We start from the raw sequence: 144179 nt of genomic DNA, 5'->3' as shown, positions 1-144179 counted from the left end.
CGCGAATAAGTGCTAAATTTTTGCTTGGAATTACAGAGACATGTTTTTAGTAGTTCAAAGAACAAAAGAATAATGTTCATTTTACTCAAGCATATGCCTATAAAAAGTAAAATCAGAGAAACTGATCATTTTAAGTCTCTTATCATTTTCCAGAGCTGTATATGACATATTAAAGCTACATAAGGCAATCAGCAAAAGGATTTCTATAACAAACAAAACATAAAATACTAATACTTTAGTGCCTTAGAGACATTGCTAAATATTGTTTTATCAAGTTCAGTTTCCTGCAATGCTGTAGCTATAAACTAGCAGTGATACACTACATCTTCTGAATGTTTATACTATTGAAAAAATAACTTAAAGGCTGGCAGATATAACGTCTTTGAATCATTTATCCTCACAGCTTTGCTCTAGAGGACAATTTGAGTTGACGGAGTAAACAGGTGTCCTGGGCTTATGGGGTAATTTAGCTAGTCCCCTCTTAATGCATGGAAGGATAAAGTTGCACAAATAAGGAGATGTGAGCATATTTGCAGGTCTTTCACAAACCCTGAAGGAAAGGCGCCTCGTACTGTAAAACTCAGAGGATTGTAATGTATTATATGAGAAATGTCTGGGGTCATTTATTATTTATATTACTGTATATTGTTTCCCATAACCTGTTCCTGGAGGAATGAATTGTGAGTATCAACAACCTTACACTTCAAAAGCAGATAAATTCTCAACTTAATTTTGTTATCCCAAATAAAACATCAATTTCACAGAGTGAACAGGTGTTTATGTTTATCAAGGTAGTACTGTGAATGTACATGTTTCTCTGCAGATATTACACAAAGTGTAATTGTCCATAAAGTGTGCATACCAGAACAGTGAGTCCTTAATTTGAGTTTTACTGATTTACATTTCTACTTACTTCAAGTCATCTGAGACCTGCTCAGGTAAATTCTTTTGTGAATTGCAACCTAATTTAGAGAATTAGTATCAGAGAACTTTCTTCCCAAAATGCATTTATGATGAACATAAGCATGTAAACATCTTACTCAAAGCATTAATTTGCCTTTACTTTTGCAACTATTGACAGACTCACTGCATTAAAAATGCAAATGCTGGATGAAAGTTTAATCAGCCATGAGCTGTTGCACACTCCAAAAGACCAATCCACCACCAACCAGGGGTTGTGCATTATTTGGAGCTAATCGGTGGAGTCATGTCAGAGGCTCCAGCAGCATTTATCCGACCCATTATTCGTTAAACCTTCTTGTAATGATGCATAGAAATCTTTGCACGACATGGAAGCTGTCCAGACAGCTTCTGAATGACCTGACAAAGTGAAGCAAAAACTTTTAAAGTGCACATCTGCCTAATAACATTGTTCATTGGAGGAACAACACTGTCATGTTCTTTGACTCTTACCACAGACTTAATTAACAAGAGAAGGAAGCCACCTTTTTCCTAATGTCAGCCTAAAAACCTCTCCCCAGAAACCAATTACCAGCGAGTGAGTTTGCTAATTCGCTCTGACATGTCTGCCTGCTCTAAAACACAAGATGGCCGAGACAGAGTTGTGATGAGGGATCGAGGTTCAGGCGGTGGAGAAATGAATCGTCCTCCTGTTTCCATTTCTGTCACTGTGTGTTGACCTTAAGCTCTAATGTGGCTGCCTTTAGTATTCTGTGTCCAATCTGCTCATCCATCACATTTTTAAGGTCAGTTTCTATTTTCAATCACTCCATCAAAAAATAGCCCGGCCCTATTTATAACACACCACAGGTATGAGGGTTGAATGATAAGCACTCTCAATAAAGAACAGTATTGACGCAGATTGTAATTAACATGATATTCCAATAATTATTTTCTTCATCACTGAAGGGATCTGCATTGATAAGAAATTCTCCATTTAGGCTGATTCATCTTAAACCTTTTACTGTTATTTATTTCACAGTTACCAAAGTTGCTTGTATTAAATTGAGAACTGATCTGAAACAATTGTGACTTTATGTAAACGTAACTGATCAGATTCTAATAAATTAATTGTTTTTGGATTAAGAGATATGATTTATAATATTAATGACATGGCTGATGACTCAGGGTTGCCTTGTTGCATGCATAAAATCCTGGCCATACACAGCTGACAGCAACTGACACTAGATTCTAATTAGAATAATATTCTGCTTAAATTAAATGGTTATTTCAATTATTTTTAGGGGATCTTTAATCTTTGAACTCTCCTGCACAAAATCTAAAATATTTAGACTGCAGACATTTGAACTGTATCATTATTCACTGACAATAAATTATTCATAAATCTTTTGTTCTCCTTTAGGAAAAATGAAAGAGCATTTTTTTTTGTCCATTTTAAGGCTTCAGAAAACCTTGGAATAAGACATGCATGACAATAGCAAAATACAACATATTGCCAAAAGTTGTGGGCAACCTGGCTTTACACACACACACACACACACCACATCTAATTCTTAATACACAAACTACTTCTTCTTGTCTTTAATTTGTTTTAAACGCATCATGTGATTACTTTGCAATTATATTAACCATTTTGTTAAGTATTTTAGTTTCTTTTGGTTTTATATGTTTATTTTGTATGATTTTAATGTATAATTTAATGATGTTGGAATTTGAAACATCTGCACCTTGTTTTCTACAATAGTGCACGGTCATGCCCCCAAAGATAGTCCAAAAATGTCTTTAAATAGACTCCTCAAAATAATAAAACAACAAAACACATAATTCTAAATATAATAATGTCAGCCTGTCCCAGCACCAAAGTTGTATCTGCAGTTTATTATTTCTCAATGTATGAAGAAGTGGTCTGAATATGCAGATACAAGAGCTTATAAAAGTGACTGAAAAAGTTGAATACAATGATATGAAAACCGAGCAAGTACTACATTGGGAATGTAGTTTAAACTACATTAAGAATGTAGTTTAAATGGATTCTCATAACATAAATAATATGGTGTCATACTAGTTTTAATTGACATTAACTACCATGACTTTTAGGTTCTTCTTGCATACCTTCTTCAATTTTATTACAGACTAGTCGACTATATATAGATATCGTAAGTCTCTACTTTTACTTTTCCAGAATCTTGTCTTGCAATATTTTTGTGATAACGTGAAACCAGCACATCTTTGATATAAAACACAGCATTGCTAGCTGCAAAAGCTTAACTCAGTCTGTCTCTGAGCTCTTCTTTTATCTGTCTTTCATGTTTCTTTTCTCTTATATAAGGCCAAGTCAAGCGGATAATGATCTCCTGCAATACCTACAATCTGGAGATATAACAATTGTTCTTTCAAGACAGACTAACAATAATTTTGTCCGACTGCAAAAAACTATGAAAATATCTTGTGGAACCTAATGACTTGAACAATGTACAAACAATGTCACTGTTCCCGTAGGGTCTCCTGCATTTACAACCAGCTGCTGAGAAAAATGTGCAAGTTAATTTAAAATCTCGATAAGTTGAAATAAAAAAAAACATTGAGTGAGTTTCAAAAGTCATTGTAATGAAGGACAATGCAGATGACTGTATTTCATTAAATGCAATAATTAGAAAATGATTCTACACCTCCATACTATATATGTGTGTAATTTTTATGGTGCCAAAGTTTTAGTTTTATGTGTCAGTTTATTTAAAGTGCAAACATAAAATCTTACATATTTGCTGTCAAGATGACACCCAGTAAAAAAAAAAAAAAAACAAATATTCTATGAATCAGCCCTTCTTTTTGCCTCTTCCTCATCTTTAGGGATAAAAGGTTCCCTACTGAGATTATCATCACCATCAGCTGTTTCTCTGGTTTTGCAGAACACCTGATGTTTCCATAACAGCACAAAGAACATAATTTCAGCCATTAACAAAGGAACAAAGGGAGACAGCAACAGATGATGTGTTTATGTTTGATACAAACTGTTCAGGTGGCTCCACAGTGGCCAAGTGTGACATAGCGTTACTGCCTTAGAAAGCATTGTCATCTTGGTCATGTTAATGGAATAAAACCAGCTTCTGAGGCTGCAGGCCCAATAACTGTGAGAATGTGTGTCTGGGTGACATAAGAGGCGTACTGCCATCCATCACCCACACACTGTCAGCAGGGGAGCTAAAGAATACACACAGTTGAAGACAAAACACACAGCCATAATGTGGGCTCCAGGCTTGAGGAAGAGTCAAACACAAACAATTATAAAAAGTTCTCATCTTTTTTCAACAAATGTTCCTCCTCCCAGTCTCAGACCTAAAGGTTTTGAACCATAACTGTGATCCATGCAGGAGCGCCATCTTATTTTACTGTAACGACAAATTAGTAAGATGAAACATTTCTCCTGTAGGTTGGTTTTTAGAAATACCAAAAGGAAAACAATAATGAGGGTAATTGTTTTGACTTTTTCAATGAAACAAGGAATCTACAGGACTGTTTTTATCATTTTGTTCAATTTTATTGTAAAATATTTAACTAACGTTTTATGACAAATTAAAGTACACGACATTGAAGTGGGACGAAAAGGACAATGTTCCCCAATCCAAATACTTATCCCTGAATACATGAACATTATTCATATTTAATAGATTAAAAATTATTTTAAAAATTCATTCAATTTAGTAACTAAATTATATATTCATTACATAGGTTATTTAGATACAGACTCATTTTTGTTTCAGATTTTTTTTTTTTTAACATTCAAAAAATGGCCTTACTCCTGGAATATGCTTTTTTTCTGCCCCATTGGAGTGATTATTCTACTTTATTGAATTTCAATGTAAATCCCACCATGTGAAATATTTAGGTATGTGATAAATCACTTAATACCATGAATTATTTTTTGTGTATCACAATTTGTGATACTTTGTGTTGGCATGCAAGATAAAATCAAAATTAAATCCAGAATAGTTTATTTAAAAAAAAAAAAGTCAAATAAAATTCTAGTTACTTTAATTTCTAATTAACTGTGCTGGATGATTTTCAAACCTTTAATTGGATGCACCTTGTCACTATTTGGCCTTACTCATCGGTAGTTAAAAAAAATTATGTATTTTTCTTTTGGCTTGTTCCAAACCACATCTAAACTTTGTGTCACATGCCCTTAGAGACGACTGATAAATAACAGATCCAAATAAACAAAGTAGTAAATTACCTGGCTGGCTGCCAAGACATCTCTTAGTATCTCATAGCTCCATGGTTGGCACTTTGTGGCTCTAATTAGATTCATATGTTGATTATTTGCTGTTTTTGTTTTTAAGGAAGCAGACAGGCATGACAATGTCTGGTAGTTTTCCTGCAGCACAACATTTTGATGTTTGGACCTGTCGAAAGATTTGTCACTAGAATCACATAAACATTTCGAGGGATTTTATGATTAAGGCAATCAGTATCAGTCCTTAATTGCAGTTTAACTCCAGATAACTATTTTTGTTGAACTGCAAACTGTCTTTTTATTTAAAAAAATTTAAAAAAAGAAGAAGCTTTTTTTCAGTTGCATAATTTGCCACAGTGAATTACAGGAGTGGTGTGCACTTAATTTTGTTCATCTAAAACATTTCCCCAAATAATCCAAGTGTTTCTTCACACTTATAATTGTTATTACACTGAAGAGGGGATATGGGCTCCTGTGACTCCTCATCAGTTTATGTAGCATAACCTGTACTTTACATTGTGCTCACACAACTGTTGATGTTAAAAAAAGACTGATTTTGACTCATATCCACAGACTGGGACTGGGCTGCCATGAGCTGTCATCAAGGAGGCACTGTAGATCATTTGGGTAAACAAGCTAATTGCTAAAAGCCCATTTTGACACCTGACTGGCAGGGTGTAAGCTTCCACGACATAAGATTACATACAAGTGTTGATAAGGTAAGAAATTACCTTGTTGACTGACCAGGCGTTACTCCCATTTCACCTCAACAAGTGCAAAAGGAGCATATCAGGATTAAATCAACTTTTTGAGGTTTATATCATGATAATATTATTCCCTCATCAAAACATATGTGACATGTTGCTTTGATTCTCTCATGCATGTTTTTGAAAAATTCTTGAAGTTATCTAGGCAACAATTTGGGATGTCTAGTTCTCACATAGCGTCTGCAAATTTTCTAAACAGTGTTTTGAGAAGAAAATACATTATATAAACCTGCAACGAGAAATCCAAGCCTCCGGAATCTTTGTATTCACATCAACAATTCAATCAATATTTTATCTAAAAGTATAACATTTGACAATGTGAGAATCAACAATTTAAGGTGTAATGCCTAAACCACATGAGGCTTCCTACCACCTAGTTGGTTTTGTGCTTTTTCCCATAACGGATACTCTTCAGCAGCTCAATGATTGTGTCAGATATATGACATTTCTAGTGACAACTACAGTGTCAGGAAGTAAAACAGCATTTTTGTGTATAACTCTAACTGTAATAAATACTTTTTTGATATGTGTTCTTGCTCAAAGCAAAACAGGGCAGCCTTGTCTCATTAGTGTCTACGCCCACTGGCTGGCAACACCACATCCTTGTAAAAACCCATGAAATAATAATGAAGAGACAGCCATCTGTTTCCTTCTTTCTTTTTTTACTTTTGGACTTAATATAGATCTTAAATCCTCCATTTCCTGTGCTGAAAACATAGCTTGCGGTGTAGCAGGGGAGAAGTGAAGGTTTGAAATGAGCGCAGTCCAGGGGATGCTCTTGGGCACCTTGACACCTGCCAGAGCTGGCTGTCTGACTCTTAGCCTCGTCCCGGCAACAGTCTTGTTTTAAATTAGCTCATTTGTGGCTACCTGTGTTCATGGGGGTGGACTGTCAAGAGGCCATGGCAGGTCATCAGGATACAGTGGGTTGTCTTTGCCAGCTTTAGCCTTATCTACAGTCGTGGCCCTGTTTGTCTTAAGGTTTACAGTTTAGTGTTGTGCTTGTTTTTATTTTCAAATAGTTTTTCAGAAATTTCCAGGACAGTTGTTTGTAGAAAAATTGCTGGAATCTCATTGGAAAGATTACCTGTGGTTATGAGGTCTAGAGGTACCTATATATGATTGATACTGTCCTCTTAAGCTTCTCTCTATGTGATGGTGTGTGATGTGGCAACTATGCCCAAGGCTTTTCCTCAAGCCCTAGCCTCAAGCAGCTCATCTCATCGCCTGAGGTGCCAACACTAAAGTCAAGGGGAGCTGAAAATAGGAACTACCGGATGCAATCCAAGCCAATAGTCTCTTGTATTTGGCTGCTGCTTTAAATAAGCCTTAAACTTGCAGAAAGAGAAAGTAAGTAACAGATCAGTGCATTGGATTGGTCCTTGGAAAAGTATTCATGTGCTTTGAAATGTTTCAAAAATAAAATAGTACGGTTACAACTACAAACTTCTGTTATTTATTATTGGGAATGTGTGTAATGGATCGACACAACATACTGCCCCTTTTTAATACAAAAGAAACCTGAAATGTATATAAAAAAATTGTAAAGCTTGGATTTGAATTTAAATTCAGCCAATGGCCAAGTCACAATATCAAACCAAATCCAGTTAATAACATGTGGCTCAACTTAAAAGTTGAAAATAAATCTGTATGCAGTCTGACTGTATTGTGAAGAAGAAGATCTTCAACTCCAGGCCTCGACGGTGACTGTCCTGTAACTTTTAGATGTGTCCCTGCTTAAACATGCCTGAATAAAATGACTGAATTACCTACTCAGTATGCAGTCAAGTTTTGCTAATGACCTCATTATTTGACTCAGATGTGTTGAAGCAGACACACGTCTAAAAGTGAAACTGAAACCGGCCTTTGAGGACTGGATTTGAAGACACCTGCTCTAGATCTTTTAAAGTAGTTAGAGACATACTCTTAATAGTGAATGTGGACATATACAATACAAACGCAGATATTTTGCTCTGTTTTTTTTATGATTTTATTTTTTTCTAAATTATGAATCATATTCCTTCTACCTTACTTTAAAGAATTTGACTAATGTTCCAAAATATGGAAGAGTTGAAGAGTTAAATATTTCTGCAGGGTACTCTATGATGATGCAGTTTTTAAATCACATTGTGCCAACTGTTTTAGAAAATACTGGATTAACAAAACATATGTGTAGGCCATCAAACTAAAAGCTAAATCCCTGCTTACACATAATATGCAGGGAAATAGCATATTTCCCTGCTATTTCACAGATGCCAAAAAAGACCAAAGTGAGAGCAAAAAGCTGTTAATGGTATTACAAAAAAAAAATCTGGCTTGTTGAAGGTCAGGCTTTCTTTCCTCGCAGGAGAGTCTTTGTCTATTATTTCAATAGCAAAGTATTGACTTGACAACATGTGGTCGTCTACTCAGATGGAACCATGGATCATTTCTTTCCCAGGAGCTCTTAGTGGCCCTGGCCAAATGACAAGCAACAGCTTGGCTTATAAATAAACCCCGGTATGGTGCATGTGGAAAACTTCGATCGCTTCATTTGTGACTCACAACAAACACCTTCACTTGGTTTCTTCTATATCTAACATTTTTCCAATTTTTTAAATATATTTCTTTCTTTTTTCAAAAATGAACACTTGAGCCCCTTATCCACATTTACAATCACAACACAATGAAACGCTTGACATGCAAAATATCAGACTGCCACTGTTCACTTACTTTAGGTGGATGCTCTGGAGAACTGTAATGGCCAAACACTTCTAAATATCACAAAAGTCATCCTGTCATTGCTGGAGGTAATGCCTTTTGTAGGGTAGCTGATCTAATTACTATGATTTGTCATAATGCCACAACTGACATTTCATCATCCTTTAGGGACCATAAAATGGTTGGAAAGCAGCCTCCTAAAATTTAATTAAAAGAAAACAACAACAATCCAATATTTAATAGACGCTTTCAATATTTGCACTACACACTGAATCAACTTACACAAAACTGTTCTTCTGCACAGTTGGAACCAAATTTTTCCATTGACTAATTAAAAGGACACATACATTATTTTTCTCACTCTTAAATCAAATCAAACTTTTTTTTGTTTTTGCTTAGATAGAATTTAACAAAACTGTTTATAATTGCTAAATGCCAGAATTCAATTATAAATACTTTAATACTTTATTAATTCGAAAGGGAAATGAAATGTTGTTGTAACTCATTAATTAAGATTCTTGAAGAAGGTGACGGCTATTGGCAGGGAAGATTTTCTGTAGCCATTTGTACTGCACTGAATCTGAAGATGCCACTGACTGAAGATGCTCTGCCTTCCCTAGACAAGAAAAGTAGAGAGTACTTTTTTTAGAGATAATTTTGTAACTTTCCTCAAATTCAAATGGTTACATATATTTGGTCAGTAGCACAGTTATTTGATTCATAAACTATATGACGGGTTAAACCTTGTGGACGTGACCCAATCTTGAACCTAGAGGAGAGTTCCATCCTTATCTGCTACATTTCTGAAGCTGCCCTCAGGTCCAGCAGGGTGAAAATACAACGACCTTCATGGAAATCTAATCACAGCTGCCAAAAGGTCCAAAGGTGAAGTGAATACTCATTTTTCAGTTTAATAGAAACAACTAAAGAGAAGCTACTTTCTAAAATTCCACAAGTCACAAGAGCAGAACATCTGCATATCATGTTGTAGAATCTGTTATTTCACAATATTGAGGAATATTGGCTAAATTGTGTAAATCTGGGATTCAAGTAACAATAATGGGCATAAAATGTAAAGCCATATTCACTGATTTGTTGTGAACACTAATATATCAAGGTGACATTAGCAGGCCTTATGTCTATATACTCTTTTTGAATTTACAAATTAGTTGATGAATGTTGGCTAAAATGAAAGTAAAACATGTTCTGTCCCTTCCTTGAGTTTTGAGTCATGTTTTTTGAAATATGAAGGTGAAGTCACTTTGTTCGTGAGCAGAACAGCATGTCTGCTGTTGGATCATAGATTCTTTGCTTTTGTCCTTGTTGCTGTTTGGTCTATCAGTATGCAGCGTCAAACTCTGCAAATTGTCAATATGTCTGCATTCCAATGTCACCAAGGCAAACCATTTTTTTCCCTCTTTCTCTCTCCTGGTGATTAATGCACATCAACATTTAAAGAAATAACACTGTGTGCACTCCAATGCGTGCGTGTGTGTGATCGACACCTCCACAGCAGATGTCTCCTTTTGTATAAGCACCCACACCTCTTTGTGTTTTGTCACTTTGTGTTTGTAGTGGGTTCTTTGTCACACTGACAATGTAGACAAAGTCAGTGCACAGTTTGCTAAAGAGGCAAATTTGACACTTATGACACATTTGGAAACAAAGAACAATTGAGGATTATTGTCCTGATATGAGACATCGCACATGCTCTTCAGCTAAGCCTTCTGTTTCCAGATTATGTCTCAGCACTACAGATATGAGTGTTGACCTTTGGCTCTCAACCCCATCACAGCAAGCACTCAGACGGTGAAAAAAAGTTTCATGGGAAGATCAAATGAAATCTTTTATTTTTTTTGTTCAGGTCCAACTAGGAGAGTTGACTCACCTCGGTGTGAGCTCGCTATTAAACGAGCAGATATTTCGGTGTTTTGAACCTGGACGTTCGATGAGTCTCAGCCTCAGACAGTGAGTATAATAAGAAAAAACACCACCATGCTGCAGCCTCCGTGCCTTGTGCTCCCCTTTGGATCATGCTGACCTCCACTCACACCTAAGCGCTCAAAGGTAGCCTCACTAATCTTGCTAACCATAATTCTTTCTACCAACCTGTCTCACTGTGGTTTGCTGCTGATCAGCCCCCCCGCTACCACTGCCACTTTTCTGTGATCCCCTCCCCTCGCTGTCTCTGTCTGTTCCTTTACTCTCTCCTGCCATCACTCCCACTTAAACCCAGTACGCAGGGGGCCTGACCGAGAGCATTGATTTCCAGTAAGGTGGTGTCTGGACGTATTCTGGTGTTTTCCGGACACGTTCATCCTCCTTTATTGCACTCTAATCCCACGGGTTGACCGTGTCTGCTCCTTTGGCTTTGCTATAGATGGGCACACACCAACACATACACAAAATCCATAAAACCTTGCAAACAGACAAAATTATATACAGACTCAGGCATGTGATAATCACAGGACAGTAATTTTAGAATTTCTTTCTACCCTCCAGAGATCCCTTCTTAATAGCTAAGCATTGTTATTGCCTTCTTTGTCTTAATAAATTTTATTGGTCTTTCAGAGGGAGGATAGACTTACTGAACAATAGAAAGCCATTTAATTTATGGCAATATACCTGTGCTGGAGCTCCACCAGGAGGCTTTAGTTTGCAGCAGAAGAGTGGAAGATATTTCAGCCTCCAGTGACCAGCGTGTGGCAACCACAAATTTTGACCTCTCAGCCTCTTGGTACCCCATCTCTTCTGTCCACCAGCTGCTGAGGGGATGACAATTCCTCACAGCGAAAATCCCAAATCAGCTTCAGAGGCAGGCACCCAAGAGGTTGTGCCCAATTAATGCAGGGGTCAGTGTTTTAACAGAGACGCTGGCCATAGTTGCTATTCAGCTTGCTATTCTGAGATCAGGACCTGGGATAATGAGATTTTTTCGCACCTGGTGCTTACAACGACCAGCCAGCCAGAAACAAAAACAGATCAGGAATGGGAGGATGAGCCCACTGATTGGGGTGACTGCTCAGATCGAACCTCAAAGCCTCTGTCTTTTCTTGGTTTGGATCCTGCCTCAGATTTAAGAAGCATCACGTAAGTCCAAATGGGTTTATTTCAATGACACAACATTATTTGCTCATTACGAAGAAAGCATACAAAGAACTTCACATATCACATGAGGTACATACATTTTGAATTATAATTTTAACCCAATTTGGCAGGTCATTCTAAGAGATTAAATTAAAGCAAATCCTTTGTTCAAGCTCAAAACATGACAAGTTAACAAGGGTTTCCAGGTGTTATTTTTCTTGATTAAGTTTATTTGAATAAGTTCTGTGTTCCGAATTTAAAACATTTTGACATTGTGAACTCCTCTTTCGTAGAAAGGAGAAACACAGCTTGACTGAGTGGTCACTCACTTGGAGTGACCACTGAGTTTGCTGAACAGCTGTTGTGGAGAGACGCCGCCTTCATCAAGTGTCAACTAACCTCACTGTGTTCCTCCTGTACTGCAGGTAACTTGAGATTAAATTTCCCCTCCTCTTTTCTTTCTTGGAACAACTTTTAGGATTTGAATTCAGAGCTAGACAATAGAATTGTTATTCCCTTTAGCCTATGCAAAATATATTTGCTCATGACAGTGAATACATTTTTTAAGCCATTCTAAATGTGTCATTACTTTGTCTTTATTCATTCTTATTTCGTAAGTTGTTTATAATTTAAATTTAAATGTTTTTGCATTATTTTAGTCTTTCTATGATTGCTTAATTTGTTGTCTTAAGTGTTCTTTGCTAACACAAAGCTGGCAAATGTGCAACCAAATGTCTTAAGATCTCAATTATTTCCACATTAGTTACATACTAAGGACACACATTGACAAATCATTTTGGTTCTTTTGCTTTAATGATAGTTGTTTTGAATGTCTTTATCTTCTTAAATCTTTTGGTTTTGTGATTATTACTGGACTCATTTTTCATTAATGCTTTAATGTTCTTTTTATCCATCATGATATATTATTCCAATGGTTGAGGAGCAGCAAATGTATTTAGTTTAACAGAGAATAAATTTGTGATTCCAAATGTATCAAATAAATCTAGTTGTTCAGCAGTTAGTTTTTATTCTGCATTTAACCAGCAATTAAACAATTATATCCAGCTCTGTGTCTTCGCACAGCAGAAAATTAATGTCAAATGTTTTTTTCATTAAGGAAATCCAAGAGAATGATTTGATTTGAGTCAAACATTTCATTAAGCTTTTTAAAAGTTTACAGTTAAATTTGTCACTTTGCCAAACTTATCTTAACCCATAAAAAAGAAACCAAGTGTGTGAGGCAAATTTTTAGCTTTCTTGTTAGGATTCTTCACACATAGAGGGGAGCCTCTCTCTAATGCCGCTGCGTCTGATCCTGCGCACATTGGCTGAGTGAAAATGCTGATAGCGTGACACGGGTTGATGGGGTGCTGGTCTCCAGCAGCTCAATAATGATGAGACAGATATATGACAGCCAGTCACAGGAGAGTGTCAGCCTATTTGTCTTTCTGTCTACACAGAAAGATGGATGACCCTTCAACCCCACATCGGTGGAAATATTCACAGTGCTGGTATGCCATGAGAAGCTCATCATAATCCCTCATATCAGTGCCCATCACCTATCAACGCTGCATGGCATGTTTGGACTGAGTTAGTGAGCGGTCTCTGACATCTGGTGAAGATTTCACAAACCGCTTCGTGAGCCACTGGCCTTTATGATTCATTCATTTAAAATGAGTAATGCTTAGTATGAAATGAATAATTACTGTAACTCATGACAATGTTTTTAAAGGAGGATTTTTCTTCAGTCAATACGCAGCATCACCACTTTCAAACATCGTCACTAAGTTGATAAATAAGTCCCTGTCGACTTTTCCCAAGCAAAGAAATCATACAAAGAACTGTTGGGGGTCAGGCACTCAAAACCACAAATCTACTTTCATATAAGGACAATCATATCACATTATGTAGTCATATCATTTCCAACTCTATCACTTTCTGCCACTGTAAACAGACACTGAAAATACATTTTTAATGGGTCTGTGTTGAATCATTAATTGATTAATTAGACACCAAATATGGATTTAGTGCTACAAAGATCATCTATGTAGGAAATGCTGATGAGCATTGTGGAAGTTAACAAGTTAAAGAGACCAGATTTCTCCTCACCCAACATTAAGCAGTTTCTCTGTTGGAAACACTTTTTGTTCCAGAACCTGTTAAAATCATAAGGAACCAGTTAAAGCCGGGGGAAAGGCAGAAAATACAGTTAACATGTGCAGACACCTTGGTGGTCTTGCTGTTAGTACTGCAAACAGGATATTAGATCAGACCACCAAGGCGACTGTAAATGTTACCATAAAAAGTTCTCACAGTTATCATTGTGTTTTTTGTTCTTTGCTTTGACCCTTCTTTCAGTACAAATCATATCTTGATGTCCATAGGTCATTTAAAGGGGTTGTATCATGCAAAAGGAACTTTTTTGAGCTTTATATCATGTTTTAACATTATTCTCTCATCAAAAGCATGCCTGAAGTATTGCTTTGATGCATGTTTGAGAAATCCTTGAATTGCAGTGATTCAGTGATACTTTTCCTACATTTTAGTTTCTAATTTTTCTTTAAAACTGCATCGTTAAAGTTCAGCAGTTAAATTTTCTGACAGACCTGGATTTTTTTTCAAAAATCACATCACTTTTTCTAAAGCTCTCCTCTAAAATCTTTCAAAAGGCCCAAATTTCAGAGTCGGCCAAGTGCCCGACTTCAAGGACAGAGTTTGGTTTAGTCAAAAGCTGTGCAACACTGAAGTCTGCCCTGGCTGCCACAGTAACAGCATGTTGCGTGTTCTGGAGTTCAAAAAAAGTGCAAATTGAGTCGAGTAGCGATGTCATGCCAGATCTGTTAATTAAGAATAAATATAGTCGGATTCTGTAACATCTCTGGAGTCTTGACATGTTCACAGCATCAGGAACATGCACTACTTTATCAATGCAGTATTATTTATTTATTTATTTTACAATCAGTTCATTTACACTTTATTAATTTATTAAAATAAATCAAATGTCAATGAATCTTGAATCTGTCTGGTCTCTGTAAACGCAGTTTTTAAGTTAGAGGACTGAAGATAATAGAAAGTTTGGCAATATTAGTGTGGGCTCCATACCAAAGATAATTGTTACTTCAATACTATCTCATCACAGTATTCATACAACACCAAGAAGATAATTCAGATTTTCAAATCAGATTTGTTGAGGCAGAAATTATGATGACAAAATGGGAATTAAACAACCAGACTTGAGTGAGCAAACTTGTTATGACATCTTTATTCACCTGTAAACGGTGAACTAGTACCTGCTAAGCACATCTCAACGTAGCTGTACTCTACTCTGTACAGTTCAGGTCGTTTTCAGAGTATCACTGAGTATCAGATGTGGGTGGGGTGGTTCCTACAGGGCGACCCCAAAGTCTGGAAAGTAAGGTGATGTAATCAACACCACAAACACAACACAACAACAAGCCATGTAAAGTTCCACATTCCACTGTGTCAGTGCTGTGAGCTTTTGCAAATGGTGGATCCGATTACTGTCAGGGAGTTGCCCTTTTGATGCAAACAGAAATTTTATCATTTCAAAAATACTGCAAAAGAAGCAACTTTGGAAGGGAGAAGATAAGACAGATTGTGTTATTATTATGAGATGGCTAAGTCATAATTATTTCTCTGAGCTTGTCTCTCATAGACACATTCACAGTGTCATAAAACAGCAGGGGTTTGGTTTTTGATTCTTTGCTTCTGTATTACATCTGAAACTCATCAGGATCAAGCTTTCCTCCTCGCCTAAATCACAATCTCCCTCAGAGCCAAAAGGTCAGACTCCATAGCAAGCCATAAAACAAAACAGCAACACATACAGGTAAATCAACCACTTCAATCCTACAGGGAAACACTCTGAAATAACTGCTGTTTTCTACGTTTTCTCATTATATAGTCCATCTAAAATATGCAGGACACATTTCTTTGGAGCCAGAAATTTGCATCTCTGTTTTTAGACATACCCCTCCCCCCTTTTCCTCCTGTTCCCCCATTTTTTTATTTTCCATGAGGTGTGTTGAAATCTAATTTTATCCTCTTTTATGATTTTCTGCCAAAGAGACAACAGACCTGGGAGGAAAATTCAGACTCTTCAACATATTCAGCTCCTCCTAAGCAATTATATGTCATTTTATAATGGCGACATCTGTAAAATAGGTTGAAATGTATGATACTAATGGGTCAACATGTGTAAAGGTCCAACAGGAATAAATACTTTTGCAAGACATTTAATTCTTTAAGGGATTTCTAGATTCGCCCTTTCGGTTTCCTCCCACTCAGACAAAAAACTTGAAAAGGAAAAGCAGTTTCCAAATCAGGAGTCACAATGCGCTCAGCGGTCTCTTTCTGTGTCACAGGAAAAATAGCTACAGTCTCTGCTCATGTAATTTTTATGAGCAACATAAAAAGATATGTTGTTTAACACTAAACATCCAGTCACTTAAAGGTGCATAGACAGTTAAGTTTATTAACCGTCATTATGATGAATAAATAAAAACTTTAGAGATAAAAATTTATAAGCTGGAGAATAAAATTTCTCCTAAATGCCACTCGAGAAGCAACAATGAGGTGATAAAACTAATAAGTCCCAGTGATCAGATTCAGTTTCCAGAGAAGGTGGAGGCAGAATTTAACATTTCTAAATGACAATGCCACCAATGGAATGCTGGGAGTGATAGTTTGAAGTTTACCCTGCTGAAATCAATGATTATCTCCAAATGATATCGAATGTCATGTTATGAAGCCAAGTTGTGAGCTGTTCACTTACTAGTGATGAGAACATAAACTAAAGCATCACGATCAAATTTTATGAAATAAAAGTTATGTGATCATTGTCTCAATGAAAATCATTTTTGCCAACCTTGTGATTTTTTTTTGATTTTTTTATCTCTGTAGAAATATCCAGGTTGCAAGTTTAATAATGTGAGAAAGAAAACTCTTTTCCATATGAGTCAACTTCAAAGCAGATAAACAATCTTTAGACTCAGTTTACAGAACATGCACATCCTGTAACTGAAGATGACACAGATCTCCGTTTTTGAATGTTGTTTTAGTGGGAGATCACAGGAGAACTCAACAGTCTTACTGTGACAGATTGATGGATTTTCTTCTGCAGCTGAGAGGTCTCTTTTCCACAGCTGACATGCAGTGTTGAATTGCATGAAATGAGAGATGATGCTGGAACAAACTCAAAAGACAAAACAAAGTGGGCTTCAGATTTCCAAACACACACACAAAAAACATTCAAGTACTATTTTAAATCTTATTATCTACACAAAAGTGCAGTACTCACACCCATTTAACTTTTTCACATTCCCTCACATTATTACCATAAACCTTATTTTATTGGAATTTAAATTTGTAATAAAAAAAAATACCCAGAATAAAGTAGCACATGGTTGTGAAGCAAAGGGAAAATTCTATATTATTTTGGAGATGTAGATATGTTGCTGATGGATGGACGGACAGACGGATGGATGGATGGAGAACCAGTTATGAATCTTCCTTATTGAAATTCAAAAGAATGCTTGATTTGGTCAAAAACCTAGATTTTTTCACAAGGAAAAATAATCTGGAACACATTAAAACTTAGATCTCGACTTTACTCTTATCCAATTTTCACAGTTACCACAAAGTCTTTTGTTTAGGTTATTCAGCAAACCAGAAGATTGGTAGTAAACTGAGATCAGCGGCTGTCTCATCACAACATATTAACTCTTAACGGCAGTAATAAATGTGAGTTCAGCCTTTATCTTTGCTTTGGTCTGAAAGGACCACTGCTGATTTCAATCCGCATGAACTTTGTTTAGTTTTTTTTCAGATGCTTTTCTTTGCTCTCTGTTATGGTTTATTAATCACAGGGAAGCAAAACCCATTTAATTTAAAAGCACACTTTTTCAAAAAGTGAAGCAAGTTTCTTTTATCACACTGATATTGCAACATAGGAGCTATCTCCATTACTATTTTGTGCTCATTGCAGAAGCATAAATCAGGTCTCCTGGGGGGGAAAAAAAACACAAAACTCTTTTCCAATGGCTTAGACTTTGTGTTGTCTGGCTGATTTAAATTGGCTCTGGGCCATAGTGTTGCTTTAACTTTGGAGACATTAAACTCCCATATAGGTTGTTCAGAGTAACACAGAAGGAAGAAGGGACTCATTCAAACTGATATATTGTGTAATTTGCTCACACCTGACAATACAATGTCCTGTAATTCCCCATATTAACAAGAAAGAGATTAAATGGTTTAATAGCTGTGACAATTAATCTGAGAAACAAAAGTCACATTAAGATTGTTTGAGTGCCATGAAAGGCCTGAATGTAATAAAGTGTGATCAAGAGTTTTCCCGGCATATAAATCTGCAGCAGCTTGTAATTTTGTGAGTGTGATCTTCCTGTCAGCTGCTTTTCCACTTCTTTATCTTGCTAGAGAACTTGGAGCGTCTCTCAAGGCCGACTGCTGCAGTTCCTAGTAACAACATGTGACAAGTCATCTATCAGTTTCCCGCCATCCCTGTCTCATTTTTTAAAGCCTCTCTGACTGTTTTACTTCTCTTTTCTCCTTTCCTTTTTTTTGTTGCTGTGACAATAAATAGATAAATGTCAGCTGAGGAATGCAATCACCATCCCACATGTTTGATCACAGGCTAACTGGGCAATTCAATAAAGGACTCTGCCCCAGCTGGAGTTTTGTCAGGCTTTTGTATGAAAACACAATCCCTCTTAGTTAGAGGTATTGATGTGTTGCTCCAATGCTTGACTTGTTGCTCAAATCCCCTCTTCCTATGCCGCTGAAACAAGCCAGCTCTGAAGACGTAAAAACATTGTCAGCGGCAACGTAGAAAGACTTCACTGATCTCTAATAGAACTCAACAGAAAATTTGTTTTATATTAACATTTACAGGTCTTATTGAATGAGTCGTCACTCATCAGAAGGTAGGCAAACACCAAAAATAATTGGTTAGGTTGGCTTAATAAAGTTTCTAAAAGTACTGCTTGGATGTGCTTTCTCACTCCGGGGAAATATTCTCTCATTACGCAGTGTGTGGGGGAGGAAGAAGGCAGCAATAAGTTAGATTTCATCCGAGGCTCAGGAGAAAATGAAACCTTCCAATGACAGTAGAGCATGTTATGTTTTCATCTGCTTCCACCCGTGGAGGAAAATTAAATGAAAATTACCGCAGGATGCTTTCGCTCCTTTTCTTTCATTGGCTCTGCGACAAATTGTTTCCTATACAAAATTTAATAAGAATGGCATTCTTAACTGAGCTAATTTTTTTTATAGTTACATGTTGAGCTAAGATAAATGAAAGCACTTTTTGGTTCAGGCCATGAGAATATTGTGTTAGCTTCAATCACCACTCCCTACAAACCCAATATAATCACTTAATAAAGATGTTTATTTCTCTGAAATATTTTCAAATTCAAGAAACATTATGTGTAAATGGTAAAGAGAAACTGCTCAAATACGTTTTATTATTTTATGTAAATTACCATAATATAGCATTTTTGTGACATTTATAATGCAGATTCAAAATTAACTAAATTATATATACAAGACACAATGTGTATGAGCATTTTTAAGTTATGCAACAGGGCAGTTATCCAACCACAATAGTACAAAGTTAAGTTTTTGGAGTGGTCTAGTCAAAGCCAGGATTGAAATTTAACTGAGATTCCAAAAAAAAAACAACAAAAAGAGACAGACTCTCAAATGTGTTTTAAAACTATCGAAGAAGATTGCTGCAAAATTCTTCCACAGCATGTAAAATACTTAAGTGCTTAATAGCAGTTAATACCAAATATTGAGTTTTACTTTACTTTCAGATTGGGGGATGTTGACTTTGATGCCATTTTGATCATTTTGATCTGCTGTCTGCACCCAGTTGTCCTTGCAGAGCCACAGCTGGTCAATTGGACAGAGGTGCAGGTCACCAGTCACCAGTCCATCATAATGCAGCACAGAGACACACAGCACAAACACGCACACACACACACACACAGACACACACAAACCTTAGTGCAATTTAAGAGCAACCGACCACACCATCGTGTTTCTGTTTGTTTTTTTTGTCAAACTGTTGGAGGATCTGAAACATGCTGGTTTGACAAAAATTATATGTTTATGCTCAAACAATCCGCATTACAAGTTTAAACTCTAAACAATATATAATTTTTAATCTCACTGTGTGATTTGTCACATCAGTCTTTCCATACATGTGGGACAATGAATGCCTGCTATGTCTACAGGCACTGCTTTTATCAATATGAGTGGGTGATAAGCACTTGTACATAATTTGGTACAATTATATTAGATACATACTATATTAGGTTTTGAAGTACCCAAGAGAAGAACTCTATTTCAATTGTCTTCAAAAATACAGAATATAAGATTAATTTTATTCTTTTTTTTTTTTTTTTTTTTTTTTTTGTATTTCCTTTTTCAGTCTATAAACACTGGCATAAATCTGCTGTGGGATATATTTAACAAACCATTCCCATGCATCATCACAGAACTTCTACTGAATTTCCGTGAATGGAAATCATCCAACTGGAAGACCTTTTTTGACACATTTTGCATATCAATATAGGCATCCAAGAATCAAAATCCTCTTTTTTAAAGAGATTGCATTTTGATGGATTCTCATTACAGGCCTGTTGGCGATGGGTCAAATGGAAATGTCATCACAGGCTGAGCAGAGGCTCTGCAGCAGGGGCGCTCTCCAACAGGCAAACAGTCTTTTTACAGTTTGAACACCTTCTCCTGGGAGATGAATCATGGAGTTCGACAAAGAGGGCAGATGGTGAGGAGAGGGTGAATGAGCAATTGACGAGGTGCCAGTCAACCTTTTTGTTATAACCTAATATAGCTGCTATTTTAGCTGCTATATTATTATAATATATGCTGTATTAGCAGCTATATTAGGTGCTAATCGTCTGACTAAAACCCATGTCAAAATCGGTTTTAGTCAGAGCCTCTTGAGGGTAAGTGTTTTGTCTAAATGCATGTTGTTTCTAACTTCTATGTATCACCACTTTGAGCTGCCCTGGGATGAAAGGTGCTATGTAACGATTCTGTTTTGAAGCACCCAAGAGAAGAAATCCATTTCAATTGATTAATGGTAAGGCAAATTTCTGCATTTGCCTTATCAAATGCAGAAATTATATTTCAGCTTTCTCACTTTCAAGTAAAAGGCTGCTGTAATTTACTTAAAAGTATGGCGTCCTTGCATACCATCAGATTGCAAAGCAGATATATAAATGTCAACGGTAATGTCAGAGTCAACTTTACAACAAACGCACAGCACCAAAGAGCTGCTGAGCAAGAACACGATAGTAATTCAAGGTCCATTAGTGTGACAAAGATAATTGTTTCCTTTCAGTTGCAGGTTAAATATGTTTGATTAGTCAAGTAATTGAGAATAAAAAGCTATTTCACTCTTAATCTCTTAACATCTTCAAAGCAAGAGGCTTTTTGTGTAATGTGCTTCACATTTTATAACGTTGTCTGAATTGACTTTTTCTGATGAACTCTCTCCGTTCTCAGAGGCATTGAGTTTTGGATGGAATGAATTCACTGAAGGACGCCAACATGGTGAGCTTGACTCAGGCTTCCTCAATAGCCCCTTCAGCGCAAATATCAAGTTTGTGTCTGTTCAGCTCCACTTTAGTGGAGTCTCAGTCGAGGTCGGGAGCCAAAACAGTTCAGAAACTTTACCTTTGTTGCTGTGGTAACGCTTCTGCCATTACTTCAACTTCGAGGGGCACGCCGGGTCCCATCCCACTGAGCGCCATCTCTGTGTGCTCAGCTTATACAGCCAAAATATTTCACAGACGAATGAGGTTTCATTCAGACAGGGGCAGCCCCTACATCAGCCCCATGTGTATGGAGAAATATCTGTGTTTCACCACAAAAACATTGTGCATTTGCCTATGCAGTCTAATGATTAGCAATCCTGAAAATGAGACAAGGAGATGGGAGCGTGATGAAAAGTGGAGGGATGTGGACATGCACTCATACTAATATCTGATTAATTACATCTTCATTCTCTGATGGCTCTTTTGTTTGTGTGCAGGAGGGAGCCGAGGTCCACCGGCTGATTTGGGGATGGTGTGCTAATGCTGGGGAGACATTAACCCCTGATCCCTTTTGATGCGAGATCACTTGTCTCGCTTTAATCCCTAGAGCACTGTGGCATGTCTCCATCTGCCTGCCAATCTTATTTCCTGGATGGCTTGAACGCTTAGTTCATTTTAGCCTGTTTCACAGCCTCGTATCGATTTTAAAACATCAGGTCAGACGTACATTGAGGGTCCTTCTCTGAACACTGGTGCACATAATGGGCTTGATGTGTTTTGCTCCTTGTTGAGTTTTCTTCTCCTTTAAAATATAATTCCTGGATAACATATCCCACTATGATTGGATTTTTCATGTTCAGCCTTTGCCATTCAGTTAATTTTTTTCCATCCCTTCAGCGCGGTACTTGTGCTGTATGATCTTTTCCTCGAGTTTCACGCTCTTTTATCTCTGTTTGACTAACCTTTCTCTTTCCTGTCGTTTATTTCCCCTGTTGCGTTTTATGCCTCGCGTGCTTGTTCTTTCTGTGGCAAAAACCAGCAGATATGAGACAGCAGCAGGGTATCTGTGGCGGCATCGTCTGTCTCTCAGTCCCTTCGGTACATTAGCAGTCCCTCACCATGTATTATTGATTCCCTCCCTCTAATCACTGTCTCCAGTCTTGCGGATGAAGCTTTACTACGAGCAGCACCTGCACTCTGAGGAGTTTATAGTGACCAAAGGCGTAACTCTGAAAGACAAAGAAGCACTAAAAACAACAGGTAAGCTTGTAATAAAGCTCTATTTCAGAGGAGTTTAATTTGACTATCTTTATGGTGTGTTCATCACACACTTTAACAAAAAAAAACACGATGAACTGGGGCAGATATAGCGATACGCCTTCAGATTTAACCATGGGATTGTTTTGTAAGGAAACAACTGAAGAGTGCGCACTATCATAGGCAAATCCTTTCATGCGTCTTTGATTTTCTCAGTTCTAAGAGTCCGAACGGTGCTTCTCTCAGAATACAGAGATACTATTCTCACTCAGATCTTTGAAACGCACAATTCAACAGAAAAAAAAAAACATTTTACAACTGATGCTATTTAGAATTTTAAAACAGCTCTACATTTCTGCTAACAGATCAGTAAACTTATCAGAGAGTTTCTCTCTGGCTGTCTGAGTTTGAGCACAGCTCTATTTTCTGCTTGTTGCTTTTTCCTGATGCAGCAAAATGAAACCTTTTTATGAAAACCATACTTCATTCTTATGAAGATTGCCTAAGTCTGCCTGTAATAATGGTGCCTTAAACAACTTTTTTTTTTCATTTCTCCTGAAACTGACTGACTAGCAAATCCACACACAGGTACAAATGTGTATTGCTGAGCTTTTTAATATTTTATATTGATTTCCATTCATTATAGCAACTCCATTTGTGCCTAAACCTAATACTAACCCTAAACATACAAATGGAGATCTAATACATTTAAAGCTGGCTTTGGGCCCCATAACACTAATCAAAAATGGTAACTGATTACGCCAGAAATGCCCTAAAAGGTAAAACAAAGAAATAGAAATGCATGCATAAACACACACAATACAAAAGCTGCGGTTTTTCCTTTGAGAAGATAAGACCTAAGTATAAGTGATCAAATTTAAAACCTGTGAAATCTTCTGAATTACTTGATCACTTTTAACCAATAGTTAGTTAGAATGACGGCTCTTATACAGATTTGTTATTTTCAAATGTAATCAAAACATCAGGAGTTGCATCTGCTCTCCAAATTAAACTAAATGTGGTTTTTAATCAAATACATTTATTTGATCGGGTCGCGGGGGTAGCACCTTCTTAAGCTGCTACCCCTGCGACCCGACCCTGGATAAGCGGCAGATGATGGATGGATGGATGGATGGACATTTATCTAAAGACTTTCACTAAACCAGATTTTTGCACTTTTATTTGAGGAACTAAAGCACAAGATGACTAGTTTATTACACGTTCTACATGAATTCAAGTCCTAACTGTTCTCCACTGCTGCAGCCTTTGTCAGTGGCCTTTTTTGCCCATATTAAATTTCTGTCCACTTGCACAGAAGTTGTGAGAACTACCTAACCCAAAGTTTGAAAATACAATATATTTAAAATATATAACTTTATTTCTTGCAGCCCTGGCAGATGGAATAAATGTATCCTGTTGTTGGAGCACAACCTCAGGTGCCAGTGAAAAGTGTAGTTAAGCAGTTTGCGTTGATTACTAAACATATGTCGCAAACTATTTTGTAGCTTTAGCAACTTTGAAAAATATACAGTTAGTTTTAATTGAATATTCAGGGGATTCTAAGATGTTCTGAGCAAAGAAGGCACATAGAGCCATTCCAGCAGGTTTGGGATCAGTCCCAGTGTCTCTTCCCAAATGGATGTAAAATCAAACTAATTCAACAAACTCCTTTTGGTGCAAAATAGAAGCAGCCCTGCTTTTATCTAGTATGTCATTCTTTTTGGTCACTGTTCAGCTCTACACTCAGAAAGCTCTACACTCAGAAACCGATATTCCTCTGTGTCCTCGCTTTCTATTTCCTGTTTCCGTTCATATTTCTCACCACATTCCCAACCTGCAACTGAAAAATTGATACTTAAAAAAGTCAAACTCAAAGTTAATTGAGTCCCAAGAAACTAAAAGCCACATTACTATCATGTAAGACATATTTTACCTTTCATGATAGTGCAAGAACATCCCACTGACTGTACTCCTCTTGAGGATGATACCAGAAACCAAATCCAGTCATGTGTGATGCTGAGGCAAAACCATGGCTCCAACTTTTTTTTTTGCAGTAGATAAGATTATGTTCCTGCCACTGCGTATATCCTGATACACATCAGTGCTTTCTAGATTGTTCATAGCTCTGCGGCGTGTTACAACAGAGCTGAAATTGTAGTTAAATTTGCAACTATAATTAACTGCAGGACATTTATTCAGACCAATCCTCCTAATCTTTGAAAGATGGAGGTATAATTATGTCATAAATAATTTAATGTTGGTGTTACCACTGAATTTAGATTTGCTTGCAAGGTAGCTTTTGTTTGCATATAAGAATTCGGGGCTGGTTATTGCTCCCATGATCTGCACAACCCATGATAGTCTGTAGAAATGAGGTATATAAGATATGTCATTCAAATAAGAGACGTGCCACCTCCAAAGAGAAGTAACATAGGTTAAAGCTCAATTTAAGCCACAAATAAGAGAATATAAATATTTATAAATACAACTGTCAAAAATCCTGTGAATTAAGGTGGACAAATAGAAATTCTCCTTTAAGATTCACTCTCTTATTCAGTTGCTCAAATGCTTCTCTGAGACTGTCTGATTTTTGCTCTAAACATATTTTACTCTTGGCTAAGAAAAGAAACGTCTGACACATCCTTTGTTTCAATTTAGATTTTAGACAGTAGCAGCTGTGAAGTGCACACTGTGTGGCACTTCATATGTTTGTGTGAGAGAGAGGAGTCTAAAAGGTGAAAGGTTCGGATTGTTGCAGTGGATTAAAATATTATATATAATCAAACAGTCTTCTGTGCTATGAACTGAGATAATATCGTGTTTATGATAATATTTGGTGAAGTAATTTTTTGTAGTAAGTTGGAGCCCATGAGGTTAATTGCTAATACCAAGATTTCCTCTCTGATTTCTTTCTGTACTGAAGGAATGCCTTTTGCAGCAATTCCGTTTTTAGGTTTGTCTCTTTATTGGAAGGAACAATTATTTATTTACTTTTTGTTTTCTTACCCACAGAAAGTACTGCTGGCTTAGTAATTCTTTGTTTTTGTCTGTAGTCTCTTTAATGCTTAACCCCCAAGTGTTTGCAGAATTTGGTCTGTCATACCAATCCTGGTTCTGAGGAACGTTTCTTCGTGTTTAAAGAGAGTGATTTCTTCCCAGTTTTGCCATATGCTTGCTCAGGATGAGGGATTGCTGCTCAGTTAGTGATTTAATACAATCACCTGGCTTCTTTACAAAAGTGAGAGTTTACTAATTTTGCTTTACAATTTGGTTTGTATTTTATATATAATATAAATATCCATATCATTAAATCTGAATCCCATTCTATGATTGGATTTTAATTGAATAAGTTACAGTTTCAAACAAATTTGAATACAATTTGGACAAAACTTTGTTTAATTCAATTGAAAATTTAAAACAGCATTACAAATTTCAAGAAAAAACTCAAATTATGTAGAAGGTCAATACATAAAATCTAGATGTTTCTATTTATGTATTTAGGGATAGGTCCTCCTCTTAATATTTATGCATTTTCCATGTTTTTGTCTATGATGACACAGCTATCCTTACCCAAAAATAATTTGCACATAGTCATCTGATAGGTATCAATCTGTAATGAAGCAAAGGCCTGACTCTCTCCGTGCATTTGACAGAGATTAGCTGACAGAGCTTAGAGCAAGAGCTCAGCTTTTCACTGCCCTTTAACTGTTCTGTTAGTGTTTGTTCAACGTCTGAGAGACAGATTTCTCACAGCAGGGAATCAATTACCTCCAAACCAATATGGATCAGAGACCGTTGGTGATCTGCACTTTCTCTTTTTCGCTGTGTGTCTTACTGAAGAACAAAACATCAAAAGTTTTTTTTGTCTCTAAGGGCTGAGTACATTTGTATGAGTCTCCGGCGGGTGCACTGGCTTGTTGCGTGACACATCTCCAATAGGGGGTGGGCTTCTTATGGGAGAAAGAGGAATGGCCCTGAGGGAATGTGCAAGAAAATGTTCTGACTTATACAAACAGATTTGTATAAGTCAGAACAAGTGTCTGATGTCAGGCTGGCATCACAAACACTCTCACTGGCCACACACTCGGCACAAACATTAACATAATTCTTAGTCATGCTGCAGCTTGATAAAGTGGATCAATATAAGGATCTTTTCTTATGAACTGAAATGACAGGCACCTCAATCTTATTAACATGTTTATCACCTTGAAACTAGAATTCCTCTGCAAACTTTGTGTTGCCCTAAGAAGATTGTCACTCTAAAGTTTGACTTTAAACCAAACTTTCACATGTTGAAAAGATTGCACCTCTTTTTCAAGAAGTGCAGCATTCAAGCCAGACCTCAGGGTTACTTCTTTTTTTCACACTTTTACACAAAGCGCAGATGGAGAAGTGTTTACTGCTTCTCAACAACAAAAGGCACAAAATCTAAAAGAGGCTTACGCAACCCATGTCTGATTCAAAAGGGTCCTTGACTAAATTACGCATGGTTGGAAAGAATGTCACTGCCTTAGTAAAAGGTGATGTTACAGAAATTAAAAGAGTTTGAAATAAAGGAGAAAATCAAAGAGTGTGAACAAGGAAAACTACTTTAAAAATTGAAGGCTGACTGCAGACTTTATGTGAGAAATTGCAGGAGAAGTCAATCCCCTATTAAAGCCAGACATTTCTTTACTGCTATAACTCCTTGTCAAAATGGGACAATATTTTCTAAGTCTTAAACTTGTCATAAAACTTGCAGTTTTTGGTATTTTCTACATATTTTGGTTTTGAAGTAATGGTATGGTACGAATACACTCTTGTAGGCAGGCGAACAGTTGATGGTGACTCTTAAATATTCATGCAAACAAGACAAGATGTTGAAGATGTCAGAAGAAAAGGAAATAATCATCACAGAACACAGAAAGAAAATAATCAAACTATAGCAGATACGATGGACTCAAGAGAAGCTATTTTACTCATTTGGATTTGCATATTTGTTAATTGAACAACCATGACATGTAGATCCAATTCCACCATTTCCCAGAGGTGCTCTATTGGACTACAGTGGCCACTCGGGTACAGTAAACACATATTTATGTTGAAGAAATCAAGAATAATTCTGACATAATCAACTGGAACTAAAAACCAACCTGTCTCCTTTATCCCAGTAGTTAGCATAAACTCCAGCCTGTAAGTTAGCTTCTCAATATCTGGATGCCTTGATATATTGAGTTGGTGCCATGTGATTGGCTATTTGGCTTGACAAGCAATTGAACGAAATTACCTGATAAACGGGAAATACAGGTGTACAAAAACTGGAAAACAGAGACAAGTCTGCAGAAAAAGTGAAAGAAGATTTAAACAACCAGCTGCATTAACTGGACAGTTTAGCAGGAAAAAAAAACACAAGAAGAACAATGATCTTTTAAGAAGTTGAAAAACTAGTCAAGACAAACAGGACATGAAACACTAAGAAAGGGATCTCGAGAATACCAAGCAAAACATGACCTTAATACTTAAAAAAATAAAAAATAAACATTAAATATCTGGAAAAATCCTTTTTCATTGCCAAATATAGTCTTCCAGTGACTGTCAGTTCTTTGTGCAGAAGAAAATCAGAACTAAGTAAGTGAATACATGCTTTCCAAATTCACCCAAAATTAGTACTTTGAAACTCTTGATTAGTTCATTTACACCGACAAGATTTCAGTCACATTTCCATGGAGATTTTTTTTCAAAATTTTCCACCATATTGAAACTTTCTCTCAAGCCAATAAAAGCAGCATCATATTTTCTTTGCTGTTCCAATAAAATGTGATTCTCTTTTGTTTTTTAGCTTATTGTAAATAAATGGTATGGGATGAAAATAAAAAGTGCGTCACTGCGTGTTTTCAGGAATAATAGCAAACAATATGGCTTAATGTTGTAATACTGAGCAAGCTAAGGTTAAATCATTGAGGTATACTGTTGACATCCACAGTAAAAATATATTCAAAAAGCTTTAACCCTACACCAGATGCAGTAAAGATGGCAATAACAATTACAGTACTGGCAGTTGGTTGGTTGTAATCTATTATTATTCATGCAGCAACGCTTTCAAAATAATAACAGAACATTTTTCTGTTTTGTTTTTCAGGCTAAGTCCCATGTTGACGTCAGTAGTTTCTTGCCAGAACCCTCATGAAGCACACAGCTTTTCAAATTTGGTCAAAAATGTATTCAGCAGCACACAACATCAACTCTCGTTGCTCTGCAAAAATCATGAAGAACCACATTAGGAGTCAAGAAGAAAAGCAAGTGGTGAGATTGATTGCAGAGTCCCCTCAGAGCTCTACTCACAATACCTTTCAGTCGGTCAATGATTTTAAGTGAGAGCGAGCAACAAAGGGAAAGAATATACAGAGGAACCTTCCATGGTGAGCCTGCACGTCTTCTAGCTGAGCAAGTATATCAAGAGAAGATGTAAAACCTAAACTGTCACATTCGATCACTCTGCCTGAAAGTCAAAATATTGAAAGCATAAACAGGTTTTGTCTTGGACACAGCACTTCCAGTGGGTTGAAAAAGAGAATTTCAAAATCCAATGCTGTCAGCAAAACAAGAAAGTGACTTAACTGAACTCAATGCAGAAAGTCAATATCCTTGGTGTTTTCCAGGTCGAGTCTGACTTATGCCTCCCACACCAGCTTACTCCACCACTATCACAATGGCTTCAGCAGGGAGGAGGGGTGCAAAACCAACTGTTGTAATTCAAAGCTGACCAGCTACTTTCTTGTCAGACAAACAAACTTACAAGACAATGCCATGAAACATTATATAAGTCCCAGAAAAGCATCTGGTAAATTCCTTGAAAGTTTCAAAGAATTACATGACATTTCCAAGCAGTGTTCCAGGAAACTCCCAAAAGAGTCGATACCCAGTAGGTTAAATAAAATTTTCATCAATATATAATGTAAATTCCAGAAATGCTTTGAGTATGAACATGATAAATTCCACAAAAGTTTAATAAAAAAAACTTGATACATTAAATAAATAAAAAAATGATTCAGTCAGAAATAACAGTTACTGTAACATTTTCATTAGAAAAAAAATAAAATTTTGAGAAAATGTTCCTGATAAGTATATGGTTCAGTTCAGTGAGATATATGGTAGAACTGGTAAGTTCTGGGAATGTTCCATGCTCTAAGTTGGACAAAGCTACTCGTTAGTTTGTTTTTTTTTTTCTAAGTAACCTTTGAGCGAGTTCAGGCCGTATTACAAAGTGATATTAAATACTTGGTGTCATGAGCTATTTTACTCACTCCTTGAAGTCATTGAAGATGCATGTGCTTTCTTATGTATTCTGCATTTCCTGTTTTCTTGAGACCATTTTGCTATAAAACGAAAGTGTCCAATTAGAAATGCTTTTATTTTTCAGCCTACATTTTCATTTACTGGTGCCATTCAGGAATTACCTCAGTCCCATCCTCAAACAAAACAAAGTGATTACCTGAGTCAAAAAAAATTTAACCCCGACTGCAACAAATATTATGTACCTATCACACACCTGCATGCACACAGTCCCTTGCTGATAAGCAGATGATTGAGAATGAAGCTCAGTAAAAAAAAAAGAGCTCAAGAGCTAAGATATACTGTGACACCAAGCAGCAAATACCCATATAATCCTATTTCTTTTAGAGGAGATAATCCTCTGTTAGCTGGGTAAGTGTCAAGGGAGTATGGATGAAAAGAAATGTTTTCAACTTATCTTGATTGTAATGAGGGTAGTCATATTTTAGAGAAAATACAATCATACATTTTTATTAAAAGCAAACAAAACACAGGTATTTATCTTTTTGGATTTTGATTTTTAATACAAGATGAACAGCAGCTAGTACTAAAAAAAAATCAACCTATGATTTGGGGTAGAATAATCCACTCCAGATACGTGTAAATGTAAGAGAAGTACAGTTGAACAAAGTTTGTTCAGATGCATATAGATCAGGGAGTATAGATCTTTGCATTACTAGTAGATTCAAGATCGACTTAGGTATTAACGTTTCATGATTCAGGGAACTACCTGACTTTAACTTGTCAGGCTAATGATAAATGCAACATAATGACTCCTAAACTCCAAACATCACATTTTTGGGTTTATAAGGTACAAAAATGTGAAAATGTACCTTGAGAGTAAAAAGCAAGGCAGTATTTCAACATCATTTGAAGATGTATAAGTTTAAAGAGGATTTTGGTCCATCTTGACTCTTGATCTCTTTTTAATAATTTTTAAATTTTTAAAGTATCTTACATCTTTTCACTTTAGCTGTTAAGTTTGTAATGGCAAATCTATTGTTTCTAGCATTTTCTGTACTGCTACTGATTCATGCATACAAAAGTAAGTATGAATCAACATGTCTTTTATGTTAATGTTTGAAAGCAAGTGTGTTGTAACTTCAAATGTGTGCATGTTTTATTGTTTAGTTTTATATGACCTTCATTTTGCAGCACCATAAGTATCGTGGACATAATTGTAAGTTAATAATGAAGCTATTGAATAGGAAACAAGACTATTTTTACATTGTATGTAGAAAAACAATGTGCTGTTGTGGGAGAAAAAAACTCTAGTTGAAAGTAAAGCTTAAAAATTTGCAGGACAGTAATATCCATGAATCGGACAAAGGGCAACTAAAAATCTACAACTTGATGCTTTTGCTTCAGTGCAGGGAGCTGAAATTTAACAAGATGCAAATGAAAACCAGCTATGAATTCAGGATTTTTCGCTATTTCTTACATACACTATAATGTTTCGTCCCACATTTGTACTCATGAAAATACTTAAGAATTAAGAAATACATCAGAGAGGAAAAGAAAAACATGACAATGTACTAGGAACCTAACAGTGGATCCTGAAAGAAGAACACCTTTTAATTTAGGAAATTAAACGCTTCTGATATTTCATTCATTAATTCATGTTAAAATAACATGTTTCTTTGTCATAGTCGCCCTAAGCTTGATAAAGATTTGCTTTGATGGTTTCCATAGAGTTTTCTACAATTGGTCTGAGTACAATTTTTGGAGAACAGAATTTAAACTTGAACAGTTGACTTTCTGAAAGATTTTATGAGAATTGAACTCATGACCTTGATGTTATTAGCACAACCTTCTAACCAGATGAGCTGACCAGCCATGCATGAAGGTTAGTTTTCATCGACTTAAGAAAAACTTACATAATTTTACCACAATGAAGATTTGATAAAAGTGTTCATGTTCTACTGTTTTTCAAACTCAACATGCATAAAGGTATATTTTCCAGCCTTTTGTTTATTTTGAAGTGTTGATTTTATTTTCCAGCATTTTTTTATTTCTTACCACCTGAGCCAACCTATCTTACATAATGATGCGTGTTTTTCAAAAGCAACATGTCTAATGGTTTCAATTAAAGCCTTCCTGTATTTTGAATATTTGATTTTCTGAAAGGTTTAATTTTTCAATTGGCAAGTATGGGGATTGAACCCTTGACCTTGGGGTTATTAATGCCACGCTCTAACTAGATGAACTAACCTGATGAACTAACATTTCAGGTGATGAGGATGTCAAGGCCATTATATATATATATATATATATATATATATATATATATATATATATATATATATATATATATATATATATATATATATATATATATATATATATATATATATATATATATAGCTGACTAGATAGCTCAATACATAAGGCATCGGTATATCACCCGAGAGGGCAGGGTTCGAATCCAGTCTGGGTCCTTAGGCAAGACCCTTCAAGCTACTGCCTACCTCATACCATGAGAGATACTAAGTTGGCTTAGTATCTCATGCCGGCTCAGACGTCGCCCGGCCAAACAAGGTCTGCGTCAGGTGTTGGGGAACCAGAGCACCTTGATGACAAATGAGCTACTGGAACAAGACGGAAATGGGCGAGAGATGAAAATGTGGATCTGTTGGAATGCTACTACTCAAGTAACCCTAGTGAGAGAGGTTACATGCAAAGACTGGGGAAGGAATGGTTACTTTCGACATCCCCAGTCAACACTAAGCGCTAAACAACTAGTAGCTCAGTGTTCCAACATCCGCAAACGGCAACTGCTATCACAACTTGAGATTGACGAGATACAACACAAATGCTACGGCAAAAGGGAGGAACCCGGATGTCAGGACTGTGGGGGACTTAACTACAAGTCCCCACCCAGTGAGGGGATACACGGCCCCAATGAGCGAAACAGAGCTGAACGAGACAGCTGCTGACCTGAGAGAGAGAATCATGACCCGAATGACAACCAGGCCTCCCCGGCGCCAATTACAACGACTGAGTGAAGTACCATCTGAAAGTCTCATTGAGAATGTGAATGCAGCATTGAGAACGATCCCTACCAACACCATAACAGAAACCAATGAGCTGATCTACAACTCAGCATCAGTGATCCTTGAGATACTTGGCTATAAGAGCAACCATGAGACCCAATACCCACCATGGAAAAGACGGTTAGAGGCTAAAATCAAGGTAACAAGGAGGGAAGTGAGCCAACTGTCAGAGCTCCACAAGGGTGCAATGAAAAGACCAGTACCCAGAAAGTACAGGCAGATGCCCATACCTGAAGCACTCGAGACTGCCAAACAGAGGCTCCAAGCCTTGTCCAGCCGCCTAAAGAGATGCACAAGGGAGAATGAATCCAGAAGGATTAACCGGCTCTTCTCCACTCAAGCAGCTAAGATGTACTCTCAATGGCAGGGTAACAACAACAGAGCAGACCCACCAAGGCTGGAGACGGAACAATACTGGAAAGGCATATAGGAAAGGAGGCGTCCCACAACAGCAATGCACAGTGGCTGATCTCTCTACGAGAGGACCACAGCAACCTCGCTGAGCAAGCCCCGGTAACCATCACTGTGACAGATGTCCAAGAAAGAGTCTCAGGTATGAAAAACTGGACAGCACCAGGGCCTGACATGATCCATGCCTACTGGCTAAAGAAACTCACTGCTCTCCATGAGCGAATGGCAGCCCAAATGAACCAGCTGCTACAAAGTGGGACTCACCCTGAATGGTTAACTGAAGGGCGGACAATCCTAATCCAGAAGGATCCATCAAAGGGTCCAGTCCCACCCAACTACCGACCAATAACCTGCCTCTCCACAACCTGGAAGCTCATGTCAGGCATCATAGCGGCCAAGATAAGCAAACACATGGATAAACACATGAGCACGGCACAGGGGTATCGGTGTAAATAGCAGAGGAGCCAAACACCAACTCCTCGTAGACCGCACAGTTGCCCGAGACTGCAAAACCCGACACACCAACCTGTGCATGGCTTGGATTGATTACAAGAAAGCCTATGACTCAATGCCGCATACTTGGATCATTGAATGCTTAGAGATGTATAACATCAACAGGACTCTGAGAGCCTTCATTGCAAACTCGATGAGGCTGTGGAAAACCACCCTTGAAGCCAACTGCAAACTTGCACAAGTGTCCATCAAATGTGGCATATACCAAGGAGATGCTCTGTCCCCGCTACTGTTCTGCATAGGCCTGAACCCCCTCAGCCAAGTTATCAACAAGACTGGCTACGGATACAGACTCAAAAATGGGGCCAATATCAGTCACCTACTCTACATGGATGACATCAAGCTGTACGCCAAGTGTGAGCGAGACATCGACTCACTGATCCACACCACCAGGATCTACAGCACTGACATTGGGATGTCATTCGGACTAGAGAAATGTGGTCGGCTGGTCACAAAGAGGGGGAAGGTCATCCACACAGAAGGGGTCTCACTCCCAGAAGGAACAATAGCAGACATAGAGGACAGTTACAAGTACCTAGGTATACCACAAGCAAATGGCAACCTCGATGAGGTCACAAGGAAAGGAGCCACAGCTAAATACCTCCAACGAATAAGGCAAGTCCTGAGAAGCCAGCTCAATGGCAAGAACAAAATCTGTGCGATAAACAGCTATGCCTTGCCAGTAATCAGATACCCTGCTGGAATAATTAGCTGGCCAAAGGAGGAGATAAAAGCCACAGATATTAAGACCAGAAAGCTACTAACAATGCATGGAGGGTTCCATCCCAAATCCAGCACCCTGAGACTGTACACGAGCCGCAAGGAAGGAGGCAGAGGACTAGTGAGTGTGAGAACCACTGTCCAGGACGAAACAACTAAGATCCATAAATACATCAGGGACAAAGCCTCAACAGACAATGTGCTCAGTGAATGTCTCAGACAACAGGGAACGGAGGTTGAGGTGCCAGAGATACCATCATGGGAGGACAAACCCCTACATGGGATGTACCACCAGCAAATAACCCAAGTGGCTGATATCAGTAAATCCTACCAATGGCTGGAAAGCTGGACTCAAGGACAGCACAGAGGCCCTCATCCTGGCAGCCCAGGAACAGGCCCTAAACACCAGAGCAATAGAGGCCCAGATCTACCACACCAGACAAGACCCAAGGTGTAGGTTGTGCAAGGAGGCCCCTGAGACAGTCCAGCACATCACAGCAGGGTGCAAGATACTGGCAGGGAAAGCGTACATGGAGCGACATAACCAAGTGGCAGGCATAGTGTACAGAAACATCTGTGCAGAATATGGACTGGAAACCCCAAGATCAAAGTGGGAAACACCCCCAAAGGTGGTGGAGAACGCCAGAGCTAAGATCCTGTGGGACTTCCAGATCCAGACAGACAAAATGGTAATGGCGAACCAACCAGACATTGTCGTAGTGGATAAACATCAGAGGAAAGCCGTTGTGGTAGATGTAGCAATACCAAGTGATTGCAACATCAGGAAAAAGGAGCACGAGAAACTAGAGAAATACCAGGGCCTCAGGGAGGAACTGGAGAGGGCCTGGAAGGTGAAGACCACAGTGGTGCCTGTGGTCATCGGGGCCCTCGGGGCAGTAACCCCCAAACTGGAGCAGTGGCTACAACAGATCCCAGGAACAACATCAGACATCTCAGTCCAGAAATGTGCAGTCCTTGGCACAGCCAAGATACTGCAGGACCCTCAAGCTTCCAGGCCTCTGGTAGAGGACCCGAGCTCAGAGGATAAACCACCCGCGGTGGGTGAGAAGGGAATTTTTATTTTTTATATATATATATATATATATATATATATATATATATATATATATATATATATATATATATATAAAATTATTATACTTCAGTCACTGCTAAAATGGATAATTAAGACACTTAATTATGTTTGGGTGAAAAGTACCACTCAGCCTCTTTGAGAACAATGATGCAACATTAAACATAAACCACTTAACACCACAGGAGATCCCTGATGTTAGACATCACCAAACTGGATTCTCTTTAGACATGTCTGTATCAATACACTCTGTGAAATAGAATAAAAATGAACAATATTTAGAATTTTCCCTCACCAGGGCAGTGCTTAATTCAAGGATCACCATTCATTAATTTAATTACTCACCGGCCGAATGGGCCGACCCATCTGAGGTGCCCTCAGCGTTTCCTAATTTATTGTGTGGAGGGTCTTGTGGATTCAGATCATCTGTTGTATTTTCTCAGTGGCTCCCAGAGACTTCTCTGCCCCTGATGCAATCTCACCTCATTAACATTTTAGGTGACGAGGATGTCAAGGCCATAATTATCAATTCATGAGGCCGGCTTATAGCTATATTAACATTTTACAGCCAATAAATCACCTCCTCTAATCTGCTGTGTGTATCTCTGTGCTCAGACTTGTATCTGCATGGATGTAGGAGGCTTTGTGTGTGAGTGTGAGTTTGCGTGGGTGGGTGTGCATTATTTGTGTACATCCACAACAGCCAACAATATCTCGCCCTTTGTCTCCAAGCTCGTCTCCGTGTCTGCATCTGACCATGACATTTGTTTGAACTTTCCCTTAATCTTGTCTTCTGATCTAATCAACATGGAGGAAGCCATGTTGATTATTTTTCTTCATCAGATAAACTTGAAAAACCAAACCTTTAAAACAGATCTGGTAAAGCTATTCACCATTCTCTCAATAAATAAGGTAAAGGGACTAATCATGGTAAATGTGAAATATAGGAAAATACAATACTGTTTCATATCCACTCATCACCTGGGTTCAATAAGAAGCAATTAACACTACAAGGTTTTGCAAATGGGCAAATGGCCAACATTTGGGACAAAGGAGGAAGAAGATAAAAAGTGTTTCTAAATTCTTTTTTTGGTAAGCTAAAAAGCAGATAATATGAGTGGTACAACAAGACATGGGGGATAAATCTGCAATATCACTAGAAGGCAGTGTGGTAGAAAAGATTTCTTTAGGTGAAACAAATTCAGACTCCCTTGCTCTAAACACATCTTAAGAAATCTTCTAAGAGTGAGTGAATCAGCCAGCAGTGGCAGATGACTTCTCAGCTACTTCACTGCCCTATATAATGCTTTTATTTGTCTGTAGGAAGTATGGTATAATTTCAAGCATCTGATCCTATGAGGTTTTATAACAAACAATTAAAATTCTAGTCAGACCCAAAGAGCTTTACAGTGAGCATTAAAAGTAGAATGTGTGACCAAAACGTCTCAGTCACAGTGCTCAGAGTTAAAGGAGAGAAAACTGAGAATATGACTTCAGTATCCTTAGGCGGCCCCTTGACCCCAGGTTGAAAAGTCTCCATGTGAGCTGCGTGCACAGGCCCATGCCCTCCCACTGAGTCACCCGGTGAAAGTGAAGTACAAACAGGGCACGATGCACAAGATAACATGTGGTGACTGCCTGCCAAATCGAAGAGATCCCTTCAACAGTGTTCACTCTCACCATAGGTGTCAAGGTAAGCATAGAGAAATAAATGGATATTTAGTGTTGAGAAGCCTCAGTTCCCACAAAGTCCACAGGGTACCTGTATGTTCCAGTTACATCTGCTTGAAATTTAGCATGGATGGAAGGAACGTTTACCTGTACAAGTTTGGTGTCAAGGATCTGAGACAGAGCACAAATGTGGTCCTCTGGAAAGGAAAGTCTGGTTTGTGTTGTCTCAACATCCGCAACCCCCCATATCCTCCAGGCAAGCCAGCCCATTAAGGGTAAAAGATCAAGGTCACAGCTATGATGAATTTAAAGGAATCACAATGAGATGGGGCATGTGTAAAATGCATGTCTCAGTGACTAATGCCTTAGATGCTGCAAGGGATTCTCCACAGCTTCAATTCAGACCTCTCCAGTTCCAATCAGTCCTCCTGACTTCTGCAAAGTCGAAAAATAAGACATCGATCCAAGAGAGGCGGAAGGTAGAAATATCCCTAGGATTTATGGGTGAAACCATGCTGAGATCTTTTTTTCCTCTTAATGAAAGACATAACTTGGTATTTTCCTTCAGTTGTGACTCATCTGGCTTCATGCTCCCCATGAATGTCAGGGCAAACGTGAAGTTAATGACTATTTTTAACTTGGAGACAGGTGTTATACAGCCTGATAATGTCAAGATAGGGGATTTGGTAAATCTACCAACAATTTAGTCAGTGAAAACAAAGTTATATCTTGTTACAACAGGTTATGAATGCTAATGCATAAAAACAGAAAAATCAGAACACCGCTCTGTCTTTTTTACTGTGATCCCAATGTGATCTTCATGTGGATGCATAGATATGAATTCAGAGCTCATACTGGAGATAACTGGCATTAGCATAATAAGGTATTGAAACTAGAAATATAGCCAACATAGTGCCTCAGTAATGAAATGTTCTGTTCTCAGCAAAGCACTTTTGGTAAGAAAAAGCTTAGAGGAAAAGTGACTTCTTTATTGCTGTTATGCTGCCCTCTTCTGGTGACTAAATTCACCAATTGACTCATAAAATAAGCATGAATATGCTTTTACAAATGAAATAAGCATTTGAGTAGCCTTAATAAAATTCAGCGTGTGATTAAATTGGAAATATTAAAGATTAATTCCTCTGTAACTCATTCTGTTAACACACCAAAGCTGAACTCTAAGCAAACACTGTTCATCTTCATGGTGTATTCCTGGTGCTGGTTGTTTGATGAAACAGTGCAGTGTTATTCTGGGAATAGCTGTCTCTGCTCTGACAACAGTTCAGTCAAAAAAACATGTTCGGTGGTAAAAGGTTGTCTGGGGTGGGAATGAGCTGCATCTATTTCTTTCTGCTGCCCAGCATCCTTTCTGAATCTCAGCAAATCCTCTGACTTTATTTACAGTCCTTATCAATGCTTCCTGGTTGCAGCTGCACCTCACATCCCCTAAATACTATTAGTCATTCTCTTTTATTCCCACCTGTCTGTACAGTGCTTGCCAAAGTATTCATACCCTTTGAAAATGTTGTCACATTTTTTCATGTTTATTCAAATGTCCTTGTATTTTATTCGGATTTTATGTGATAGGATGGCACAAAGTAACCTTTACCTGTGAAAGGAAGGAAAATGATAACTGCAGTGCACATTTGTATTCAGATCATTGAGTCTGTACTTTGTAAAACTGTTGTTGGCTATAATTACATTTGCAAGTCATTTGGGAGTGTGTCTCTACCAGCTTTGCACATCTGAGCAATCCTGTTTTTATCCATAAATTTACGTTTTCTAAGCTGAATTTAAAGCTTCATTTTGGCTACGCAACTCTAACAGGCTTTGATCAAAGTCAGGGGTGCCCATGTCCACTTATTGGGACCAACGTTGCTTCAACTTTTGGATGCATCCCATCTCTAAAACACCCGAATCAACAAAATAGGGATTCATCTAAAAGTTGCAGCTCTGGAGACCTAATGTTGAGCACCTTAGAACTGTTTGCTCTGGTGGTAACTAACTGGATGTGTTCATAAGAATTGTTACAAAATATTGCATTGTATTTCCTGCCCCTACTAAAGTAAATCATACACACAGCATGATGCTGCCAGCACCATGGAAAATGATGTGCTTGGGGTAATGTGCAAGTCAGCCACAAAAAACACCACAGCACATTTTGCAACATATTTGCCTTCATGGCTTCCAGCAAGACTTCTTTGGGTTATCTTTTAGCATTAGCGTTCTTCTTACTACTTATCTAGATTACTCAACTAATAGTTGTCCTTTTGATTGATTGCCTTCGGCTGAGCAGTGAAACACTAGAGCCATTCCAGAATTGCAATGGGTGACTTGGCTGCTTCTCTCACTGAACTTCTCAGCCATTTTAGGTGAACTTCTTGGTAGGTTTGCACTCCTGTCTCGTCAAAGCTCAGGGTCTTTCATTCTAATATAGCAAAACAACTTTATCTTAGGGCTGTCTGGAGTTTTCTCTAACAAATTCTGAATTATTTACACAACAGCTGGTTGATTATATTTACAAGTTATGTGAACTTGTAAATATAATCGGATGAATCAAAGACGGATAAATACAATTTCATTCATAATTATGCATTACCCTGTAGGCCCTTTGTGTAAAATGGCAATGAAATATATTTTAAATTCATTTTAAGCACTGTACCCTTTTCATGAACACAGTTTCACAGCATCACAGTGTCTGTGGAAGCTCACACTTTGGAGCAGTGATAAAACACTGACAGTGTATCGGTGCCCTGAGTGCTGTGAGCTGCAGCCCTTGTGTATCCACTTTCCCACTCAGTGCACGTTAGGAAATCTGCAAATTGCCTAAAATGTGTTTTTAAGTTTTAATTGGCACCAATGAGCTGCAACACACATATTACAAAACATACTAGGAAGGGGGCAAACAGAATGTAAATTACTAATGTTATCCCTGGCTATGAATATCATTAGCACCAGCAGAGCACGCACCTCTTTCAACTCCTGGGCGCATTACCATGTTATTCATCAGTGAGGTGTGAGTTATTGGCTGATAACTGTCTCCGAGGTGGCAGCGAATGGTGTCCCCTAAAATAATCAGCCCACGCTTTCAAAACACTTAAAAGAATAACGCAATTAAAGCCAAGCCATTTGAAAGTGCCAGAGAAATCTGGGTGCGTTTCTTTGGAGGAGGGTGTAGTCCCTGAACGTCACTCCCACGGAGTTGCAGTGACTGCGGACTTTCCCCAAAGTTCACTTTTTTGGAGTTCAGCTGCGATGCAACTTTAGGTTTTGGCCGCGGAGCGCACAATGATGACAGGGTATCGCCTGGTTTATTTTTGAGCAAAAATGCATGTGTTAGCACGTTTGTTAAATAAGAAAAATAGGCACCGAGAAATGGACTGGCGGTGGACTGTTTTTACCCTGATCCTAAACTTTCACTTCACCTATGGGTCCCCGTCTCATTATGACTTATTCGACGGGTCTGCACACACTGGAGCGGTCCACAGACACAGAAATAGGTGAGTGGCGTGTTTTTCTACGCTTTTAAGATGAACGTGTCAAGCTGCCTAGTCTATTTGAGACATATCACATGAAGGAGGTTTAAAGGGAAAATGGTGTTATTTTTCTGCGTAGCTCCAAGCCAATAAAAATGCGATAAGTTTCACATTTGTGAGTGACACCAGGTCTGTGAAGATTTCCTGCCTTTTACGGTCAAACTGTTGTCTTTCACTGCAGTTTTATCAGGCTGCTCCTAAATGTGGCTCCACAGTTTCAAAATAGGCGATAAGAGCGAGATAAACGCCGGAATGCCGCAGATTACTCCCGTATCTCATCAACAAGAGCGTAAACGTTTAGTGATATAAACAATACATTCATGATAAATAGCTTAAGGGGAGGGACCTTTCAGTAGAAATACCTTACACATGTTGGACTAATTATGTTGCTTTCTTTAAGCAGTATCTCTAACTTCTGTATACCTCCATCCACAGGAACTGGTGCGCCTATGTGGTGCAGAGGAACGTGAGTTGCGTGGTGCAGGGGAATGGGGAAAGCTTCCAGGAGCCTGTGGTGGCCCCCTGCCCGGCCTACCAGCCCGATTGCCAGCAACAAGTGACGTGAGCGTCCAGGGAGAAGAGACATGGGGGTTGAGAATGAATGTTGTTTATTTCAGATATATATATATATATATATATATATATATATATATATATAATATATATATATAATATATATATATATAATATATATATATATATATATATATATACGGAACATTGGAAGCAAAATGCTTCGTTGAAAATCAGCTAGAGGTAGAAATATTGACATTTGCTAACTAAAAACCAAACAAAAAACAACAAAGAAAGTTGATAAACCCAAGCATGCATGACATCCCCCTCCCCAAAAAGCCCAACTAAGAATGCAAGAAGGCATGTGGGGGATGTAGCTAGCTTTTGTAGATACAGATAAGTGACGAAATCACAAGTTGAGGTTTCTAAGTGGAAGATTTAAACTAAACTATGTCATTTACTTGTTGACAGGTGGAACTGCACATCTGTTGAGCTTATCAAACAAACTAATGTTCAGTCCAGAAACATTCCATAAGATGGTTAAAAATGGCATTAATTAAAAGCATTGTTATGAAGACTTACTGGTGAGGGAATGTATGAAAGAGTAGGGGGTTCTTAAAGAGGCAGAGTCCTAATTTCAAGGTGTAATATTACAAAGTCGAATTTCTTTTAAGTCTAATTTGATGTGTACAGCATTTTTCTAACAAATAAAGGTAAAATAGTTGCGTATTTGTGCTATGAAATGGCACCATGTTCCTGGAAAGCTAAATAATTCCACCCTTTTAAAGGCTAGAGTAAAACGTTTAAGCTATCCTCGATTATGGGTGCCTGTTTACGCTGGAGAATAAAGGATGGTGGAGCAAAAGCCCCATGAGCCAGACACTGAGAAACCCTGAAAAATAAAGGGAAAAGGCAATAAGAAATGTGTTCTTCAATGTGGACTGCAGCCATTACAACTTAGTTTTACCAATAACACACAACTTAACTTTACCTTGTTACCATATCCTATTTCATCCTGTGGATGAAGTACAGTTATGTCTGACCTGATGATTACCACAGTGACATTGCAAAGTTCAAATTGGCAAGTTTTCTCTTTCCCAATCAAATCAACTGGGTCACACATATTGACCCAGTATTTAGTTAAAACTGCCCAGCTACTATCCCATCATTTGAAGTAATGTTTAAAGCATTGTCTAGTATCTTGTTATATTCCTTGGATTTATATATTGTGAAATTCAGTGGGTTTAAATTTTTGCACGTTTTTTAAGTCTAATATTTGTCAGTGTCTTTTTCACAATGGCTGATTATCAATTAAGGATTTTCCATGACAATATAAATCAATATCTCATTGTGGCTGTTGTGAGAAAAAGAGGATTAGTCTGCTATATTCAGTTAGACTCAATATATTTAATAATCTTTTTTGTGTACTATAAAGGGACCACTTTCATTTTCATTTACAAGGCACCCAGTTTATTCTAGTGGTTTGAAATGCAAATCTTAATTCCCAATAAATACCTCATAATTTCAGAACAATAATTAAGTTAAATCAACAATAGACTTTAATGTGCAAATCAATAAATACCACTATTCATGGTTTTGGAGATAAAGCAATCTCTACCAGTAAACACAAGCAATAATTGGGATGATTTTCTGGAAGCTATTGTGTCACAACTTAATGATATTATGTTTTGTGAATCATTTTCAGTTCAAAGCACATCCAGTCTGTGGTGTAGGTTTGTGGTCCACTTACACAAAGAGATGCAGGGAGGCCCTGTGATGTGGAAATGTTTCCTGGAAGCTGATGCTTCACTGGGCCGGAAGTGTCTGCGCAAAGCAGCAAGAAAGTTATGATTTATCTTCAGCTAAAAAGAGATTTGACTTCACAATGACAATCAGGGACTAACTATGAATTGATGTTGCTGTGCAGGTTTTCATTTTTTTCTGCTACCTAGAAAATTCTTTATAAGTAAGTGTTGGGAGGAGATGAAGAATTTTTTTCAAACATAATTTTTCCAGATGTTCTTTCGTGACATGACCCCAGCCTGCAGAGAAGTGATATCATCCCATATTTTACTTGGGAACATTTATTTGGCCTGGAAAAGGTAGTTTTTCAACAAATGCAAAATGGAGGGGGCACATAGGGGATAAATGTTTCCAGGAAAATTAATAACAGTAACAGTTTTTATTATTTGAATTGCAAAATATCCTTAACATGGGAAGGAGTTCTATTTGTACTCATAAGTCTAAGTTTCCATTTGGAAATATGTCAAGGATTGCCCCTGAATTCAAGATTCTGAATGGAGAAGTTGGACGTCGAGGGCTCAGTTGCGTATAGCCACACATGTAAAATGGAGTGAAGGTTATAGGTATAATCTGTTTATTTGCCTCTTTGATAAAGTTCACCTGTTTCACCAGATTCTATAAAAAACTTCCATAAACTAGAATGTTTATTTCTAACATAAAATGAGACAAGCAGGGTTAAAAAGACAACAGAATTATGTAAATAAATATTAATTTTGAGCTTTGGCTATTTGCATGTCTCCACTTGTATTTTGATTATTTATCTTTTGTGCTAAGTTTGAACTCTTAAAGGTTTGAATCCTTCTTTGCCATTTTCTTTATCTTTAGCTCTATCAACTGATTCACAGTTAAATTCAAATTCAGATTGTGACTGTACTGCTTCATACAACTGATATTACTTTCAGTCAAAAGAAACATGTTTGTGAAATGTTTCTAATGAAAGAAATACATTACTAGCTTGCATTATCAGTGGTAGTTGGCACCAAAACAGTTAGTAAAACCCACTGGTTTTTCTGGTTTGCACTTAGAATTTGGGTCTGGTTTCAATCCCAGTTTCAAGCTCCAACTAACCAAATCCACCCAACAATTTTTTTCTAAAGAAAATGGAGATTGTCTCATTTTGATGTTGACATCTCAAAATGCTAACCATGTTTATGATTTTTCTTTGCATTACAGATACCAAACTCGGTTTAGACCCATGTACAAGATTGCCTTCAAAACAGTTACTCAGTTAGAGTGGAAATGCTGTCCTGAGTACAGAGGTCCCAACTGTAAGGATTTAAAGCCACCCAGAGATCGGCCAACAGTGCAGGGAGCATCTTACCTCCAACCAAATCCTGGATACTCACCCAGACACACACAGAGTAAGAAATTCATTTTCTGTTCCACCTTGAAAAAGAAAACTCAAGAAATATGTTTATTTGTTGATATTTTTATAGAGAACATAGGCAAATAAGCACTTTTTGATTGATATTTTTATTACATGTTGGATGATTATAGGGACTGAGAGGAGGGAGACTCCACATTATGAGACTCAACATGGCGTCACCGATAAGGTGCGTTTTCTCGAACGTGAAGTTCAGCGTCTGTCCCAGACGGTCTTGGATCTTCAATCCACTCTAACAGGATTAGCCACCAACCTCCGCACAGACCTTCAGGACGACACAAAAAAGATGCTGGAGACACTCCTGAGCAACATGCGTCCTCCAGAAACTAGCAACAATGCAGATGAAACTCCAGTGGTGATAGACGGGCATCAGGCAACTAGGGGAGGGATCGGTGGAGAGAAAACCCTTGAGAAAATTGAAGCTCGCTTGGATGATATTGACAATGCTCTGCGAAACAAGGAGGAAGCTTTGGAAGATCTAAGGGGAATCACATTAAGTCATGAGGGGCAGATACGTGTCTTAATGGATGCCTCTCAGTCTCAGACTCCAGCCATTGCTGATTTTGAAGGCATACAAACCTATGTTGATGGAAAAATTGAAAATCTGAAGAAGGAGCTGGACGAGAATGTGGAGGAACAAATGGTCAAGTCACAGAACCTTTGTGATGACAAGATCTCGGCGGTGCAAAAGACTTGTGAAGATGGCCACGACCAAGTTGGTGTGAAGTTGAGCAAGCTTCTGGAGAGCAAAGAGGCCGACCTGAGAAAAGAGATCCGAACAATACGTTTGAACATGGCTGCCTCAGATGGACCTGTGCAGACTTCAAGACAGACAGAACCATCTGAACAGAAGGACTACAGCGACCATAAAGACATTTGGCGCGAAATTGATCGCATAGCAGAGGCTCATCGAATCCTTAACGTCCGTTTTGACAACGAACTAGGTCACTTATCTTCCCTTCAGGAAATTGGTGATTTAGGTGTACTAATTCAAGAACTGGAAGCACGTGTGAATATTACTGAACAAAATGCAGAAACTCATTGTTTCTACATTGAAGATAAGCTAACACGGATAATTGCAGATGAAGTGGAAGCACTCCGGCAATTGTTGGATCGGCGCCTGATCACAGCTGAGGACCAGTTCACAAACATCCTGGTGGAAATTAGCAACAACTCCTTCCCAAGAGTGTCTGGCGACTCGACTAGTGCCCTCGAGACAGAGGTCAACAATAACAAACTCCTTCTGAAGGGGTTGAATCAGAAAGTAAAGGCTGTTGAAGACTTGTGCTCTGCTGGATGTTCAGGCTCTAAAGTTACAACTGATCAAGGTAGAATTGCATCCATGCCCGGTCGTGTAGAAAACATTGTGACGGACCTGAATCGTTACAGAAATGACTTGGATGTTCTTCACACAGATGTAAATTCTAACACAGAGAAGCTGAAACAACTGGAGAATCTTTTTAAAAGTCAGCCAGTTGGAAATGACAGACAAGTAAAGACCATAGATGATTTCCAAAAGGGACTGATAAATCTCCAGGATAATGTTCTTGCTTTGGCTGGGGCAGTTACTGGGTTAACTGACTCCATGAGTAAATCCAAGCAGGATATCCAACATATAAGCTCAACGTGCTGCAATGCAGAAGTAACAGGCCGTGGAATGCCATTACAGCCCAACATAGCTTCTGTTGATGGCACCAGCCGCCAGATACAAGAGCTGAAGAACAGACTTGATACTCTTAACACACAGGTATCTTCTGAACTGAACAACTGTAAGCAAAATACTGATGGGATCTCAGCCATAGGTGGACGTGTGAGCCGGCTCGAAAACATTTGTGGAAGGTTGGATGGAGTTTCTGTTAACATCAGAGAATTGAAAAATGGACTGGAGCAACATGTTGGAGGCCTGCAGAATTGTGTCCAAAGGATGAACGTAACTTGTGGAAATCACGGAGCAGAAATCACCTCGCTGTCGAATTCCTTGCGGAAACTCCAGGCACAGATGTCCATGATAACTAAGCATGTTTTGAAGGATGTTGCTGCTAAAGAGCCAGGTAAGAAGTCTTTTTGATAGCATCACTGGTACTATTTAGGAATTCAGACAAAAAAGTTCAATATATAAATTTTAGTGCCAATCAAAACTTTGTGAAAGTTTAGTAAGGTGGTATGATTTATTGATACTATGTCAATTATGTATAGTTGGTTGATTGATTGGTATATATTTTGAAACACTGTTAAATGTAAATGTAGTGGCTCTGACCTTAACCTTGTTGGACGTTTATGAGCAATGCTTTAAAGCAATGTTTTTTAATCTTGGTTCCCAAGGCACACTGCCATGCATGTTTTGGGCACTTCCCTGCTTCAACACACGTGGTTTCAATTGATGGCTGATTAACAGGCTTTCGCTGAGTTGCAGTCATCTGAATGGGGTGTGTGGAAGCAGCGAAACATCTAAAACACACAGATCAGTGTGCCTTGAGGACCATGGTTGAAAAACTCTGCTTTAAAGGTTTGTCCCTGCAAAACATACCAACTACTTTAAATAAGCTCTGCCAGTTCTGATAAGAACAGTGGACAAATATGTAGTCAAAACCAGGCCGGGTGGTTTCTCTGTAACTTCCCAAGCAACATTTATCCAAGTATTAGTGGAGATATGTGTAAATATTTGACTCTATATAATTTGGACTCTTTGTAGTTTTGAGAAATTCCACAATGAATTCAAACTTTGAACTCTTAAATAAACAAAAGTTGTTGTTTTTTTCAGATAAGTTTTTTTGAAAAGCACATTGTTAATTCGGGAGACAGATTTTCATTATTGTTATTGTACTCACAGCAAGAAAGAAGATTTAACTTGTTGTCACAATAGAGCTATGCAAGCTATGAATAGACAACAAGATGCCTCCTGGATATAAAGAGGGACATTTTATGCAAAATGCATACCACAGCTTTAACAATATAATAATTTAGGAACTAAATGACAGTTATATTTGTGTGAAATGGCCTTACTAAAATAGTTAAAATGATGAAAACCTATGTATTTATCTACTTTTGGCAGAAAGAAATATTATGTTGTGCCTCATTAGCCAGTTGATATGATATGATATGATGACAGTAATTGGCTTGAGATTATGGCCCATTTTTGTCTCTAGAAGAAACATTAACAGTCAAGTGCACAGTAAACAACCCCATTAGTGCAGTCAAGCCAGAAATGAATCGAATAAAATTAACAGTTTTATCTAGAATAGCAGCCTTTTTCAGCTTCCTCTTTTACTCCCAGCATTTAGATTTATTAAGTGTGATTAACATCTGTGTAAGCACAAATCTTTCCTCAAGATAATCCTCCATGTAATGCATTCTGCTTTGCTTGGTTTAAATGCAGCACTGGAGAAGGAAATGATCAGATCTCGTGAATGGCTGCAGGGTATTTCCCATAGTGGGAGGGCGTGAGTTCATTGGGCCTCCTGTGTTCGCCTTGACTGTGTCATTCAATATGTCCTGAAAGCATAAAGGAGAGGCCAGACTTCCTGCGACTTATGTTGGGTTGAATTCATTTGTTTTATTATAGGAAAAGAGGTAGATGAATAGTAGAATGTAGTTTTCACTACTATTGATTTTTCCCCTCCTGCTACAGTTTAAGTGCACAAACAGACTGCTCTATCCTCTCTATCTTTTCACTGGCAGGGTTTCTTTTTTTTCACCATGATGAAGCTTTTTTTTTTCTACTCATACCACAGTACTTTGGACCTTAACCTCAGTTCCGATTCTTCCACTATATACAAACACACATTAAACCTCCCTTCCTGCTCTTTTTCTCCTAACACATTCCCACATACCAACCTCCAGAGATTCTCGTAGGGTGATCTCAGTCTGATGCGTGGAATCTGGTCCTCATTAAGAGCCCTGACTCACTCAATGCTGAAGTCAGTCTTAAGAGAATGAGGAGAAGCAGGGCTCCACGCCCAGGACCAGATGCTTGAACTACCCTGAGATGTGATGTCACAACTGGGGCCCCTATCATCGGTGCCTCCCTTTATTACACCGTCGGTTGAAACAATAACTTGATGGTGAGCAGAGGAAAAGAAGTGTGGCAGATGGATGAGTGTTTGCAGTGTAAAGGTTTATATGAGGTTTGTATTCCTTTCTAGTTTTTTTGCCAGCTACAGATGGCTTTTAAAACTGATTTGATTTCATAACCTCTGCAGCTTTCTGAGATATTTGATCCAAACTCCACACTTCATCTGATTAGCTGTGAGAGGTCAAATAAGATCAGCTACTTCTAGGTCATATTCTTAAGTAACATTGGCAAACACATTCACACAGCTAGAACCTTTTTCTCAGTTTCTCTTTAATGAATAACCCCCCAAAAATATTTTAGTAGTTCATAGTATTAAGATGAAAGTAAAATGGTACATCTTTTTTTTCTAAAATGGAAAAAGTAAAAGTCTAATAAGTGTGGTGGGCATTTGTATTCAGATTCCTTTCCTATGATATTCTCAAATAAATCCAATTGCCTTATTAGTGAAGGGCTTTTATAGGTTTCTTAGAGAACATCATTGAACAGACTGCCTTAGAGACTAAGGATCACATCACACATTAAAATAATTTGGAGATTTTTTCCCTTCTTGTGCTCAGTGTGACTGGCTAAAATTATGCGTATAGTTGAATGTTTGCATTTGACACAACATAAGCTCTTACACCGCAGTAGTAGACCATCTTAAATTAGCCAAATGATTGGCAAACAGAGGCTCTGCTCTGTCTAAATGTAGCAAACCTCTGACCTCTGGAGCTCTAAGATAAATTAACAGCAACTTTCTGTCAACTTGTTGCCTGGTAACTGGTTATGGCCAAGAAACATTTCAGCACACAACTGTGTGTAATATGCTGAAATGACACAGATAAGATATTTTTACCCAATCTTAAACCCTTTCACTATTTTTGAATTATTTCAGTGTAAAGAAGCTGACCACAAATTTCTTTTTCTATTTATGACATAAAAGCCAAACTGTAGAAGCATTTATTTTGTATTATATATGCAGCATGACTGGTTACATGTCAAAGCACTGCCATTAAAATAAAAAGTAAACGAGTCAGCTCACCATATAAAATATATATTTTAACAAACATAGTAACAGGTGACTATATCCAAAAAAGGAACAGTAGGTGTCAGATGATACCTACATTTTCAAAGCTTCTTAAAAATGATATAAACTGTGTCCTGCATCTCAAACAGACATCAAAAAGCAACTGATTTTATGTTGATGTCAGAACTTTGTCACAAATTATGTTCTCATTGATAGTGACAAAATGATGACACTTTCTACTTTGGCAGGTCTGTTTTCTGTTACTTCAGCTGGTGTTATTTATATATTCCCAATTTGAATGTGGTGAGTTATCCTTGTCCCAATACCAGTAAATCCTCATTGTGTTACTTCCATCTGTAGCAGATATTTTCCAACCTTTTGGGTTTCATCCTTTCAAGTTTATGGTGATTTCTTGGCTCCCACGAAGTGACACAACAAAAATATAGTGGAAAGTTTATGCCAGGAAGAGGGTGTGTTTTGTTTTTTTGGTCTCTTATTCACACTCTGATTTTTGTAAAGGAGAGAACCAGTCACAGTTACAAAAATGTAAAAAAAAAAAAAAAAAAAGCCTCTATTATTTATTAGCAAACAACCCACTCTGCCTGCATCTGGACTGCAGGAGACCCGCCCTGGTGTTACACCCAGCGATCCTTTCCATAGCATCAACAGTGCTGTTTTAACAACCCATAAATGGAGTCTTGTAATATCTCTGATTGTGGCATAGTCCAGTATAAAGATTTTTACCCTTTAATCCTCATGACATGAATTCACTTAATACCACAAAACAAACTAAGTGACTTATCTCTACCACTAACACCTGCATGTGCATATTCAACACACACCAAAGTCATTTGGAAACACAGCTTTCAAGATGTAAAGCATATAACTCTAAGCTTTCTACCAGCGCACATAGTCAACTAATTTGCCAACTAATATTGACTTAATTTATTTCCAGTCTCATTTTTTAAAAAGTAGAACAACATATATTATATAATGCACAATAAATAAACTTTAACAGGTGATCAATCTATATTTCTTCTTTAGTTAGTAAGACAGTGCTGTTCAAAACATCTAAAATCAGCATCTTACATTTGGTCAACAGTTGCAATAACTGGCTGCATTTATACTGGTATTGTTCTTTGGGCAGCATCCTGAACTTTGAAAAAGTGAAAAATATTTTCACCTCCTGAACTTGTTTACCATGCCTTGGGCAATTCTGGAGTATCAGGCCATAACATATTAGCTATTGATACCAAATTTCTGGCACTATTTCTTAACATACCTTCTTTTCCTAACAAGAAAATAAAACCTACACAAGTCTTTTGAGTATAATTATCTGTTTCTTGTTCGAAAAACAGTGCAATGCAATGTGTGGTTCAAACCTTAGTGGTTTCCTCAAGCTTGGAAAGGACAAAGTTTGAACAGAGATAAAATATCCGCAAAATCTCCCAGCTCTCAGGGTGTGGTGTTGGTTTCCTCTCAGTACTTGAGCTCATATTCTCCACGCGGTCATATGAAGACCTCGCGGAGGCTAGAACAGTTGTAGCGTTGTAATGCATAACTAAAAGATTAACGAGAATAGCCTTGTTCCGTCACAGTGTGACTGCTGGATGGAATTCTGTGACTTAGGTTGCAAAATGTTGGCACTGCTGCAGCTGCAGCTGTTTAATTCTGCCCTGACAACTTTAGTCTTTTAGTGTTTTCCTCTTCCTTGAGGTTTACCAAAAGGGGCTCTTTCTGTATTTACAGTGCTTTGCAAAAGTGTCCATATCCTTTAAATGATAACAGCATATTGTTACTTTAGAACCACTAAAATTAAGAAAATTGAGATTTTGGGAAATTGGAAGATTGGCACTTGGGATTTTATGTGATAGGCTTACTCACAGTAGTCTATTTTTTAATTGTGAACTGAAATAAAAATTACAAATAATTTATTTTTAAGAAATCAAAAAAAATCATAGTGTGATCATCTGTTTCACCCAATAATGTGACCTCTTTTTGTTCCAATTACAGCTGATGTTGTTTTTCTCATTATTGTACAAATAGAGAATCTTTAGTCATTCTTTGTAAAATAACACAATCTCATTTATATTAAATCAAGTGCATTTGTGAACATTATATCAAAACACATATGCACTGCATTTTGTTTAGAGATGTTAGAGTAAATGGTTAAAATCGTTTTCCATCCATTGAACAAATAGCTTCTTGATGCTGATGTATCACACAAAATAAAAGGTTTTTTGGTAGAATCATATTTTTGCAAGGCACAGTAAATACTTAAACATTGAAGGGCTTGTTAAATAATCCAAGACATTTCACTGTGCAATCTGTTAAAGTATGTTTTATGCATTTTAGTCAGTTTCTCTAGTTTCACAAAGTGACGAATCAACCTTTTTGTACTTGGTTGGTCCTCAATCAGCTTTTTTTTTAAAAGCACTTATCTCTTTCTTTGGGTCTCCCTTCACTGTCTCACTACAGTCCCTGTCTGAACTCTTTTTCTTTTCAATTTGTCCTTCCAGCATTGCTAGAGGACTTCTCTTTCTCTTCTCCCTCCACTTTGTGCTGTAAGAGTATATTGACATAGGAGGCCATCAGTAACCCCTAAAAGAAAAGCAGAGATAAAATAAAGGCTTTGATTCATGGATCAATGCTTAGCAATTGATCACTCTTTCGTTTTATTGGACAAACAGGCCATAAGATTATGTGTCTGCTGTGATGAGGAAGTACAAGAAGTGCAAGACATAAAAGGCTCTTTGAAGTCAAAGGGTGTCTGTTGGGAAAGAATGGAAAATTGTATTTGACAACCCCCTGTGACACACACACGCACATATACACGCCTGTCCTGTATATATTTAGGCACTACCAGAATTTTGAGGAGCTCTTTGACAGCAAGTGTTTCCCTGGTGAGGCATCTGAAGCTGTGAGGTGAGGTGTTTCCATTTCTGACCCAGGAGCCCATCTGGAAGTCTTCAGAGGAGAAACGCACACACCATAGGAGACAGTACACAATTAAAGCTTGTCGTCATTAGTGACATTGCTGGAAAACAAGGGGTGGAGGATGAAATTACGTCCATGTGCACAGCGAGAAATTAGAATAAGAAATAGAAACACGCATTCCGGACTGAGAGTGATGCCTCATTGTATTTCTGTAAGCACCACGCCCTGCTCTATGGCCAGACCCTTGAGACTGTTTTCCATTGCGTGATCAGTCTATCTAATGCAATATAGTCCTTGTTGCTTTTACACACTGCTGCACGCTCACAAGCTGCCACCTAATTCTGAGGAGGCGCAAGTGATGAAACCATCCATCTCCCCCCTGCCCTGTTTCGCCCCTGAATGTTAACATCTGGTTCTCTGGATGCTTTTCTATGTATTTGAGACTGTTGAGCCTCTCTCTCTGTGAGTTTTTTTCTCTCTTTTTTTTTCTAACTCTGCGGTTGCCCCCTCAGCGAGAAAAAAAACAGACCGAGAGCTCATGGGAAATATGCACTCTGGCAGTCGGTATTCTGAAGGAGGCACGGGTAGGAAATGAGGAAGAGGTTTCTGATTATCTCAGAGCAACATGATTGCTGAGCTTAATTTATTTCTGATTATACATGTGGCTTCTGAGTAGTTTGTGGAAACATTTGAGGGAAGAGGGGAGAATTTATTGGTGGTTGATGATTTTTCATTTGGTAATAAAAGAGAAACCTGGCAGGCTGCAATATAACATAGATTTAGATACTCTACGATTGATTTCTGGCTGAATTTACAACAAAATTACCTGTTACTGTTTGATTTATTTGAACATGTCTGAGAACGGAAGGAAAAAATCTGCAGAATTTGATACAAATATTTATTTAGTGAGATGGTCCTTTACCCATAAGGGTCAGAAATGACAAATATCTAAAATACTATGAAAAAGATTTCATTATCTATAGCCTCAATTTAAATCTATAACAACTTAAGTGAAAAGTCTGATGTACATGTGAATCCAGCCCCCTTGACTCAGCATTTAGTATCACATTTTACTGCAGTTGAAGCTACAAGTGCATAACTGACAGCTCTCATGAGCTTTAAGCAGTTCCTCCAAAGCGACCACTGGCTGCATCTTTGATTAATGATCTTGTGGCCAAAAAGTCAATTTAGCTGGATGGCTTTGTCTTCATAATTTTTAATGTTGAATGCAAATTTTTTCCCTGGTCCTCATGATGTTCTTTCCTCATTAATATTCTAACATTTTAAGCTCCCACGAACTTCTGAAGAAAAATTATTCCTAGTAAACTTTCTTTTGGAACATCAAAGAAAAGTGTGCTAAACATGAATGCAGAGCACACTTTTTAAAATTTTAATTCTAAAAGCTATTCAAATTTGAAGACCACATAAATTTACTTCCCGTTCACAATCATACACTGCTTTGTGTTGTTCTATCTAAAAAAAATTATATTAAACACACAATTTTGTGGTTGCAAATATAAAAAAATAGCTATTTTGTCTGCTTTTTTACTAAATTTATTTGAGCTTGACTGCAGTGAATGATCAACTACAGTAAAACTGAGCAGGAGAAGTTTCTAAAGCCGCAAACAGCACATTTGGATCTGTTTGCACAGAACACGTTCCAGACAAAGCAAAAACACACTCTGTGAAATTCAAAACTGATTTAAGACTAATCTCAAGCCAGATGGTAGGTTACACAGAACCACCTGGGAACTATTTGGAGAAGGCCCTCTGTGTTCGGCAAATACAGTGTATCATTGCAAGGTTTCATTGATTTAGAGCGTGAATGGTGGAGACTGTTTCTAAATTTAAAATTCTTCCCCCAGACCAAGTGGTGAAAAAGCTTTCATCTTTAACGATGATTATGCAAAAACATGTTTTTATTTCCGGTATAAGGCATTCATTAAGAACGTCACAGTCTCTAAAGGCAGCTGTTGTTGACTGTTGTCACTCATAAATCCCACTAACTGTTATAAAACAGCTTTCCACAGTGTGTGGCTCCATAACTTTTGTCATTATATATATATATATATATATATATATATATATATATATATATATATATATATATATATATATATATATATATATATATATATATATATATATATATATATATATATGTGTTGATCTATCTATTATCTATTATATTTATAATATATATATAATATATAATATAATATAATATATATATATATATATTTAAATATATATATTATTTTTTTTTTTTTTTTTTTTTAACAAATCCTATATAAATATTTGTTCAAATCATTGATTTAATGTCTGTTAAATTATACAGCCTGAGGTAACATTACTAATCAACAAGTAGTAGTTAAATTTTTCTCAACATTTTGATTAACAAAATGTTTACCATATCGCTTTGGTAACAGTGCCAAGGATTGTAATATAAGTCATTTTATAAAATATAATAATTGTATAATTTGTATATTTTTTCTCATTCATTACATGGAGTAAGTATTTGCATTTGTCTAAAATCATTGCAAGGTGACAGTATGCTACTGCAATGAAAGATTAACTTATTTTATTGCTGTTTATATATGTTTATCATGGGTGTAAATAAATGTGCAAGCAGATACTTTGGATGCAGCAGGTTTTAGGAGTTGGTGTTAGCTGTGAACATCTTGAGCTTCTTAAAATGTTGCTTGAACCAGAGCGGTGGGGCACGCTGACCTGCTGGAAAGCACAGATTGAGACAATTTGCACGAATAATTTGACAGGAGGGTACAAAGAAGAACACCTAATTCTTTAGGGATTTCTTTCTGTTACTGGCAGCCTTAAAGAGGTCACATTATACTTTTTGCGGATTTAAACTTAAGTTTAATCAACTTTTGTGGTGCATGTCAAGATTTTTTTTTAATTATTTTTCAAAGAAGCTTGGGCCAACGTTTATCTGGAGAGATGTAAAAGGCTCATTCCCACTAATGGCAACTTCCTCATGGCAGCTGCTACTGGCAAGGGTGACACAAGTAGTTATTATAGGCAAATTACATTTTCATTTCAGGCTACATTAGTTGGAGATCGTCTTTCCTAGTAAATTAATTTATCCTTTAAAGTGCTTGGGTTTTTTGTGTGTGTGTTTGTGTTTTGTGAGGTTATCACTGTCTGATGCTGAAAAAATCGTTGATGGTCTAAAAGTTTAAGCAGACATTTGACAGAAGTACTGAAGTACATGCTCTTTTAGCCATAAGATTTGCTAGTTTTTCTTTGTCTTGTTATCAACACGAATGAGGTGCTTGCATAAGCTGACTATCAGATGGTGTCTGTGTGTCAGCAGACTGCTGATTACCAGAATCATGTGGTTTGATGCAGAAAGTGGCCTTTGTGACTCCAGCTACGCAATCATATTTTCTCCAATTGTTATATTCCATGTAAAAAAAAGCAGCGGAGTTTGGCCGATGTGTGATATTTCAATATTTTTAGCTCACTGAATGCCATTACTTTATCTATTCTCAATATAATCAACATCACTCCTTTGTTCTCTGCAAAAGCACCAAACAGAATAATTTATTGTAACTGCATTGAGAGAGAAAGTATCTCTGACCTCTAGCTGTTAGAAACAGCTGAATCAATCAGTAAAGAGATATTGAGAACTTTTGTCCTCAGGACCCTCACTGCTTGCTTTCACTTCAGACACTTTTGTGATGTCCTTCTACTCCTTCAGGAGATCTAGGAGGCAGTGATGTTGTCTCCTTCACATGAATCTCCTTGCTTAGAACATTTTTTAGTGCCTGCTTTCATGAAGGGTAATCTGACTGAGGGGTGCAGTGATAGGTAAAACTCAGTATTTTTATTTGAAGATTCACAGGACAGGAGACATATTCAGGGAGATTCTAAAGGATTCTTAATTTGTACCTCTGCCTTTGAACTAGTTTGTAGGGAAATGCTTTCTGTTCTGTGTGCAAGTGAACTTTACATTTTCTGCTCTTTTGTTCCCCAAGGAATGACTCTGAGACCAGATCGCCCCTCCTCTTTGCCTGATCCATCTCAGGGCAGAGCCCGAATCAAACAAATCCACATCCCCGTTGTGATTCCTCCACCGTCCTCGGGGTCCAACCAGCCTGCACAGGGCAACAAACACGCAATCAGGGTCAGTAAACCAAACCAGCCATTGAATCCCCAGCATCCCCGCTTGCCTCTGGTTCCTGTAAGGCCTGTAGTGGAAACGGGAGAGGCCGGACCTCCGGGATACATCCGGCGACTCAATGTGCGCAGAGGAGCCGAGGACTCATTGAGCAAACCTGTCCAAGGGTTTGCTGGAGCGCCAGGTGAGCTGTGCTGGGGTTAAAGTTAGGCTTATTGTGACAATACTATTTTGTTTATTTTTTTTTTATGATTACCTGACCATCTCAGGCTAAAGCGTAGATGGTTTGAACACAATCTATCAGTGCCACAATTCAGTCAATAAATATCAGGTGAATTGTTAGGAATATATTTTGCACAACCCAAATGTTTTGAGTCACATTAAGCAATCAGCACACTGAGGTGAATGAATCTGTGTTTGTGCAGACAGAGGGTCTGCATTAAGTCACATGTGGCAGCATGCACACCTCTTTGACAACAGACACATCTTGGTCATGTGTCTGTGCATTTAGCAGCTTGCAAATCAAAACATCAGGTTTGAGCTCTCCAAAAATTATGCCTGAGAGTTTTCTTCACAACATTTTGCAACCAATCACTTCATAATCCTGCAATAATTAGAAGTTAAAATTTTTCTTTTTAGGTCAGAATCATCAATTTGTAATCACAAAGTTGCAACTAACCTCATACGCCTTACCAACCACCAAACTCACCCGAATTAAATAAGATGCTAAATGTACACTTCTGGAGTCACTGATTAGTGGACAATCTGTTTTACTTTCTGGATTGTTTTAAACACATGAAGTACCACCAGTAAGCTGTATTTTCACACGTCAGTAAAAATCAAAATATTGGCATAAACATATTACATTCTTCTAAATAAAGCATCATCACACCATTTCACTATTTGTCAAGTATTGTTACTTTTTGTTTGACTTCATAAAGAGTGGCGACTAAACTTGAATGTTCTGTTTGATCTTCTTTATTAGTAGATCTGGTAATATGAATGCTTGTATTACACATAGGGTAAATAAGGTACGTAAAAGAACAGGCAAGTTTTCTTAGATTGTAGTTTTTTAAGCTTTAAGTAGAAAAAAGGTGCATAGGAAAAAAAAAATCTAAATCTAGCATAAGTGTACATGATTAAAAACCTACCAAAGAATAAGTAAAAGCCTCTGTTTTAAATGTGAATTTAATCTTCTACTCCACCCACAGTGCAGTTACATTGGATCTGTTTATTTCTTCTGAGCCTGACATGCATTACACATAACAAGGCTTTGACTGTATAAATTTGCATTAGATCTTCTGTCATCCCCATTAATTTTTCTTACAGCTTGCCCAGGGCATGTCAGTGCAGGCCAAATCCAATAAAGTAGCAGACAACAAAAGGAAACAGACTTAGTTCTGGAGTTAATTAAATGCATTTCATGGACGAAGTTTTAATAACAAAAGAAAAAAGAAAAAAACAAGACAAAGGCTTTGTTCTCACCTTTATCTTGCTTGGCAGTTGTAATCGTACCTTATCGTGAGGGAGATCAAGTCATGTGCTGCCAGTGAGCTTCGAAATCTTAACTCAGTTGACAAAACTTACTTTCCAAAATGACATTTCTTGTGTTTTTCTTGTAGTTTTATGTTTATTTGGGGGTAGGGACTGTTCTTCTAGATTCCACAGAGTTAATCTTCATTATAGTTAAAATAATAAAATATCCTTATTAATTTTGTAGATAAAACTCACCACGATTAGAAACTCTGCAAACTTAAGAATTTTATTTTTAGACATTACATATATGTTTTAATTTCAATTAATTTCCTAACTTCATCCCACAAGTTAGAAAACATGGGAAACGGCTAAAAATTGAGTTTCAACAGACTGAGAATCCAAATGTAGAGATTAGAATATTTGACATGTTTCCATACCTCTTTAACGTTTTCACATTTTGTTACATACAGCCATACATTTTACTGGTTTTTATTGGGAACTGACATGTGTGAAAGGAAGAAAGGACTGAGTTTCAACATTTTCTTCAAATAAAACTGAAATGTGCAGCATGCATTTGTATATCCGGACATTGAAGCACTGCTGGAATTCTGCTGGAATTACAGCTGCAAATTGTTTGCGGTATGCAGTTTTAGTCATTTATCTTTGCATATAGCTCAAGTTCAGTCAGACTGAATGTACATCGTCTCTGAACGTAAAGTTTAAAGATTGTTGTTTGTCAATCTAACTCTTGTATAGAGTTAGATTGTATCTACCATTTCACTGTTGCTCTGGTTCAATTTCCAACTGGAAGCTGAAACTTTAGTTCTGTGTAAGTACTTTCCAGATTCTAAAATGTTTTTTTGTTTTGTTTTTTTTCTGGTTTGCCCTGTGTCTAGTAGTCAATCTTCAGCATAGTGCCATTGTAATATGAACTTTTGCAATTTTCCATTTTTCTGCGGATGGAAGTATATTGTCGCCACTACCCAACTCCATAGTGAGGACAGTGCATTCAGGATCATGTGCAGTGGTAGTTTGTCGTCACAGTTTCTGCATTACACTGAGACTCATTTTTTATTTTATTTGAATTACTTTGAATTGGTTTATGATGCAAAACCCAAATAAAATAGCAAAGAAGTCAATAATTGTAAAGTGACAAAATAGGAACCAAGTATGGATATTTTGCAAGTGTTGTGAATGTTGTTTTACTTTTTCTACCATCTCTGGTATGATATTTAGACATAAAACCAAACTACTTCTGGCAGACGTACCCCAACTCATCTCTGTCTTCAGTTGATGATAAAACATAATGTGTTTGTCATCTGTCTCTTCCAGGCTATCCTCCTCTGCAGTCTACGCCTCCCAAACCTAAGCCAACCAGCCAAGGAGGTACGGTAGCTGTTACAGTGCATGCATCTGCAGCTTTTCTTTTACATCAGAGCAAAAAAAAAAAAAAAGCTGGAACAAAGCTGTGAATAATTTGTAGCCTGGAAGTGCGAGGGAGTGGGAACTGGATGTGTTTTTCTCAAGAAGTTGTGGGCAGATTGTGAAGGATTTTAAGTTGTCTGCAGGCGCCCGGTACAAGCTGGCTCTGATAACTGATTTTATTTAAATTATTATTGCAGATCATTCTCAGCTTGCTCAGCTTCACATTGATGTTGAAGAGAGAAGAAATATAAATAAAATATTAATCAAAATAAAGATTCCCGTTTTCAAGTTTTTAGCATGTAAGAATATTTTGACCACAATGTTTTGCTTTGTAGCTGCAGTAACAGCAAAAGCGCCTTTGAGCCTGTTAAATCCACATATATCCGAATCGCCAGGTAATCTTTCCTCAAAATACCTTTCTATTTAAAAAAAATGTTGCATTTGTTTTCAGAGTTTAAAATCGATCCCAGATATTGGGACTCGTTATAAGTTTATGATCAGGTTTATGCAGCAATATGTAAGCCTGTGTCACTCTTCCTGATCTAGACTCAGTGAACAGCAGCATCTCTGCAGACCAGTTCTCCTTCTCTGCCGGTCTCACACAGAGCCCAACCTTCTTTGGAAATGTTGCCATCATTCGCTTTAACAAGGTGCTAGTCAACGATGGAGGACACTACAACCCCCAAACAGGTACAAACCCATGTTCACTTTCACCACGGAAATTTTTGGTTGTTCATGAATCAAACATTAAATTCTTGTAAAAATGTCAGAAAGAAAAACTATCACCACATCTTGAATGTCTTGGAAAAGTCTTGATGCCCCTTGAATGTTTTCTAACTCATGTTGCAACTTCAAATATTTTTTTATTTAACAGTATCAGCACAAAAGACATCTTAAAAAGCAAAAGACAATGCTCAGGCCAAAAGAAATTCAGGAACAGAGGACATAATTCATTGGCGTCTACTGGTTACGACAAGGTTGCAAAGTTTTTGCTAACATTTTGGAACTCCAGACAAGCACAGTGAGAGCCATTATCCCCAAACTGAGGTGAACCTTCTCAGAAATGTCTGCCCTTCCCAAGTTACTTCAAGAACAAATTTATGACTCATCCAACGGGTCAAAAGAAATCCCAGAGCAACATGTAAAATTCTGCAGACCTCATGACTCCACAATGAGAGACAAACCATTTATATATTCTATTCTAATCCCAGATAACCCAAAACAAGAACAATTTATCCTGTTTTAGTATCAAACAATAAGACAGACGGTTAGCTTGTGTTTTTTTACAGCAAATGTATAAAGTGTTGAGATGTGCTGGTATTTATTCAGGCTCCATCCACAACACATAACAGCATATTGATGATTATTCAGTGAGTTTAACAGCATCACTCTAATATGAGATCTTTTTTCTTGTCTACAGGAGTTTTTACTGTTCCACACGAGGGCCGATACTCAATTTCAGGGTTGCTGACTGCAAAGCAGGGTGACCGGATAGATGCCGTGCTCTCTGTTTCAAACCGCAGCGTGCACAGACTCAGGAGCTCAACCAGGGCCTCGAACAGTGCTAACTGCGCCTGCGGCGGAACCGTGTCCTTCAGTCTGATTCTACCACTGAGGAAAGGAGACCGTGTCAGTCTGGTGAGGACCGGAGGCCAACTGGCCTCGACTAACTCTGGGGAGGTTCTCTCCACCTACAGTGCCATCTACTTGTACTCGCCGGCGGCCAAACGTTAACCAGAACGCAGCTGAGACGCTCGTTATCAGACGCCCGGACTGGACAGAATGATGGAACCTTATTTTACACTGACTTGCTGGGAAGCTACAGATTAATATACTGTGTTGTTGTGTGAACACTCCCAGTAATATGTTCATTTATGAAGCCGTTACATTGCAAGCCACTGATAGAAAGACACCTGAGCTCAAGAGGCAGGGTTTGTATCTAATATATTGTTACGATGAACTTTTGTATCTATTGTGACTTGTTGATTACCAATAAAATGCATAAAAACTTGACTTTTCTGCAAGAACAAAAATTTCTCAAAAATATTGCCAGTTGACAATATTTGAGGCTCTTTGATAAGGGCAATTATCCAGGATAGCATAAAAAAGAAGAGCAGAAATATAACTTTCATAATTTGGAACTTTTTAGTCAGTGGTTCATTCCTTAATATTTTTTAGCAAGTGAATTATAAAAATACCTCTCGTAACAAAATGTTACAATTTAACATCGGCTCTTATGTTATTTCTCATAATTACATGAAATGTTCAACACAAGATGAACATCTGCTCAACATCAGGTGTTGAATATAAAATGAATAAAATGCTCTTATGTTGAACATCTTGAACATAAGATGGAAAACATCCTATCGTTCCTTACTTTGAACACAAAATGTTCAACACAAGATATTCAAGAAAATCTTTTTAGCATGAAGATGTTCTTCAATATATAAAGATGCTCCTACATTGAACATCTTCAGAACGTAAAATTTGTTTAACATAAGATGTTCAACTTCTGCTGAAGGACAATGTAGGACAATATGTGCAAACATAGAACATAGGACATGTTGGGCAGTGAAAAGTCGACTCATGACTTCAGCAAGGAACAACTAGTGGTACTCAGATTCAGTATACCTTCATGTCCTCTATAACTAATTTGTTTTTATTATATCTGAGATTGTTTTTTGTTGTTTTTGGGAGCTTGATGTGAGGGGTTAGCAGCAGATTGAGAGTGCAGGTTCAAGTTCAATTTGTTCATCAATCCAGTTTATTTGATATGTGTGCATATGTGCACGTGTGTGTATGTATTAGTGAGCGTTTGTGTATGGCCTTTGAACTCCTTTTCTGGTGTTTAAATGCTTTTACAATGCGCAAGTCAAAAATGACCCATAAGACAATCCTTGTACCCTAGTGGTGTACAGCCCACATGGAAATGTAAACAAAAGCAAAGCATCACTTTTTCTAAAGACGGGATCAAATTAAGAAAAGTCATAAAACTTCAAGTTGGAAAAAGATTTTTTCTCTACAGCTAAACATGCTAGTGGGTCTCTTTTGACCCGCAAGACAACAAATGGGTTAATTGTATAACATTGCAATTTAAAATGACAAATTGAAACAAAATTGTACATATTTGTAAAGTGGAAGGAAAATCGTACATAGATTTAAATTTTTACGGAATTACAGATCTGAAAATTGGTAAGCGTGATTTTCTATAATTTTCTTCCTACTTAAAATTTGCGGAATCAGTTGTCAGTTTTTTAATTTCAAGGATCAGGCAAAGTAAACGATCCAAGAAGCAGCAAAGAGGCCTGTGAAAACAACTGAGGAGCTGCACCAATCCACAGCTGAGGAGGGAGGATGTGCTGACAAGGCAGCCATTAGCAGTGCATTCCACAAATGTGGCTTTTATTGAAAATGGACAAAAGAAAAGGCATAAGAAATCCTGTTTAAATAACAGCAGCAAACATGTGCTCTGTTCAGATAAATCCAAAACTAGTTTTGCTCCATGTGTGCCAAAGTCATCCAGGAAATCATTTTTACTGTTAGACATGGTGGTGACATAGATGCACAAGAAAAGCATGTTTATCCCTGCTTTTCTTGTGCAGGGACATACATGTTGGTCTGAACTGATGGGAAGATGGATCTATGGGCTTCACTGTGTTGCAGCAAAAAGGGGTTCCATAAATGGGTTTTTGATTTTCAACAAAAATCTACTCTACAATTATTCTATACTTGTGTTGTTCTTAGAGAAAAGTTTAGGAGTCAATATTTTGGTGGGTATTCCAACACAAAAATAAGATCTTCCTTTTTCCCTACTGTGTACAAGATGCCAAGAAAGAAACTGCAGATTAACAAATGTATTGTAAACAACATTAAGATAGAGAGATTGCAACAGATTCTTCGAAAATGTCAAACTTGGCCTTCAGAAATTGTTCTAAGAAAGACGAGGTTAGAAGGCAAAAGTCCTCCCTGGGAATATTGCATGAAGTGAGTGTGCATGAAAGTCTCCCCCTTGTCACTCCTGAGATTTGGAAAATGTTCCAAAGGCAAGAACTTTCTAGACATCAGTTCAGTTTCTGATAAGCCCTAAAAGTCTAATTCTGATTTTGATTCAAAACTGCTCTGCTTACTGTTTCCATTTGAGGTTCAGTAAAACTTGCAAAACATTTAACAACCTAAGGGAGTTGAGCTAAAATATATATATTTTAATGCATTTTAATGGCATCAAGTACCAGGCTAAAAGTCGAAGCAACTCCAACAGCCTTGGTTTTAAGTTTTATTGACTTGAAATGAAAAGCAATTCAGAGACAAATGGATTTAGTTAGATATTTAATACAAATAAGACCACAAGCCACTTATTGCTAATTTCATCAGGCCTGTATTTTTCTTCTCCTCATCAGATTTGTTTCTTCAAACATACTTCAAACCACTTCTCTATACAAATAAAACACAGCATACATATAAGGTGTTTATATCTGTCAGAAACAAAGAGCAAGCTTTACATCCAATCAAAACAAATTATGATATACATTTGTAAGAAATGACATGAACAAAAAAGGCATCGAGACGGAAAAATGTGATCAGCATATACACCGGATCCTTTTTCACAGTACTGAGAGCATTTTATACTATATATCCTGGAATCATAGAGGATGAAGTGTGATTCTTTCACACAAGATGCTTTACTTTCATAGAAAGAATGAAATTCATTTTGTTAATTCTAAGATAAACATATCCAACTTCAAACTTTGTAGAGAAGAAGCTAAGGAATCAAAAAACACATCGTATATCACAAAACATCAGAGCAAAATTACTCAAACTAAGAGAAACTAGAGCTATAGCTTTTACATTGTGCTTTTTTTTCCCCCCATCCATGTAATCTGGTTCTGTTTGTTCCAACTCCGTCAGTTCGCTAAAGCACATCCTATATCGTACGCGGGAGAAAAATATGATCTTGGTCATTAAATCATGTTCTTCTAAATCACACATAAAGCCAAGGAAGAGCTTCAAAAACGTCCCGGACAGAGTCAAGTATTTCCTGTGTATGCCCAAACTAGAACTAATGTGTCTTCCTCTGCTCATCAAAGAAACTCCATCGGTTCTCATATTATCTGCCATACAAATAAACATGCATGATTCCACACGCATAATGAAGTTGCAGGGGGTTGGAATGAGAGCCTTATGTTTGTTTTAAGATTTCATTCTCAGTTTTGACTTGCAAAACAAAACCCTCCACTGTTAAACACTTCTTCAAATCATTAGATTTGAGATAAAACAAGAACTCTTCATGTCGTAATAATGGCATACTTCATTATGCAATTATTCCCTCCTAGATTACCTCCTATGAAGTGCATGTTGGTTAGATGCAGGTTGGTTTAAGTATGCAGCTTAGACAAAGTGCATTGGACAAGTCTCGGAAAAGCCACTGAGGGAGAATATAGAAGGAGTGCAGAATACTGCCACCCCACCAGCAGCACTCAGTGATTTAGGTAAGCACACATACATGCATGTACACACACACGCACAAACACACACACCAACATCCTATAATCTTTCATAGAAGAAGCTTTCAAACGGAAATCCCTAATTTGTAAGCTGCTTTCGGATCAGCCCATCTTCGCTGTCGCAACTTGAGCGTCATCGCTTATATTTACATGTATTAATACTAAAGTTGTGGACTTTGAGGTTTGCTAGGAATCTTTATGTGCCTTACATGTCAAGAGCTTCACCATTAAATAAAATAACTTGCTGTGGGAGACATGACTGAAGAGAGATCGGACAAAGCTGAGCAGCTCTGGTTAAACGCGCAAGAATTTGTGGTCAACCACACAAAATACCATTTTAAGCATTTTCTCATTACACTGGAGATAAATTACTTTTTTTTCTGACAAGCAATGGAATTACAACAGAAATCAATAACTTAATATATTAATTTTAAATAATAACTGTTAACAGAACACATCTGGTCTGCAAAGCTTGTACAACAGAACAAACATTTTACAACAACTGCTGGACAATATACCATGAAGCTGCTTCATTTTGCCACAACTAAGTGCGGATCCATACATTCTTGGCATACTCAGTTTTTACCTCGATTACAAACAATATCAAACATAACTCAATGCGCACGCAGTTCATGACCTTTAGAAGAAGCCAATAGAAATGTGCGATGTAAGTAAAGAGTGTCAGAAAAACTGAACTTCAAGCAGCGTTGCTACAGTAAGCTCCTGCAAACTAATGAGTTTGAGGATCACGATTGGAGAAATCTGACATCAGCCAGCTATTACAATCTTGTTCACTTTCTTGGCAGGTCACACTACGCCTGTTTAGTGCCAAACTTCTCTCACACGGTATAATAATTAAAAAAAATGTGTAGAATGAAATGGAAAAAAAGTAAACTGAGTGCCTTCTGAGTTAGTAAAAGTATTCTGTTTGAAAAAAATATTTATTTTAGATTGCTATCCCTGCACAACTCTACAGGCCGGTCGTCGAGTAGACCTGGCATTAGTAAGCGATTAGTCCATTTTCCAGTGGTGAAGTTTCAGCCGATGTTAATCTCCACTCGATAAAATAAATACAGTTTTCAAGTTATGTTTTAGTTTAGTCTTAACCCTGTTTCTCTGGTAATCGTAGAGCTGTGTGTGCCTAAGTGCTATTGGATCCACTCCACATGTTTAAGTCTTGTCCCACAAAGATGAATGGCTGGGTGAGTGTGTAGCATTAGAGCGGTTCATCGAGGTTGATTTCTGGTAGCGGCTGTCTCCAATAACAGAAGGAGCTAAACTCAGGCATCACAAAGGCTTCGTTCTGCTCTTTACTCAGCAGAGGGAAAACGTGCTCCACCAGCTCACTAAGTCTGCCGTAGCTGTGGAAGGAAAGAAGCGTGTTAGGGAATTTTAGTTCGACATTTCATATTTATAGAAAATCAGCTTACAAGAAGTGATGTACATTTCTCCAATAGTAAAGGACCCCCAACATGCATTTAGGTAATGACTGATTACTAGTATGTAGGTATAACAAGGTTTTGAAAAGTTATATTTTATTGTAAGAGAAGTTTTTATGATTGAGTAGAGAGTAGGGGTTGCTCTTAAACCAACTTGATTTGAATCCAGGTGGTTCTGTTTGGTTAACCTGTGAGCAAATGGAAAACCAAACTTCTGTGACTTTAAATAGGAACAGAAGCAGCAGAATTGCTCCTAGATTTTCAGCTTGGCCAGAGTTCACAGTAGATTTTTTCAAGACAAAGAGTAACCTAAATGTCAACAAAATTAGTGTCAACAGAAGCATCATTAGACAGTTGGAGAATAAATGAGACAATTACAAGCGAGAGCTACTTAAGGATGAAACAAAGCAAATTTAGAGCTTTGATGTTCAATGTGAGAAAGTGAAGAAATGTCCCTGTGAGACCGTGATTTGCAGTATCAATGAGATCATTCTTTTTTTCAAATTTACTCACGATGACTTGTTGCCCTTGGTCTGCTCCTGGATCAGCTCTCCTTTGGGGTTAACTGTGAAGATCCGACATAGCGGGACTCCAACCTCTTTATAGGCAAAAACATCCTGAATGAAGACAATGATAAGAGGCTCACTGCACATGTTGAATATTAGATTATAAACGAAGCCAAATGAAGTACGTCTTGGGTTTGCATGTTCTACGGATGGAAATACACATCAGGGTCTCTTCACCCCCTTTTAAAAAATAGGCTTGAATTATAACATCAATAAAGAACATCTATTAAAGCTTTGGAAAGCCACATGAGAAAAATGTTGATAACCTCACATGAACATGCAAAATGATATGTCATCAACAATAATCACATATTTCCTGTTTTTGTTCCTCTAAGAGCATCCGATGGAAATATTTCAGCTGTTAGAATAGATCGGCTTTTGTGTTTGTTTATTTAATTTATTTTTTTCCTTTGCTGAGCAACAAAGTTTCTATGGTTGCTTCATGGGGTGTATGTGTTTACACAGCTGAAAACAGAAGAGGGTGATGCTCTGCCCATGCTTCCCTCCCTTCCACATGAGGTCACACAGACTCAAACTTACCAAGTGACCTCAACTCTGGTTCAGCCCTGAACTGATTTCACTTGTTTGTGTCTGCTAACTGAGACAAAGAGTCATGTTGACATTGCAATACACCCTTGAGTGCAACAGCTTGTAATAAAAAAATAAAAAAAAACAAGTTCATGTAGAAAAACAAGCACTTCAATATCTGGCAGTTTGAGATTTTCTGACACGCATTAACTCACATTAACTCGATTCCCAAAGGCAGCGTAGAAAGGCTGTTTATTATTCTGAAACAGGTTCTTGATGTCTGTAAGGCATTCGATCTTGAAGATCTCTGGTTTTTTCTCGATGACCTCCCTGAAAAACAAACAAAAAAAAAAAAACATAACAGTTCCATGAGTCCTCTGTTACCATATTAAATGAGAAGGTCTTATGCCAAGCATACTTTTTTCATATTCCATTCTATTAAATTTATAATTTCAATAGACAAAAAACCCAAACCTAAAGACACCAAGACTTCTTAATAAGTAAAATACTTTGATGAAAAAGGACTTTACAGGAAAATGTTTGAAGAAAATAAAATAAGACACTCAATTTGAAAAGGCAACATTTGAAAATTACCAACATCCATCGTATGCCAGGCCATAGCAACTGCAATGTCTAGCCTTCAAGGTTGTAAAACATTCCCACAGCTCTGACGCATGACTCAAAATACACCCAAGTAATGTTTAATTAAAATATAAACACAGATCTACTAGTCTGCAGCATTACTTTTTCAGTTCATATCTGATAATAAATCAGTACAAATTGCTATATATGAAAACGGAAGATATGCAAGGACAGAATCATGCAACACAGCTAACAAACCTCTGACAGTGAAGTCCACACAAAGCTAGCAACTCTGACAGAAAGTGAAGGGTTAGACTGGTGCAACAGTCACAAGATTTTGAGTAAAACCACAAATGCTGCAAGCTCTCCAATGCTAAATGATTAGTTTAAACACTGGATACATCTTGATCATGAAATATGATTTATTCCATCTTAATCTATTAGCAAGTAGAATCAAATTGTCATTTATGCCCTGAATACAAAATAGCAGCTAAGATTCTTAACATACATTAGCAAAAGTCTTAAATAAACATAGATACGCATCTATTTACCCAAGAAATAATGCAAGTTTCAAGGGAGAAAACTAAGGTTTGGCATTATGATAATTGAATGTACATGAGAACTTTCTGGATGAAAGTATTGGTCATAATCACACTTTATTGTACCTGTGGAATGCAGAGAAGAGGCTGCTGGGAGACAGCATGAGCGGTCCTCGTGGCAGGATGATGCCTCCATCATTGACCCACTGCAGATAGCCTCTCGTCATGTCGGCCATGCCGATAGCCCGAGCTGAGCAGTACAAGAATTTGTAGCCATTCCTGGAAATGAGAGAAAATGACTCATAGCCTGCACAAATCACCATCGATAACTTCGATATAAAAGTTCCAAGAATTTTACTGTTACTTAGAATTTTACTGTTACTTAAGTGTAGATTTACAGCATCTGTTCTAGTCACCAAGGTTTCTCCTGTGTGGTGGTAATTTTTCTAATCTTTACTAAACCAGCAAATATAGGACTACAAATTTAATTACTTTCTTTTAGCAAGAATTAAGTCGTGATTATAATTGAGCACACTGAGTCATCCACTTCACAGCATCCCACGCAAACACTGAGAGGAAATATCAACTCCACAGAAAGCCAACTGGGAATCAAAGATGGGCACTTCTAACCGCTGACCAAACATTCATTCTGTCCCTGTAATTAATCCCGGTTGTTGTGCACTTACTCAGCCACAGAGTGGTATAGCTTGGCAATGCCCTGGTGGGTCCAGTCTTTCCCCAACTGTGGGAGAATCTGTCCAAACACATCTGATCTAAAAAGCAAACAAACATTATTGACATTATGTTGGAAAAGCCTCCAAATGGGAGGCAGGCCACTCAAAAAGCAAAATGGAAGAACTGTAAAGTCACACCATATAAAGAGAAAAATATATAGGATTCTTAGTACAGACTGTTCAGAGAAGGTTAAATAAGCCATACCCCACTACATTAACATGTCATCATGAATATAAAACTTTATGGGATTTCCTTTGCTAATGAGAATTACTGGCCCCATCGGGAAGACACAGAGTCACACTCAGCTTATGGCTGTGTGAACTGACAGAATGAGATGTAAATGGGCTCATTAAAGATCCTGTACTTTTCAACCTGTTCTTAAAAGAGCACCACGTCACATGCTGGCCTTGGGCTATGCAGAGATAATAAGCTCCAGTTGATCTGGACTTGTTTGATGTCAAACGTCAGAGAACAGGGATGAAATGTGCTGCATACATCAGTTTTGGTTCAAAAGAAGAACTATTGGTAAGATAATTTATGAAAACAGAAAAGCACTGCATTCTGGATAGTTTTAAGAAGTTCTTTAAATTTTAAAAGATTAAAAACATTCATTATCAGTAGAGATTTATAATGTAATCTACAATATTGATGTACTCTTGACCAAAATGTAATGTTTGTTCACTGTATGGCATTTTACATTTTTGCGTTTTTATTATGTAAAAGAACCGTGACCCGCCTTGCTGCTGAAATATATACAAATAAACTTGATTGGTTGATTGAAATGAGACTTGCAGCACAAAAATTTGCTTCTTTTTCCCCCATCAGCCTTGTGGTAAAATATCAACAAGATGAACAAGTGACAATAATTGAAGACTGCAGTAAACCTTCCACACGAGTTACAAATATTTATTTATAGCGTTATTGTCCGCCCTACAGTCTAATCTGATCATCTAAGCTGAAAATAATACATACCGACAACTGAAAGTTATATCAGTGACAATAAAGAGTGCTGAGCTACAGATGGTGCCTTGCTAAAGAAAGAAAGAAAGAAAAAAAAAACATTTCCACTTCTGCATAATGAATGTTTATGGAGCAAGATGCAAGACTGACAATCTGGGCCTTCTCTGATTTTAAAATAGATCACCATTTTGCAGCAAAAGTCAAAGAGGCTCCAGCATGACTAAAGAATAAATCGCAGTTTCTAAAAATATGCAGTATGGTAAGCCACTATATTTGCATGCATTTATACAAAAGAAACCCAATAAAGTGTTCCAAAATTAATCCCCCAACTCCCCATATGTGCTGGGCTAAATTAAAAAAAGATGCAGGACAGACTTTTTTTTTTTTCCATAGTTTTGGCCTTTTATTTCCTACTTTTAAATTTTCTTTTGAGACACCTACTTGGTGATGGTACCATCAATGTCAGAGATGATGACTTTGTCATCCCAGTTCCACAGGTAGATGGTCCCCTCACACCGGCATGTGCCTTGGTACTGAGTGGTAATGCTAAAAGTCACATCATTTGGTCCCTCCTTTAGTTTCAAACTAGCCTGGGGAAAAAGAAAAAAAAAAAAAACAGAATGAAAAATGTAAGGCCATCTGGAGGAAGAGTCCATTTCATTCACAAGAAAAAAACCCAAACATAGGGAATGGTCTGCTGAACAAATTGTTTTGTCATAATGCAAAAATCTGCACAGGTCTTTAGAGCCCCCTACCGGCACCAAGCATAACAATAAAATACATATATTTAGCCAGTAGGGGGAGCTCTAAAACACAGAATAGATGCTTAGATCAAAGCACTATGACATTTCCTAAAATGAAATTATGACAATAAAAACTATAATGAGACAATAGAACAATTATTCTATTTTAGAAAGCAACAAAACACTTACTATCTGATCTGAGGAAAGACGTAGTGACTTCCTGTAAGTGTGGGGAGTAGAATGATGACCATCTGCTGGCTGCAGCCTCTCTTGGCAGGATGCTGCACTGACCTCCTTAGATTCCTCATCACTTGATGTGTCTCCAGCTTTTGGCCTACAGGACAAAGCAGTTATGTTTATGATTTACCCCATGAAAAAAAACTAGTGAAAAAAAAAAGACAGTGATAGAGCATATATTAGACATTAAAGTAAAGTATTAAAGTAGCTCTTGATTTTGGATCATTGCTGATAATCCTAGATTTTGTTTCTATAAAAACAGAATATTTAATAAGACCAACAAAAACAGATGCAAACTGTTGAGGAAGACGACTAATTTGAGTCGCCCAGCAGGCTGTCAAGAAGGGAAACCATCAAAAGGTCATTGATGAAGCTTGACGTTCAGTATCATATTCAAGAATGCTACTGTAAAGTGAAATGTGAAAAAAAATGTGTCCCCTCTGTATTCATCTTACAATGTTGAAAACTACATTAATTCTCAATGTTGATATTTAAATTGAACTTTTTCAGGACCTAATTTTTTCCATAAAATTCTTAACACACGTTACAATAGTATTCCTCCGAAGTGCTGCATGTTATGTGAGTGCCTTCAATATGCATGTATGTCTGTACATTAGTGTGTCACTCAAAAGCAACAAAGCATAAAAGAGGCTATAAAAGAGGTCTGCATATTCTTTAAGTTTTGTTATGCACTGCAGTAGCAGAGTGATGCAGGAGAAGAAGCAGAAATCTGTTTACAGGGATCATGATGAGCCAGAAAGAAAACTGCAGTGAGCCTATTTTCCCCCCAAGCTGTTAAATCGGCTCTGAAGTTAGACATGTGTTCTATCAATTACACTTTTGACCCACATTTGACTGATACTGTGTTAATGTGCCAACACAATGCTAAACCCAAAATTAATAAATAAAGGTAACTAGATCAATTACTCAAAAGCATCTGCCGGCTGCAGCCAGCATCAGCAGATGCAACAAAATCCATAAATTATCCCAAAGAAAGACTCCTTCAATGGCAGCTCTAGTATAAAACTGTGTATAAAGTATCTAATATAACATGAGTTTCAGTTTTTGAATTGAATAACTGAAATGACTCTTTAAAATTCCAATTTAATGAGATGCACCTGAATTCACAAACGACTTTATTCCAATTCCATACTAAGTCCAGATTTAGTTTGATGTTCAATATTTCCACATTTTAAATTATCAATGTATAGTACATACGGTAAAGTCAATTTCTCGTGAGAAATGGAGGGTTCTCCTCCCTCTAACTGAGACTCCTCCTTGGTTTCAAGCTTCGTTTCAGACTAAAAAAAAAGAAAAGAGAAAGTATTAGGAGCAATTAATGTAGCTTAGAATCTAGATATGGGAAAAAATATAGTTAATTGTAATATGGGCAAAGTGTTTTCTTGCATTACCTATGAGAATATATACCAACCTGTTTGACTGAACTATCTGCTCTTTTTCGCCAGAACCACCAGCGACCTGATTTTTTTGGCATCTTCTCCTTCATCCAAGCCTCCTCTGTAGCCTGTAAGCAAGAATAAAATATATTTACTACTGAGTTAATCATTCTTTGAATTTAGTAAATAATTAAGATACAAAATAAATTTAATTTAAAAAACTTACCTTTGGTAAATTCTTTTGAAATGCCTGTAGACTTAGAATCAAGGGTGCAGCTAGTGTCCAATTATAATATCTAAAAGACAAACAAAAACTAATTCAGACACATAAACTCCTACAAAACAAAACTTTCAAATTAGATGGAATAAAACAAAAAGCTGACAAACCTATTTCCTATCTTTACAACCAAGTTAGGGTTGTCTATGATTGCTGGATTTTCAGCAAATTCATGATATGTGATGATATGTTCCATAAATTTTTCTGCAAACACAAATAGCATTCAAAATTAATTACAGGTAAAGTGTAACATCCAGCACATTTTAATTTTTATACCTGAAAAGCTAACAAACATGTATCTAAACTGATAATTTAAAAATTTGCTCTCTTATACACAAATTAAAGAATTTACGATAACATATGAATGTCTTATCTGAAATCAGCAGGCAAACTTTATTACTGACCTTTGGATATTTCAGCATTTTCTGTGAGACCGCCGCATAGAGAAAGAGTGACATCAGGGAGGTCACTGGCCGAGTCAGAAAGACATTCTGTCCCGCTGTCAGCAGCTGCACTACCCACGGACTGTGGAGACTGGGAACCAGAATGCATCTCTGAGTCGATCCAGTGCTTTGCTGTTGCCTCAGACTCACTGATGGAAGAAAGTTGTAGGTTGAAATTGATATTATTTACAGGTTTAAAATACAATGCGTGTTTAATAAATAAGAAGTGAATGTATTAATGTTTCTTATGTGAACAAACCTCTTGGGAAAATATCTTGCAGCCACATCAGGTTCAAGGACATTTAGGTCATCTAGGTAGATGTCCTCTGGACCCTGGTGCTGACTCCTCTTTGGGACTCCTGCATATAAAACATAAAATCACATGCTACTTTACAGTGACTTAGGAAAGTATTCACAGCCCTTATACCTTCTTACCTATGAATCTCTGAGTTGACAACATATGTGAGCCAGTGGCAAAGATGAACAACATGCAGTCTAATTAGTAAGGCTGCTTACTAATTAGGAGTCATTTTTCAAATTTTATTTATCAGCAGGAACCATTTATCTTCTACTGCATAGTTAGGCACTGCTTTTGTTTTGGTCGATTATAACCAGTTATATTAAAATACACAAAAGTTTGTAGTTGTACTGTGACAATATGTCAAAGTTTAAGGGTTTTGTGAGGCTCTGCTTATGCATTTTCTTTTATTTACTGCAAACCAGAATGTGCGACACCCAGTGTGTACCTTTCTTCTTGGAGGGTGAATCGGTATGTTGGCTATTTGAAGGAGTGGAGGTGGTCACATTGGATGGAAGGACGTCAGGAGGTTCTGTTGGGGTTAAAGGACTCACAGACGTTAAGGTGCTGATGCCTGCTAGACCATCAGGTGTTACAGTGGTGATAGGGGTACGTGGCTCAGGCTTGACTATGGTACACATTGAGGGGACGTCATCTTCCTTTTCAGTCTCTGTTTCATTTGCCATAGCCTCTGAGCTGAGGATGACTCGGAAGTGGGTGCTTTCTGATGGGGTGATGGTCACAGTCTTTAGTGGTTCAGGTTTTTCTTTCCTTGTGACCTAAATATTAAAACAGCAGAAGTCACTTCAGAAAACATGGCAAATTGGCATCTGCTGTGACTTTTATAGAAAAGAAGTGCTTACCCTGGTTGTTTCTGGAAACTCCCCCCAGGTCCACTGCATATGGGACTCTGCCCTCAGCAAACTCTCTGAAGACTTCATCACCAGTTCAGAGTCACTCTTTGGGGAAAAGGCCTGAGACAAGCCATGACTGAGAGACAGGAAGTGAAACGCAAAACATGAATGTTTTATGCATCTATGTTAAACATATATTTGAGATGCAAAGTTTAGCTTTACACATACCCATCACCTGATGGCCATTCACCGTCAGACAATGGGTAACTTTCCAGATTATGTCTGACTGTAGGCAGTTTGGGGTCAATTTCACGGATTGTTGAAGTTGAAGGTGACCTATGTGCAGAATGCAAAATGTATATAAATATATATGTGTTGTTAAAAGCCTTTCCTAGCAGTCCGTGAACCCAAAACTACCTTGATACATGTGGTGCAGATTCTTCATCAGAGCTGAGATCCATCTCAAAAATCTCTTCGTTTTGTCCTGTGGCCGACACAGCATTGGTTGTAGCAGTGACAGAATTACCAGAAGACACCGGTGGGGTCAGCTCTTCTCTACGAGGGTCTCCTTTGTGCTTCTTTCTTCGTCTTTTTTTCTTTTTTGTGGCAGTGGCACTGGGAGCCGGGGGCTCAGGTGGGTCTTCTGGGTCGAAAGGATCATCATCATTTGGATCTTTAGGTGCCCGGTTCTCAACCGCCGAGATCCAGAACAGGTGACTCTCAGTGGGTATTGGGGATGTGGCCAAGTGGGCAGGAATAATCTGCTGAAGTGGAAATTTGTCAATATACGCCGGAAAAGTTAAGCAACAAAACAATAGATGTAGAGACGCAAGAAGCTGTCACAATGGGAGAAACATTTGCAACTGTCAAATGTGTCAACAGAACAAAGTGGGTGGATTTCTCAATACAGATCTTGCTGTCACATCAGAAAGTGGTTTGTTGAAAAGGGGAATATAAACTGCTTAACTTCTTCTCAAATGCTTATTTGAAACTTGATCTAACATTTTTCTTTCAGGCATAAACAGTTTAATTTTCTTTCCAAACTAATGTTATGTGTACTTGCAATGCTTACATTTTCCTCTTCGGCTTCCTGGACAAAAAAAGCCTCTCCATTGTCACCGAGTTTCATATGCAGGTCTACAGGATCACCATTTACTTCAATATCAATCTGAAAACAAAGAAAATTCAGGATGATATTTGTAACAACATGAAAACCAAGAAAAGAATCTGTTCTATTGACAGTGGGTTTTATAAAAAGATTTTGGCAAACAGTGATTTAAGATGGCCAGTATGAGGCCATTAGTAAGAATTTCCTTTAGTCTAAAACTCAAAAGACTGATCTTTGTTGAGCTGAGTGAACACACCAGGCTTAGTGCAGAAATATATCTAAAGGCAAGATGTTTTCTCTACTGCGCGTCAAAACTTGTTCTGTGGTTTAGTCAGGGGGCAAGAGATTGAGTGACAAAAGTTAACAGGAAATTTTAACATTATGCACGTAAGTTGCTCCATTTGTTCTTTGAAGCTTTTACTATATATATATAATTTTTTTGGAGTGCTATTTTACATTAGGATACATTACAGTGTTTCAGAGATGTGTTTATGCCTGAAGGCAACAAAAAGAAGGGGTGTAAAATGGGAGACGATAAAAAGAGCAATTAGCTGCCAACAGTACAAGTTGTAAAAATGTCTTTTTTCTCTGATGTATTTTTCCAAAGGTATTCTTTCTCAACTCATCACATGGGGACAGATTCATGTTTAGTTAGGATGGGCCAACCACAGTCTACATTTTTACTGCCAAGAAAGCAATGGTTTGATCAGCAATCAGAAAGATTGCAATTAAAGTAAAAAATACAAACTATTTAGGTAAACTCATGTTTCACCTCAGGGATTATAAATCCTAATAAGCATTCAAGTCCCTAGGGCTTTTATTCTGCAAAGCAGCTAATAACACAAGGCTTTTTGAGTTTGCTGGGGAAACCCCAGTGGAATGGAGCCCATTCTGTAATTTAACACCACAATATAAAAAAAAAAGTAGCAACATCTGGAAGACACTACAGACCAGGCTGGCTATGGCACAAAAGTACTCTGCAACATGACACCAGATCATCAATATTGGGTTGAAAACCACAGCCACCAGAACGTTCTTTGTCCTCCCTTTATAATAGATTACTGCTTGGATTTTGTCATGTGTTGTACTAAACTTTTCAGCAGATCCTGGATTCTCTACAGGTTAGAGATTAAATTTCACTTGGTGGAAGAAACTATAGCAACTAATCCGAGTGTGGCTTTGAATTCCAGGTTCTAATTAATAATGAGACAGAATAAATGAGGCTTCTCCTTATCCACTTACAGTCAGTGAGAGGTTAGATTCACTTCAAGCGATTTTATTCACTCCATAAACTTATTGTCAAAATCATCTTTGAGCTACTTTTCAGTGTAGGTAATGGGTACCTGCGCTGAAAGTGTAATACACTAATGATTAGTGTATTACATGAACTTGCATTAGTTTCACTAAATTAATTTACTTAAATCTTGCAAAGCACTTATTAGAGAAAGATATTAGCTGCCATGGTAAAATTGTGTTCAATTAATAATATTTACCAAATGGAAGGAATACTTCGGGGTTGCCCTCCAAAGTGACTAATGTTGAAAAATACATTTCATGAAACAACTTCCCAAAAGGCTATAAATACACAAAGCAGCAGTCCTCAGTTATTTGAAAACTGCGTCTAGGAACAGGTATAAATGTTCATTGCACAACAGCTCCTCTGTGAGCCACCGAGGACCTTTCCTTCCCTCCCCCATGCATTCAAGTTGTAGAGCTGTTGCCATAGAAACAACTCATTCATTCCTTTCTGGGCCCATCAGCATTCCAGCTAAGTGGTACCGTTAGGCAGACTCGGGTCAAAACACATGTTTTCTTGTACACCAAGTAAAAAGGATTTTTCAGAGACCCCCTAAACAAGCACTCCGCTCAAATTATAATTTATAGGTATAGGCACGGATCTAAAAATATTTCATTCGAGTAAGCCAATGGAAATTTTTACTCCAACCACACAGATACATACATTTTCTAAACGAAAAAATAAGTGCAAATTAATTTTTATCTGTATGCTTTTTCTAAGATTTGGTTAATTTCTCTGCTCAGATTAAAAAGACAATGTACTAAAGGCAAGAGAACAGAAGTTAGGCTGCACTTTCCAAGTTATACAAACCACAGCTCACACATTCTTACAACATGCAATTAAACACGTAACAGTTCATGAAACTGAAATCGAACGCACACTCCTATTGCAGGACAAGTTCATATCAATACTGATATTTTGAGCCTTTGTAATTAGCATTCTCTTGGAGATATTTTTTTGTGTGGAAGTACTCTACCAGTCAAAAGGATTGAAGAGCTGACATTTTAATCCATCTTTAGCAACTTGTTTTAGATATCTGCACATCACACGACATAAGGGAGTTTTGGAGATCCTGAATGGTTATCCCTTTGTCTCTGTGTGTATAGGACAGTGTTTAAAAAAATATAGAAAAAGAAAACTCACAATTCATTTTTAAATTGTATTTTAACTTTAATAAATGCCAGTCCCAATTTTAATGTGCCAAACATAAAAAAGATGGGCATGCTACAATACACTGATGTAAACCTCTCTCCTAATACTGAAGCATCACTACCAAACTGGACACATTCTTCTGCCCCTTCTCAGCAATTAGGCTAATGAAAAATGTGCTACAAAAATAGTCTTTACCCTAGTGAGAAGCAAGCACTCAAAATATCCTAACTGTTCCAAAGCCAATATTAACTGGGCTATCTCAGAACAAATAGAAATAGTATCAACTATTTTTGGGGGAAAAAAAGAAAAGAAGCATGTTTATTCTGCAAGTGCAAAAGACTTTACTGGCAAAGTAGCATGTTGTGATCTCTATGCGTTTGTTTAATAGAAAGCCAGAGCCATTCTTGTGGCTAATAAAAACTGCAGCAAATATTACTTAAATTCATTTAAAAAAATTTAAAAACTTGCATCATTAAGGCTGCACCCAGTAATCTACTTTTCTTTTAATGAATGAGCTGCAGCATAACAGTTGAGAAGGAACGCAGATTTAAGGACAAAATAATGATATACATATTTTTTTAATCATCTGTATGACGTGTTTTACATAATGAGCTCACATTATGCTGTTCACAGCCAGAAAAGTGGTCCACAAAACATTTCTTAGAGGGTAACCTTCCTCAGATTCTGTTGTGGCCATGCTTTTAATACGTTTTACTTCCCTGGTGTCTTGTGCCACAGAGGCCTGGCAATAACTCATCCATTCAAGTAAGGCGTGGTAACATACAAAAACATTGGCAAGACAAACTATTAGGCAGTGGTCTTTAAGGGCTGGAGTTGGAGACAACAAGTGCAGCACTAGTTGTATCTGATCAGTTGTATAACTTAGCTGCATTAGTGTTACTATAATCAAATTCTTTGCATCACAATAAAGTATGATTTCATTGCTCTTTTTACAACTGGAAAAAGGATTTTAGCATATCAAGGGAGCAAAGTACAATGTTATGTAATTCACAGTAATGTTGATAAGCTCACATGTGGTATATGTGAATATCCTTAATGACACATGAACTATTTTTCACACATAGATTCAAAGAAGAAAACCATAATATTGAGGAAAACCAATCTACTGAAAACCAACAACTGACTTTTTTAAACCGCTATGCCTGCAGATTCCTTAGCCATAGAAATAGCCAATTGACTCATGACTGAGTCAATTGGATGAAACAAGTAGAATGAAAAGACAGATCAAGGACAGATAAGTGAATCGTTTTATCTTTCAGTGGTAGCTCAAATTTACTTTGTGCACACTGCTAGCAAAAAGCTCTAACTGGTAGTCCTTAAGCTGCTTGCTTGTAGAAGCAACCAGATAAGTAACAGCAGTTGTACCATGGGGGTGGAGCCAGAAATACACTTTTGGTTTCCTTTGTATATTGCTGTTTTTAAATGTGTAACAGTTAGTTATAGAATTTGATTTTAATACACTTGTGTTGAAAGTTGATCAAAAATGTCCATATGTTAGACATGATAGTTTGAAAAGAGAAAAAGTTTAAAAAGAAAATCTTGGTACCAAGATGGACATCAGTTGTAAATAAAATATAGGCAATTTTTTAATACATCTTGAAATAATTTTTTCCTCAAGAACTTTAAAACCATCAATATAAATAAAAAATATAAAGGAAAAAAATTGAGGACAAAAAGTTAAACTTACTACTTTTTCTTTAGAGCGCAGGACACCCAGCTTGCCAAAGCGCACATGGAACGGGGAACATTGGTAGGTCCCATCTCTCTGGCGGACAACAACAACATCAATGCAGCCCGACAGCGTGGCCTGATTGATGCCTTTATACAGTTCTTTGACTGTTACGAGAACTTGACCAGCCAATTGTCCCACGTAATTCATGGTGTCCGTCTTTAAGGGGAAAAAAAGAAAAAAATAATTTTACTTACATTTAAAAGTAAGACCTTATGTATACACAAAACAATACAGTTCAACTGTTTATGAAGTAACCTTGTCCTTTTTTTTTACTATTCCTTTCAGATTTTAGTTCTCACTCTGATTGCCTTCACTACAGTTGTTTCTCTGAACCTAAAGGCTGACAGAGAGCATTGTTTTCCTATCTCTGGCTATTGTCCAACATGAGCAACAACAGAGCGAGCAGCAAATGGATGGACCAAAACAATGAGATAACCCTAAACAGAGGTCCCACTGCGCTGCAAAAATGGAAGCAGCTGACATTGTTTACAGTAGTAACTCCCAGCGAACTGCATTTACTGCCTTGTTAAATTTGTAAATGTGGTTTAGAATTAGTATTAAAATGATTTTCAAAACATTCATCTTTACAGATACATTTGTTTAAGAATAAAGTTATTTTTACAGTTTGCTGAAATTACTAAAGCAAAGAAAATGACATACAGGCCAAGACTGAATTTGATAAAGTTTGATACAGCCCCTGCTAATGTGCAGCAACAGAGGCTGTATGTGTAAACATTAACTTCACAAATAAACATGTTTTCAGTTTGCTGGGTCAGGGTCTAATTTGGTGAAGCCAGTAAACAAATTCCCATGTTGACTTCATGTTTATATAACCTGATTTTCCCCAATACCACAGTAACCTTTGTTCGCAATCTCACCATGAGAGGATTTAAGTCGGAGCAAATGGGAAAATTTTTCAAGGGCAGAATAAATAAATATGAACATTAGGTGAGATATTAACCTCGTTAGAGCAAGCTGCTAATAGAAGCACCTAAATGTCACCAAAATAAAGAAAAGAAAATCATTCAACACCAACATGTTTCAGTAATGGACACAATTTTCCGTAAGACTAAATAAAAAAAGTGTACACAAAGACCAATGTTAATTTTATGTTCTTGGCTCTCTTTCCACATAAGTTTCTTTTACAACCTATAAATATCGATATTGAATAAAAGATAAATACATATAATTTCTTTGGTATTGAACTTGCTGATATTTTCCATTAAAGTTACCATTTAAAGAGCTTAGAAAAACTTGAGCCAACATACAAACTAATCTTTTACATTATTAAATACAAGTGAGAAGAGGTCAATCCTAGTAACATGTTTTCTGCTGACCACGAAAGTTGCTTTCCAATCACTCATCATGTGAACTGTCTTTTAACTAGTAGTAAAAGCCTCATAGTTCCAGGGTTTTACTGACCACTACTGAGTTCTATTTTTATAACTGCTAAAATTGGAATTGTAAAGTTATATAAAATTACATATCCTAAGACTCCTTTTAAAATCAAAACTTAAAAGCAAAAAAATACTGACAGTAAAAAGAACAGGTTCCTGCTACAAGCAGTACCTTTGAATAAAACTTAATATTTCCATTTATGTATCAAAATACACATTCAACAGTAAATGTGTTATATCATTTTATTCCACTTTCAGGAAAACAGAAAATAAACAAGTACAAACAAATTGATGCATTCTTTTCAATCAGCAGTTCAATAAATTGCTAAACTACAGTTAAACCATGGTCAAACCAAAAACAGAAGAGACTGTTTGGGAGACACTTAAGAAAAAAAAGAAAAATCACCTCGCTGGCAAGGAGGGAAAAAAGTCATTTAGAAACTACAGTTAAACTAAAAGTGAAAGATAATCACAAGAAAGCTGTAAAATTGCAAATCCAAAGGTCGGCTCTTCTGAATGACAAGAAAAAGTCTAAAGAATGCATAAAAAAACCTGAACCACAATAATATAGAGAATGAGAGGAAAAGAAGCAGTTTTCAACATAAGCAGACATGAGGAGAAGGCCTCACATCAAACACAGTTGAACTGTTTCAAACCATCACCCTTTTCTATGAACCAAGCAAAAACACCGTTGACCACAAGTGCCACAAATTTTAAAATCCCAGTCCCATTTTCACAAAACTGAGTTCTTAAAAAACATTACAGTCTCCAGTCTTTCACCATAAGCTGTGACCAAGGACAGAACCCTTTCAGACTCACCAGGGACCAAGATGACCTCAAAGAGGACGACTCATCAGCTTCACTATAGTCTGTGTTGTCCTCTGTGTTGCTCCCCAGGAGCTCCCAGCTTGCCCAGGATCTCTGCCTCTTCATCTCAATAAGTGGAGCAGAGGCCGTACATGACAAACCTCAGGATACTCTCCTGGGACCAATAACTTTTGCCTTTAGATCCCGGCAATAGTTTAATGCTGCCATGCTGAATCCAATATTCAATAGGACCCACCTACTCACCTTTGAATGATTGCCCCTGAGGTAAATACAGATATGTTATCTGGAACTTGTGGCAATTGTGCAAGACGGTCGTAAACACCGCCATCCTTCTTCTGGGATTTTCTCTTCAGAACGTGTACTTGTACTCATCCAGTCAGCTGCCAGGGTGCACCGATGTAAGCCAATGGGATGGGAACTTTACAGTGTCAGTGTATAGCTGATAAGGTGAAGCCATTTCCTCTGAACGAATACGCAATGTTTTCTTCTGATAAGAGTAAAAGCTCAAGGGGGGGAAATGCCAAGCTTCTGTCGTCTGCACCTCTTTTCTGTCACATGTACATTACAATCTTTACAGTGTGTTCTTGTTATTGTGCATGACTTATCAAAAGCGTGGTGGAGGTGAACGACACCAAGTTGCTCAGGTCAGCCTATAGTTGATCCGGTGTACTGGACTTGAACATGTTTTTTGCTGCTTATTATCAATAAGATGTTTCACCAAATGAACAGGTGATTGCAAAAGAAATTTCAAACACCGAAAGCATGAGAACATTAGAAATGATTGAATGTTTAGATTCATCAGCCTAATGACAGATTTGTGAGACAAGCAGATGAAATGCAGTCCAACTAATGACAAAAACATGTTTTTCTCATCAAGGAGCTCTCCCTGATCTGGCCTCGAGGATCACTCTGGGTCCCAACTGACTTCCCAAGATGAAAATAATGCTGCTCCAGAAAGGGCCTCAAACCCGCCATCTCATCTGCTCAGTCTTTTGTAAACAAGCCAAAAAGAAGCACTTGAGCTTATAGAGTTGAGGACTTATTTTCTTGTGCTAAAACTCATTTTGAAAGTAAAAACAGCAATGAAGTATAAATTTATAAAAGTTAAGAATACTTTTTTTTCAAATATGTGTAATGATACACATAATGCCTAGAGACATACCAGGATCTCACAATATTAAAATGGGATAGTTTTCTCATCCAGAGGAAGTGTCTCACACAGCATGTTTTATTTGTTGTCAGCGTTACTTCGTCATTGCTAAATTAGCATTTAAGAACCCTCATGGGTACACAAGGGTAATAAATGGTAAGTCATTAGACTCACCATTTATTTAGAGAACAACAGTTTCTAAGCACTGAACAGAACTTTTGAAGACACTGAGTAAAAAGTGAAAGTGAAAAGGAATTTGAAGAAATTTGAACTGGATCAGCTACAACGCTAAAGCATTTACACTGATCGAACCAAAACTGAAAACTCTATGAGAGTTGTGTTAAAATAGTTTGTGATCTACAAAATGATTACCTACAAAAAATAATAATTCATAAACTTTTTTTCTCCTATAGACATGTAGATAATGTAAACATCTGAATCACAGCTTCAGCAGTTTGCTCTTATTAAATTAACTTCCACTGCATAAAAATATCAAACTCAAAGTCTATTTTAGTGTAAAATAATTTGATCAATCCTGAATAATTCCATATTGAACTGAGATCCATCAACATTTATTAAGTACATTTTGGAGTCAATTTTTTGTCTGGTAGTATTCAACACTAGGCTTGCTTCAATAAGCAGTAAATCAATTAATCACATGACATATTAAAACAAGCTTAATAGTATCCATTTGCATAATTTATAGTTTTGCATGATTTATAGTTTTTCTCTGTCATCCAGTAAAGACAAAAACTGGATGACAAAAGTTTCTAGCCTGGTTTATTGTTCTCATCTAGCCATTTTTTAAAGGACAATTTTGTTTACAGATATTTTATAATTCATTTTATTTGCTGTTTTGGATGTTTTTTGTTTGTCTACTTTGAATATTCTAAATGTCTTCCAATTCCAGTGTTAAATGTTCATTAAGATTTAAATTTTATTGCTCTTTGACAATGTGCTTTTGCTGTATTATGTCATTAGCACTATATTATTTAAAAATTGTAAAAAAAAACAAAAACAAACAAACATTGTTTATCTAAATAATTTCTAGCAAATAACCAAGCTGCATAAGTTAGTAACAATGAACATCGAGATTTAACTTGATAAAAATATTTAAAATGATTATGATTGAATTAAATTTTTATATAATTAGAAGCATATCCAGAGTTATCTATAATATAACTTTTAACATAATCCCAATGTGACTAAGCCAAATAATTCACTGACGAGGTTTATGTTACATTACTTCAAGCATAAATACAAAAGTGGAATTACCTCTGCCAACTCATCATGTGGGTATAATTTAACCACAATGACCTAAAACAGGCAGAGCCCTCTTCAATTTTTCCACATTCCGCAGTGCTAATAATCCCTCGTATTCCTCCAATTTTCTTGCTTATTTTCCACAGTGCACCAAATATTCCTAGCTGCTGGGAATTAGTCAATTACAAAACAAAGAGCGTAAATGTTAACTTTGACATTTTCAAATCATACTTCTTTTATAATAGAAAGGAAAGTTTTTTTAAGGATAACAGTCCTTGCTCTTTAAATAGTAAAGACAGTAAAATTTGTTGATCACTACAAAGGGTGGCGATGAGTAGGATTTAGTTCAATTTAAACAAGGGTTTCCTCAGGAAATGACATACGCACAGTGCAGTATTTGTATGTAACCTGGCTCCTGAAGGCTACACCCATTTCAGGAAGTTTAAAGAGTGAAACAGCTAACAACATGATGACAAGCTGCCCTATTATTAGTTTTAGAAAGCATACATTTATACTACTCAAGTTGAGAGGCTTGTCAGCTAAAACTAAATCATTAATTTACTACGGGTGTAGCCTGAAAGGTTTGTTTCAGTAAAGTCTTGATCAATCTAAAAGGAACAACCATTTCCAAATTGCCAGGCTCATCTGGGATATGTGACTATATACAAAAACAGGCATATGTTAAATTCACTAGTCACCTTATGCTGAATTTTTTTTTTCCTCATTTAAAATATATTTACCATGAACCAGTATGAGATTCTTACTGAATGATAAAAATGTGATGCACAATCTAATTGTTTTTTATTGGAACGAGTATAAGACTTACTTCTAGTTTAAACAATACACCATATTGATTAGAGTTATAAAGCCTGCATCATTACAATTCTATAAATTATTTTCTTAAATTATCTGAACCACTTATGCACTTTTAAGTGATGGTGACTTTAAAACTGTCATATTAGTTTCATTAACCCAGTCACACTCAAAATGCTCACAAATTCATACACCAGTACAAAGACGAGAAGAAAACTTAGAGGTTATCGTAGTAGTGTTCTATTTCAAAATATGCAGAAACATGCCTTCTGCCATTTTGGTCTTTCTAGAATAAAAATGGGAGTGTAACAAACTAATAACAGGCCTGATTTACCAACATTGTCCATTTGCCTGTGTGCCAAAAATGTTGTCTACTGTCCATTCAAAGGGTAGATTCCACCAGAAAGCAGGTAAAGAAACAGGTTGAGATTATGAGCAGAAAGAAATTGAATAAGAAATGCCACTTGTTTATAGGATATAGAGCACTCAGGAGATCTGATGCTTTCTTCATTTTGACAATTCATGTCTGATTAACCAGAAGGACAGAAAGTGAGAAAACACTTCAGTCTTTTAGTTCTTTCAGCCAGCTGATGAACAGAGCACAGCAACATGTGAAGGAAGGGCAGTGCTGGGTTTTCTCCATATACCATAAACTCACTCCCTCATTTTTTTTCTCCTAACATCAAAAGGTCTGTGGGGACAATTAATGGCTACTGGTTTGAATCAAATTCATTTGAATTGCATCAGTGACTCGTTACATTTACTTTATTGAACTATGCTTATTATCGTTGCATTATATTTAGCCTAAATACACAACTAAACATGCCTGGCTCAAAAATAAGTGACTTTGGCTTCAATGTTTAAATGGCACTATAAGTCAGGATCTGATATATGCTGGTGTTGTTATTAAATTTGAAGTGTTTTAGTATAAAAGTTGCTGCGTAACAGTTTGAGTTACAAGGTGTTTTTAGTGTCCCCAAGCCAGGTGTTTTGTTCCGCAGTGTCAGCACACCACAACTCATGTAACCTATTTGAAAACGAAAATGAACACAGGTCAGCTGACCTTAACACCGCGTACTTTGGCACCTTCGCGCTTCTAAACAGACATCAGAAAAGTGTAATAGAAATCACAATATTACAAATCAAAGCTTCGAAAAAAAAGGAAAAAAACAAAAAACAAAACCGCGACACATTACGCACGCTGGCATAAAACAGGCGGAAATACAAAGGGAAAATGAAAACAAAAAGTAGCGTCTGCTTTAAACCACATTGCTTCTCGGTTTTACATATTAACTTCGTGAAAACGTGAATGAAAAACAGTGGAAAGCTGGACAGGGGGAAATGAATGGAGTCGGGGCTCGGCTATGCTCAGCTAGCTCCATAGTTATCGCCTGGTTGGAGCTTACGTTACCGTTAATGGCCAACGGCCAGGCGTTAGCTAATGTCAGTAACTCACTCTGTAGATGGTTTCAATGAACACACGGTAGGTACATTTATTCGTTTGATAAATAAATGACAAACCCAATAATTTTGGCTCGCAGTCAAACTGCTTCCATATAGCTAAAGGGCAGGTTAGCCAGCTTAACACGCTAGCTACCATTAGCCAATGGTACGATCAGAAATATACGTTAACATGCATCTCAACATTAGTCCAAATCATTCACCCAATAAGTGCTTACTTCTCGGTTCCTTCAGCCTGATTGCTGCCTTTTCAGGAAAGTTGTAATGTCTTCAGTGAATCCCCATAATTTTCTTCGTGAAACTCCTCTGAAGCCTCTTGACGTGTCCCTGTTTGGACCACAGTGACCGAGTGGTTGGCGTGTGTGTGTGTGTGTGTGTTGAAGTGTAGAAACACTGAGTCGGCGCAGCTGGTGGGACGGTCGACAACTCACAGCTGACTAATTATTCCAGTAGTCAAAAATACATTTCAAGAGCAGCAAATTTTAACACAAGGTTTATAGAATTATATTGAACTTTGTTCTTATGTTATGTATGTATACATTCTAGTTTGATTTGGTTTCTTGCCATATTATATGGGCATGTTATGTTTTTTTTATTTTATTTCACTATTTAGTACTTGTTTCCTCTACGAAGTGTATTTGTTTGTATTGCAGCACATTTCAATCTCTTGTCTCAATATGGAGCCATGTTTGTGTCATTTGTATGAGATATTGTGGATCTGTGTTTTATACCTGATTCTGTTGTTGTTGTTGTTGTTGTTCTTTTGCATCCTATTTTCCACATAAAGAAACACCAACGACTTGGCCGGACAACGGAATTGGCCAATTTTCTCCTGAAAATGCAAGTATTTGAAAACTTGTTTTTTTCTAATTTATTGTGTAAAGTCAAAACTTAGAACTCTAACCATGATCTATTTATAAATACACAAATAAACTGCACTTATTTATTTTTCAAATGCTTTGAATAAAAATTATGCTTTCATGGGGATAACCCAATCATTTGTTTGGGGATTTTTTAAAATTGATTCAGAACTACTAAATCTATTAAATAACTAATGGTACATTTTTCTTGTCTGTTTTTCCACACAAATGACACAAACATGGCTCCATATTGAGACAAGAGATTGAATTATACTGCAAGAAAATTAGCATGGGCAAGTTAAAACTAAAGAAATTCAAAAATGAGTTATGTCAAGGAAAAGGCTGATCGGTGCATCTGAAATTCTGCAAATTTTCTTCCAGCTGTCAGTGTGATTTTTTTCTTTTCTTTTCTTGTTCCTGGGCAATTTTCTGCACACTTTCCCATTTCATCCTGCGTAGCTATTAAATAATAAAAGCCAGTGCCACAAAAATCTTTTTAAAAAATTAAGTAATTAGCTTATTTTCTTTGTCTTATTATTTTTCATTGTTTGTCTTCCGTTTTGAAAAAATAGCCCTGACATTTTTCTAATTTCCCTCTGATCTTCCAGTGTATAGCATATATTACTTCGGGCAACTGTTGGAGCTACAGACAAAGATTTTCACTAAAATCAGGATGTTAACTTGAGATTTTGAAAGAACTCTAAAATCATTGAAGCTGCATTATGAGAAAAACTCAAATGGGAAACAGCTTGTGTAACTTGTTTAAGATTGACTTAACCTCCAACCAAATGTTACAAGGCAGTTTATGACGCACTTCCACTTAATGGTAACTGAAGTTCTGCATTCCTCCCTCTTTCAATTGACATTCTGGAATGAAACTAACCAAACTTACCAAATGAGTAACAGCCTCCAAAACAGAATTCCCATCAGATCTGAGCTGAGCTTTATGGGGGATGTAAGATCGCTTTAAATGACCAATTATTTTCCTGCATTGCTTGTTGCCACAGTGCCATTACTTCTGTACCTCCATCAGAAATTGCTGACATGACTTGCATTTGTAGCTTGCAGAGTTTATGACATCCAAACAGCCGAGATGAAACATCAAATAGACGGATCCCTGTCAAACATATCCAGCCTTTCATTGGCCAATGTTTAATTCTTGCTTCTATTTATTGCTATAAATGCATTATGACAGGTAGTCGACAATTCAGAGGTAAGCCAAGTGTAACACCTTCATTGAATTATAAGACTATTTCTATTTGCAATATTAATATTCAACTACTGATAGAGCCAACATGACCCATTGTAAAAAACTAAAAAAGACATGAAAATGATTGTATTCATTTAACAGTTTTATTGTTTATTGCACCAGCATGTGCCTTGGTAACATTATTTAGAGACAGCTCAGCAAATTATCTCCATTTTCTTCCTGACATTTAGTCTTTCTTATCCTCTCTGTTCTCCTCGTCAGGGTTGTACACGCTGACAGTGAACTCGCCGGCCTCCTTGCCGTACTTGTTCTTCACCACGAGGGCGTATTTGCCAGAGTCGGCTGTGGTGACAGCTGCGATTGTGATGCTGGCAAACTTGCCATGCTCAAACTTCAGCTTGTAGCGGTCGTCCGACACCAGCTCCTTGTCGTTCTTCACCCAGCACACCTCAGGCGCGGGCTCGCCCCACACGTTGCCAGTCAAGTTCAGGGACTGAGAGAGAGAGATTGTTTTTTTTTTGCAGGTTTTACAAACATGCATTTGGCAGGAGTGTCAATCAGATTTCAAAGGAAGGAGACACTCCAAGGAATGACACATTGATGCACAGAGGTTAATAGTGTGTTTGCAGTTAACGCTATTTAATTTTCTTACCTTGCCCTCCTGGATTGCAACTACGTCTGGCAGGCCTCCAACAACACGAGCGCGGTCTAAGCAAGAAAAACAGGATCAAAAGACAAGAGTAACAGCATTTGCTTGTTTACCACACTTTGTTTCCCTGCTTTGTACTTTGACTCTAAGTATTTTAAAACAATTAATAAAATAAAAAATAATTTTTAAGATTACTTAACAAAGTAATTACAAAATAGACTTTGTAAATAGGCTTTTTAGCAACATGAGAATATACATATTTTAAACCAGTGTAAAATATGTGTATACTGCATATTTTCCAATATTTTTTCCTGGATAAGAATGTCTGAATTACGGCATCAATTAGTATAAGTACTGGCATATTGCTCATTTGCATGGTTGGGAATGTTTTTTCATATTTCTCTTGACAACACACCATGAGGTTTTAGGTCAAAAGATATTGCTGAACAATCAAGCACAGTCTCACAATGGACATTAAAAACCTCGGGGGAAAGCCCCGTCTTGATTTGAATAGCTCTGTTTGTCAGTCCAGGGATTCTGGGACCTTGATTTCCAACTGAAAAATAAAATGTACTTTGATCTGAAGACAAGGCTTTTGGAAGAAAAAAATAATTTTTTCTCCTTCACAGAGTCAAGATGATTCAGACATTATCTCTGTTTTATCATATAAGTGATACAACTGCAGTCGAGCTGCAGTCCACACTTTGTGAATCTTTCCCTAACTTGAAAATCTACTTCACAATTTTCTCGAGGCAAAACTTACTCCTATTTTTTCAAACAATTTTTTCCTTCCACTTAACTTTTGTCAATATGTGTGGATGCAAAACTCTGTAAAGCACAGACATCTGTAACAATAACTTTTACTGGCTTACTCCTCTTATGGAGAATGCTAAAAATTATCTGCTGATTAAAATTGTATTTTTTTATTAGTGTTATGTAGTACTCTAATTTTCAGAGAAAGTGAATTTTAAGTTTTTGGTAGCTGTAGACCAAAGTTATCAAGATTGATAGGAATACATGTTTGAAATACATCACTCTGTGAGTATGAATCCATAACGTAAGAGTTCCAATTAAACTGAGAAATGTTACATTATTTTATGAAAGACAACTTCCAGTAAGATTAGGAAGAATAATAACTTACTTCTTTCTGCAATTGCTGCCGCTCTGAAGAAAGAAAGAGACAAAAGATTGTCAGAAAGGGTTTCTAAAAATAGTATTGGAGTTATAAATTAAGTTACATAATAATAGGAAATGTGTTGTGTTTGTCTCAAAGGTTCACAAAGTACATTGTAGATTTGAGACAACTTTTACTATTTTTGCATATAAACATCCTTGAATACAAAACCCAGAATTACACAAATGAACAATGGAGTTGGATGAGTTTATTTACTTACTTGAGCCTTTGGAATTCTTCAAATGCATCCTGCCATGCTGCAAAGCAGAAAAATAACATTTATAATATAGTTAGAACAAGACTAATAAAGCCAACTCAAATAGCATGTAATTGTTTTCTAATTGTAAGGAGTAATTGTCTCCTATTTATTAAAAACTTTGACTTACCCTTGCCAGTCAGATCCAAGACTCTCTTTACTCCATCCTTGCCGTCAAAGATATCCATGGTGTATTTGCCCTTGTCCTTCTCTGTGGGTTCATTGATCTTAAGCCAAAGCTGTTCCCCTGTGACGCCGGACTTAACTCTCTCTGAAGCTGCAATCTTGGCATCTCTGATCAAGAAATCCAGAGCACAAAGATCAAATAGCTTCAGACGGCCTTTTTAGCGAGTCTTCAAGTCCAGAACACTGAAATATGGTAGTTTTAGGGGTCAACTTCTGTCCCTGTCCTACAAAATATATATATATATATATATATATATATATATATATATATATATATATATATATATATATATATATATATTTGTCCAATTCTATGTTATAATAATTAACATGTCTTGAACTAAACAGGGTTTGTTCTGATCTTTTTCTTTTCTCAACATGAGTCTGAAAGCATTTTGATCATCTTTCTACAGTGTATGTATTTACAGCATAATGTTATAAATAAATATATGAATAAATTACAGCACAAAAATTATGTTCAACTGTTAAAGTTTGATGTATGTTTATCAATCCCTGGATACTGAGACAGTGGGCCAGAGTTCCTGCTTAATTCTGTGAAATATATCCATGATGTCAATTTTGCATACTTGTGAAGCCAACCGACACGCAGGTTCTCATCATAATATGTCACATTGGAGTAGAGGGTGATGCCATTTTCAGAACTCAGAATTTGAATGTCACTGGAAGAATGAGCTGCAAGGAAAATAACAAAAACAGCCTCTTTATTAACACACTGTGAAAACTATGAGGAAATTGTTATACAATTAGAGCATTTTAAGAAAATTGCACACACTGAGGCACTTTTCATTTTGTATGTTTCCCTTACAAGTTGTTCTTCAGCGTGAAAAACTACTTACCAATAACTCTGAACAGCTCATTCATTACAGCTTGATATCCTGGGGAAAATAACAGCAATAATTCATGTGATTCTTTTCTTTTTTTTTTAATAAAACCATTTATGTAACTTTAACAGATCTTCACTTTTTCTCTAATTCCCTGCTAATGAAATCCACAAAGAGTACTTCACCTGCTTCTGTAAGATTGAAGGCGCTCTTATCTTTTCCTCTCTCGTCTCTCAGGAAGACCTCGTAGATACCTGCGTCTTGCTTGGAGATCTAATATTTTTAAAAAAGTCACATAAGTATCCTTAAGGCAATAATGATTCCCCTTCCAAATTAAATCAAGTGGAACAAAATATAATTCTCGAGACAGTCAACAGTATAAAAGGGACACAGTGACCAGGTAAACCGAAAAGCCAGGCTTTTCTGCCGCCCATGATGCTGCAGGCGATATAACATGAAATGATGGACATAAAAACATGAAAAAGGTAAGACGACGAGGACACATGGAGACATTAGGTGAAACTTATGACAAATAGATTATGTCCAGACTTTAGGCCTTGGTGGCAGGAGAACGTCCTTTGCAGATGGTTTTTTCCCTCCTTTCTTTTGCTCTTGCTTAATAACCCACTGTGAATTAGACAGATGAGCCAGTCAATGCAAATGTGACTGACTGGAGCTTATGCAAAAACACCAACCCTTTGGTGTTGAGTGACGTTTGAACAGCTATGATGATGACAGATCAATATAACTTCTCTGGCACTTTCAGTCACTTCAGTCAAAAAGTCACGAGTCTGACAAAAGCAGTACCTATTCTTTCATTGAAGTGACCAGAGGAGTTACATTGAATTGAGAGTTAGACATGAAATGAATGAATGGATGAAACACAGAGATAGACCACATGCCGTAAGCTCAATATATAGTTCCAGTCAGAAAACTGGATAAACTCATAATCAGAAAATATTTAATTACTAAATTATTTATTATTTTTGGATTTTAATGATGCATTTGAACTGTTTTATACATTTTACTTTAAGGTTAAGCTCAACATCATTGTTGAACACATAAAACTGCCTGTCTCTGTCATAATCTTCAGACCTTGGAAGTTGCTCTGAGCTCTGAGTTTATTCTGTGTCTTATTATGTTTAATAAAAGATTAATTCCTGATCAGTTATTTTCCCATGTGTTCCCTTCCTAGTAATTGTTGCCATTCTCCCTCAGTAAAGCTGGGACATTCATTTTATTTTACTCATCTGTTTCTCGCAACAGTAGTCATTGTCCTAGAATTTAATCTCTTTGTTTTCAAACACTTTTTGTTGGATTCTTCTATTGTAAGCCAATTTTTCTTTTCTCAATTTGGCTTTCAGTTGGTCTCAGCCTGTGTTTTACCCAGAATGTTAAGTATAGTCCTTATTTTGTCATGAAATGTCTTCACCGTTATTCTGCCTACCCCCTGCTTATGACCCTCAGAGGAACAGAAATTGGTTAAGATATTCAAAAGAATTCTGTAGTCTCCCGAACTAAAACCAGCCATGAAGTGAATTCTTTTTAGTTTTGAACATTGTGTAATCTCTTCACCCCAGATAAATACTGCACTGTTCAAATGTTTCAGTATAATCCAAATTTAATATGACTTCTGTTTGAAATGAATCAGTAAATAAAACTCTGACTGGAACTATCTGGGCTGAAAAAGATACAATTTGTCAGGAAAAAATTTAACAATTTAATGTTACTCAGACTTCTGAGTAGAAATATTTGCTGTTCTGAGTCTAGCAGTGCTTAAAAGAATATTCAGTATAAATATATATCTATAAAAACATATAAAATGATCTTTTATTCTGTGTCAGAGGTGTATGAGTAGCAGAACATTTTGTAAAGCTCTAAAATGAAAGCAGAGCTGGATCACTACAATTTTAGTTCTTAACTCATAAACACCCAACTCCTCACAAGGTACACTGTCAGACTGACCTTTCCAATATTAAAGGTCAGGTCGCAGTCCTTTTTCTCGATTTTCGCAGCATCCTCATCATCCTCTGCAATCTCAATGCTGTCCTTAGACCATATGATCTCAGTCACTGGTTTGATATTTCCAATCTGTAGAAAAAGGAGGTGATCAACAAGGGTATGAATTAAAATGAATTAAAAGGACAATATTAGTAGTTTTATATTGTAAGTTTTTTTGTTTCACCTTGCATTTTAGCAGCACATCACATTCTTGAGTGACAGTGAAGCCAAGGTACTCAACAAAGTGAGGACCTGTTTATTAGAAACAGAAAATAGTTAAAGAAAAATACCAATAAGCAAAAATCTTAATGTGTTACAGATAAAGCATTACTCCTTACCTTGTTTCCTGACCCATTCTGCTCTCTCAAACTCAGATTTCCTTTGTAGTTCCCTAAATTCTGGATTTTCAAAAAAGTGTACATATTCAATCCTAGATCATTTTTAAAAATCATAGATGAACTTATCACTAACACAAAAATATAAAGAATGATCTGCTGCCCCTCAGTGGACACATGCTTAACCTGGAGAGTACCTTATTCGTCTGATGTTATAAATCATCTGAATTTGCAGATGTCTGTTGTGTATTTGAGATCTTACCATCTCCTATTAGCACAAGACTTGTGGTGCCCTTAGCCTTGCCATCCACCAGGTTAAAGGTAAACGTTCCTTCATCAGTGACTTCCAGAGAGTCCATAAATAGTTCTATAAGGCCGCTGGACTTGTCGAACTTCATTGTGTATTTCTGCAGACAGAAAAACACAAAAATGCACATATTTCAGCACAAATGCTCACTAGAACTAAATATGTGCATTTATTGTTCCATTTATGTACCTTTCCTTGCTCAATGATGACATCGTTGAAAACATACTCCACTTGGCAGGCAGAAGTAAATTTCTCCATCTGAGCCCAGAACCGCACACAGCCTTTCTCAAGCAGCTCCATGGCCATTTCATTCTTGAAGGGAATAACTAAAACATTGAACAGGTAATTGAGCATTTAATACAACCAACCACATAGTAATATCTAAGACTGTCTCTATAAGTTGTTTTTCCAATTGAAATGATAAATAATTGCATTTGTGATATTTTAGCTAAGATTTAATATTTACCAGGGAACTTGTGTTCATGGCTAAGATCCAGGAGACGCAGGAGAGCTGTCAACAGGAAAAAAGTAAGACAGGAAAAAAAAGTTGAATGATATCCATTCAGTCAGCCACACACACAAGATATTATGAAAATAATACCAAGCAGCTGTTCAAGCAGGGGAGGACAGCCAAGTATGCACTGCCAAGACTGTGGGCTGACTCACCCTCCTCAGTGAGAGTGTAGCTGGAGGAGATGCCTTCGGTGTTGGTGACCATACAGGAGAAGATGCCCAGATCCTCCATAGAGAGACTGTTAAAGATAGCTCTGGATCTAAACACAAGGCAACAACCATGGGAAGTGAGATGAACAAAAGAACTTCACTCATTTAGACTGATCAGTCAGAGACATACAGTGAAAAGTTTATATACATTCATAAGAATTATGCATGCCATGAGTTTCTCTTTGGGATGGATTAAGAATAACAAATACAGCTAGAGGGGTTTTAAAAACAAAAAAGTGTGGGCAACATTTTGCAAGGGTCAAATATGTACATATATCAATTCCTTTTTGATTTATTATCTCTTTGCAAGTTGCATTCTTCTTTACCTCAAACTCTCATAAGCCAAGAAGTCAAGTACCTACCCAGAATGAGACAAGAAACCTATTCAACCTATACAACAAGCATGTGTACAGTGAGCAGTTGAGAAGAAAACTGAGGACTGGAGACAGATTGTTCAATCGATCCTTATTTTAAAGTCAAAATCCAGAAAATTTGAAATGCACGTGGAAAAGCTTAAAATTACTCTAATATTCATGCCAAACATAAGTGCATCTAAGCTTCTTGCTATATTCATGTGTTGGACTCAATCACCATGAGGACACATACTTGCCGCCCTGAGTGGCAATAGTGAGACGAGATGTGTCTGTGATTTCCTGGTAGTTCTTGAACCAAACAAACTGTGAGCCTTCTTTCATCTCAGAGCATTCAAAAATCATAGAGATGACACCGTTGTCATCAACATCCACATAAATCTCTTTGGTGCCTAAAAGAAATAGATCATCACAATGTATGTAATTGCAAACATAAAATGTCAAAGCTTGCATTTGTAACAAGCAATATGTTTTTTTTTCTTTATATTTTTAACTTGGCATGTGCAAGAATCAAGTGAGACTAAATGTGTGACTTAAATATTAATTGCACTCACCAGGGCGAGTCTGGGCCAGAATTGGACCCAACTCTTGGGAGGGTTTCCCAACTCCAACAAGATTCTGAGCACGCACACGGAAGACATAGGATGTTCCTGCTGTCAGTCCAGTCACCTAATTTAGCACAAAAAGAGTCAGAAAGGAGGCACTTAAAAACTGTATGTTTCATTCCCTCATCTAATTATACTTTTCTTATTTACCTTCATGAACTTTCCCTTATTGGTCTTCTCATGCACAGCCTTCCAGCCTTCCTCGCCTGCAGACGCCTCCTTGATGTCCAGATAGTAGCCGTTGACGGGGCTGCGTCCATCAAACACAGGAGGTTCCCACAAGACCACAACAGAGGTGTCACGAACCTCCATCACATAGAGACCAACGGGGGGTCCTTGGAAGATCAAAAACCAAAGTTGTATCGCTTGAAGAATTTTTCTTTAACAAGAGAATATTTTACTTATGCTTATTCCTACAAAACATACCTATTCTAAGTAGAAATTTCTTAAAAACTGAGAAGTGTTAGGTATTTAGCATGAAACAAGAGAAAAAACTAAATCCAATCATGTTAAATCAGATTAGATGTTAGATAAATTATAGATTAAAGATTAGGCAATCGATCAACTTTTTTTTTCCTTATCAAACTACAATCTTGTACCTGGAATAGTAATGGTCCATTCCTTGCACTCCAAATTTGCAGTGGGCAGAGAGGGTTTACTCACACCTGCCATGTTCATTGCACGGACTTGGAACTGATAGAAGACGTTTTCTTTCAGGTTCTCAGCCTAAAGGAACAGAACAAATCAAGATGCAGATTACGCAAAGCCACTCTTTTAAACTAATCAAGTCAGTGATGAAGATGTTTGCACTTGTGAACAACAAGTCAATAAATCAACCGCTTGGCATTTTTAGTATGAACTTACCTTGTAGGAAGTTGTGGTAAGAGCCTTTAGGTTCATTTCGTGCCATTTTCCATAAATGTTCCCCTTCACTGTTCTGTAATCCACAAAGTATCCTCTAATGTCGGCTCCTCCATTGTCAGTGGGTGCAGTCCAACCCAGAACCATGTAGTCCTTCACGGCTTCCAGTAGGTTCACATTGGTGGGGCTTGCAGGTACAGCTGCCGTCAGCAATAGTGGTGAGACAAAAGTGATTAGAGACACCTTTTTATTTAAAACAAACAAAAAAAAAAGCAATAAATCAACAAAAGTTTTAATGGGCTAAGTGTTTTAACTTTTGTGATATTTATTGTTGCACTTTTTAGGTCGTCTTAAATTTTGAGACACCATTGAAGAGGCAAATACTTTCTGGACACACAAAAAGTACAAAAGCTATTGGTTATGAGCTTCACACACAAATGCAACACACTGTTTTGAGAGTTGCTTAACTGGGTAAAATACTTACTCTCAAGGGTAGAAAGCCGACAAGTGTCATTCTAAGAATATTACTGGAGACAGGCGAGACTCTCCACAGGAACATGCTGTTTCAAAACACACCGTTTTAGCCTTCTGCTTGGTCATGCACCAAGAGGCTTCCTGAAGACTTGTCAAACAGTAGAACAATGCTCCAGCAAAATCCAGTTAAAAAGAAATCAATACTGACATGGTAGTAAAGCATCTTAAAACATTAGCTAATGTCTTTGCCTAAAGAAGGCAAAGAAAATTGGCAGAAATGGTTGCATGTAGAGTTGGAAATTACTCTTTCCTCATGCAGACACATGCTATATTAGTATTCAGTAAATGCATTTCTGTTTGCAGCTCAGGGGAGTTATATTGTGAAGTGGTGTTGAAAGTAAAAATACATCCTTCAAGGGAGTTCTTCAGCAGGATTTCTCTTTTAAATATTTAAATGAGTCAGTAATTATTTAAACCCGTCCCAGCAGGCAGGACAGCGGGTCAAAGCGTGGGCCGAATATGACAAGGTATGTGAACAATGGAGACATTTTTTGTGAAAAGTTGCACTCACAGATAGCAGCCTGTACAAGCACGGCATCAGAATTGGAAGAGTTCTGGCTATATCCAGCAGCGTTCACCGCCTTTACTCTGAACACGTAGTTGGACCCCGTGGTGAGGCCGTGGCACACAAACCTGAAAGGAATATATTTCAACCAGGTATATTTTATTGATATATTCTGCTGAACGCCAAGAGCCACTTCTCCTCTGGGGGAAGAATACCTATTAGGATTCAGCGGTGAGGTCATGTGCAAATTCTAGGTAACCCTTTTGCAATGGATACACACTTAAAATGGATTACCCAAAACTATGAAAGCAACTGTAGGACATATCCCAAGACTAATTCTAATTTCTGTGGCTTTGAGGAAAAACAAACATTTCTCACCTGTTCTGCTTGACAGGTCTATTGTTGCAAGGCATCCACACATCAGTTCCCGTCACACTAGATTCAATGTAATAGCCAACCAAATGCTTTACGTCCTTAGATGCCCCCCAAGTGACAACCACTGAGGTATCTGTATTCCTGGTGGCCACTGGATTGCCTGGGGCAGAGGGAAGATCTGTAGGAAAATAAAGACACAAAATGTTCTAAAGGATGTCACTTATCGAAATTCTATAAAGATGAAGCACTTGGAGCAGAAACAGGAGTGGTATGAACTAGAAATATTATCCTGTTAAATAATGCAGCGGGGTCTCTGTATGCAAAGTCTGTAGTGATGCGGCTGCAAGATTTGTCAGCTCACCAAGTTTATCACCAACTATGGTTTCTCCGGTGGGTACAGAGGGCTCGCCCACGCCAGCAGAGTTGCAGCATCGCACACGGAAGTTGTACGATTTACCCTCTGCCAGGTCAAAGATCGCAAAGCGAGGGGACTTCACTGGCATCCCAGTGTTCACCCTCTGCCAAGTGTCTGTCCCTTGAATACACTGAGAACAGAGAGCAGAAAAACTTTTAAAGCTGAAGTTAAAAGAGAGTGCAGATGTTTATATAAAAAAAAAAACAACAACTAATTATAAGTTATATTCAGCCATATTCTGTTGCTGGTTATTTCCCTGTGAAAGAGTGGTGGCCTATCCAGTATATAATGTGCCTCTAACCCCTTAAGTCCTTGAGTTATTCGCCAATTAATCCCAGAGTAAAAACTTTTCACACATAATCTTTGCTGGGTGACTAAGGGGAAAACAATGTCTTACCTCTTGAGGGATTTGTTTCATATGCTAAATGAACTTAGATATGTGCTAAAATTGGTTTTGTTTGACAACAATATAACAGTACTGAAAAAAATAGATAGATAGATAGATAGATAGATAGATAGATAGATAGATAGATAGATAGATAGATAGATAGATAGATAGATAGATAGATAGATAGATAGATAGATAGATAGATAGATAGATAGATAGATAGATAGATAGATAGATAGATAGATAGATAGATAGATAGATAGATAGATAGATAGATAGATAGATAGATAGATAGATAGATAGATAGATAGATAGAATCAAATATTTATGTACTTTCCTAATAGTTTGTATTATCAAACCAGAACAACAAACATTTGCGATATGCCTTTTGTATTTGAACAAATGCAATTATTTTATTATTGGCTTGTATTGCAAGTAGTAATTTGTCTGGTACTGAAACACACCAAATTCATCGGGTTAATCGACTTGAAACTAAAACTCAACTTGTGTGTGTTGTCATTCCCAGATGGAGGACAAATGAATGAAAGCAACAAAAATGTCTGAAATAATCAAGTAGAAACCTGGGAATATGCATACTGTGAAAAGATAATAATAAAAAAAACATTTCAGGAAAGATTATTAGAAATCCAAATGAAGTGACAAACAATACTAGGATAAAGAATAAGCAACTATATGAAAAATGTTCTTACTTTCTCAATGTAATACATGACTCCCTCATGACCCCGTTGCTCTGGGGGCTTCCAGGCAAGCACCACATAACTCTTGGTGGCTTCAGTGACCACAACATCAGTAGGTTCTCCAGGAATCACACCCACTGTGTAGAAAAAAAAACACACACTCATGGTTTACCCCAAAATTGTAATCTAGGCTTACGTATGGTAACTGGTTTGCACAACACATGACTCAGTTAAAATGAAAATAGCAAGCATCCTGATTGATGTTTTTTCAACTCTAGCAGCAATGTAGAATTTAAATTTTTTAGACTTTTTAGTTTTACAGTCTAAAAAAATGAGCCAACACATCAGTATGTATACTTTAAATCTGAAAGAGAGAAACAATATTTTAAATAGTCTGTTTGCCTAGAATTTGATCCAACCAAAGCATTTGCTGGACTTCAAAGTGGATTTGGGAAGACACATGGTGTTGACTTGGTGTGTGCAGAACTGAAAATTATGATCTTTTAGAAGGGGGCTTGCAGTAAAGAATGTAATTACAGGACAAAATATTTAGCAGCAATACTGTATATTGAAGAAATATATGCTGGGTCATGATCTGAGTCACATTATCTTAAATTTTACATTACTAATTACCATTTAAAAAGTCAATGTTCGGTCACTTTAACATGACAGGTGGTCTAAATTACAGCCCTGAAAGGTTTTCTGAAATGTATTTGCTAAGATGTAAGACACTGAAAGGATATGCAACAGGATGTGCAAAAAATTTCTATGGGTTAATTTCAAGTTTAAATTAGAAATTAGTAGTGGTGACTCCGAGCTTTATTCAAGTTTATCAGGAAATATATCACATGAATTGTGATATTTTTACCAGTGGGTTCCTCTTCTGTGAACTTGATCACCCCAGTCCAAGGTGCCAGTGGTCCAGCTGTTGTGGAGAGGACAATCATCAGCAATTTATATAGAGAAGGATGTCAACAGGTTTCTTCTTTGTCTCCAAACCTCTGAGTCGAGCTCGGTCTGAAGGATCCATGGCAACCACAGGATCAGAGATGCGGGATGGACGACTGACTCCCACGTTGTTAAAGGCACGCACCCTAAAGACATAAGAACGCCCCTCCACCAGCCCTGTAACAGGGAACCGGGCGTACTTGACTGGGGCATCATTACACTGAGCCCAGTGATGGGTGCCCACTTCACACCTTCCAATACAAAACACCAAAATACATGCATGTCAGTTGTTGAAATAATTTCTTCTATAAAGTCACCTGCCAGCTTACTCTAAAAAAGTATTTACCCCTTTACAGATTTCTTTGGATTTGCTTTTTTTTTTGTCACATAAATATTTAAGAGTCATTTCAATATCAGACAAAGGCAACTGGAACAAATACAAAAAGAAAATTTTGAATAATTAAATACGAGTTTATTGTGTGCTCTAAATGCAGAATGAATTTTAATTACTGAGTCTTTTCAACTTGGATATTTCCAGTAAAATACACTGAAGCTAAGCAACCTGTCGATGTAGTATCCGAGGATGGGGCTGCTGCCCTCCACTGCTGGCTGCTTCCAGGTTACCACCACATAGTCCTTGTTGGCATCGTGACAACGCACATCCAGGGGGGCTACGGGAACCCCCTCCAGCTCCACGTCAGCATCTGGTAAAGCGAGAAACGCACAACCATGTGGTGTTTCTAAATTAGGTGGATCTTCAGTATGCTCTCAGGTTTCATTGCCTGACTTACAGTTAATATGGCCTCACTGTAACTAGTTGAGATGCAACACATAATGGTCTAAGAAGGTATTCAAAAAAACTAAACTATGTGAGACACTAAGTTGTTTCTTATGTTAGCAACCCCCACAAAATCATCTCCGTTCAAAGGCTGAACTTTTATTTTTCCATAACATTTCCAGGCAATGAATTTAGGCACTTTACCTCTGACAAACACATAGGCTGAGTAGGAGTCAAAGCCAGATTTTGTGTTGACGCGCAAGGTGTACATGCCCTCATCTTCCTTGTTAAGGTGGGTAAGAGTGAGAGTGGCGCGTTCTCCGGACCAGTGTGTGTGCACCCACTTGGAGGGCTTCAAAGGCACAGCTGACAAGAAAAGCAAAAATAAATGACTACTACACTTTGCTTCAAAACAAAGACAAATTTTATAACTTACAGTTTCTGTACCACACAACTTCAGGCTGGTACTTTTTCACAGTGGGAAAAATGATGACAGTGCAGCCCAGACTCAGTGTTTCCCCCTCACGACCAAAGGCCACTTCAAATGTGTCAATAATGCTTGTATAAAAAGTAACCCCATGCTCAGGGCAAAAACCATCTGAAAACAGAGAATTGATACCATCAAATATATATATTTTTTAAATTATGTCCTCAGTTTTCTTCCACTATTTGTGATCAATGATTATAAAATCCAATTTATGCTCTGTAGAGCTGAAGACACATAAATGTAGAAGCTTATTATCACTGTGGGCATTTTGCAGTAAAAACTATAATAAATAGTCATTAAAATCTTTTTTTTTAAAAGCAAACATGCAAATATTACATATAAAATTGTCTTACGTGGTTTGGGATCAAAAGGACCTTCTTCTGTTTCTTGGAACCCTGTGAAGAAATTTAGATCTATAATTTTATGCGACAAAAATTCTTGTATTATAATATAAACTAAACTCACAAAAATTAATTTCCACTCTCTCATTTTTTCTTGACAAGTGGCCATTTAACAATATTTGATTCCTGAGAAAAATCCTCTAAAAACCAGCTGTCCATGCAGTGATTAGCTTCCAGCACTTCCACATACAGGTATGCTTAAGTACAAGAACTTTACAGCTTATGTATTTAGCTCTGTTGGGCTGGAAAAGCCAAACCAGCAACTTATGTTGTTGCTCGGAGATCTTTATGGTGGAAGTCCATATTTTTATGGCATCATTAGCAACATAAATGTTATTCATGACAACATAGGTAGATCATATCTGATCATTATCTACCTACATCATAGGTATGTAACTACAAAATAGGTTGTCATATACAACCATTAAATATGACAAAAAGTATGGGTGTGCATAATCTTTTGACACAATGAATAACAGAAACAGTGCTAAGTTGACCAGTTGCTTCAGTGCTAATGCTACCCTGTACAAATACAGGTTGTGTTATTGTTTATTTTTTGGCCGTTTGTGACAAAACTACTGATTCCATTTTATTAGGATCTTTGTTTATGGGAGACTAAAATGTTCTTTGGTGCTGCTTCATTCTCTAAATCTATTGCTTTTGTTGAAATAAAAGCAAAAGGTACGTCCATCTGCCTCAAAAATGGAGAAAAGGGTTATTGTGGCACTTATAGCCTCCATCTGATGATGATGCTGTAGCAAATGACACAATTATAGTTCTCATATTTTATCTTTGATTCCAGGAGTCATTAGCACCCGCTAAGAAAGGTAGAACTACATGTAAAAGAAAACACCTACTTTTGACAACAACAGTAGCTGCAGAGGAAGCTTCCCCTTTCACATTGAGAGCGGAGACATAATACTGAGCAGTGTCCAAGAAATCGCAACTAAAAATAAAATGCAAGAAATGAGCAGTCTGTGTACATTTGACAAAGCAGAAGGTTGAACATGTGGATTATTTGCATAATGCGTGATTGATTGGAGCTGAAGTAATGCAGAGTGTGAGGTGAATGATTACCTACTTCTTGATCTCCAGGGAGTGCATGTTGTAAGTGCTTTCGGCTGTGTACTTCTCAGGATGGGCCTTGGCATCGATCAGCACATTGTTCTTATACCTTCAAAGCATTATTAAGATTTTCATTAACTTTTGTAGTTTATCTTTCTGACATGAAATTAATGTGTACAGTTTTTATGCTGTGGTTCTTGGGAAAAAAAAGGTCATTGTTTCCTTCAAATTTTCTCATGACAGCTGATTGTTGTCAGCAGCCTATTGTAATAATAATGTCATTAAACTCGAACTGTAACTTACCAAGCAATCCTTGGTTTTGGCCATCCAGCCACGGTGCAGTGCAGCCTGACTGTTTTGCCCTCCCACACAGTCTGTCCACGAGGCTTGACAATAAACTCCGGAGGGTGCGTCAGCCTATCTGGGTGCATTTTCTTGCGAAACTCTGACCACTCCTCCAACTTCACCACGATGGGCATCCCATGTTGGGATGGAAAGAGTAAATAAGAATTGGCTCTGTGAGTCCCAATCAATTGAAAACAGAATAAATAGCACTTACCGCTCTGTCAAATTCCATACGCTCTGCTGATTCCCTGACATGCTTTGATCTTGTTTTCTTCTCAACCTTTACCTCCATGGCCTCCCTGGCCTCCCTAACAAACAGGTTCCTCATTGCCACATAGTTAATGCCCTCCTCTGTAACATCATCCTCCTGAGCCTCCATCAGTCCCCGAACGACGTCATGGCTAAACAAAACCACCAGGATGTGAAAGCAGAAAAATTACTTCAAAATGCATTTGGTGATTAATAAAATCAACACAGGATTTCTTGTACTCACTTTGCTCTAAACACAGGAATGACGTAGCCTATTACTTCTTTGTCCTTGTCCATGGCCAGGTAGGTACGTTTGGCTCTTTTGGGTAGCGGGCTCAGTTTAACCACCTGCTGCCCCTTGTCTGTCTTCACAGAGGTCTTCAGGCTTAGAGGCAGGAGAAAACATCCAAATTAAAAACAGTTTGTCAATATACTGCTCTATAAAGGTGAAGAAGTCTGACTTCAAGTAAAGGACAAGACATTTTCTTTGAATTCAAAGCTTGCTGTTGTGTTTTTTATGACTGAACTGACCAAGATCTAAAGTTGTGCATTTTGTGTCTGTCCCACACTGGTTGTGAACACACAGGAAGGAAAGGTTTGTAAAAAAAAAATCTTTGAAGAAATTCTCCTAATACAATTTATTTAGCTAAATCCCCAAGCTAAGCTGTTTGGAAAATATAAATTATTCACCATTAGACAGAAGTAAAGCATGCAACAGTCGCAGACAAATAATAAAAAAAAAGAATCAAAATGAGAAATATTATTTTTCACTACAAATACTAAAATATATTCTTATCTCTTTACAAAAGACAATACTGAATTGTCAGGTATAAATTATGGTTGTGTTTGGAGGAGGCTAAAGGAGCGACCTGCCCAGGGCAACATTTGTGGAAGAACCACCACTGGCTGTTATGTAATTTTCACTTTTTAAACTCCCAGCTGACACATTTGTTGGTAAAAATAAACACAATCATTAAAAAGTAAAAAAAAAAAAAAAAGGAAGAAAAGCTGCAGTGCATTTCTGAAATAACTCCACTTGCTCATTGGTCTTATGTATACCTCCTTAAATAAACATGTTTGTTACATAAAGCCATCTAAAACCAATTCTCCAGTCCTACTCAGAAAAGATGTTGCATTCACTCCACCCTCCATACTCTGACTCGATATTACTCTCTGACTCATTTACCTCTCAGACTTTCTTTTTGTTCGCAGGGTATATAAATGGAACAAAAGCTAGCGGATATGAAGCGTGGTGTAAAGGTCCACTTTAAAGCTTTGCTTTCACTTAAAATATGCCTTCCTCTCTCTGGATGGCTCAATGTAGAGTTGGATATCTTTTTCAGACTGACAGGATCATGGTCACCCAGTATGCTCGATGCAAGTTGCAGGAAAACATCTGAAGTGAGTGCCTTAAGAAGTTATTTCCGCTGCTGACTCACCATGTGCACTGAATGGGCAGTTAGGGCATAAAAAGTTTTTAGCTTTAAATGAGAGTTTCAGTTCTTAAAGCCTAAGAAGAAATTATGTTCCACTCAGACACATTAATTCTATAGGGAGAAATATTTTCACCCTAAAGAATGTAGTTCGAGAAGCATAAGTGCACATACAGCCAGTGTTGGTATTATTTACAACAGAGCTAACCTTTAATGGGGGTTTGGAAAAATGTCCAGTCTTTTATACAGTGTATTTACAGTTGGCCTGAAGGCAACGCTTCTTCATGTCAGAAATAACTCAGCTGTCTATGAATATAGCTGGCAGCTCTCGGCCACTGCTGAAATTCTTTCCCTGACCTCATTTAGAAAGCAACATGTCCGACATGTACATGAGCCCCACGAAGCTTAAAACAGACAACAAAAAAAACATCTTCCCCTGGGTTACTAGGTGAGTGCTGGTGGCAGAATGTTGTCATTATATGTACCAATATTCCAATCTCCTGCAACTTGTCCATTTCTCGCCTGAAATGTCTCGCTGGAGATAGGCACCAGCAGCCCTCCTGACCCCACTAGGGATAAGGGTGTAAGAAAATGGATGGATGGCTGGATGGATGTACCGATCTCAAGTAATGTGGTTTGGCAATTTGCACAATGAAGCCTTAACGTCTTAAAAAGCCTAGAATTAAAACAATTATGATGTTGCCTGAAAGATTAAGGTAATGTTTCCACCATATCTGAGAACAGCAATACTGATAGCAACAGTGATTATCTGTCTGTTTGGTGTGTTGAGCCTTTCCAAGCTGACATCTCAAAACCTTCAGTCCATAATGTAAAGTTGTAAATGGAAATGCAATGTAAATATACAATACTTTTATTTAAGCCTTTTCTGTGAAGAGAAGAGTTGTTTCATTTTATTATAATGCAGTTTAGTATAATTGCATAGTCTCAGCAAACACTTTTTCATATTGCCCTCCTCTATTCACTGTAAAAATACAGCAACAAAACATGTAAATTAGTTTAAAATATAGATTTTAATACATATACATATGGAGATGTCTAAAACTAGAAATAATAGGTAACAAATTAATGTCACAACTGTTGTTACAGCAACTGCAAGATTCAGTGTGGAGACACTTTTCTTCAAAAGACAAAGACATGTTTTAAAAATCACCGAAAGATGGATTTTAATCTGATTAGAGACTTAATTACAACACAGTAAACTAATCTAATTTAGGCCATCAGGTTTAGTAAACAACATGAACATAACTTTTGTTAAGACAAGAGTTTCAAAATTATGTCGGTAATAGAATTACAATAAGCACAACTAAAAGAATGAACAACCAGATTTAAGATATGAAAAGGGAAAAACAACTCAACAATTCATTGTCGTAAATTTGGATTGTAAATGTTCAAATAGTGAATCTTGCTGAAAAAAAGAGTATTTGCTTAAACCTAAAATAATATTCTGACTTGGTTTTAAGGAGAAAAACACTGTTTAAAAAAAAAAAAAAAGAACGAACTCTGAGTTAGAAAAAATTAACTTAATCATACCACCAGACTCCAAGTGAAAATGCAAAGATACATTTTAGGCACCTTGAGTAGAGGTGAATAGCAGCACACATCCAAAGAAGTTTGCTGTAGCTACTTTCTTGCTGTTATTTAGAGACTTTATAATTTTGAGCCTCTTACCGATGGCTGCTGGTCTTGTGAGTTGAGAAGGCCTGCTTGCTAACAGACGACCTGGTGCTCAGGTAATAGCTGCTCTCATAGTGCTGCTTCTCCTCCAGCTGTTGATGCAGCTGCAGCTTCTGCTGCTGCTTCTGAGTCACTTGCACTGATCCTGACATCCCGACAGGCCGCTCCGCCAACTTACAATGGCTGCCCTCTAGTTTACCTGCTCTGTAAATCAATCTCACTGTTATTACGATAGATTGATTTCTGAGCTGGAGGTGAGGGGAAAGCAGAGCATGATCGTGAGGAATTAGGAAGTATGGTTTAGGGAATTAGTGACTGATAAAAATATGTTGTTTTCTTTTTCCAAGTCAGGGTTATGAATGGTTATGTTTTAACAGCTGAAGGGTTAGCTCTGCCCAGGATCAACCTCTACTGTGTTAAATGAAGCAGCAGGTTATCAATGAACTGCAGCAGAAGTTTTCAACATTCACTATTTTTATTTTGTGGTAGTTTAATTCAGAAAACCTCCAGAAGAGGAAGATAAATAACAAAAATATTGAGATATTTTTCTCTACTATGGTTATTCAGTTATTATCTTTAATGCAATGTGTACATTTCTACAAAGAGGTCTTCTTATTAGCTTATTATTACAGAAAAGAAGTGCATAATGAAATCATGGACAGATTACCAAATAGTTTTTTCATAGTTCAAGCCCATATGTCATTTAGTGGGTAGGGGTACCCACCGGTCTAGCTAGAGGTCGTTCTTACTGAGTAAACTATCAAAAAAGAAAAGCTAAAAAAAAAGAAAGTAAGAAAGATAATATGCAGACATTCTGAGAAAAATGCTCAAACTTAGGCGTAATGCCATAAAAAGTGTGAAGAATGATTCAAATCTGTTAGGACAAGCTGCCATAAATATAACAGCATAACATTACGCACAGTATGAGACACACAAACATAAAGCGAGCTACAACAATGTCAAAAAAACAGAAAAATACCACAAGAGGAAACTATTTTGTATGGTGTTTCTGAGTGCAGAGTTTCAGGATAAGACAGAACAAATTGGAGACAAATGATCACAGGCTCCTTTGTATCATAATCCCTTTCTGGTCACAATAACTGGTTTGTAACTACTAAGTGACAAATGGGTGGCTCGACGGATTGAAAAAAAATGCATATAGAGTTTGTTCAAGGTGATACCTGTTTAAACTGAACTATAAGCAGAATCAGCAGCCTAGGCCATGTTATAATTATGTTATTGTGAATCAAAGACATGCAATTCAGAATATGATTCTAAAATGAACAAGACTTTGTTAGAGAGGGGCATAATTTAGAAAAATCAATTAAGATGTTCTCAAAGATCAATTAACCTATTATTAATAGAAAATGGAAAACGCATGACACAAAAACAAGGCCTATTGCAAGTGTTGGAAATTTACAGACGCAAACAAGACAAACCATAATTTAATGAAGTTGATGGAACTTAAAAGGAAGATATAAGCCTTTACTTACCACCAACAGAAATTGACCAGTCCACAACAAGAAGGAAATGTGTTTATTCCAAATAAGCAAGCTCAGATCCAGCAAAAGCAGTAGGGTGAGGGTCAGTGGACAGGATAGCAGTCCACTGAGCAAAAATAAGGCTGCCACTCGGCAGAAAGCGCAAGACACCGTCAGGACCTTTTAAGGTTTGGGCAGCTTTAAATTTAGACCATGAGAAGAGCCACAGGAGCCTCAGTGCCTGCCCCTCAGCTGTTCCACTGCACTTCAGGCATGTTTTAAACACCTCCAGCGCTGTGCCTGAAGCACAATCATGTGAAACTTTACAATCACATAACAATGATAGACACAAAACCATTTGTTCACTGAGCTAATTTATGACGAGGTTCATTACCCTCACTGTTAGTAATTAACATTAAGTTATGTTGCATCATACGTTTGGATCACAAAAACGTATATTTCTACTTTCACCCGGATGTGTGAAGAAGTCTAAAAAGTATGACTGCTTAAATCAGTGCTTCTCAAATAGTGGGGCGGGCCCCCTTTGGGGGGCGCGGTGCGATACCTGGGGGGGCGCGTGTGATCCTGGGAACAGGCTTTTTTTATTGGCCGTACTAGTATAAAGTGTAATTGCGCACAGTAGGCGGCAGTGGCGCTCTCATTGTTACTTCTGTCACGTTTGCGACAGTGCAACATTTTACGACTTACAAGACAACAGGTTTGCCTTGGTTAGCAGTGTTAAGTCAACAAAAAGCTCCGACTGCGTTCTGTCTATGGCCTCCGTTATTCAACAACCCCCAACATGAAAAAGTTTTTCACAGGGATGAAAAGAAACGCGGAGAGAGACAAAGATAATGAGACAACAGAAAGTCAACCGGAAGCTAAGAAGAGGAAATACGAGGAAGCGTATTTAGCGCTTGGCTTCACTGTGACTACAGTTGGAGAAGAGGAAAGACCGGTGTGTTTGCTGTGTCTAAAAATGCTCGCAGCGGACAGCATGAAGCCAAATAAATTAGCGCGTCACTTAAATACGTTACATCCCAATCACGCCGATAAGCCGCTAAAGTTTTTTCAGCGAAAAAATGTTATGCAGAGATGGATAGTCACGGTGGGAAATGGGGGGGCGCAAATAGTTTTCTTCTTGCTAGGGGGGGCGTAACGGAAAATAATTGAGAAGCACTGGCTTAAATCAAGTTTACTAAAACACATAGCACTGCTGCCACCTAGTGGTCTAAAATAGTAATGCTAAAAAATAGGTTTAGGGAAAATGACAAAACACTTTATCATGGCTCTATGTTAACTTCAGAAAATGCATTCCCTTCTATCCCTATATATAATCATTTATTTGTTAATTTTTTCCCCCCTAATGTTAACCAAAAGTAACAGGGACGATTCGGAATGAATGGAACATTCCAGACAGTTGGTTCTTTCCAGCTCTGCTCTGCTCTGACTGTGGGATGTGCTGATAGCTTTGTGTACAGCTATTTTTCTACACATTTTACATTTCTTCTAAGGTGGGTCAATCATTTTCCGTCCAAAGAACGCCCACGAAACATATTGGACTTGAGAACAAGCAATATATTTTCTCTTTGAATTTGTTATCGCTGCTATTCTGAAGCTAACTTGTTGTGTAGGTCAGACGAGATGGCTAATAACATGTTTTGATTAAATTATGTTATATATTGGAAAGCATACTGGGTTGTACATGGATTATTGCAGAGGAGAAGTGTCAGTGCATGTAACCACAGAATTAAAGACTTGGTTTTATTTAATATATTTACGTTTGGCACAGTAGCGCTAGCATAATATGTTCTGATGATCTTCAATAACAACACCAATAACTTGCATAAATATGATTATATTACATCTGAAAAAAATAAGAAACGTTTTTACAAATATATTTATATTTCAATGTGTTCATAAAGAGGTTCTGCAAGATAGGAATTTATGTATTTCATATCGATTGTTAAATTTCCTACGTCCTTTGAACGCGGTTCAACAATTGCCACCAAGTTCAGTCTTCAGTGAGAGATTCACTGAAATCAAATGAAACAGGCTGTAGGGTCTCATAATGCTGATGGAAAATTGTACCAGTATAGTAAATAACACCCTCTACATGCTTACAGCGAGATTTGTATAAAATAAAGAGAGTATGAAAAGTTTCCAAACTTTTTTCTTGTCCAACTGTCTGTAGTTTTCCAGATCTGACCATCATTCTCCCAGCTTCCATCCATCTGTCCATCCCCCATCCATCAATCTACTTCTTTTGGTTTTCTCTTTCTTCTGTCTGTTGTTTTTCTGTTTACCCATCTTGTCAATTTGCTTTTGTATGTCCTTCCATCCATCTCGAACCTTTACATTATACTTTGAAAAAGATCAATTCTAAGAATTCTGGAAAGTGTGTGGATTCTTGCAGTTATTGTAAAGTCCAGCTTGTCAGCTCTGTAAAAGGTATTTTTACAAAATAAAACTTTCTGTGACTTCTTACTTTATAAATAATAAAATCTCATAGCATTTGTCATCGATCTGCATCAAGAGGTAGATAATTGAGCTAAATGATTTCATATTGTTGCCCAGCCCAGACTGACAGCTTCAATTACAGGTTTTCAATTACAGGTAGAGGGGGAGCCACCAGACGGCAACATGTCGAGTAAAAGGGCCAAGGGGAAGAACACCAAGAAGCGTCCCCAGCGGGCCACCTCCAATGTGTTTGCCATGTTCGATCAGTCTCAGATCCAGGAGTTCAAAGAGGCTTTTAACATGATCGACCAAAACAGAGACGGATTTATTGACAAAGAAGATCTCCATGATATGCTCGCCTCATTAGGTGATATTTGTGATCACAGATATTCATGTTCAGTTGATCAACAATAAAACTCTTGATAAAGGCATTTTCCAACATGAGAATTTAAAAAAAAAAATATTTAAAAACAAAGTACTACTTCATTTTGTAAAGCCATTAAAGTTGAAATATGGGATTGCACCAGAGCAACATTAACCTTTTGTTTTAACATTTGCCAGGTAAAAATCCTACTGACGAGTACCTGGAGGCCATGATGAATGAAGCCCCCGGCCCAATTAACTTCACCATGTTTCTGACCATGTTTGGAGAGAAGCTGAACGGTACTGATCCGGAGGACGTGATCCGCAATGCGTTTGCCTGCTTCGATGAAGAGGGCACAGGTATGTTGAACTTTCACCGAACCGCATTTTCACTTCCCTGTCGACCAGGTAAGGAAATCAGTAACATTTCAACCTGTTTTCTCCTCTCAGGTGTGATTCAGGAGGAGCACCTGCGGGAGCTGCTCACCACCATGGGCGACAGGTTCACCGACGAAGAAGTGGACGAGCTGTTCCGCGAGGCGCCGATTGACAAGAAGGGCAACTTCAACTATGTAGCTTTCACACGTATTTTAAAACATGGCGCCAAGGACAAGGACGATTAGTGATGGGGGATGTGCCTGTTGAGGTTCATTCTGTACTCTTATTTCCATCTTGAAACGGGTTAATATTTTATTTAGATCAGCTATATCCTTAGTTTGGCTCACAAAAAAGCTCTGTGGTATAGTCTGTTGAAGGTCATTTGTTTAAGCTGCTTCCTGGACCTTTGGGTCCCTTTCTAATCTTTATTTCAGAGCTCATTTTGCACATCTTTGACAACATTTCAGAGTCCAATTATGTGGGAAAAGACCCTCGTGGAGAAAGCTGGAAATAAACTGACACGAGGTGTTTACTTAAGAGAAAAGAACTTGCGTTTTTGTAGGAATGTTTTGACATTAAATTGTATTCTGAGACCAGTGATGGAATCTGATCATTTTTCAAAACATTTTATTTCAAAACAAAGGCTAATGCTTATGACTCGTCTTTCCGTTCTACAAAAAAAGACAATAAATTTAACCAAAACTGCAGGTGACTCAGGCTTTCTTTATGTGGAATAACAATGCATATAGAAATGAAGAACTCATCCTTTCCATAGCGTGCAGTGTTGTTGACAGTGGTTGTAGTTTCAATGTTTTCCTTTTTGATGCAGTAAGCAGCAGGCTTATGTGTTTAAAATCTACAGTCAAAATCCCAAATAGTTTTTTTGTATATTTCAATAAAGTTCTGAAAATATGGTAAAAATTGCTTTAAAAATTCCAAATTTAAGTATTCTCCTTTTTGTACAACAACAAAAAACATACACTTTCATGCATACAGGGATTACTTTATATATGACTGAATGAACCTGACTAACCTGCAGATTTAGGAAGGTTTCTGGGGAAATTCCCCTAACTTTAAAAGTACCAGTCATGATAAGATCTGGGATCATTTGCCTTTATTTGTCTGTTCTTGTGTCCAATGACGACACATCTCATTTAAGTGATGATCGGAGTTTTTAACATGTAAGGACCCAACTTCAACACTATTCAATATAATTACATTAATGACAGCGGCATCCAGGTTCAGTGTTCTTAACGTTTCCTACTGTGATGATTACGTCCCTAAGCAATCTGAAAAAGTTGACACATTAATTTTGGTATCTTTCAAGTCTGGATCAATGGTTTAAAAAGACAAAATAGAAAATATTTTATATTCAACTGCTAAAACTTATATGAAGAATTCTTAAAATTTGACGAAACAAGACTGAGAACTTTGGAAAGTTGATTCTGAAAAACATTAGAGCTCAAGATTTCTTTTTGCCCTCTTGATTTCATAAATGTGGCCTTGATCTCAAGTACACATCTAATGCCTGAAAAATGGATATGAACCACAAATGGCTTTGCTGTTACAGAATGGGTGCAAGTCCCTGTAGAATCGACCTCCATCTTGAACAAGACTGGAGTGTTATGGTAGAAAGTACACACACTGCAGAGGTCCAGTCTGTATTCAGACACTGATGTTCATAACCAACAGCCCATGTTTTCAAATGGTTGTTTGTCCCATACAGCACCCTCATCACAATAAATAACATAGGATCTGCTTCTTACTTGAAGCACTCTGAGACCTTTGCATTGCTCACAGAGCAACTTAAAGCACATGACATAGGAGAGTTGATTACTCTGCCAGAGCCAGGTTTTTAGACTGGATCTTTGATAGGTGGTCTGATATACAAGCCTCGATCCTGTCACACTGAGCCAGAAAATCCTAGAAAAATACAATGATTGTAGTTATTCTTTTTATCAAGACGGTTTTCAATAAAACATGAATGTGCCTTTTAGGAAAAAAACAAAATCACATATAGGCTAACCTGCACTGTTTTCACAAGACCCTTCTTCTTTGTTCTGCAGTCGGTAAAATTTTCTGGGATGGCCTTAAAAGGGAAGATGGTAATGTTAGGTCATACAAGCCACAATAATAATCATAATAAAAAAAACACCACATAAATACAAAATAGCAGGACAGATTACCAGGGCATCTATCTGCTCCAGGATTTTCATGAACTGCTCAGCTGCTATTTTTACTCTGTGATCTAGTTTACTGAGCGCTTCTGCCTGGAGGTCTTTTGCGAGGAAGCCCTAAAGAAAGAAAGAGCAAAGAAATATTGATGTTGACAATAGACTGAAAGACATGTTATTGACAAGAATGACTAGTAAACAATAGTTACCATGCCATAACTGACTGCTTACATTCTTTAATCCAGTTAATTCCCCATCTACCATGTCCAGTTTTTTAGCTGTCTGCTCCACAGACTTTTCAATTTCTTTCAGCTTCTTTAGTTCAGCCTCTTCCTCTGGGCTGTTCTGTTTGCAGATTACAGTGAGTATCTCCTTATTTACACAGCATCAGACACCACACATGGTGCACGTAAAGTCCTCACCCGCTTTCCAATCATCATGAGTTTGCAGCCCTCTTTTACTCCACAGCTGGAGAGACTCGCTTCCATGTCCTTCAGAGACTTTCCTGCAAAATTTGGTGTTAAGAGATCAAACAGAAAATTCAAGTTCACTTCTGGGTTCAATAACAGCTTACCTTTAAAAATGAGTTTCTGTGAGGCTGATGGGACACCGGTAGCTTCATTGAGAGCATCTGACAAGTCTTTAACAGTGGGTCCCGTTCCATCCTCTTGACCTGTTAGCGTGATGCTGTGTTTAGTTGATCCTGAAAAGGAAAATAAAACTGAATTTAAGAAAATATTAGCACCACTATCTAAAAGTGTGATCAATGTTTCATCAGTAAGTTGAGATTTTGAATTGGAAATTATTGTCAATAATAATAAATTACTTTGTTTTGCTTTTTATTATTTTTGATTCAAGAGAAATTTTTAGTAAGTACAAATGAATAACATAGTACAAAAAGTTACTATTTAAAAATATTACTTTCAAGTGTTATTTTTATTTTAAGTCTTGCTAAACAATGAGGATAAGCTATTCCTTCATTGGCCTGAGGAAGATGGATAAATTACAGCAAACACGAGGAAAGAGACTCAAATCTTTCGAAGTTGCCTGGTGTTATCCCTTTTACCTTTAAAATAGTAGTGCTGTTAGAAATTTAGCGGAAAATACTGCTCTATTAAGATTGTTGTGTACATCATAACGTGACTAAATGTATTCAAAACACGTCACATTAATATTGAGTTGTTTAAAACATACACAACTGTTAAAATAACGAAGACACCGATTTCAATCTACCCCTGGCTGTACTTACTTTGGTTGAAACTGACATATTTACTGGATCTGTCCTCTTTTATTTTAAATGTTTAAAATGTGACAGCCCCATTCAAATATGATTTGAAATGAGATACATCAGCTTAGCATTACCTGGCACCTAACTACACTAAAAAAACAAACAAAAAAATATTTAATGACAAACTTAACGTTATGATGTAGAAGAGTTTTACCGTGTGCGACAGTCACAGTAATTGTTTGCGCTGACATTGTTGCGTTCTAGCTTACGTTCTCACATACAAGGATAATACAGCTAACTGTTGCTAACTGCGAACACTTCCTGTGAACACCGGAAGCACTTATTTATTTAATTATATATCTTTATAAAAAAATATTTATGTATAAAAGTATATACGTAGAAAAACTAACCCTTCAAAATAGTAATCGTAAGATTTGATTCTTGTCAGATATAGCCATGAAAATAGCAGTGTCAAAACTGAGATGTGAGCGATCACGTGGGAGATCTGACACGCTTCCTCCAACTGGCTCTGTGGCGCAATGGATAGCGCATTGGACTTCTAGCACGACTCTAGGGAAGAGATTCAAAGGTTGTGGGTTCGAGTCCCACCAGAGTCGCACTTTTCAAGGACGTAAAACCAAATTTGGTGGTAACATCTTCGCCAATAAATACTGACCACTGCCATTAACCCTCTGATGTGTAAGTGTTGACCCTGTGAGGTCATCTTTTTTGTTATATCTTTGTAATGAAAAGTTTTCATCACTTAAGAATACAGGTGTTCCTCAAAAAATATGATACTGATATCATGCAATTCAAATTTTTAATTTACTCTTTATACATTTTCAGAAGTAGCATGTTTTGCATTACTACCCCTTTCTCTGTGAGTGAGGCAAAAATGACCCGTATTCATTTCCTATGGAATTTAATGGGAATCTTTGTTTCTTACCAACTTTGACTGTCAAGAAAACATTTTTTCTGAACCACACACACTCAGTCCTGGATGTCAGAGTAATAATATTTTACAAAGCAAGAACTCCTACGTATAAATACTATATTTATTTTTTACCTCACAAATGTGTGTATGTGTGTAAATCATCAGTACTGTGTTATAGTCACAAATCAACCTATTAGCCTTCTTTGAAGTTATCCAACACTACTTATCTAACCAACTAGCTAACATTACTAACTTTATTGTGCATGTGTATCATTTGTGTGTGTGTCTCCGTGTGTATCTGAAACCCTGGATGAGAAATCCAAGAGAGAGAGAGTGTGTTGAATGACATGCTAAACCTGTTGATCAACGTGTTCAACGTTTTTTATCATCTCAATAAATAAAAAAAAATATATAATAGCTATACAAATTAATGCATCAATAAATGAGCTGGAAAAGAATAGAGTCCCTAATCTGGGTCAGGGAGAATGTCCTGCCCCACATGGAGGAGTTTAAGTATCTTGGGATCATTTTCATGAATGACGGAACAATGGAGCAGGAGATCGACAGACGGGTCAGTGCAGCGTCTACAGTGAAGTAGCTGCTGTACGGGTCTTGCTCTCCCTCAGAGATAGGGTGAGAAGCTCAGATATCCAGGAGGGACTCAGAGTAGAGCCACTGCTCTTTCACGTCGAGAGGAGCCAGTTGAATGAGGCATCCTAACCTGGTGAGGTGTTTGCTTTGTCATTAGTTTTCAGTTGATGTTGTAATCTCCCAACACTAGCATAAAATGCTCCAGGATGTAACAGTACTTCTACAAAAGTGTATCTTTTTTTTGAGAAGTCTAAATTTTCTTTCCAAAGGTTTTGCAATAGTTTGCACGAACAGAATACATTTATGGGATATAGCTGTAGGTCACAAAATTATTCAAAAGAAGACAGGATTTTCAGGATATGATCAGTAATAATATGCTGATCATATCAGTGCAAAAGCATGTTTATGAATGCTATCTAAACATTGGTTTCAACACTCGCTTTTAATTTTTCATTGTATTTCTATATTGTATTGCTTGGTAAATAAGTTGAAGGGTAGTTCAGCAGGAAGACTGTCCCTAATAGAGAAGAGACAAACCCCTACAGAGAAAAAAAAGCAATGCAACTGTTACCAATAAATTACAAACACAATGCTAAGATAAAAGACATCATTTATTTTGCACGTTTCAAGAACCCCTGCAGATATTTTAAACGAGCAGAGCGAGGGCATCAGCTCCACCTGGGAGAACTCAAAACAAACTAAAAGGACTTAACCGAGACACGAAGCTAATAAATAGGCAAATAAATTAATAATAAAAGTCTTGAACAAAATCAAAATAATTGGTGAGGGCAGTAGGTCGAAAACGATGGCGCGCACTTTTTTTAAAGGCCACATGCTAACATGGTAGTAGTAACCATACACGATCCAACACCAGGGCAGCTTCAAAGTGGTAGTGTGTTCATATCCAACGGGTTTGCATGTATAAATGTTACTCTACGTAGAAAAGTGTTTTCAGTTGAAGTGCAGTTGTCTTCATGTCATCTTTGTTTACGAGGCAGGAATCTGTGGAAGGCCAAACTCATCCACCAAAACCCCATCCTGAAAGAGAAACAGAGAGTTTTCTATAAGAGTATAATTCATATATTTTACATAAACTGAATAAAGACATATCTTACTAAACTGAGATATATATATATAAAAAAAGCACACACCTCAACTATTACATTTATTTCCTTGAGATCCCTTTATCTCAAATATAATTTCTGAATAAAATAATGTAGACAGACCACTGTGTGGATTTAGGGGAAAACCTACTCATGTTTAGCAATAAAATTTGTGGCTGTAACGTGATAAAAAGCAGAAAGGTTAAAGAAATGCTTCTGCAAAGCAGTGGAGAGGATACTGTGCTGCAAGGCTTAAGTGCCACACTGGATCCGTTGATAGCTGTGATGTCTGGACGGCTACCTTGTTTGTCTTGCTGTCGCTGGGAATTCCTTCTGGGATAGACGGAGCGGCCGAAGCTTCGTCCAAATAGGAGGTGTCATCATCCAGCAGCAGCTCATCCCCCAGGGCATCCAACTCTGAAACAGTTTCAAACCAACGCTTAATTTGGAAAACTAAGAACGCCGTAATTATCATTTCCCGTCAAATTTACGATTCATTTCATCAGTTCACTTTCAGCACACCCCATCCTGCTTAGCGTGGCTCATTTCTTTTGCTGTCAGTGAGGCTGGCAGACATGACTGATTTGCAGGATATTATTTTCTCTCTTCACTTGTGCGGTCTGCTGTTGATGCTTTCTCTCTCATTAACTGTGATCAGTCATTGTGAAATACCCATTTGCCCAAAATATGAAGAAAACCTTCAAAGTTTTTCGCCCAACCTGCTTCCAGATCCTCCTCGTCAATGTCTGGAGTGCAGTAGCTGCGGCTCAGGGATTCCTGCACCTCACTGGCTTCCTCCATCATGTCTTCCAGCTGGTCTTGTAAATCCTGCAAGTCCGAAGAAACAAATTTCACATGAAACAAACAATAAGTTGAAGTTACATGAGAAACAGAAGCTATTTACAGTTAACTCTATCCCTCGTCCATTAAAAGTTCAACTGCTCTAAAGGTTTTACTTAGCTTTCTGTGGATCACTGTGTGCTACTGAAATTCTTAGTTACACTTTAAATACTAAAACGCAAAGTACTTTTGTGTTTTTAAGTAAAACCGAGTGAACGAAAAGTCTGATCCATCTCAAGAAGTACTGCAAATAATTTCAAACCATTTTAAGAAAAAGTCACAGTCATAAAATTGTAAAAATAATTCCCACTTTGATGGCTGGTCCCATCTTTTTAAAGTGCTGAGCTCTCCAGCTGTGTGTTTTCCCCTCTGTTTTCTGATAACCTGCTTCTAGCAGTATCTCTTCTGCTAGCTGGGTTTTCTATTTGTTAGCCCTCTGTAATGTATGTAACTAGGACAGAAAGACGCAGACTTATGGTGAAAATGTGAACACAGGCCTGTGTTATGTTTATGAGCAGAATGGTAAAGTCATACACTGACAAAACAAGGGTGCACAAAAGTATTTTCATTTGTCATAACAACACTGTTTTCCCATAATGTGATCAAATTAAACAGTAAATTGTTCGACCCACAATTTAGTGAGGGAAAGTAAAAATGACCCTCCTCTTGTTGATTAAATGCTGCTTAACCATGCCAGCCTGCTGGTTTTATTGTTACTATTTTCTAAAAATCCTAAAATATTTGCTGGTGTATCAAAGATATTCCTTTTGCTAATTGGCAGAATAAATCACAGGACAGGAGAAAGAGAGTGTGTCCCAAACATACATCGATCTGATCAAGCTTCACATCCTTGTAAGCTTTTTTCATTTCCTTTGCACCGATCTTCATCGCCTCCACCTGGGAAGAGAAAACAGGCATGAGAATGTATATTTAGTCGCTGCCACTATAATCGGACTTGTTGAGAAGAAGATGGGTCAAGACAGATCTGTGTCCTGTGATCGTTGGACTGTAGAACAAAACAGGATTAGATGCCTGGAGATTCAGCTGCAGGTTCTACTCTGGTGTTTTAATGTCACAAAGGTGGCCCTCTGTGAAGATCCTTTCATTTCTGACGTCTTTATGTTTTTAATGTGAACCATTACTTTAATATTTTATCATTCACTGAACTCACCTCCAAATGTTTCTTTAATTGTTAATGTGGCCTAAATTGTTTTCAATACAATGGGGATTAAAAGCGATTTGGTGAGCAATTTCCAAAGGATTGCTGCTAAAAAAAGATAAAAAATTAATATTTGTAAGACCAAAAGAAAATGAAACCCATATGTTTAGATCCTGCAGGGTGGATGACAACCAAGATAGCAATTACCCAAGCACTGCTGGTTACCAATGTGTTGTGTTTATTGTCAGTTGGGATGAATGTATTAAACTTAATAATCTAAGAGTGCTTTACGTGTGTTAAAAAAAACCAAAATTATTATATTATCACACTCTAATATTTAAATTTTTCCATTGACACAATGGGCATACTGTTTGTTTGAGCTCCTTTCTTAATTTAAGCCTCAGGTTAATTGATACTGTAACAGGTAAACTCCATGGTTTCCAGAGAAACATGTGTGATTGGCCATTTTGCTTTAGCACTCACATTTCATGAACAATTATGCTTGTATTCAGCATAACACCAAATAGATGCTATGACTGAAATATCTGACAAGGCAAATGACATACAGATAATTTCAACAACCCTTCTTGCTTTGCTTCTATTGGGTTCATTTGTTGATTTTATCATTGCACAATCTCCAGAATAGTCTGGTGTTTTTCAGTCTTTACAATAATTTTCACATTGAAACAAAGGCCATACTGGCTGCGGCAACTCCCTGTCTGTCTGCATCATGTAGTTTGCTTTACATGTTGTGCTCAAAGTGAGAGCTGAGCAGAAAGCAGATGAAAAATTTTACATCTAAAACAAGAGCACAAAGCTTAAAGGCACGGGACAACAATATTTGTTTTCCTTTTTCTTTCTCAAGATTTGTTCGATTATCTGTTTGTCAATTAAACCAGAGATAGAATCTTTTATGTCATTGGTTACAGTTACGTGGGTCACAATGTAGTAGTAATTAAATGTTTTTAAGTGTAGTCAAGGCCTTTATTTTTATTTTATCTTTAACGTAACATCAGATCTGGACTTCCTTAATCCTGATAGCTTTTTTATTCAAGATTTTAGTCTCTTACTGTAGTTTTTGTGTCCTTCAAAGTCTGGATTGTGTAGTTAGCTTGCTCCATATTGAATGACTGCTGGGCCAGCTGCTCCCTTTGACCTTCATACCTGAGAGAAAAAACGGTACAAAAGTTTCAGACATCTCATCCATCCACTGACCATGTTTTGACATTTAAATAAACTTGTACCGCCACCATCCTACTCGTCAAATTCTACATCCCGCAAGCAGTCACAAGTTGTACTCTTAAGAACTTTTTATCCATTTCATCTGTCACATTCAGAGATAAACAAAAACAGCTTCTCAAATGCCGTCCCCTCATCCTGAAACTCCCTACAGCGACACTTTGAAAATGTAACATTTTAAACAGCCATTTAAAGACGAGGTTCAATGGACGTCTGATGTTGCTTTTACTACTCATCTTCTCACTGATGTTGTTGGTGTGTAGATTTTTTAAAAAGTCCCTCTCCAAAATGAGGTTGGGGGTCTCAGTGAGGCTAACCTGCATAAGTAAAGGTGAAATTAGTGAATTTTTTAAAGCCTGAACAACATATCTTAATGAACATATTATTAGCCTTTTTGGAGTTTAAAAAACAATCCTCCCTAAAAAACAATGCAGTGTATTAACACTTGAATGACTGCTGGGCCAGCATGTGTATACAGGTGTATAGATGCATCTGTAGAAATTGTGTTTTTCTTTGGTGCAAATATGTAATTTGTACAAGACTTTGGAGATCTGACAGCATGATTGTAAGCAGTTTATTTGGTGTGTTGGGGGGGATTACCGGTTGATCATTGTTCAAGATTACAAAAAACACAAATTGCAGACAAGTTTAAGCTGAAATGACTAAATTCTGAAGGTTAAAATGATGAAAAGCTTGTCAAACCTAAATGCCCTCTGATGCCACAAAACCCCATCCAAGAGTTCCTGAGTACTACTACCTACCAGAACCTTTAACTAAAGTAAACTGGCTTAGTAACTTGGTTTTAACCAGATAGTTTAACATGGAAATGGTAGGTGGAAAAAAAAGCCTCCTGTCATCAAAACCCTCCTTTAAGCAGCTGGTGGCTCTTGTTCCTAACTCACTTTCATCTGTCATTTGTTTTCACCTTGCAAATAATTATTACAAGAGTTTATTATGGCTGCACTATGATGCCCAGGTACTACATTTTGAGAGCCTTAAATATAGTCAATGAAGTTGTTGTAAATATTCATCAGAGAAGAAGATTAAATGTGTCATTTGGAGTATACTCACATTCTCTTCTGCTTTAGGACTCTCATGGCCTTCTGTTTCACCATATTCTGCATTGAGGATTGAATACAAACATCAACACTCGACTTGTTTTCCTTTCTTCAGAAGAACAATTTCAGCACACCGTTTCCATACCTTTGAGGGCCCATCTCTCATCTTTTTCAGCTGATCTTTGTACTTCAGCAGCTCGGCATCGAGCCTGCCTATTTTCTTTTCAATGGACTCTGACCTGGCATCGACCTAAAAGAGGATGGGATCAATTGAAGGTAACAATTTCCAGCATCTTGTGTATAAAATGCATTTGTGAATGTGTGTGCATTAGAGGCAATGGTGAGGTAAAGGCTTTCAAATAATTGAGGCTCAGTGATTATTGACAAGAGGGACAGAACAGGATAACATTTAAATACAATATACACAAAATATAATTTTTTTCAAATATCTGACTAAACTTATCTGGACACAACAATGTATGTTTTTTTTTCTGGTGTTTACTAAATGTTTTTTATTTTAACCATTGTAGTAGGTGGAGGGTGTTTGTAAAATCCTTTGTCCTGAAGCAGAACTCAATACTTTATAATAGTTTAAAACAATTAAAGGAATACTAAGATAATATATTATGACAATTAGGTATAAGTATTCAAATAAATAATTTTAAAAGTACCAATAAATTGGAATTAAAAATAATTTTTATATATTTTACAACTCAATAGAAATTTGAGTATTTGAGTCCCAAGTATTTGTCAACACCGTCAGACATAAAAAGACTGTAAAAAAAATAAATAAATCTGGCATTATTGGGAGGCATCAGAACTTCTGAGGACCCCATGACCTCGTTCTTTCTCTTTCTTTGCTAAGGGGGCTAAGCAGCTCTAGTTAGCATATTCTATAGTTTTTTTCTTCCGTTTTATTCCTAACCATAACCATGACCATAACCAACAATTTACAAAACTTTGATGAAATTTTGTGAAATAAATGCTTAATTTTATATAAATTGAGGTAGTTTGGCATTTCGTCAACTCCATCAGAGTTTTTAACTGGCAGTGTGAGTCTTTCAGTGACAGTGTTGACATATCTCACTTAAGTGAGCAGTTACTTCATTTTAATGTATTTTACATAAATGGCATTACTTCACATGTATCAAGTATTTCTTTATTCTCACTAGTATGTCACTGTCCTTAGATCTGCATCAATTCCTTCAGATGGACTTTATGTCGTTTTTGGTTTTAAAGAATATTTCTTTTGTTTCTTGAGAAGCATTTGTAAAAAAAAAATATATATATATATATATATATATATATATATATATATAAATATATATATATATATATATAATATATATATATATATATATATATATATATATATATATATGTTGACAATACTCACAGTGCTGATGCAGTCCGACAGGTTCGGAGGAGGCGCTTTGGGCTTACCGCGTCCGAATATTCTGTTCATTTTTTTAAAGTCTTTAATTACCTCGAGGATTGTATTTTCCTTTAAAATAAATAAGAAGCATCAAAAAGAAAAGATTCCTGCATTGGAGTTTTGACAGCATATATATATATATATATATATATATATATATATATATATAATATATATATATATATATATATATATATATATATATATATATATATATATATATATATATATATATATATATATTTTTTTTTTTTTTTTTTTTTTTTTTTTTTTTTTTGACAGATGGTGATGACAAAGTTCTGGGTCAGATCCATTAAAAATGTAATTTACAAACAAATGTTGCAACATCATTTGTCATATTTGTGTACATAAGCTGGAGGAATTATCTTTTTAAAAAATGGGGGAAAATTTAAACCCATTTGGTCCCACTTCTCAAGAATCACTGGGCTAACAAACACATTCATTCTTCCATATCTACACAGCAGGTTCGGGTGTGAAGGACCAGATGCTTTGCTTGTGTTATATGTCAGCGGGAATAATTAACAGTAGCCTGTGAGGTAATTACCCCAGTTTTGACAGCATTTCTGTGGCCGTGTTAGCTAACTAACACAGTCGTTGGTCACATAAAGCAGTCATAAACAACAATACCTCTGATGTTGACAATACTCACAGTGCTGATGCAGTCCGACAGGTTCGGAGGAGGCGCTTTGGGCTTACCGCGTCCGAATATTCTGTTCATTTTTTTAAAGTCTTTAATTACCTCGAGGATTGTATTTTCCTTTAAAATAAATAAGAAGCATCAAAAAGAAAAGATTCCTGCATTGGAGTCGACCGGAAATAACGGTCCGCACGCAATAACGACGTGATTGGTTAGTGCGGAGATCGTGACCAATAAGAGACTGGACTACATGTTGCCGCCCAGCGGTGAGCTGAGGTACTGCAGCTTTCAAAGAAACCCTTTTGTCCCAACAGACATCATCCATCAGTCTTTGTTAGTTCTCTCTGCAGAGGGGGCAGGCATAAAATGGAGACTTTAATCAAGATTGATCTATCCGTCTATCAATCACATTCTTTAATATCAGTGTGAATTATTATTTGTAAATATTTGTGTAAATACTAACAATTACAGATTGTTTTTGTCTCTTTGATACATTTCACACATCACTTTTAGACATTTGCACAACAGCGAGTGCGTTTTTCAAAGCGACTAATACAAACTGCAAAACATGGTTGAGAATTTACAGAAGTGAGTCAAAATGGAAGGTTTATTTATCAAGAACCACATGCTATGAATGAAAATGTTATCAAAATACAAGTCCTAAGAATGTATTTATGAACACAATAGTCAATTATCTAATAACAATTGTCATAAAATAAGAATTCTGAAGAATTGCAGTTTTTTAAATATTTTTTTGATTGATTTTTCTATTGCAGCAGCTGATCTAGAACGCTGCTGCTCACATTCTCACTAAAACCAGGAACATAGAGCATATAACACCAGTTTTAAAGTCCCTCCTCTGGCTCCCTGTAGCTCAAAGAATAGACTTTCAAATACTGTTGTTAGTTTACAAATCACTGAACGGTTTAGTACCACAATCTATTAAAGATCCACGGTTGTTGTATCAACCTTTCAGACCTCTCAGGTCTTCCGGTTCTGGTCTGCTCTGCATCCCCAAAACCAGAACCAAACGAGGAGAAGCAGCTTTCAGCATCTATGCACCACAAATCTGGAACAAACTTCCAGACAACTTTAAAACAGCGGAAACTCTGACTTCTTTTAAATCTCGACAAAATACCCTCCTGTTTAGAATTGTATTTGAAATGTAATCAATTATAAATTGAATTATGGATCTTGACATAATGTCATGTTTTGATTGTTGATTCTATGTTGCATGACTTTGTGTTTTTGTGATGGTTATGATGTAAAGCACTTTGAAATGCCTTGCTGCAGAAATGTGCTATACAAATAAAATTTGATTTGATCTGATTTGATTTTTATTTAATGCAGATGACAACTCAAGCTTCACATTTTCAAGACAACCACACAGGCCTAAATAGCAGAACGAGTGGAGACACATTTTGTTTGCAAAAGGCTTTAACTGTGCCAAAAATAATTCAAATATGACACAAAATCAAATATAGCCTTCAGAGACCTGCAACCAAGCCTATGAGCTTTTCCAGTCATTACATAATGGACAAAATACAGCACTAGTTCAACATATTTACAATGTATAAATCAAGCAAAGAAGTAAAGACTATTGACTTTATAGTTAATGTCTGCATTCAGAAATATATTTTCTTTTGTCTGACATGGCAAAAGCAAATGTTAATGATATAAGATCAAGTTCGTAACATGCAAACTTCTCTCTTGATTAAAAATACATTTGTGAGGTATTTCGAAACAAAAATAATGATGCCAATCACCAATAAATCTTATTTTCTGCTCTTTTGGAGCACGAAACATCCTTCTACGCAAAACATTCACAATTTGTGTTTTAATCAGTGACCTCTTTAGCATGCACCTCATGTGGAATAGTTCTTTTTTTGACAAGTGATTCTTAACACGAACAAGAATCTATTACATAACCCGCTACATGTAAGAGCTAATTCACATGCACCTTGACAGACATACACTGAGAGGAGAAAAAAAATGCTCTAATCTTTTGTGATTGGAGCTGACAGTTTCATCAATTCACTCAAGGACAAATTGATGTAATTTATCCGTTTCTGAATCTGTATAATCATTGCACCAGTAGGGCTGTAAGCCGCTCCAGGAAACATGGATTTGAGAAATTGTTGAGGTGAAAGAAAAACTCTGCAGGAGTGCAGCTCTTGGCACCAAGCTTTGCTTCCGAGTGGTGGTGTCTACCACTCAGCTGCAGTAATCATAAAGATCTCAAAGGTTTCCGAAGTGTTCATTTCAGAGTGAATTTCTTCTTCTCTTGACAAAATATTTGACAAATGCTACTTAAAAGGTTCATAGCGTTTTAGAGCTTATTCTGTTGTTTCAGATCTACATTATGTGATGATCTGTTCCTTTAGAGTACAGCTACTTAGTCGGCTAGCTATTTTAAAAAAAATGAACAAAACCCTCAAAAAATGACCCAATCAATGAAATGAATTGTCTATCACAAAAAAAAAGTTTTTAACAAGTCTGGAGTCTTGGTTCATTTAAATGCATCACTCATGTTTTTGTATCAGAACCTTGAATGATGCAAACCAACTGTCTGCATACCAACTGTCTGAGTCAGTTGAAAAGCTTCACAGTTAACCTCGCAGATGGAAACACAAGAAACAAGGTGATGACATACACAAAAGGGGACATATAGGACTCTTCATATGAGGTATATTTCTGTGAAATGACACTTTATTGATGTAATGCAAGGGACATCAGTTGCCCTAAAGCATATCAATAACATTTTGGACAAGGGAGACATGGAGGTTTTTAATTATCCAAACAGGTGGCATAGAACCACAACCTGCAGTTAACAGCTTGAACACTTTGACTGTTTGATCCTAACAGTGTGAGAACAAACTCTGATAGTCAGAGCAAGATTTAAAAATTTTACACATTGTCTATTTTTATTTGCTTTCAGGGTATTTTCTCTTACGTAAGTAAACAACAACTAAGATTTGTGCTATGATGACACAGAAAGGGATAACTAAACAGAAAAATAAAGCATAGGTATGTAGATTTACTTTGATAGTGGTATTATTTTGGGTTTTTTTTAGATTGTTTGACCTTCTGTTGAATCACCACAGTAAGCGCATACATATGATACACAGGGGAATTTTCTCTGAAGGTTCAGCTCCAGGTAGGGTTTCTCCAGGGCACATCGGCCTTTGAATGAGGGGTCAGGTGATTCTGACGATCAAGCTTTTGCCTCTAGAGCTAAAGGAAGCACCGTCTATTTGTGCCCACTGCCATAAGAGAGGAACATCGGGATCCACTTCCATGGAAGCTGGGTAGCAGGTGAGGGCCTTTGACAAGCTGCTTCCTCTTGACGTAATCTGGCTTTAGGAATGTGCGGTGTCACTATTCGTTCATGTAAGTTGGTCTCACCTCTATTTACATCTTGAGCTCTTGATCCAAGCTCCTGGAGAGGTGCTGAACTCTCTCCTTCCCAGCAGTTGTCCAATTAGAGAGGTGTCATACAGGAGTGGAGATACTAAAATGAGCAACAGACTTCAGAAAAGATTTCTTTATAGGCCTCTGTTTGGCACCAGTCACTCCTTAAAGGATTCTCCTGTTGCCTGACAGCGTTTCACTCATGTCAGGTTCCATGTTTCCGCTTGTTCATTTTTCATTTTGCTTCCCATTTACTGTCATTATTATTTTTTTTTTTTCAATTTTAAGTTAAATCATAAATTCTTTTGCAACAATTAAGATTGGTTACTTCCTCCATGCATTTGGGTCTTCCAGCAAAATCTACATACCACACACTGTCATGCTCAACTTATGCTTTGCTCTTCATTTTACATGAATCTGTCATATAGACAGAATTGAAAGAAAACACAACAAAGGCATAATGTCTTTGATCACTGAAAAACCTTTTAACCATTAAAAGAAATTCCGATTAGAAATTATTTATTTAAATTCTAACATGTTTGAACCAATGTAAATTGAAATTTTTTCTTGCCCGTTAATTGTGACCTGACTTTTGTTGCGACCCACTCAGATCTTGCTGTTGTGATTGCTATCAAAGATTGATTAAAATTTAAGCGACTTAGAAGAAACTGAAAAAAAAAAAATGTTGGTAGCTTCTTGGCAATGATGACTCAATCATAAAACAACAAACCAAAACAAAAAAAACTGTCTTAAACTAATTTCTCTGGATATTTTTATGTGTTACACAGCTGTCAGACCTTCAGAATAACTTCTTCTCACGTCTTTGATTTAACGTAACCTTGATTTCTCAGATGGGGACAATTTTTTTTTCCCTTTTCAAATTCCTCTGCAAGGCCACAGCACAAAGTCCTTTACAATTAATGGAGCAAGCATTGGATTCTCAGCAACCTCACCATGGAAACACTCCCATTGTATGTGAGCTGAATTGAGTAATGCAAAAAAGTACAAAAAAAAAAAAGAAAAAGAAAGAAAGGAAGCAATAATTGTAAGGTGAGAAATAATTTCATGGGTGATTTGTGTCTTCGTGGAACCCTCATGGATGTGAATAACAACTGCATTTTCTTTTACAGCCACACTCCCAAAAAGAAAGGGAAAAACAACTATTTTGAACTTTTTTACTTATTTATTCTGACTTAATACTGCATTTACAAAGCGTCATTTGACACCCAAAGCTAATATACACTGAAATATCAGATGCGACACCAGGGACACTTTTTGCATGCTTGACTCTCAGAGCTGAGCTCAAATTAAAAGATTTTTGTTCATGAATAAAGTTTTAAAATGTAAAGGAAATATAATGTAAGAGACAACACTGACTAAAATAGTTGGGATATCAACTGTAAGACTGATAGTTTGACAAGATACTATCATAAATATGAGTACAAATTAAACTAATAGAAGAATAAAGGCACAATAACAACTTCCTAGTAGCACTACTTCAGTAATATAACTTTGAAGCTAATTTTTAGAACATACACAATTCAGTTCAGCCACACTGACCACTGTTTCACGGTATTCAAGAAAAAGCAAGGCAGTAAAGTTTCAGGAAGGGTTCTTTTGCAAGAAAAAAAAAGCAGGATACATATTTCAGCTAATATAAGCCAAACTTTGTGACATTAAATATATTTTATGAACACGATCCAAAAGTACTGTGCTTGTGTGAATTCAGAGGTTGGTGGTTAATAAAGTTTCCTTCTAGAACATTGCCCATATGTGTGTTTAAAACAAAGTCTGCATATTGATATTTAAACTATCCCTCCAGTATCACATAATAGGATTCATCACACATTCACAAGTGCACAAATACCAAGCTGTAAAGATGAAGTGCTAAGCAGAAATTTACATCCAGCAAGATAATTTTGTGCTCATTAAACACATGTGGATGTATTTTATTTTACATATATGCTCTTTTCAAATTGGTTTTAGCCTTGAAGCCCTCTCAGCGTTAAGGAGATGAAATGTCCAGACAGCATTCACAGCTCCCGATATCTTTACTTTGACTAACTGAAAATGCTCATTGGTGGGCTACAGTCTCAGAGCAGAAACAGTTCATTATGATGCAAACTTCATCCCTAAAGATATAGAAAAAAATAAAAATGCAGATATTTTTTCGCAACAAACTCTCTTTGGAGTTAACTGTCTGGTCAAGGTGAAGACATCTCACTTCATTTGTGATTCACAGAGAATGATCCCTGAGCAGATACTGAATATTTCACCAAAAATGAGTCTACAAATATATTGTACTGCATATCACAAAAACTTCAATTAAGATATGTTGATATTAAGCGGAAAAATGCTTACAATATATGCCTTTCCTAAAATAATCAGGGAATATATTTTTTACTCTCTGTCTGAAACTGCAGTTGATCTTTTTTGCACATCAGACCTGAATTATTTACTGTACTGTGACAACGACTTAGGTGACATGCAGGTCAGATGAACAAAAAATGTGCATGTTGCCACAGCAAATAGTAGAGATCTTCCAACAGCATGTGAGAAATACTACACAGGTTCGAATCACCTTCACATTCAGTTCTACCTTCAGCTTCCATAAACAGGGAAAACAGATATTAGAAAATAAACACATTCTAATTGTGTTATCCCAAAGGCATCTTTGTACTGCACCAACTCACTTATGGTAGTTAAATTTCAAAAACGTTACTATGTGTTTGTTAAACCTAAAAAATCACATAGAAAGACCAAAACCTACAGAAGAAAAATATCCTTTTGTAAGAGCTGCAATTATTTTTGCTTTAAAAGGTGGAGCGTGTATTAGGCCTTCACTTAAAGTGGACACTACAATGGGCTGCCATCCAAAAACGTTTTTATTGTATGCGTGTGGGTGTCGATACTGCACACAAAAGCCCCATCATTGGACTCTAGCATGGCGCTCCATACTCTCACACCCACTGGGCAACCAGAGAATACACGTCACAGTTTCTTGGGATGCTTGTATTTTTAAAACAAACCAGCAAACACTAAATTTATTCTTCACATTTCTCCTCATGAACATTAAACTTCTGCCGGTTTCTTTTTTTTCCCACATTAATTAGCAAAAATAGCAACACTTATGTCCATCGAAATACAAAGTGAAAAACTGAGTTCTGCATGTCTGGGAAGTGAGTGATTATTTTCCCGGTGCCTCTGTTTTGTACAGGGTATGCATATTGGGATGAAGGGTGTAAAATGTGTAGTCATTAGCTTGTTTCGTTCATACTTACTAATTACTTGACCATCTTGGGATGAAAATGTTATGCTTTATATGCATATTGTAACAGTTTCCAAGGGACAAATAAGTATTAGCTGAGTTAAGTAAAAGGTAGGCAGATAACATAACCTTATTATGGGGTCTTCTCCTTATTATGGGAATCTTATATTTGTTAAAATGTTAAATTTTGACACATTTAATATTCCAGTTAAAATTTTTTTATCATTGGCAATAATCATTTTTGGTTTCTCTTAACCTTGTGACTGCCCCAATATCTTCCCTTCAAAGTTCAAATTCTGCCTTTGTGGGAGGATCATAATATTGAATTTTGATATAAACTCAATGCATACCTAGCCTGTTGGGGAAAAAAGAAAAAAAAAACATACAGAGATGTTGCTTTCATTCAGTCTCTTTCCTAAAACCAACTTAAGAAAGAACTGTAATATTTTAGACAACATGTTTTTATATCAATGAGATGAAGTGGGATCAAATCATTCTTGGTTTTGGTCTTTTCATGGGATTTATGAATCACTACCGATACTACTTCTCAGATCGTGGTAGTGATTTGAGTCAAACACACATCAATGGAGTCCTCCCAGCTCTGGTACGGCCTGGAGGACATGTTCATGGCTAGTCATACGGGCCTGGCTTGTCTCCCGTCACCCCTCCCTTCGGTGGCACAGGTGTGATCCCGAAGCGTGCTTCTCACTCTGCTCACCCCGTGACAGTCACCGTGACCCCGCCCTCCAGGGCAGCAGAAGTCTCTGAAGCACCTCTTAAAGTTCTCGTCCAGGAACGCATAAAGGATGGGGTTGAGGCTGCTGTTGGTGTAACCCAGAGCCACGCAGAAGAAGTAGGCGGCCATGACAGCGGTGGTCTCAGGCACGTTGGCTGACAACGCTTTGACGAGGATGAAGATGTGGATGGGGGTCCAGCATACCACAAACACCGCGACCACCACCAGAACCAGACGGGTGATCCGTCGAAGGTTGCGGTCTTTCTCGCGCGAGCCAGACAGGAGGCGGACGCTCTTCAGCCGCAGCACCATCAGGGTGTAGCAGACAGTGATGATGATGAGGGGTGCCACAAAGGCGAAGATGAAAACACATATCTTCATTAGGGTGTCCCAATAGGAGTAGGGATCAGGGAACTGTAAAGCACATTCTGTGGTTCCTGTTAGTTACGGAAAAGTTACAGAACAATTAGAAGAGAACATATAAGCAGCCAGTTACAAATACACAACATGAGGAGGAGTGTTCTGCTTTAAGAGATTTCAAATCTTGGTCTTCTATGAAACAAAAATAAAAATCAGTGGTCAACAACTTTAAATATGTTCTAAAAGTTTTTATAATTTTTAAATTCTTATCTTTTGATACATGGATCTTTTACTTGTAGATTCCCTACAACAGAGGTGGCCAAAGTCGGTCCTCGAGGGCCGGCATCCTGCACATTTTAGTTCTCTCCCTGGTTGTAGTAACAATCTTTTCAGCATGTCAATGTTCTTTCTTAGGCCTTCTTATGAGCCATCATTGGATCCATGCAAGATGTTTTAGAAAACTAAAACATGGAGGATGCATGTTTTAGTTTTAGAAGAGAACTAAAACTAAAATATGGACTGACTTTGGGCACCGCTGCCCTACATTAATGTATAGCTTAGCCTACATCCTGCTAACGTCTTGTCTGGAACCACAGACCAAAAGTACATGGTACCGCAATGGTATAACATGCCTTGCAAAAGTTTGAACCTTTCACATTTTCTCATGATACAACCACTAACTTCTGGGTATTTTATTATTATTTAAAGTATGCGGTAAAACATATTGTGAAGAGGAAATTTATGCCTAATTTTTGTGATTTACTTTAGCAAATGAAACATAGAAAAATGTGGTGTGCATCTCTTGAAAAATCTCCTGAGTCTTTATGGTAGTAATGTGGCAGAATGTGAACAGGTTCAAAGGGTGCAAATTCTTTTGAAAAACTCTTAAAGTGCAGATGTAAAATCACTTATCACTTAGCACTGTAAGGTTTTGAGGTCAGATTGAAACTATGAGTCAGTGATCTAATAGCTTTCTGTAAAATAAATGTCACAATTTTCCTGTCAAGTCTGGAAGCCTTTGAAGACTTTTATAAAATTAAAGAACATCTTTGTCAAGAAATTGAAGCAGTCAGCTAGAATAATTACTTCTTGAGTGAAGTTACATTTTAGATTGACTTTTGGAATACGATGGAAGACTGTAGGGAACAGAGCTGAGGCTGATGTACCGTTGTTGGTGTTGGTGTTGCCGAGGACCATGGCAGGAATCCCAGCTGCAGAGGACAGAACCCAGATGATCACATTGATGATCTTCGCCTTCACTGGCGTACGGAAATCCAGAGCCTTGACCGGGTGACACACAGCAATGTAGCGATCCACGCTCATCATCGTCAGGGTGAAGATACTGGTGAACATGTTGTAGTAGTCGATGGAGATGAAGACTTTGCAGGCCACCTCGCCAAACGGCCAGGAACTGAGCAGGTAGTCAGTGCTCTGGAAGGGCATGGTGGTGGTAACCAGGGCGTCGGCCACCGCCAGGTTGAAGATGTAGATGTTGGTGGCTGTTTTCATCTTGGTGTATCTGCAGGGGGTGACGATGCAAACACAGGGGACAAGGGCAGTTTTGGTGCAGCTGACTTACACTGTGCACTGTAAAAAACTATAATAATTAAAGAGTTGATACTGAGAATAGTTTTTTTTAAATACAATTTTTCCCTGTTATGATGATGGATGCTGCATTGTTTCAGGCCTTCAAATGGTTTATTTGAGCTGTTCTTTCTTCAAGGTGGAATAGTTGTGCAAAATATTTATTCAGTCTTTAGGTATGATTCTGACTCACAAAAATTTCACAAAGAAAAAAAAAACAATATTTTTTTCATTATCAAAAATAATTTGACTGATTTACTTAATTAGTTGGGAAAATTCCAGCAGGAAATTCAACACTGTATAACTTTTTCACTCTATTCTTAGCTTTGTACATTTCTATAAAACTCGTTTGAACACATTCCTATTAAACGTGATTCATTTCTCAGGTAAAGCCTGCATTTAGTGCTTTTTGTTGCGATATTCTGATTCTTGAGAAAATACTGTGGTAGGCAGAAAGAAGTATGTGTTGGTTATGCACCCAGGATTTCTTTTAAGATAAAAAAAATCAATGTAATAATGGGATGGGATCATAATTTTAGATTAAATTGTTCAGCTCTCCTGGAGAAATTCTGGCGCAAAGTAAAACTTGTGGACACTTAATTAAAAATATAATAAAGATCGGTTCTTCCATCCGTCTTTTTCTGATGTCTGAATCAGTATTCCAAGCTTTGCATTGGGCTTCTCACAGGACTTCACGTGTAATTGAACAGACGACATTTAATAATGAAAAATAAGCTGTGCAGCTTCTCCAAACCTTACAGCTTGGAAGGTAGTTCAAAGATTAACAGAATAAAAAGGAAAACACATGCTACTGTTTCAATAGGGTCGAAATCCACAATCCCACAAAGGAGACTTCACTGAGACAAACAGAGAAAAATCCAATATATATGTAAATAAAAAAAAGTAATTATTTCTGCTACGTGATGTACTGGTTGGAATTACTTTTCATGACTGCCGCTGAAAAGATACTCAGTAGTCTCGCAATAACGCGCCGCTTCTGTGCGCGCATGTTGGCGACACGGGGAGCCTGACACTTACTGACATGTCACAAAAACCGCACGCACGTGCGCCCGCGCGCATGCATGCGCGCGCTCACATACCAAGCGCCCAAACTCACCTAATGATGACATACATCACCAAACAGTTGCCCACCAAGCCCACCACAAACACCACCGAGTAAACGGCGACGATGATGGGGATGATGGGTGACATCGGCTCCGGTTCCGCGTCCCAGGTGCCGTTCGGGGTGTAGTTGAAGATGTCTGACAAGCCGGGCTGCCAGGTGAAGTTCGGGACGCACTGCCCCGGCTGGCCCGAGGGACAGCGGTCCTCTTTGAAAATGTGCACCACGCCGCTCTCCATGGTGCTGAACACTGGCTCTCCGTCTTCTTCTGGTGCTGCTGGGCGCAAACTCGCCACCCGAAACAAGTGAGTCGCCTAATTAGGGCGGAAGAAGGTCGCATTTTCAGTTTAAACAAGTCTCAGTTTGTTGTGAGGAAAAACTGCGCGCAGAAGCCGCGCGCTCAAGGACATCTTCACACAGCAGCAAAACCACCTTACCTCTTTTTAGTCCTTTCCTTCCACTCAAAACAACAAAAAAAAGCTCCTGGCAAACAAACCAAGGCTGATTAGGAGGAGCAATGAGGACTCTCGACCAGAAAACAGGATGCACAAAAAATATGAGCAGAAACGGCAGGTTTCTGTGAAGAGTGTGCAGGAGGACGACAATTCACAGGCTGTGCCACCGCTGCGCGCCCGAAGGTGCGCACTGGAAGCCCGCACTGCTCATTCAGTGACATCAGAGCTTGAGCTAACACATTTGACAGCCAGCAGATAGATAGGTTCAGACCATATGAAGTCGACTTCTGACAGACTTTACTTAGATTTGAGTGATCTTTGCATTACTAATGAATCCGCACACAGGCTATCGATAGCCCATAGATTGTGACTTTTGCGAACTGTGCTGTCCAATCCTCAAAAATCTTGAAACTTTTTTCTTTTTGCACTGTGCAAATTACAGTTGCCCAGATGTCTAACAGAACATATTTTCTAAGATGTCATACCATTTTTACCATAGACATAAAAAAAAAAAATCTAAGTATTGTTCACATGAATATCATGACGTGGGAATGCTTTTCTGAAAGGACCAGTCAGATAAGAAACATACGCTATGTTTGGGCCTGTAGCAAGAAATTAACTTTGCACATCACCCTGAATGTATTATTTCCTTGGCAAGCCATGGTAATGTTGGCATCATGCTCTAGATATGGTCTTATCTATCAGAGAAGAGGAAGTTGGGTAGATGAATTTTACTCAATAAAAGGCAGTTTTAGGAGAAAACTTGTTAGAAGCTGCAAAGGATGCTTGTCTTGGATCTGTAAGCTACTTTTAAGTTAGAAAATGACCCTAATAATACAGCCAAAGCCACAACTGAAGGGATTGGATCAGAGCACATTTATGGTCTGATCAAAAACCAGCCAGAATGCAATTTAGAATCAGCAGCAATACTTGAAAACAGGTGCTCACAGAGTTTACAAATCCAGCATTCTCCATGTCACTTGCTGCTGTGATTACACAGAAAGGTTCAACAAAGCATTAATTTAGGGGACTGAATACAGATGCACAACTCATTTTCTACATTTTTATTTTGTAAAATGCATCACTTTGTGTTGCTCTATCAAGTAAATTATCACTGTCTGTGATTACAATGTGAGTAAATGTGTAAAAAGTATGTGGCGTCAATACTTTGGCAAGACATTGCATGGCTTCCGTGCAAAACAAGCACCTCACTTAAAAGGTGCTATTGCAGTTTTCATCAACAGGGTGATTAAAAGTGTTGATGAAAGTTTTCATAAAGTATTATGAACAAGATTAAACACAAAAACAAGGAGGTATTTGGAACGGCTTCGAAGAAAATAATAATAATAAAAAAAGACTTAATTACCTCCTGACTCATTTTTTTTTTTTATCAGCGTTATTTTTGCTCTGAACAAAGATTCTTAGCTGTGTGGTCTTGTTGTCCCTGTTTCATCAGTTCCATTTTTCTCTCCACCGTAACACCACCCTCACAACAATGACACAGCTCTGAAGGCTCAACATGAAAAGAAACTGAGGATCTAAATGAAGAAAGCTCCTCTTGACTTAAATCACATGCTTCCCCTCTCGATCAGCCCCTCTACTCCTTCCTGCAGGAGATATGAGACAGGTTTCAACCAGCGCGTCATTAAGCAGGTGCTGTTTCCCTTCCCTTTCTTTCATGCACTAACAGTAGTTGCTTGGAGACCCATCACAGCCAGGTGCTTGCTTGAGTGACAAAGGCTTTTCGTCATTGTGTTCCCACATTGTCAAGACCGTCCTTGCTTTATTTTGTGAGGCAGCCCGTTTGTTAGTACAAATACTTCATAAAGAAAAAAAAGAAAAAACTATCCAGAGGTTCAACTTGAACCTTGAACTGAGAGCAAGTGAATCACCTCCTCTGTTGTGCAAGGGACTCAGTGAAACAGTTGCAGTGTTTACCTTTAATCTTAATATTGCAGTGCCAAAGGTCTGTTTATTCACAGATACAATCAGGTCTGCCTCTTCTGGTACTCGAAACAATGTTTTTTTTTATTTCAAAGGAAGGATGGCAAATGGCTTTTATGTTGCCTGCGGAAAAAAGGTCAAGGGTAGCGATGCTTTTTTTACAGCCCTTTTTTCTCTTTACACATAAAACTTTGGGTACTGTCTATTCTATTTGCCTATAAGGAAGTAAAATCCTGGTTGTTCAGATCCAGTCAATACATGAGGAATATATCAACAAATTTAATTTAATTTCAATCTTTATAATGCATTTTCTCTAATTGATCAAAATCAATTCAATCCATTTATATAGCACCAACCCACAAAAAAAATGGTCTCAACACATTTTACTAAGAGGCAAATTCAACCCTAGTTATCAAATAGTGCATTAAGTTCAGTTTATTACTCAAATTAGGTTAACAGACTGCATTGAGTCATTGACTTGCAGAATTCCCTCCTCTTGGACGAGCATGTGGCGACAGGAGACGATCGCCCGCGTTGCATTATTGACTTTACATTGATCCATCCTGCCGACGTAGCAACCGTGGAGAGGAAGAAACCTCTGGCTGAATCAGAACCTAGCTCAGTACAGGCGGCAATTTTCTTTGTCTGACCTTGACCTTGTTTAGATTGTAGGAAGCTAACATCAAGTTTAAATTTGTACACCCCATTCTTCAGTTTTCAAACTGAACAACATGAAGAACAGGGTGTAGGTTATAAAATCCTGCTGTAGGTTATAAAATCAACCCACACTAGAAAAAGAAGATTTAACAGTACCATTAAACTCTCCAAATTGGAATGACTTTCATAAATATGAGTGGATGGAGATTTCTGACTGCATTCCATAATTGATTTTACATTATTTTATAACAAGACACTCATTTTAAGTGTATTTCTGCAGCCATTAACTGTTTAGACGCATTATCTTCTCCATTGATCCTTTCCTGCATCCAGGATAAATATATTTCTGTAACAAAATTTTATAAATTACTAAGGCATACTAATTTATGAAATGCTTTTGATTGTTTTATAAAATTCCCTCGATGTCTAAACTGAACAAGGCTTATTACTTTAAGAAAATGATCAATGTTAGCTTAGTTGCAACAACTAGCTGTAGCAAAATAAATAATTTGTGTTTTCCCATGTCAAACAAACAAACAAACAACAAAAAGCGAGGAAAATTGCTGCAGAAAGCTTGGCTTGGTATTGATGTTGCCAAAAATAACCATAATAAGTTGAGTGGCAATTTTATTGGTTCTGACGTTGATCTAAGAGCAGATGAATGCTGGAAATGAGAGTAATGAGAGGAAAATGAGTGAAAAGTGCTGAGTCCACACACTTTCAGAGTTACTGATCTCTGTAGAGCTGGAGGAAAGCAAAAGCAGTGAAAACTTTGAAATTACCCTTGACAGGACATCTATTCTTTATATTTTCTACAGTTCTGGTTTTCAGATAAGTGGTAATAGGGAGGCCATTGTTGAATGGTAAATGGACTGAATTTACATAGCAGGTTTCTACTCATATGGACCTCTCACACTATAGGCACATTCACCTCAGTGCACTCAGACATGTGTGCCCACTTACACACTTAGCCGCATGTGGAAACACTTTTCTTCAGCGATTCATTAAATTTTCTTTCTATTTTTCAAGTTCCCAACAAATGCGATCTGAGGAAGATAAACAGGTCCAACCTTTTTAGAGCATTGCATAGAAATACACAAGAAAAGCAATCAAAACAGTTCAAGTGGACACATTCAACTCCACACTGTTTGATCCAGTCATTACACAACGAGGCCAAACATTGGCAGGTATAATGCATAACTAACTCTCTTGAATTTTATGTAATGTTATAATATTCCATCATCAAACCCATACCTGGAGTGTTGCTTTGACTCATTCATGAATGTCAGAGCCATTTGGGGGCAACTAATCGTTTGTGCGTACAATGTGCCGCCCATCTAGCCCAAGCTCCATCTTGGAGGTTCAGTGTTCGCCTGAGGTCACCACCCCCCTCACCAGACTGGCAGCAGCACTAATTAACAAACTCATGAAGGAACTAAGCATCTATTGAGCTTACAAACTACAATGTTCCTATAGGAACGGTTGTAAACAGCAAAAATGGACGGCATGGAGAAGCATTGTTGTCATGATGGACTGAAGAGGAAAATGATCGGAAGTTCTTACAAAGACAGAGGCCACATTCAAGGCAACAGATGATGCAAGTCAAATGTCTTTTAAGTTGGTTTAGATATATACAGCATTTTGATTACAACTGAGGGTAACATAGTTCCTTGATTGTGCTATGAAACTCACTATGTGCCTGGATAATATGTTGTACTGCCCCTTTAAAGAACTCCAGCTGATTCCATCGAGTCGCTGACATTTCACCAAACCCTCCTTCTGAGCAAGCATTTGGGATAGTGGACAGGGAAGCAAGACAGAGTGAAAGGGAAGAATGCAAATACAGGGCGATCCTGGAAGAAAACCTGCAAAGCTATCAAAACACGAGGTTCACCCTCCAGCTGGACAACATCACAGACATCCAACCAGGGCTGGAATGATTTAGAATGAAGCACATTAATGCTGTTTTCACTTGTAATTACTTCAGAATTCCACATCACTTCCTGTTGCTCCATCACTTCAAATAGCAGAAAATATATAGTGAAGTTTGTGGTTGTGACTTGACAAACTGTGAAAACTTTAAAGCGGTATGTACAGCTTTGCAAGGCATTAGACTGTTTTCAGATACAAGCAAACCTAAAATACCATTTACATTTAAATCTAGAACACTATATCGTCTGACCAAAGATTACATTATCTTTGGTCAGATGATATTGATTACCTTCAATAGCAACTAACTCTTAAAATATAAAGCATGTAGTTTGAACACATTGAGTTAATAAAAACCTTTGATTCTTACATTAGGAAAATTAAGAAATTAAACATAATACTCAATGTATGCAGTTTCTCAAAAAATGTGACACAAAATGTATACATTTATACAAAAACAAAAGAGTGTGACTGTCTGTCCTCATAACTGTTTAACAAGAAGATTCTGACTCAACTCCCTGTTGAGTAATGCAGAATAAGGGCCTGTATATTTTATACTTCAGTGAGGGAGATAGATGGTCCCTTTACACCATTATCTCCATTTTTAGCCAGAACCTCTCCAGCCCCCAACCCCCAGAAAGACTTTATTCAAAACCATTCAGTGGCTCTTCAGCACACTCTGTTGCATATCTGACTTAGAGTAAATATAAATACAATCTTCACATAAGACCTCATCCCTGTTCCATTTTTATAAAACTGCACACAATGCTCAAAACACTTTCCCAGTACCCATTTGGGAGAACAAAATTGTATACTATTTTATACCATTAGCAGAGCCTCTATATGTCGTTAGAGATGTGGCTCTCACAGGGGATGGAGGTGTGCATTTTAATGCACTCCTTTGTGTTAAGTGCAAATGTTCAAGCTGAGGGAAGATTGGTAAATTGCTTCTTTAAGTAAGCATAATATATTTGTTTCATGACAGAAATGTGTATTTACAACTTTTTTTTTTTTTTTACTAATGTTTACAAATTCTATTCAGAATTTTCTGATGCATAATCACTCAATGTTTGAAAGGGGAGACAGAGGTTTCATAAACATGCTTTTTATTTTTATTTTTTAGCTTTAAATCACTCCACTTCTAAACCCAGCATTACCAAATTAAATGCTTCACCACTTGAAAACAAGGAAACCAAAATTCCTGAGAATAAATATGTTTTTGGAAAAGGGTTTGAAACTCTTTCAACCTCTGGATAAAGGCTTTGTAGTCTTGCAGTAATACATATTTACCTCCTCCCTTTAAGTCCTGTCATACTGAATAGGAAGAGGTATGCCTGCGTGCATGCGTGTGTGCGTGTTGGGGGTGAGGGTGGTGTTAATCTGTGACCTGCGCCACAAAGCCGCTGCAGCTCAAGGACACTAACAGACCTGGAGGACCAAAGGGGTTGTCTTGTCTGGGCTCACAGGTGAATCATTATTGTTGAACTCTCAGATCGCTGGAGGTTTTCCTTAATGACTGATTTGTATTCGGCATCAAGAGCAGCATCCTCACTGGATGCTGCATGTCTGTGAGGTGATAAAAGGGGACTAAGGTTATGAAGACTGCTGCATTCAGCCTGTTGAATCGATTGTTTGTAAAACCACCATTTGACTGATATCTAGATTCTGACGTTTTGCTCAATCTTCTTTTGAAAATATCTCAAGTTCAGTCACAGTGGATGACAAGAGTCAGAGAAGAGAAGCTTAAAGCCACGGTGTGAAACTTAAACTGAAAATACAAGGTTTTTAATATATTTGTTAAAACTGTTACCATATAATGACAGTATAGTGTAAGAGATAATTGGTTTGCATTCTCCCAGTGTTCCCAAGGCCAACTACAAAGATACAAATCACAATAAGTAACAATCACAGCCAGGAGGAGGGATTTCACACTGTCAATCAAACTTGTGTACATGTTACTCACATCCTCCCCCTTACTTTCTGCTATGCTCCTTCTTGTCAGCAGAACCTGCCACTGCGGCACAGCCTAGCATGTCCATCGATGACGGTGGAAAAACTGTTCTCCTGGGACGGTTAGTTGGTTTTCCACCAGCAGATACACAAGATTGATTGACAGCACTACGATACCCCTCCTCACTCTTACTGGCTGCTTTTGCCTGGAAGCAGTGCATTTCTTTGGCAATAATGAGATACTTTGGCAATAGTATCTCAGGGAAAAGATGGAGGAGGTCGATCTTTTCACAGATCCTTTGATTATCAGATTATCTATTTCATTGTTACAACATGCTTACAGTTTAAATAGACATATAAAAAACACATTTTTGTAAAAGCTATACACTGTAATGTTAGGTCACACATCGTCAATTGTACTTAGGTTTGGACTTAGACTGGAACTTTATAACACAGAATTTTGGGTCTAAACTATTTTGCTGTAGTACAAGTATCTCCAAAATGTGAGCTTCAATTGTTTGGCAAGACACTGTATAACAGTTCCTGCAAATTATAGAAAGTGTTCAGTTCTCTGGTCATGAAAATTGCTTGCATGTTTACAAACGAATTCCATTTGTACTGACTTAATTTCTTTCAATAACAATCTGATGCAGATTTAATTCTCTCTGCTGCAGCAGATAAATTGAATCAATAAGCAGGCATGGCAGAAATTAGTTTCCCGGCTCTAAAATGAGTGTTAATTTTCTCAGACAAAGACCAAGAAATATTACAGCTGCTCTGCTTGTATTTAATGTTTACATAAACGGAGCCAGTCACACCTTCCAATGTGTTATTTCTGGTGTGATGATCCTCTACTTGATATGTCATCAGACATAAAGGTATGAACGGCACAGTCACTGCAGCAGCCTGTCCCCCACCTGACACTTCGGTGAAGCTTTGCATGCAGACGCTGTCCCGCTTCGCAGAGATCATCACCTGCACATCCAGGCGTCCAGATGGCCGGTCACCTCAGCTCTGTGTGATTCTCTGTTTTTTTCCAAGTCGTGATTGGTGTGTACTGTTTTCTCTGACAATTCAGCTGCAGCGCTGGACACTGCTGAGGCGACCGGTTTGTGACAAAAATACACCAAAGTACCTGAGCATCAGGCAAATGGGGCCAAAAGCAAGCACTTGATAAATGAGTTGTTCATGATGTACACACAGGTCAGTTCACATTTTTATGTAAACCTCCTTGAACACAGTGGTGGTGAACATTTTCTGTGTCTTGACTACGCCTGTCACGATAACCAATTATGCTGCGAGATTAATTGTCTCAAAAATGATTGCGATTAACGACAATATTGTTTGAAGACTATTTTAAAATGACACAGTAGTACTGAAATGGTGATGCAAGCACATCCTGCCAAAAAATACACACTTTATTTTCAAAAGAACACTTAGCACTGGAACTGGTAAACAAAATAAACAAAACAAACAAACACAAAATTAAAATGGACTCAGTCTCTGTTAAACAAAAAAATGCACTTAAATAAAAACTTAATAAAACACAAAACTAAAGTGGAAATAAAAACAATATTTAACCAAAAGAGTACAAATTTTGAACTCTGTATACAATCTTGCTCAACAATACTCATTAGATTCAGATAGAGGACATGGGCATATCTGACTACCTGATAGTAGCAATAGTTCCCTCCTCCCTTATGAGGAAGGGAGGGGTCAATGGGGAGATCTAGTGTCATCAATAGAAAGAGAAAAGGGCAGGAGGAAACGATAAAGTTGATAAATTAAGATGATGTCTATAATTTTCATTTATCATGTGATGAATTGATTTATTGCTTGTCGCTACAGGCCTAGTCTTGATACGTGTTGATGCGTGTTCTTCTCTGAATCAGAGAGTTTATGTGTAATCAGAAACAATATGCATGCACCACACCTGAATAGACTAATTATGTCATTAGCAAGGCTCTAGAGAACTTATCTACATGTTTTGTTTTTTTGTTGTTGTTTT

The 144179-nt window shown here is 37.3% G+C and overlaps 7 protein-coding genes and 1 non-coding gene across 18 annotated transcripts; 3 read left to right on the top strand and 5 right to left on the bottom strand.

Moving 5' to 3' along the window:
• Positions 1 to 40550: 40550 nt before the first annotated feature.
• Positions 40551 to 61649, top strand: emilin2a (elastin microfibril interfacer 2a). 2 transcript variants are annotated; one of them, XM_055033443.1, is made up of 9 exons: positions 40553 to 40843; positions 41315 to 41440; positions 44369 to 44556; positions 44693 to 46630; positions 56593 to 56919; positions 59544 to 59597; positions 59972 to 60031; positions 60183 to 60326; positions 61057 to 61649. In XM_055033443.1, exons 1-9 carry the CDS (start codon positions 40671 to 40673, stop codon positions 61368 to 61370), a joined length of 3324 nt encoding a protein of 1107 aa, XP_054889418.1. In that variant the 5' UTR covers positions 40553 to 40670; the 3' UTR covers positions 61371 to 61649. The 2 variants fall into 2 exon arrangements, with proteins under 2 accessions (XP_054889419.1, XP_054889418.1); XM_055033444.1 differs by lacking the exon at positions 59972 to 60031 and having other exon boundaries at positions 40551 to 40843.
• A 2296-nt stretch (positions 61650 to 63945) lies between these two features.
• Positions 63946 to 87811, bottom strand: lpin2 (lipin 2). Of its 4 annotated transcripts, none has more exons than XM_055033070.1 (20): positions 87689 to 87811; positions 80001 to 80201; positions 75808 to 75903; positions 75153 to 75499; positions 74964 to 75071; positions 74745 to 74871; positions 74330 to 74660; positions 73843 to 73942; positions 73545 to 73732; positions 73251 to 73344; positions 73090 to 73159; positions 72899 to 72991; positions 72685 to 72767; positions 71419 to 71563; positions 70928 to 71076; positions 69478 to 69564; positions 68918 to 69070; positions 67886 to 68000; positions 67090 to 67193; positions 63946 to 66498 (listed from the first exon to the last, which is right to left on the bottom strand). In XM_055033070.1, the coding sequence occupies exons 2-20, from the start codon at positions 80190 to 80192 to the stop codon at positions 66354 to 66356; spliced, it is 2727 nt and encodes a 908-aa protein (XP_054889045.1). In that variant the 5' UTR covers positions 80193 to 80201; positions 87689 to 87811; the 3' UTR covers positions 63946 to 66353. The 4 variants fall into 4 exon arrangements, with proteins under 4 accessions (XP_054889045.1, XP_054889044.1, XP_054889042.1 ...); XM_055033069.1 differs by lacking the exon at positions 87689 to 87811 and adding an exon at positions 87176 to 87363; XM_055033067.1 differs by lacking the exon at positions 87689 to 87811 and adding an exon at positions 82262 to 82525.
• A 1340-nt stretch (positions 87812 to 89151) lies between these two features.
• On the bottom strand, positions 89152 to 109281 carry myom1a (myomesin 1a (skelemin)). Of its 4 annotated transcripts, none has more exons than XM_055032758.1 (38): positions 109147 to 109281; positions 107648 to 107901; positions 104770 to 104910; positions 104491 to 104677; positions 104235 to 104392; positions 103948 to 104040; positions 103724 to 103812; positions 102819 to 102860; positions 102415 to 102576; positions 102183 to 102344; positions 101763 to 101904; positions 101252 to 101451; positions 101121 to 101177; positions 100265 to 100389; positions 99113 to 99296; positions 98755 to 98929; positions 98383 to 98504; positions 97341 to 97537; positions 97076 to 97202; positions 96627 to 96811; positions 96426 to 96540; positions 96107 to 96263; positions 95444 to 95550; positions 95244 to 95288; positions 94967 to 95103; positions 94733 to 94877; positions 94474 to 94533; positions 94320 to 94387; positions 94100 to 94225; positions 92684 to 92761; positions 92320 to 92407; positions 92150 to 92188; positions 91880 to 91985; positions 91237 to 91400; positions 91071 to 91107; positions 90818 to 90840; positions 89680 to 89735; positions 89152 to 89520 (listed from the first exon to the last, which is right to left on the bottom strand). In XM_055032758.1, exons 2-38 carry the CDS (start codon positions 107803 to 107805, stop codon positions 89254 to 89256), a joined length of 4524 nt encoding a protein of 1507 aa, XP_054888733.1. In that variant the 5' UTR covers positions 107806 to 107901; positions 109147 to 109281; the 3' UTR covers positions 89152 to 89253. The 4 variants fall into 4 exon arrangements, with proteins under 4 accessions (XP_054888733.1, XP_054888734.1, XP_054888735.1 ...); XM_055032759.1 differs by having other exon boundaries at positions 107648 to 107857; XM_055032760.1 differs by lacking the exon at positions 92684 to 92761.
• myl12.2 (myosin, light chain 12, genome duplicate 2) lies at positions 106329 to 112933 on the top strand. 4 transcript variants are annotated; one of them, XM_055032765.1, is made up of 4 exons: positions 106329 to 106406; positions 111751 to 111961; positions 112156 to 112317; positions 112408 to 112933. In XM_055032765.1, the coding sequence occupies exons 2-4, from the start codon at positions 111778 to 111780 to the stop codon at positions 112578 to 112580; spliced, it is 519 nt and encodes a 172-aa protein (XP_054888740.1). In that variant the 5' UTR covers positions 106329 to 106406; positions 111751 to 111777; the 3' UTR covers positions 112581 to 112933. The 4 variants fall into 4 exon arrangements, with proteins under 4 accessions (XP_054888740.1, XP_054888737.1, XP_054888739.1 ...); XM_055032762.1 differs by lacking the exon at positions 106329 to 106406 and adding an exon at positions 109851 to 110092; XM_055032764.1 differs by lacking the exon at positions 106329 to 106406 and adding an exon at positions 110520 to 110648 and having other exon boundaries at positions 111737 to 111961.
• Positions 112934 to 112945: 12 nt separating this feature from the next.
• On the bottom strand, positions 112946 to 116060 carry bag1 (BCL2 associated athanogene 1). The gene is made up of 7 exons (XM_055032766.1): positions 115952 to 116060; positions 115084 to 115212; positions 114932 to 115014; positions 114741 to 114854; positions 114522 to 114629; positions 114362 to 114424; positions 112946 to 114258 (listed from the first exon to the last, which is right to left on the bottom strand). The coding sequence occupies exons 1-7, from the start codon at positions 115986 to 115988 to the stop codon at positions 114169 to 114171; spliced, it is 624 nt and encodes a 207-aa protein (XP_054888741.1). The 5' UTR covers positions 115989 to 116060; the 3' UTR covers positions 112946 to 114168.
• A 202-nt stretch (positions 116061 to 116262) lies between these two features.
• trnar-ucu (transfer RNA arginine (anticodon UCU)) lies at positions 116263 to 116354 on the top strand. Its single transcript is given in 2 exon segments — positions 116263 to 116299; positions 116319 to 116354. It is a non-coding gene; the product is annotated as a tRNA-Arg (tRNA).
• A 1501-nt stretch (positions 116355 to 117855) lies between these two features.
• chmp5a (charged multivesicular body protein 5a) lies at positions 117856 to 124209 on the bottom strand. The gene is made up of 8 exons (XM_055033228.1): positions 124058 to 124209; positions 122807 to 122911; positions 122675 to 122721; positions 121435 to 121528; positions 120031 to 120102; positions 119085 to 119193; positions 118667 to 118782; positions 117856 to 118300 (listed from the first exon to the last, which is right to left on the bottom strand). Exons 1-8 carry the CDS (start codon positions 124124 to 124126, stop codon positions 118250 to 118252), a joined length of 663 nt encoding a protein of 220 aa, XP_054889203.1. The 5' UTR covers positions 124127 to 124209; the 3' UTR covers positions 117856 to 118249.
• A 7626-nt stretch (positions 124210 to 131835) lies between these two features.
• Positions 131836 to 135827, bottom strand: oprk1 (opioid receptor, kappa 1). The gene is made up of 4 exons (XM_055033226.1): positions 135674 to 135827; positions 135231 to 135550; positions 133696 to 134048; positions 131836 to 132606 (listed from the first exon to the last, which is right to left on the bottom strand). Exons 2-4 carry the CDS (start codon positions 135473 to 135475, stop codon positions 132068 to 132070), a joined length of 1137 nt encoding a protein of 378 aa, XP_054889201.1. The 5' UTR covers positions 135476 to 135550; positions 135674 to 135827; the 3' UTR covers positions 131836 to 132067.
• Positions 135828 to 144179: the final 8352 nt, after the last annotated feature.

The sequence above is a fragment of the Poeciliopsis prolifica genome, unplaced genomic scaffold, assembly GCF_027474105.1.
Source record: "Poeciliopsis prolifica strain line A6 unplaced genomic scaffold, Auburn_PproV2 SCAFFOLD008, whole genome shotgun sequence".
Classification (NCBI taxonomy): Eukaryota; Metazoa; Chordata; class Actinopteri; order Cyprinodontiformes; family Poeciliidae; genus Poeciliopsis; species Poeciliopsis prolifica.
The sequence above is the reverse complement of the archived record's forward strand: the minus strand, read 5'-3'. Positions and strand labels throughout refer to the sequence as shown.

Bases quoted from the DNA above. Each gene is read 5' to 3' on its own strand.
- emilin2a (XM_055033443.1), top strand. From the start codon at position 40,671: ATGCATGTGTTAGCACGTTTGTTAAATAAGAAAAATAGGCACCGAGAA. The intron at 40,844-41,314 runs GTGAGTGGCGTG...CTCCATCCACAG, and splicing joins GTCCACAGACACAGAAATAG to GAACTGGTGCGCCTATGTGG. The intron at 41,441-44,368 runs GTGAGCGTCCAG...TTTGCATTACAG, and splicing joins GATTGCCAGCAACAAGTGAC to ATACCAAACTCGGTTTAGAC.
- chmp5a (XM_055033228.1), bottom strand. From the start codon at position 124,126: ATGAACAGAATATTCGGACGCGGTAAGCCCAAAGCGCCTCCTCCGAAC. The intron at 122,912-124,057 runs GTGAGTATTGTC...ATCCTCTTTTAG, and splicing joins TGTCGGACTGCATCAGCACT to GTCGATGCCAGGTCAGAGTC. The intron at 120,103-121,434 runs GTAAGAGACTAA...TTCTCTTCCCAG, and splicing joins TGAAGGACACAAAAACTACA to GTGGAGGCGATGAAGATCGG.
- oprk1 (XM_055033226.1), bottom strand. From the start codon at position 135,475: ATGGAGAGCGGCGTGGTGCACATTTTCAAAGAGGACCGCTGTCCCTCG. The intron at 134,049-135,230 runs GTGAGTTTGGGC...CACCCCCTGCAG, and splicing joins GTGATGTATGTCATCATTAG to ATACACCAAGATGAAAACAG. The intron at 132,607-133,695 runs GTACATCAGCCT...CGTAACTAACAG, and splicing joins CAACACCAACACCAACAACG to GAACCACAGAATGTGCTTTA.
- myl12.2 (XM_055032762.1), top strand. From the start codon at position 109,937: ATGAAAAAGTTTTTCACAGGGATGAAAAGAAACGCGGAGAGAGACAAA. The intron at 110,093-111,750 runs GTGTGTTTGCTG...TTTCAATTACAG, and splicing joins TTGGAGAAGAGGAAAGACCG to GTAGAGGGGGAGCCACCAGA. The intron at 111,962-112,155 runs GTGATATTTGTG...AACATTTGCCAG, and splicing joins TGATATGCTCGCCTCATTAG to GTAAAAATCCTACTGACGAG.
- bag1 (XM_055032766.1), bottom strand. From the start codon at position 115,988: ATGTCAGCGCAAACAATTACTGTGACTGTCGCACACG. The intron at 115,213-115,951 runs GTAAAACTCTTC...TTTCCTTTTCAG, and splicing joins TACTGTGACTGTCGCACACG to GATCAACTAAACACAGCATC. The intron at 114,630-114,740 runs GTAAGCAGTCAG...TTCTTTCTTTAG, and splicing joins AATTAACTGGATTAAAGAAT to GGCTTCCTCGCAAAAGACCT.
- myom1a (XM_055032758.1), bottom strand. From the start codon at position 107,805: ATGTCAGGATCAGTGCAAGTGACTCAGAAGCAGCAGCAGAAGCTGCAG. The intron at 102,345-102,414 runs GTAAGTTATAAA...TTTTCTTGTCAG, and splicing joins AGTTGTGTGGTACAGAAACT to CTGTGCCTTTGAAGCCCTCC. The intron at 92,762-94,099 runs GTCAGTCTGACA...TCTAATTCACAG, and splicing joins TGACCTTTAATATTGGAAAG to TGGGTTATTAAGCAAGAGCA.
- lpin2 (XM_055033067.1), bottom strand. From the start codon at position 82,375: ATGAAGAGGCAGAGATCCTGGGCAAGCTGGGAGCTCCTGGGGAGCAAC. The intron at 72,768-72,898 runs GTTGGTATATAT...CTTTTTTTTTAG, and splicing joins CAGATAGTTCAGTCAAACAG to TCTGAAACGAAGCTTGAAAC. The intron at 71,077-71,418 runs GTAAGTGTTTTG...CTTTTTCCCCAG, and splicing joins GTCTTTCCTCAGATCAGATA to GCTAGTTTGAAACTAAAGGA.